Below are 115022 nucleotides of genomic sequence, written 5' to 3'. Positions count from 1 at the left end.
GCAAGCACTTGACAGAATGAACAGATTGCGGCGCTCGCATGTCTCTGACATTGGAATTCACCTGGAGTCTGCAGGATGTGTGCAAAGAGGGGGTGAAAGGAAGGGTGTGAGGAGAGATAAGAGAAATCGTTTTTTTTATTTTAATTGAGGCAGCACAGCCAGTTCATGTGTGTGTGTCATGTGTATGTGTGTGCATGCGTACATGGATGTTGGCGTACAGACTTGTCTGCCAAAGAGAGAGCCACATGCACTCTATTCTCACTTCTTTTTTTTTTTCTCCCAGCATGACACATTTTTTCACGGATTGTCTGAGCACAAACAATATCTGTCACGGAGGTTAAGATGGAGCTGAAGTCACACATACTCCAAAAAAAACAAAAAAAACACACACATTTTGGACTGTTTGTGACTTTTTAAACCGCTAACCGGCTATTATGGAATGCTTTTCTGCGTGAGCCCTGACAGATTTACCTTTTAAGACACTTTCCCCTCCTCCGCCTCACATCCTTACTGTCCTCCTTCCCATGCACTGTAACAGTCCCTCCCTCCCTAGCGCACACCCCTTGTTATTTGGGAAGAGCGCTTCTTCAACAGCTGTTGATTCTCCCAGCTGCATATTATAGCGAGTGAGAGTGCCAGTCTTGTCTTGGAGGCAGATGGTGGCCAACTGGACACGTGGCACGTTGGACGACTGCACACGGTGGGTTGCTCCATCTCAGGGAAGCTGCAGGAAGAAGAAAAAAAACCAACAACCTGCAAACACCTCACTTTCAATACAGTGAGAGGCGAGCAGGTTGCGACTGGAATGTGTGCCACGTATGCACCCCTCATGCCAAAGATGTTTGCCAAAGTGGCTTTCCTTTGCTAGTCATTGATGTGTGAAGTCCATGGATGCCACACAGCACCTGTTCCCTTTATGTTGCATTTCGATGTTTACATTTTCTTCTGACCTACTTAGAATATACGTGACATGTGTTGCGGTTGGAAATAGAGCAAATAATCCTGGTGAACAGTGTGCCTTGCTTTTTTTTTTTTCGACCCTATAATTTCCTCTCAGGGTCATCTATCCCAGCATGCATCGGCCGACGCCCTGGACTTGCCGCTCTGGTAGCAGACATGTTGAAACACTCCTCAATTCATCAGTATACTTGAAGGAAAGACCATCAGCAGGTCAAATAATGGGTTGTTTTTCCTCGGGGGGACAACGCTCTGCCTCTCGAATTGTCGTGATTGATGTGTCTGAGGGCCCGGCATTTATCCGGAGCCTTCGGTTGGCCTACAGGGACAAATGTCTCGCTCCACATTACCTATCCATTAGACGAGAAGATCTTCCTGACAGAGCTTTTTGTGGGCCAGAAAAAACGGACTCTGTGTTTGCTCTCTCCTCCACGCTGTCGGTCTCCACAATGCAAAACCCATCCATCATGTTGGCGGCACCAGGTCTGTTCCGACACTATTTCCTGCTCCTTGTCCTCATCTTCACTGGTGAGTGAAGAGCTGCCGCTATCTCTTTAGCGAGTTTCGGCAGCAGTGGGCGCATGCTGGTCAGATAAGAGCGCAGGAAGGTTCAGAAAGAGATATGGATGACGTTTTAAGAGGAGCTTATGATGCGGTTGGCGCTTGCCAGTCTACCGGTCGGTGTCCATGGCCAAAGTTGAGAGCACACGGAAGCCTGAACTTCACACAGACTGGTGACTCCATTTCCTTAGCTGGAAACAGAGGGATGCCTCCTGTGGGGCAGGAAACAAAGACTCCCTCCTGGACGCACACTGACTGTACACCACACCTGGCTGATACCCAACTTGAGATAAGGTCACGGCTTACGCACATACGTCTGTGTGACGATGAATCCGACAGGAGAATGTGCATTGAAGATAAATTCAAAAAAAGTCAGACTTCAAACTTTCAGCTGCTCGGCCAGGAAGTGCCCACCTGTGTGACCTTTGACACAGTGACACGCCACATCGACTCGTATGTTTATTCTATTTTACTGTCGTAGCTCAGAATACATTCACCCTCATGCTTTTGTGTCGTCGGTGCCACCATACTGCGTCACAGCTCGCCACAAAGCCGGTGGTGATGAGAGGAGCTCAAAGAGCTGTTTTAATTTCAAGCTCAAGGCTCCGTTAACAGGATGGATGTCCTTTACATCCAGTCCCAACCCCCATCTGGTTGCTTTGTCACCGTTGTCATGGGCTCCAGAGCCAGCCGGAGAGGAATCTCAGGAATCTTCTTTTGGGTTGACCTGGCTCTCATGTAGAGCCAAGGAGAGTAATGGTGACATTGTCCCGAGGGGCAGGGCCCCGGCTCCTCTTTAATAGTGGATTTCAGCCCCCTGAATCATGCATAAGAATAGTCTGCAGGCCCCTTTTGCTGCATGAGAAGAAAAAACATTTATATAAATCAGTCGCCATGTAACTGACTTATTCAGCTTAGATCAACTTTGCAAACGGAAATGAATGAGCACGGGAATGAATAACGGTTCACAGTGCAGCAGTGACAGGGTTAATCACACCCATATGGTGCACCAAGAGGTTTGGTCCAATGCTGCTGTGGGCCAACAGGAGAGGGGAGGCAGAACAGAAGGGCGAGGACAGCAGGGCGCGCGCTCCCAACACCTGCACCTGGTCCCTTTGATTCACGCTCACACAGCTCGGACGCAACTCGACATCTCGGTCGCATCCCGCCGATGGCTGCTGCGATCCAGGCTTAAACTTTTTTTTGTGTGTGGAGAAAGTGGAACAAGCGTTCAGGGATCACTTGTGTGTTATACTTTTTTATTTTATTTTGGGTATTTGTTGCCTGGAAGAAAAGCCGTCGCTTAACAGCAACTGATTAGGCAGTCCTCCCCCTCTCTCTCTCTCTCTCTCTCTCTCTCTCTCTCTCTCTCTCTCTCTCTCTTTCTCCCTCAAGAGGAATTTCCAAACCTATCGGATTGTTTAATTCCTGCGCAGCGCCGCTGAGAGGTTTTTCCCAATCCGGGCTCCGAAGCACAAGACGCGGGGAACGCAGCGGTAACATCCCGCAAGTTTCTTTTTTTCTCTGGATCTCCGAGGCATCGAGAAAGTCTGAAAGCAAAAAGGTAGGACATTTTAACTTCCCCCTGGTTTAACTTTTAACTCATGTACGGGTTACTCTGTAGTCTGAATGGTAGATGGCGATGAAGTAGTGTGCTCCCATTTGTTCGGTTCCTATTTCTGGATGTTGAGTTAACAGGTAAAGTGCTGACCCCTCCGCGGGAAAGGGAACTATAGGGTTATTGAAATCCTGTAATTAGGATTTTTTTTTTTTTTTTTTAAAGGGAAACCATATATTATTACAGCTGCACTTCAATCTGAAACCAGTGGAAATATCGTTCAAATTATACCTCAAAGTAAAATGAGGCCATCAAACATGGAGCCTCATATGCACAATGTTGTGTTTTAAATCCTGATTTGTGCTTTTTAGATATGTTCAAGGTTTCTCAATGGAAATACTAATGTTTAGGTTATTTTTCTATCATTTAAATTATGTTTGATAAAATACAATGAATACAATGTTGCCCTTTTTCTTCTTCTTTCTTTCACATTACATTCAAATAGGGACATAAACATGTCTCTGTGGTGTCCATAATCATAGATGATCATTTCCCTATTATAAGTTAACTAATTGGTGCCAATGCTTATATAGTATTTATGTGATGTGATTCAGTGATGTTTTAATCTCAAAATGGCAAATACCTGTGACTCTTCGTGACATAAAATGTGTATCCATATAGTATTTGATGACCCATTTTATCATATTATTAACAGTGAATAATAATTATGATGTAATATACAATGTTTGATAGAAGGAATAGGGATCAAGGAACCCTGATGAGCAGATATATACATGGCAAACGTGTGATTATGCCAGGAAGCCTGCAAGGCGTTTTCATGGCTTCTGTTCTTCATTGCTAAATGTTCAGTCATTTCAGTTTCATCAGTCTGTCCTTGTATATTTTTCATGACAATACATGTTTTTATATAATGCGTCACACGTAAACTGATGCCTTCTTGTGAAACGTAATGTATGAATGTGTTTTATGAGATCTCTCTTGTTTTTCACCCTGAATATCTCGCCCTAAAAGCCCTCATTTCGAGGCTTGTAGCGTGCGCCCATGGGGGCCTTGGCTACACGAGAAAAAGGAAAGCCCGTGGGATGGCTTATAGCCCGAGCAAAGCACACCTTCAGGGAGACAATTTAATGGATGTTGTGGACTCAGCTTTTAGTATTCATAATTTATATGGGATCCTCTCCAGCAAAGTGCAGATGCATAATGAATGCTTGAGTTAAGGTCTAACAGTTCGACTACGTTTCAACACCCCTGGACTGTCAGAAATGGTTCCAGCGAGGACTACCTGTGTCTTTGAACTGTCATGTATTTCACTCGTCAACTCCTGGAAAGTACATCGATATGCTTTGTTGAAAGACTCGGAGAGAGATGGAGGGAATCCCTGATGGGCATCGCCGTCTTGTTTAATCCAGTTTTCTAGGAAAATGTGCATGAAATACAATATAATATGTTCAAGAAAATGTACCCGGTGAAGACTTTAAACTTTCTTTTTCAGACTTTTTTCCATGGGACTGTGCTTGCAAATCCCATTATAGAGTCTTAACACATACCGTAGTACATTTACACCTTTAAATAAGTAATAGGGCTGTCACATTTTCCAGTGCTACTGTGAAGATTTGGACGTTGTTCTCCTGCCAAACTGTACGGCTCGCTGCAGGCCAAACTTCTGATCAGAGAGATCAGAGAAAGAAAGAGAGAAAGAGAGAGAGAGTCTCCTGCCTGTCCTTCCTTCTTTTTCTGTCTCATATTTCTCATGGGGCACTCTATAATAATAATAGTTCATTCCTGTTTCTTTTTTCGTCCAGATTTAGATCTCTGTGGGCTACCTGCATGACTGTTACCATGACAGCATCTGGAGCCCAACTCCTCCTGCTGGCCATATGTGTTTACAGAGGCTTGGGCCTGCAGCAGTCTGCCCCGCGGATCCGCCTCTCCTTCAAAGGTGAGCTCCTACAGATTAACTAAACCTCCTCTGACAGCGGGGCTTGTCCTTAATAGTTTCTTTCACTTGTTTGGCTTCTCCCACTAAGTCACTCAGTGTGCACACAAACTCCTGCACACACCCGCCGTTATGTTTCCTCTCTGAACATATGTAAAGAGCGTATTTCCTGTCCCATGTCAAACAGTCCAACGCTGAAAACAAAAGGTGGATATTGCGTGTGGTTGGGTACTGGTTGTGCCCTTCGACAAAGTTCCTCCCCACACCCTCAAACCCGAACGCACTAAAGCCTGACCTGTCATTTCTTCTTTGTTTTTGTTGTCTGACATGATGACACAAAAGGGAAACACCTGAAATCTGAGTGAAAATGATATTGTAGAGCTGTAATGTTTTTGGCCTCGAGGCATATTTAAAATGGGGGGTAAATAGTGGTTTTAAAGTCTTTTTTCTTCACAGGCGTTTGGGATTTTCCCCGTGGAGTCTCCTTGTCGCCATTGACTATAACAGCAGAGATTCATGTTACAAATACGTGGATGACAGCTTTGATGAAAAACAATGCTGGGTGATTACACTTATCTTTGCATCCTATCATGTCGCCACTTCAAGTGCACCTGCGCATGTGAACGTGCACAAACATGCGTCCCACCTGAAGTACCTGTAAGTAGGAATTAGTGTGGTGTGAATGCGATTTATAGCATTCTTTTGACGCTTTCATGTGGAGAGAGTCACAATGTTCTGCTCGCAGGTTCAGGTCCAGGCGGCGTTTACGTGTTTGGCATCTTTACCTTCAACTGCAGTGACTCAATGAGAAACATTTATAATTTCGCACGATGTCAGCGAGAGACATCTGACGCAGATTAGAGGTGAGCTAATCGTGAGATGATCTGTGGTTGATATCTGAGACTTGGAGTCTACATGCGAATGCAGAGACTGAAAACAGCTGTCTGCATTGTGTTCGTGGCTGTCGTATAAGGGGTCTGTTCCATTTGAGGCTTGAGAGAGTGATTGCGGGGCATTTTTACATGACCTTTAACACAAATCCACTTGCAGTAAACAGCTTATACACACAAGTGTGTTTTTTGTTGTTGTTGCAGCAGGATGTATAAAGAGGTAGTCTGACTAATTCCACAAGTTTGATCTTGACCTTGATCGTGTTAAGATACAGGAATTCACATCTGTACAGAGCTCTACATGACGCATGCATGTCAGGCTGCTTGTTTAGAGCAGCTGAGAGGTGCTGAATTATTAGTTTGTTGGTTAGATTTTGAAGATAAAGCGGCCACATTCACAGACGTCCGCCACCCCTCCCCCTAATACCAAACACACACATAAAAGAAAGAAAAAAAAAGTTGGATTTACTCCCAAACTGTTTTCTGCCACTCCAAGTAGTTATTGTTCATTGTTTGTGACACCGAGTCCCTTTGTTCCCAGAGGCGCCTGTGGAGGAGGCTTTGGGGCGGCTGGAGGACATGTGACTCTTCTGAGCGAATGAGCCGGCCAGATTGACACCCGGGTGGGGGGTACAGGAGGCCTGCAGAGGATAGAGATCTCACAGCGTTTCCTCCGTCGCTGGGAAGTCAGTTAGACACACTTCAAAGGGACGGACCGGCTCTCGTTTGATAGAATTAGTCAGCACTGCTAGAAAGCAAAATGTGCCGTGTAATGGAAGCCATGTTTTAGAAGCTCATGTCTCGGCGCTGTCACCAGTGTGTTCATACTTGGGGACTAAACGGCAGCGGTCATTAGTGCCTTAGTGACAATATGTTGTCCATATGTAACATGAGAGCTTATGGTGGCTTGTAGTAGCTTACGTGAATTGCATGTCCTTCCCAGTGTTTCCCTATCAGTGTCAGAATGTTGTCAGGGGATAAATGTTTGCTGAATGTTTACCAGATGATGGCAGTGCATTGTTTGCTATTTTTGGAGAATGGAGACATGTATAAGGGGTGTGGCGTTTCTACATTTAGCCCGTTCAGTGAATCCACCATGGCCCGGTGGGGCTCGGCCAGAGGCTTGTTATCCTGTGTTTACCTCTCAGGAACAGAACCGGACCTCCTCCCCACCTCCAACCGGCTCCATCTCGTGTCGTCCGGAGATCCGATTGCATAGTTTATTTTAGTTAGGCACCTTGGCTGCATCCTGTTAACGTTGACCTCAAAAAAAGGAAGATGGCTGGCACTTTGATGTAAATAAAGATTGCGCTTCCTCCGGAATCCCTGTAAGCTGGCTTCTGAGGGCTCTCTGGGAACATTTGTCAATATATAAGCCCGCTGTCTTTGACATGCCTCAGCTGTGTCTCAGTGTGAACACATATAGTGGTCGATATCTTACACATGATGCCACATATGTGTGTGTGTGTGGATGGGAGGATGAAAAAAATGGCATAAAGAGAGAGGTAGAGTGCAGCACACAGTCCATTTGTCACGCAGCAGATGAAAATTGTTCAATCAAAGCTTTCAGGAGAACAAAAAAAGGAGCAACATTTTCCACCGCGGCGTGTCTTAACAGGTTACGCTCTGCTAAACCCAATCCTGATCTTAAGAATTAGCTCCCAGTTCCACTGACCGTGTTTCCTCAGGGAGGTGCTTTTTATGCCTAACTCTGCAGGGCGTGCGGCGCCTTAAACTCAATCAGCCAGTCAGGACACATCAAATATTAAGATCTTAAAAGCAAATATGTTTCTTAAAAAGCTCCAAGTTGGGTCATATTTAATCAGTGACACACATTTTTCCAGAAAAGAAGTGTGAGGGCCGTTGCTTCAGGGACCGCGGGTTCATTCGAGTAATGAAACATGTGAAAGGCATAAAAGGAATAATGGGACTAGGTTTTTGAGAGGTAACCTTTGCTCCCCCTGCTGTTGGTTTCCCAAATGGTAAAGATGGAGATGGTGTGTGTGTGTGTGTTTTTTTTTTAACAAAGCAACATTCTTTCCCACAGAACTGATGGACACAAGGGCAGCGCGGCCCTTCAGTTTCTCCTTCAACACCAGCGACTACCGCATCCTCCTGATGGATCAGGATCAGGGCCGTCTGTACCTGGGCAGCCGCGAGTACCTGGTGGCCCTGGACATGCAAAATGTCAACAAGGAGCCACTCATAGTGTGTACAAAAACATCTAAATCCTTTTCTAAAATGTGTGGCTTGAAGTCTCCAAAGGCTATGACCCTGTGTGCTCTTTTATAATACACAGATCCACTGGCCTGCATCTGCTAAGAGAAAGGGAGAATGTCAGATGACAGGAAAGGGAAGACAGGTGGGATCCCATATTCACATCCTATTCTTTCAAAAATGAAAAATTGAGACTCCTGCTTTCAAGACGGGACAATGAGCGCGGTGATGTTTGAATTGCATGTGTCTCGCTCCTCTTTGTCTAGGGGGAATGTGCCAACTTTGTGCGGTTGATCGAGCCGTGGAACCGCACCCACCTCTACACCTGTGGAACGGGGGCGTACCAGCCCATCTGCACATTCATCAACAGAGGCTGGAGGGCAGAGGTGAACACAAAGACACTTACAGTTCCCCGAGTAGGATTTACAGCAAAGATCCCTCAGCGGTGGGCCTGGGAAGCGGCGTTGTTCTGATAAATATTTCAGGACTACAAACTGGGACACTGATTTGTTTGTGATTTTCCCCAAGCTCCCATGTGACGTTTTAGCCTTTTCTATTTTCATGCATCCTCTTTCCCTGCAGGACTACCTGTTTCGGCTGGTCCCTGGGTATTCGGATTCAGGGAAGGGAAAATGCTCCTATGATCCCAAACAGGAGAACATTGCCGTTCTGATCGGTAAGACGATCTTCATTTCTAGAACAAAAACACTGATCACATTCCTGGATCTCTAAAAAGTCTCACCTTTCTTTTCTGTTATTGCCCCCCTGCAGATGGTAACCTATATGCAGGGGTCCATATCGACTTCATGAGCACAGACGCTGCTCTGTTCAGGACCATGGGAGGGAGAACGGCAATCAGGACGGAGCAGTATGACTCCAGGTGGCTCAACGGTGAGTAAGTGTGGGTGTGAGGAGGTAAATGTTGTTGATTACAGTTTACGGTTCGTATTTGACAACCACTTGCCTCGATCCTCTCTCCGCTTATCTGTTTTTATCCTCTAGAGCCTGTGTTTGTTCAGATCCAGCAGATCCCTGACAGTGCAGAAAGGAACGACGACAAGCTTTACTTCTTTTTCCGGGAGAAGAGTCTAGACTCCAGCGGCGGTGCGAGCCCCAGCGTTTTAGCCCGGGTGGGACGAGTGTGTCTGGTGAGCCGAAACGCAGGTCTCGTATATGTCGTGATAGCATATGCAGCCTCCCTCGTAATGTGCAGCTTATTGAGCCGTGACCTCATTTCCTTTCTGTCTAGAATGATGAAGGAGGCCAGAAGTCCCTGGTGAACCGCTGGACGACGTTCCTGAAGGCTCGCCTTATCTGTTCAGTGATAGGAGAAGACGGAGTGGAGACACGATTTGATGAACTACGTGAGGCCACTATAAAACGTCCACCGCGTATGAACTGATAGCATTTTAATTGCAACTGCTTTTCATGTCGATTTATTGATTTTGTGTCTCCTTCCAGGGGACGTGTTTATTCAGCCCACACAGGATGAGCGCAACCCTATGGTGTACGCTCTCTTCACCACAGCGGGGTGAGTGGTTTTTGGAGGCTTGTTTTTGTTAAATTCACACATCGCCTCACTCATTTTGTGGATGATTCATGCTTTAATATCAGGGATAGGGTGAAAGCGGCCTCCTACTTCTCCCTCTTACCTTAATTGTCTGTTTCTCCTCAAGCTCGGTGTTCAAGGGCTCTGCAGTCTGCGTGTACTCGATGGCTGATATCCGCAATGTCTTCAATGGACCGTTTGCTCACAAACATGGCCATAACTACCAATGGACAGAGTACACTGGCAAGATTCCCTACCCACGGCCCGGGACGGTACGTTTTCAGTGATGTTATCTCCAAAGTGAATTCTGCATCAACAGAAAGACGCCACATGATTATTCCACCTCTTCCTTCCTCCCTTTCAGTGTCCAGGAGGAACCTTCACTCCCGGTATCCGTTCCTCCAAGAACTTTTCAGACGAGGCTGTGAATTTCATCCGAGCCCATCCCCTCATGATCCATCCAGTGTATCCGATCCACCGTCGCCCCCTGGTGGTGAGGACCGGCGTGGACTACCGATTCACTGCCATGGTGGTGGATCAGGTGGATGCTGTGGATGGACGCTACGAGGTGCTCTTCCTGGGGACAGGTGGGACAGATACAGTCTGGCTGGAGGATTAGTTTGGCAAAAAAGAAAATGTAGGTCTTAAATATGATTTCTTTCACTTCTAGATCGAGGCACTGTCCAAAAAGTTATAGTTTTGCCGAAGGACCCAACTAACATCGAGGAACTGACTCTAGAGGAAGTGGAGGTTTTTCGGGTATGTCTAAAATATGTGGTCCTGAAATGACAAAAAAAATACTCTTATCTGAAAGATTAAGAAATGGGTTTTCTTTTGATTCATCTTTTTGTTATTTATTCATTCTCAGTCCAGAGCTCCCGTCAAAACAATGAAGATATCCTCTAAAAGAGTAAGCTAAATCTTCATACAGACTAATTCACATTTCAGCGCATAAACCAAACCCCACAATCACACGTTTCGTTTATGTTTCGTCACAACAGCAACAGCTGTACGTGTCGTCAGACGCGGGGCTGACCCAGGTGTCGCTGCACCGCTGTGGTGTGTATGGCAGGGCCTGCTCTGACTGCTGTCTGGCCCGGGACCCCTACTGTGCCTGGGATGGAGAGAGCTGCTCCGCTTTCACTCCGTCCACCAAGAGGTCAGAGTCATCTCATATCTCTACAGTGCACTGTTTCTAATCTACAAAGGTTTGTGTGTGTGTAAACGTAATTCTTAATTCTGATCTTTGTCTCAGGAGGAGCAGACGACAGGATGTCAAACACGGAGACCCTCTGAGGCAGTGCAGGGGCTTTAACGCCAAAGGTGTGGCCTTTTCTTATTCTTTTCTTTTTTTTGTCACAAATCAAATATTTTTTGAGCAGTTGTCAACATTTCTTCTCTCTCCGTCTGTGCAGTGGAGAAACGTCTAAGAGAAACGGTGCAGTTTGGGGTGGAGGGCAGCAGCACCTTCTTGGAGTGTCAGCCTCGCTCCCCTCAGGCCTCCGTCAAGTGGCTCTTCCAGAGGGAAGGAAAGAGGAAAGTGGTGAGGAAGAGCAGTTACATTCTGGGAATGTTTATGCTAAGCTAACTGGCTACTTGGTGCAGCTTCATACTTTTTCAGGACAGATATGAGATATCAAATTTCTTTTTTTTATCTAATTCTCAGCAAGAACGTGAATGAATTTATTTATTAAAACCTAAATGGACTGCGTTTATAGACCACTCGAAGCACTTTACTACACAAGCCAGCATCCGCGCACACATTCACACACTGCTGCCGTCCAAGGAGTGTTCAGGAGCGATAAACACTCAGCAACACTTCACCTTCCCTCTCTTAGACTCCTGCGGTTTCATTCCCTTTTCTGCAGCTCACCCGTGTGGGAGGTGTACTGAAGACCAACCACGGCATCCTGCTGAAGTCTCTCAACCAGTCGGACGCGGGGCTCTACCACTGCCTCGCCACTGAGAACAACTTCAAACACACGGTGGCCCGTGTGGCGCTGCGCATCCTGGACCGAGACATCGTTTTAGCTCTCACCGCTCAAGATGAGGACGATGAGCCCAAAACTCTCCAAGCGGAACCTCACCAACAGTCGTCCCTCGTCTCCACACCCTTCCCGCCGGAGATAAGACTGATTAACCAGTACTGCCAGTCGTACTGGGAGCAGCTCAGTCCCAAACAGCAGCAGCAGCAGCGCAAGCGCACCAGCCGCAGGCACACAGAGGGCCAGGACCAAGGCCTCGGCTAGAGGACGGGACGGACGGCGTCCAACACCGGCCCGTGTGGACTTTTATGGTGGACTTTTATGTTTGACATGCATGTTTGTGCGTCACCTCTATTCATTAGGCAGGTGATGCTGTCATGCTGTCGCTAAAGTACTATATTTGTGGTTTTATAAGTGTCGGCCTGCAAAATACCATATTGTGTATATTTTACATTATCTGTGACTACTTCCCAAAGAATACCAGACATATTTACATTGTTCATCTTTCAGGTGTCGGCTTGTGTTAGTTTGACTTTTAAATCAACTAACAGGCGTGACGGAAGAGTATTATGGCCAGGCATAAAGGAAACGATGGAGAGGAAGATTTATTTATTCAGCATTTTCGAGAATAAAGTTTAAATGTCAACAATAAGGTGAAACTTTCAGTATTACTGCCAGGCATAATAAATAATATACCAAAGGAGGAAAAAACATTTTATTGCATTTTGATAACAACTTCAATCTTGATTGATTGATCACTTTTCCATATTTCAATATGGATCACCTGAAAATTCAACTTTCATAATGTGAATTTAAAACAAATACTTATGCCTGGCCCTCTAATACTGTTCCATATTTCAAGATTGATCACCCATCATGAAGATTGTTTTAAACCTTAGCATTATTCAGGCGACTTGAGAATCACTTTGGAAGATCAATGTTTTTAGAGCAAAAAAAAAAGAAGTAATCTTCACAGCATCCATATTTGCTTATTATCTGTTTTCTAGTATCTGATTTTCCAACAATATAACTTGCGAAAGCAGATACTTTCATCAGCTGATTCTTACATTTTGGATTGTTCTCGAGAGCACCAACAAAGACGCGTTTTTTTAAACTAGACTGCTCGTTGAGACGAATCACATATTCCATGTTTGTTGTCGTTTTGGAAAATGGTATGTGATGTAAAGTAAATGCAGCACGTAGTTCATAGGCTTCAACATGCAGAACCACAGGTATGGTACTGTAAAGTATCTTGAAACAGAAATGTAATATATTGATTGTGAATATAATATATATGGTCATTGGATTACTCTTGTATTGTATGAAGTTAATATGGTATAAATGCATACGTTGCATGCATGTGTCGTTTGTTGCAAGTTGTACATTTTACTTGGCGTGTAATGATGTTTGTAAGGTGTAAAGTATTCTGTTAAGCTAATTCCATGGACTCCCTTGCTCTAGTATGTGAGTGTTGAGGGTATGTGTAGCATACAGTGTCCTTCCAGTTATGCACTTTGTCGGTGGTGGTATTCGAGGGAATTTGGGATCTTTGCACAGATGTATGAGAAAATGAAAAAGGAACTTTTTTTTAAATGTACAGTATGTTATTATAAAACTGGGAATGGAACTGGCTCAGATTTAGAATTAATTGTTGGTGTTCTGTCATTTGCTGTATTTACAGACTTTAAAAGTTGCTCTTTTTAGTGGAAGCGTAAAGAACAAGATTAGTTTTCCAGTCAGAGCCACGATTCACCGTCATTGTGAGTAACACAGTGCTGTCATTATAATGAACCTACACTGGAACGTTCGAACAAATATATAAACGTTTCAAAACTCTCCTAAACTTGTTTTCTTTCACTTTCAAGTCTATTGAATTATTTGACCTCACTTCACATTCCAGTTTTATTATCAATGATTGAACTTGTACCAATATTGCAATAAAGAGGGTTCTAGAAGTTCAAAATCCACATGAACATCAATCATCCCATTCGTCGTCATCTTCGTCGTCATCTCCACCTTCATCTTCACTTTCATCTGAAAGAGAGGACAGATATAAAGATGTGTGGGTCCTTTTGTTCCACTCTTCCTTTATGTTTGGTGTAATTAACTTCAAATATTTACCAGAGGAATGGATGGCTTTACTCCTCTTCTGCATGACCATCATGAGAGCACCGACGATGCCCTCGTCTGACTCTGATGATGTAGGTGTATCAGGACTGTCTGGCACCTACAACACGCAGCAGAATTTAAACATGAACATCTGCTACAAACGGCCAAACCAAATTTCAATTGCAGCGTGATTGTATGTGCTAGTATTATGTTTTTACGAAAAAGAAGTTTGCTTTACGTTTTTGAGCCTCTTCCCCTGTCGGATCTGATCCAGCAGAGCTCCTCTGCCGGGTCCTTCTCCTCCGGATGCAGGGGCAGGTGATGGAGGAGGAGGTGAGAAATGTGAAGACATAGAGGTTTGGGGGATTGGAGGGGGAGGAGGAGGAGGAGGAGGAGGCGGCGGCCCTCCACCTCCTCTGCTGGGAGTAGAAGGAACAAGAGGAGGTGGGAGACCCATGGAGCGCTGCTGGCTCGGCGGAGGCGGAGGAGGCAGGTTGTGGGAGGAGATCGAAGGCGGGACATGAGAGGATTTTGCGGGGAAGTGAGAAGCAGAGTGTACTGGTGGCAGCGGAGGACCACCTCTGCTTGATGCTGGAGGTGGGGGCGGCACTGCTCCTCGCGCAGGAGGCAGGTTGGAGGACGGGGGCCCTCGAGGGGGCTGGCCTGGGATGCGAGGCAGGGGGCCCGAGCGTCCTCGCTGAGGCGGAGGGGTTGGAGCAGAGTGGCCCGGCACAGCAGGCAGAGGCCCTTGTCTGGCAGGTGGAGGAGGTGGTGGCGGTCCGCCAGCTATAATGCAATGGGAGAGAAAAAACATGCACAGCAATTTTAGAAGATCACATCAGCCTGCGGGGAGGAACCAAAATGATGCCGGGCGAGTCTGACCTCTGTTCATCTCCCTTTTGACCGCCTCCATGCCTCCAGACTGCTCGATGACGTTATAGATGAGCTGGGAGGTCTTTTCATCCTTCATCTCATCTTCACTGATCCCAGCTTTGGAGAGCAGCTTCCACAGATCAGGGTCAATGTTGTTGGGATCCCAGCCGACATGACTAACATGCCTGACAGGGAGGAGACACAGGAGACACAGTTTCACAAATACTGAAAAACACCAATCTAGATATTAACTAAACTTCACTGTGTGATATCAAGGCAACACATTCATCGTCTGAGACGCTCACTTAAATCCACTGGGTGCCCCTATGTCTGCTTTGGAGAATTTGGGGCCCTTTTTTCCTTTCTTCTTATCCTTCTTCCCTTTGCCGATCAGCGCTAAGGAAGCAGTAGGTGAAGGCATGGAGCGGTAGCGTGAAGAATGGATATCTGGGTTTGGGATGTCCACTGTGGACATGTGAAGAGAAGCAGGGCTGCCAGGGGATGCTTGGAGATACATAGTACAAGCAGGTTGGTGTGCCATTGTTATTTCATTTCATGCATCATTGGTGGGAGCAAAATTAACAGCAGAAAAACGTTATGCACCTTTTTCAGGTGAGGGTCGAGGCAGGGAAGCTCTATCTACAGCAGAAAAAAGAGGAGAGAAATACTTTTACTCTTATAGTTTGCTTCATATTATGTAGAATCAATTCAAACATTCAGTCGTGAAGTTCATTGCTATCTCACCACTGGGCGGCGGGGGGCGCTGTTTCTTATCTGTCAACAACAACGAGGTGAGAGAAACCATTTTGAGACACATTACAACAACATAATACAATAATTATTCAGCTAAAATACTGTGAAACATTTACCTTGATTTGGATGTAAGAAATTATTCATCAACTGTCATTTGTAGATTATTTAGCATTAAAAAAAAACCTCTAGGAATGTATTCGAGTTTCGGTTTATTGGAAGCATCAGTAGTATTAAACGATATACTTGTAGAATATTTCAGATTTTAATGGGAAAAAATCAACTTCATTTACGTTTTTCTTTTTTAGGATCGGTGCAAACAAAAACAACCCCAAAACATATAAAAACACGAAGATTGCAATACTTTATTCCATTAATTTCGTGCTAAAAATACACATCAAAGTGATGGCGATGACCTCAATGACCTCACTGACCTTGACGGTTTTGTCTCTGGTGGATTTTTTCCTCGACAGCATTTTGGAAGGTTCCTGCTTCCTGTTGCGCAGCAAAGTTCAGTCCCACTTGACAGTCCTGCGTGGCGTGAGGATCGAACAAGGAATGTTTTAGGAACAGTAAGCTATACTTTTAAAAGACTGCTAGTTTTAACTGGAATACCTGCAGTGCAAGTACAACTCTAAGATAATAACCTAGAAAAAAAGGTCAAATGAGCACGTGCTTACATCCGCAGCAAAGGTGTGGAAGTACGGCTGCGGCGAGGAGTAAACTAACTGGTTGTAGATCTCCTGCTCCCAAACCTGCCTCCCTGTCTGTGGAGAAACACGATAAATATGTATATATAGCTTAGTAACTCACACACACACACATACAAACAGACAGACATGTCGTGATTTGATTGACAGTCTAAAGAGGGCCTAACGATTCATATGCAGCCTGGAGTTTGACTGGAGTGGCAGAATCGTCTGAGAGGTTACCTTCAAATCAAACATCCGTATGAAGTAGGAGCGCTGGGGGTTGTCTTTGATGAAGCACAGCACTCCAGTGTGCTGCAGGCTCCACATGGAGGGACTGTGAGGCAGAGCCATAAACAGCTGTGCTACTGCAGTGGCCATGGACTGAAACACACAGAGACAAAACAAACACCTAAAACAGTTGATATAGACACCTGAGAGCAGTTTATTGCAGTTCTCATGCAAATAAACAGTTTTGTGGTGTGGACTCACTTCCCCCATCTGCTTTCATTTGTTAAGATATCCACTTTAAGTGCTGTGATGCTCTGACTTCTAAAGCTCATCATGATATTCTGTTATTTACCAGACGTACACATCTGGAGGCAGAATGTGTGTCTCGGTTGCTTAAAGAGAGTCAGGAACAAAGCAACTTCTGCTCTACTTTAAGACTAAACCTGACAGTGTCTAATTCTGATACCAGGAAATGGTTCAGCCACCATTTCCTGTTACAGCTACCTCTTTTTTTTTGATGACCTAATGTCAGCTATTCATTTTAAACTGCACTGGCATGAACGTACAGTAGATTCCCTGGGAGGAAAAAAAACATGTCAAAATAAGAGTTTAAAATGTAATTTACCCAACTGTATAAAAGTATATAGAAACTAAGCGCAGTGTTCAACAGTCAACTGTCATTCAAATTCAGGATGTGATGTTTAACCACTAAGAGAGCGAGAGAGAGAGAGAGAGAGAGGTCTTGAGGGCTGAGACTATTTACTTTTTTAAGTCGCAACCAGAATAACTTGTATTATATAGGAGGATGTCAAAGAAAAGCTCTTTTACGACAGGAAAGTCAGAGCAAACACAACAGGTAATTGTCCCCTATGGGAGCCAGTCACCTCAGAACTTACAGCACATCTTCTGCCCAGCAGCTCCTCCAGCTGCTCGTTCTCCTGCGAGTTCAGCAGTGAGCTCCGGGTGCCCTCCGGTCGAGCTTTAGATCCACGGCTCATGGTCCCTCTAATAAATCTTGAATTAATATGTACAGCATGTGGAAAGGCGTCCTCGCTACGCTGTCAGAATACTAAACTCTACACATTCAAGGAAGTTTCTCTTCTGTGTTCTGCGCACACATCAACCGAAAGCAGGAAACGGACAACCGCACTTCTCTAACCCCCACTTTTCTTCTTTCTCTCAGACTCAGAGCACAAATGAATGTGTTACTTCCATTTTCAGTGGCAGGCAGTGCCCTGTTGCTCTTCTCTTGCTGTGTGAGTACATTCAATGTACAGCCACACGGATGAACATTTCTACTTGGATTAAAAAGCAATTAAAAACTGTTTTACAAATGAAAGACATGTTTTATTGACAGATTGCAACATTCATATTAATTTAAAAAGATACAGGATGAAAAACAAAGTCAAAATATCTTTTGGTCAAATGTTAAAGACAAGAAACAAAACAAAAGAGAAAACAGACTCCATTTTAACTTAAAACCCATACGTCAATTTTGCTTATACTTAACTCATTTCCGAGAGCTAAAACAGACGCAGCATTTTTAACACTTTTCTCGGGTACAATTTTTAATTGGCCTTTGCTGAACATAGTAAAAATTTTAAAAGAACAGGCGTTACACCCTATTTCAATGTGACACAATATTATATCATTTGGTTGCAACAAAGGATTTTTTTCAGGAATACATTAAAACTTAAAACGTATACAAACCACCTCTATGTCTGTCGATTCACATGTGATTGTCAGTAACTGTATGTTTGACCTTCATGGATAGCAGCCGAACACAAAATGCACCGTATCTGTTGGATTATTCCTAAAAAAAAATCCTCTCAGACTTAACTTCTACAACAGTCAAGTTATTGTCAGAATATATTAACAAAAATATCACATTAGTAACATTAATTAAACTCCATTGAAAAGTCAGCAACAATTGTATTTTGGTAGAGTGTAATGGTTAGTGAGGAGCTGCCGACTAACCCTCGCTGATCAAATTTAGCTTGTGGAAATTCGGTTTGTGGTTTGTGGAAATTCGGACAACACCACACCAAATTTTACAGTCCTGAATTTATAATGAAAGCACAACTGATGGATGAACAAACTAAACTAAAAGGGAACATTTACGTGCTGTAAAATCTGAGATGTTGGGGAAGTAGATTGGAAGGATTTTGGCAGTGACTGAGTTATTCCAAGGAACTGTACACATCCATACTCTAAAATGGGATTTCCATTTGAGTCATGCTGTTCATCCTTTTGCTATCTTTTGTGTTGCTACACATGCCTCCAAACAACATGCTTAGAGGTGTGACACAGGTTTCATTTAGTCAGAGCACATTGCTTTATTTTGTCCTCCCCATATTATATCAACATGCTTTCTTTTTGCAGTTGTTGTACATAGAGGTTCTTCACATATCCTTCGTTTTGTGCAGCCAAAGGGGTAATTTAATGACCGGGAGAGCTTTGGTTGGCATTCTTTGTTGTATCTCTGTTCAGTCACAACTGTTAGTGCCCACCTCCACTTCGAGACTCCCCAGACACCCAATCAATAACGATGAACGACAAGCTCATGATCATGAAGAGGAATCCCAGGGCAGCAAAGCAGGCGGCCTACAGGAGTGGAAAATGGACATTTGTATCCACAACATATAAAAAATACTTTAAAATGTAGATTAAAAAGTTGAATTCAAAGTATCCTTGATAGCTGAAGGAACGTAGCTATACCTGAATCTTGGGTCTGGACAGAAGTGCCTCCTCCTCTTCGGGAACGATGCGGATGTAGAAGACTCCAGGTAGGATGAAGATGAGGCAGGGGGCAGACGTGGCTCCTGAAGATGAAGGAGGACAACAGGGAAGAAGTGAGTTTATTCAATGTTGTACACAGTAGCCCAAGTGATTACACAGTTTACAGATGATATAATTCACACTGTAAACATTTGCAGCGAAGCCCAAACCAGACAGTCATTCTTCCTGTGCAAAACGTACCGATGAGGCCAAAGATGTCGCGGATGGAGGGCACGAAGATAACCAGTATGTTGACCACAATGATGAGGCCAAATGCAATGCCGATGTGTACCAACCAGTTGAACGGCTTTTCAGGGAACAAGATCTGAAGCAAGGCCCTGCGGATCTACAGAGGGAAGGAAGGAAAGAGGAAGGACGTCATGCTCTTCACAAAAAAGATACGCATCCAGATTTCTAAACAAAACTATATAGGAGTAAAGGTTGATCTTGTTTTATCACCTCGGGTAAGTTTAGAGAGTTACAGAACCACTGTTGCGTAATGCCATGTGGAGGATATGCCCCCATAGACTAGCTGACTTTTAGTAGGTATTTTGCCTATAGTGCCCGTGTGATGTGCTGACAAATGAGTCAAACGAAGAAGTAGTGCAACAAACTTGAAAGTTTCAACTTGCAGAGAAACATTCGGCAGCATCGTCTGCTCTCTGTACAGTATTTCATATTAAATTAGTATTTGAACAATTTGGGAAATTTCTTTATTTGCTTTCTTGGTGAGAGTTTAGGATCTGCCTAGACATCATTGTTGGGAAGTATTTAGGAAAGCTAATAATGTAAAATTTTCTAAATTGGTCTCGGGCCTAATAATAAATCCCTCATTAAAAACAATGAACATTGCATGCGGAGTGCCACATGGCTCAAGTCTGGGTCCACTGCCCTTACGTCTCTTCATCATCATTCATAATGTATTTTAATTGTGACACATGTCATATCTTTCAAGATGGTGTATGTATGCATTACATTTGCGACATAATAAAATAAAATAACTACATTTTATCTTAAAGACATATTTAAGTCAGACCTTATCTTTAGAGAAACATGCCATTGTATTCACCAGGCTTCACCATATTGCAGCAAGGTTATTTTATATACAGTATTTACATTATGCATAACATGTAGTTATGTTTTTCTACGTTGATACATCAATCTTTACAATAATTGTTAAGGCTCTTGATTAATTAATGTATCCAAAAAAATCAGCACTTAGAAAATAATTTTATGTTCACAGAAGCTGAAATCATTTTGGCTTTTAAAAAAATTAACTGATGAGCAAAATAGCAAGTAAGAAGTATAGTTAACAAGTCAATTATTCAACTAATTGTTTCAGCTTTATATTCTTTTAACCTCCTCTTTTGCATCTCTTAGTTTTAATGATTTAATCGAAATATACTTTTGATATTATATTAAATATGTTGTGGAAAACAAAAGGAAACTATAACAAGCGTTATCATTATTCTTGTTGACAGATGTCTTACCGGGAAAAGGACCACGGGGACAGTCAGAGTGACGGCCATCAGCACAGCCACACGCACACAGAGAACCAGCACATCCAGTGAGCCCAGTTGGCTGTAGGTGTGTAACAGCTCGGGCTCCACATTACCTACCCACAGAGAAACCCTTTACATATCTCATGTGCTCTTTCCTCATTCACAACACTGGAAAATGCACATGGGCTCTTGGTACAAGTGACTAATTCATTTGAAAATCTTTCCATTCACAACTTTAGAACAAGGTGACCTTTGACTCTCCGGAGTAAAGAGGGTCTTACCATAAAAGGTCAGGTAACCAAAAAGAGCCGTTAGCAGGTACATGACAAACATGGCCAGGATGGAGACGTTGGCAACATTCTGCATACGTTTCTTGGTGGCACTGGGGTAAAGGTAAGCAGAACAATGACGTTAATTTTACTAAAACTTTAACAGCACAGCATTTTTTTGAAATGCAAGGCAACATTCTGACTTACTCTCGCAGCTCAGTGTAGATTGGTAGCACCTCTGGGTGGCAGACAAAAGCAAAGGCCAGAATTGGGACGGTGAACGCTGTCTAAAAGCCAAACAACCCAAAGGTCAGTGAGCAACCCACCAAACAGAACATGATCAAATGCCTGTTTTGTTGATATAACTGTGCTAGTGAATCTGCGGTGCTTAACCGTGAAATAAATATACAGCTGGCGCTTCAGGAAAGCAGACGCAGGTAATGATGTTTTTTTCTCTGACCTGTGAGTTGACAGTAAACAGTTTGGCCTCACAGAAGTCGTCCGTCACATTAATAGCAGTGTGATGAGCAATGGAAGTCATGTTATGATGGTCCCCTTCCAGTGGACAGGGGATGTTGAATTTCTTGTAGATAACCTGGGGAGACACACCCATTGGTTAATCAAAGATACATATTTAATGAAGGATCCGGTTGTGTTGTTCTGTGTCTTTGGCTGAAAAGTTTAGACTCACCGAGATGAGGAAAAACACCATGCAGGATAAGGAGAACCCACTTGTGTAGCCTAAGTAACCTGTAATGCAATGGTAATAAGATGTTGCAGAATGATTTATAGATTCTGGAAGTGAAGCTACTTTCATTTCAATAGAGCACATAAAACGCAACAAAAAAAGGGTAGTGGACACACGATGTAACATGGAAGAATATGGGGAATAAAAAATGCGACCACAGAATGAAAAACATACCAAGGCGTTTCATGAACGATAGAGGAAGGATGATGAGACCACTAACAATCATGATCAAGTAGTTTCCTTCCAAGAACCACTCTCTTAAGAGACAACCAGACAAACACATGAAACGAAACCAAATCAGTTAATCGCCAAACAAAAAACGGAAAAAATAGAAGAATCATTGTCTGAAAAGCACTTAGACACTCACCCCGTGTTTTTTGGTTTCCCGAGGAAAGCTATAATAACCAGAGGCAGTTCAGACTTGACGATGAAGAGGTAGCTGGACATTGCTAGAAGGTGAAAAAAGTCTCTCTTAGCACACGGTTTTCATTTACAGATATCAGACGTATGAAAGAAAGGGAGGAAACAGCATGAAGTTCATACCTCCAATGTTGTGTACTGTGATGATGCATGCGGCGAGCATTTTTCCTGGGGCACCAAAAGCCCGATTCCCAAGCTGCTCATAAGCTCGAATGCCTGAAAAAACATCATACATATACTTGTGTGATGAGTCATGAATGCAGGATCGACTATCTGGCTACGTTAGAGCTATGAAGCCCGATCCTACATGAACCTGCATAGTTTCTGTCCAAGCCTGACCGAGCCCCAACCACGGCAGTAGTTTCGGGCTCGAGCCAGAGTAATTAAAAAAAACGGAATTCCCACTATAAAAAGAATAAAATAAATACATATTTTCTGAAGTTCAAGTCAACTGAAGTCTTTTCAGTGCGGTAAGAAACATTTGTGAAACAATCTTGGACATATGCCTTCTCGTAGTGTTAAGCACAGCCCAAACACTGTAATATCACAGATTGGCTTACCAACAACCCCAGCACTTCTCAGCAGGAGATGAATTGAATACGCAGACAGAACGGCAATGGACACCAACAGGATTCTGGGTAAAAAACAAGAGCAGAGATTTGGGAAATGTTAATAATGAAAAATAAAAATCACATTGTGGAAATGGAAACACAAATATTCTTCTTCTTAATCATGTTAATGTGCTATATAATGAATATTTGTGTGACAGAATGAAGGGGAAAATAAAACTGGTCTTCAGAAACTAAACTCAAACAAGCAATTCTTGTGATAGTTGTCTTTTTTTCTCTTTGTCCCCACCCACACGAGTGAGTTTGGCTTTGAGAGGCCGGCTCTCCAGATATCCACCTCCCCCCTGCCACATAGCACAGGACTGATCCAGGCAGGCGTGTCTTGGATCTGATCACTACCGGCTATTTTTAACCATTCAAATCTGATTTAGAGAAGCTGCGTGTGTATGAGCTCTAATGTACATTCTGACAGATCAGGCTTCGTATGGCAGCTGTTGTTGTGTGTGCGTGTATGTGTGTGTGTGTGTGTGTGTGTATATTACACCTGGAGTTCACACAGGTAGACAGACATAAACAGAGCCCATCCCCCTGTGGCCCTACTTCCTTATAAGGACCCTCTTCTTGACTATCCACTCTGTATCGACCAACACAAACTCAATCCTCATTCTAATGTTACATGAATTCAAACATAAAGTCATGGCTATTTATAATCCATTAATAGAGCACTTTAACAGCAAGCGGCACAGAGAGTTTCACATTGTTATGAAGCTAAAAGACTTTGAGATACAAGCAGCACACTTTTATACAACATAGTAGAAGATATAAAAAGAGTAAAAAAACAAACATACGTACGAATGTTAGCTCAAAAAGTAAAAACTGTCTCATTATAAAAGAATAGGGTTTTTAAGAGAAGCCATTAAGAAATAGCTCTTTAAAAAAGGGGACCAGCCAGAATCACTTAAAAATCTTAGAAATCTAGAACTCAAACTCAAAAACGCCACAAATATGCGTACTTCTCGCAACCCCAAGGAGTGTGCACGTTTGACTTTACCAAATACTAAATGGAAGTCACAAGGAATCGATATGCCGATGTGCTTTTTGGACAAGAGAGGACAATAATATGACGACTTTAAATACTTTGCTGCGACCAAATACATGCACCTATATGGGCGGAAACATACACAAGCACACTGACAAATACAGCCGGGCACAACGTTTAGCCCAAATGAGGAGCGTGTTTGCATAGACTCACAGAAACAGAATGATTCCAGTGTTGGCCATTGCAAAAGCCAATCCCAGAATTCCACTGCCCATAATGGCGTTACTGAGATTGAAGATGGACATGCCAAATGAAGTCTTTCCCTCAAACTGCAGGAGGACGACAACAGAGGAAGTTACACGTACACATCGATTCACGATCAAATTATCGACAGCATCATTATCAATCACTGTATCTGATTCAACTTCAGCAAAATCAATCAGACATTTTCTTTTAAAGCGGAACAAAAGCACTCACGTCTGTAAAGCGAGTTTCTTTCTTGACACCACTTTTCTGTGGGAGAAACTCTTCGTGTTCAGCCAACGCATCCAGTCCATCAAACCTACAATGGGATAGAAATCATTGGTTGGAGGGAGCCACAAAAACATAGTGAACTTCCAACACTTTTCCTGTGATTTGTATTGTACATGTATCAGTAATTACTGTTCATTTGTGAATCTTACCCATCTTCCCTGCTGTGTCCATTCATTTTCTGAAGCTCCATTCTGGTTGCTGGGGTTGTGACTCGAGAGATCTAACTTTGCCGGACTGAAAGAATCCTCCTCAAACTGTCAGCACGCTGGAGGTAAATAGAAAAACAACTTTAATGTATAGTAAACACCAAAATATCCTCAAAATTTGACCTTTACTTATCTACGGATAAGGTGTAATGTTCAGCTGGGATGTTTGTTTTTACACAACATACATAACATTCACTCAATTCCCTCACTTGACCTTGGCATGTGTCTCGTTCGTGTGCATCACCTTCACTTAAACAAATATAGGCAAGATCTCACCATAAGTATTGTGACATGTGTACAGAATGCTTTTAGGAGAAAGAAGTATGGCGTTGGCTCTGGTGTAGAATAAAGTAAATATGTTACAGTGGCCGACTGGCAAAGGCTTTAGGAAAGTAAACATAGTTATTTAAACTTGAACAGAAGGAAGACGGCATTCAAGATTACCACAGTAACACAAACAGAAAATGCCATGTCATTTAAAAAAGGCAGATGTATTTATATAAAGTCTTGAGACACGTGCCACTGAAACTTTTCCTGCTTGCCAAGGACATCAAGAATTTAGCTTTTTCCTTTTGGCGATGCGAAATAAACGCTGTAACGCCACTTTAGTTTTGTAGTTCTGTTCCGCTACTTCAGATGTGAGGATTGTGACAAAAAACGTCCAGATCACTGTGTATAAGTTCACAAAATGAAATTCCAGCAAAAAGGGACACTTGGGATGGAAGTCCATTTAAAGCTTGACATGAAAGGCTTTAAATAACAAATGTTGTCAGAGGACTTATGTTGCTATAATCTGTTGTGGGCCACACAAAGCTGGCATGGACGGATTCATGGGAATGAGCGTAGGTCTGTGCTGCTGCCACAGGGTCATGGGATCCTTCCCTTTTTCTGTGGGTCAGCCTGCCCTCAGGATTTTTACAATGACCCCAAAGGACACTACATCATTCCTGAGGAGTTTCACCCCCCCCCCAAAAAATGTTCTTGTTTTATTTGACGGCCATCAATGAACAATAATTATAATCCATACAGCTTTGTGGTTGATATCAGTGAGCCATAGAGATAATAAACAAAGGGTTCCTGTGTAAAGCCTGCTATTTATTTTGACTAAATTCAGTAGCCTTTTCCCTGCTAATTGGCCTCAGGTCTAGTCTGGTTAGCGAAACTTTCTTTACAACTTTCCCATGGTCCACGACCAACATTTTAATTTCACAAAAAGGACAGTTTTGATGGATTTAACAAAACTCGCGCCACATTTTAAAAGGCGGATTTTTACAAATGCGTCGTGTTTTGCATTCTCACGTCGGGGGCATGATGGAGAAACAAGACAAACCTGGTTAGCTAGGAACTTGTTGCACGTTAGATATGTCAACGGCTCGCGTGGGCCGCTCTTACAACGGATAAAAACAGTTACAAAAAAGTGTTAAAAAGTACTCCTGCACTTACCATCTATCTGAACACCCTTCTTTTTCCAAACAACCCACCCCCATGCCCTTTACAGAGTGTTGTAACGAACGAGACACTCTATCTAAATATGACATTAATCTATATAATATCTTGTTAATGACCTTTAAAGTTAAACACAGCAGACATTACAGTAGCCTGACTATCCAGCAGTGTGCACCACATGGCTCCTGTCTGACGCAAGACCAGCTCCCTATTGACAGCTAGCCCTTCCTCAACATCTTAAACTCAAGAACACACACACACGCACACACACACACACGTTTCAGCAACTTACCCTCGGGGTCAAGAACAAGGCTAGTGTTGTGATTACTAGCAAAATTAATCCTTGTGGAAGTTAACTCTCCCAATGTTTAAGTATGTTTTGTTGCTATGAGTCTCTCCAAAGCTCCTTGTTAGTGAAGGAGAGAGTGAGAGAGTGAGAGAGATTAGAGGCTCGGAGGAGTGAGCGGGAAATGGGAACGCCCATATTTAACCCTTTGTCAAACCCGCTACAGGTAGAGTCACGGAGACTGTAGGGTTCACTCAGGTGTCCACACTGACAAGGTGCACACGCTGGCGATTAATCAAAGGAAGTGAATCGCCTGTAGTTTTAGGACACAGCCTGCGGTTCAAGGAGACAGGAAATCCCGGGAGCCCGTGAAACCAACACGGCTTCACGGGTGCATACTGGAGATTAATTACCATGTCGTTACAGACTATGCGTGGGGAGGAGGGGTGAAGTGAAGTGGGTGTCATCTGAGGTGGGCTTTGTTTTAGCATTAGCAGCTACTCACTGACAGTTTGCATCCTGCTGGAATCTCAGTGATGGTAATTAGCTTAGGAGTTAAGTGCTTTTTTAAGATTGCCCACATGTGATTGTGCTTAAGAGTGGAAACATTGCGCATGCATATGACGCGGTAATTGACACGTGGGAATGAGCGTGGCACTTCAAAAGACAGTTCCAGCATGTCAGAAAACTCAGGGTTTGTAACATTCTGTTAACAGAAGACCTCTCTATATTTCTACATCTTATATAAATACATTAATAAAATATATACTGTGTTCAGCAGACTTGCTGAAGCAACAGAAACACAAGTTCAACCACATGCTTGTTCGGTTAAAATATCATCCACTTCTCAGGGTCGGCGTTTCCGTTGACTGATAAAGTTCAACTTAACTGAGATACAAGTTTTGTCTGCACACCCAAGAAACACCCACGTTGTCTTTATCTCAGTATGACACAAATCCTTGACTGGAAAATGTGTTATTTCTTGTTTTAATTTCCAAGATGTCATATAGTGCTAGTGTACACAGATGGCTTTTTTTTTTTTTTTTAGAAATCATAGAAAAAGAAAATGTTTTTGATCATGTTGTCTCATTCAGGTTATTTGTTGTCGTTTGTGAGGAAAAACGATCAGAATCAAGGTCCATAAAGATCGGGTGAATACAATTATGAAAAGCTACTTTCATCTTAAATGACCCTAAAACATGTGGTTTGGAACAACCCAGGACATATAAATATACATATATATATAATTATTGAGGAACCATTCAGTCTTGATCAAACCATGTATCAAATGTTATTTTTTAAACAGCATTTGCAGCCAAAATTATCTCCTATTTCAGTGAGTCTGTACAAACTGTTTTCTTAAGTAATTTCCCTGCATGTATGCATGTAGTGGTCCAAAATGTACTCACCACTCGAGTCACAGTCAGGCCGATGGATGTCCTCAGTCTGGGCAGGAGTTAAAGGGTAAAAGATAATACTTGTTGGCTGGATCACGTCTGAAATATGCTTCTCACAAAGTCATGAAGTTCACTGCAGCTGTAAGAAGAGAGAAAAAAATGGGGGAAGGAGGGAGGTAGTCATTCACAAATACCCTGCCATGTCACAAGCCAAGCCACTCCCTGTTTTAGATTAGATTAGATAATATATTTCTTTATTTGTCCCGCAGTGTGGAAATTGCTGCTGCTCCATAAGACCACTCCATAAAAGATGGCTGATGCCACCACAGAGTCAAAGAAGGTCTTCAGGAGTTCTCACTGCACTTCATAAGACATCAGTCTCCTCAGGAGAAAGAGTCTGCTATGTCCCTTTTTATATAGTGATTGTGTGTGTGCTCAGTCCAGTCCAGTTTATTGTTCAAGTGAACACCTAGGTACTTGTAAGATTTCACAATCTCAATGTCCATTCCCTGGATGTTCACTGGTTCCGCAGGAGAGCGTTTGACCCTGGCGGAAGTCCACCACCAGCTCTCTGGTTGATGTGGAGGCGGTTCTGCTGGCACCATCCTATAAAGTCCTGGTTCAGTTCCCTGTCATCCTTGGCTTAGATGAGGCCAACGATTGAAGAGTTGTCAGAGAACTTTTGCAGTTGGCAGTTAGCAGTTCCTGCAGACTGAGTAGGCTACACGTGGTCCTCTGCTACTTTTATGAAGTACTGTGAACTGACTGTAAATATTTGGACACAGTCAGCATTTATCCTAGGGTTTTACCCCGGGAGCAGTTTGGAATATTCAAGCAATGTTTCAAATGAAATGTAAATGCCTAAAGTTTGACAAAGACAAACTACATCCTGATTAAAACTACTGTGCTTACTGGCCTACATTACAGTGGTTATACTGTGGCTGTGCAGCTGGTAGTGTTGGTAGATAAAATATGTGGCTGTGTAAAGTAACTCTTCATTTCTTCTTTGAGCTTCAGCTTTGTATCATCAGCGCACTACCACCGCCACCTAGTGGGCAAAGAACACGAAGGCACCAAAGAAAATCCCTAATCAGTAACTTATACAAACACACCAGGATCCAGACCAGGTGTGATGATCAAATATTGAATTGGTTATACAAATAAACTTGTCGTAGACGATAAAAATCAATTTGACGTGAAGCAATCAAGGATATGAGAACAAGTATGACTACAAATAAATCTTCTTTTCATTATTTATTCATCTGCCACTTAAGTCCACAATTAATTGATACATTATTTAGTCTGTAAATTGCTTATGTTCTGCAACCATCAGTCCCAATCACTTAGAGATCTTCAATGACATAAAACTGAATTTATTTTTGCAAATCCTCACATTTGAGAAGCTGGAACCTGATTTATATTTATCCTTTTTTGTTGTTGAAAAAAGTACTAATTAAACTATTAAAGTTTAATTATTATTTTGGCTCTGACAACAATAAAACCAAACTCAAAAGTTATCGAAAATAGTTTTTTATTATTATTATCAGCAAAGACACAGTCGACTAAAATTGTTAAAATGATGAGACATCCTTATTGTAGTCTTACAGTACTTGTTTGAGCAAGAGGTTTAACAATGAGTCAGAACAAACAACTTGTGGTGAATAAAGTAGACATGTCACTTCCCCTTTTCAACCCACGCAAAGAAATTACACCGAGCTGCAGGATTGGATGCGTGTCCCTGAGGACGGGCACACACAAAGAACTGTTTACCCACGTTTGGCCCCTCCTTCTTCACAGTACGAAGCACACAGGGTTCCCCGTGGACCTTACAGGGCGGCGGTGGAGGTGGCCCATGAAAAACGGACTTCCAAAACCCTAAGGATGACCCTTTCTTGGCTTCCGGGTGTCCCGCAGTGAGGTGTGGGGTCAAAGGTTTAGTCGCCACCCGTTTATGACTTTCCTCTGTGGTGCTGCTGGTGCACAGCTGTGGTGAACCATCGGAGACAAGCTCAGTATCTTCAGGTACGCTGCTTGTGACCGGGGGCGCGTCCTCGCTAGGTGAGGATGCTTTTTGGGTGTTTTGTGAGGAAGTTACTTCGCCCATGTGGAGTGCTTTTTCACAGTGCTTTACAGGGGCTTCAGTAGAGGGGACAGCATTTGTGAGTTTGGGTTTGAAAAAGGAGAGAAGGCTCGTGTTTGGGTTTAAACAGGTTTTCACTGTCTTAGTCTTTTTACCCTTTGGGACAACAGAGTCTGATGTTAATGACCGTTTTTCACCAGAGACGTTTCCAGCTCCGGGTGGGTTTAAATTCTCCCTCCTTTCCTCCTCTTCTTGAGATCCAGGTAATGCATCCCTCTGCTCAGACGGAGTGGATTTTTGGTCCACTTTAACAAGGAAGCGGGAGAGTTTCTGCTGCCTGCCAGCAAACTCTGGTAGGTAGCGTGTACAGAAGGGAGGGGGCTTGGAGCTGGGCCGGAGAGAGCAGCTCAGTTGCCCCCACACAGGGCAGTGGTCCGACCCCTCCACCTCTGGCATGATGTCTGCTGCCACAAACTGCTCCTTGGCTAGTAGGCAGTCAGCGAATACGTAGTCAATGCGCGTGCCATAGTTGGTCTGCCGCGCTCCAGTGAGTGTGTTCCAGCATGTGAAGGCGCTCGTGCGGGTTGGGTGGAAAAAGCGAAACGTGTCCACAAATTTTCCACTGTGGAAGGTCTCTGATGATGTTACCTCTGATTCCTCCTCTTTCATTTCCTCGTCTTCTCTGCCACTGTGCAAAAAGGCATTCAGCCATTTCCTCCCAGGGTTTTCACCAAAATCCTCCTTAGTAATGAGAAAAACAAAATCGGTAGTGTCATTATTATTATTATTATTATTATTAAGCATACACTGTGCACATTTAGCAGAAGCATAATGCCTCAATTTTGCTGTAATATATTATTATTTTTGTATTAAAGGAGTAGTTTGATATTTTGGTAAAACACATTGGCTCTCTGGCTGAGACCAATACCATTACCATACCAATTACCATGTGACAGTTAGTTTAGCATAAAGAGTGGAATCAGAGGAAAACAGCTAGCCAGTATACTGAAATATTTTAGTTTTTTCACTTCTGTTTTTGTGCAGATTACTTAAAATATCAGATTTGGTCAACTTTGGTCAGATCCATGCTAACTGTTAACTCCTGTTTCAGGTCTTTAATGCTAAACTGAGATAATCTTCGTATCTACCATACAGATCAATCTCCTCCTACTCTCTGCAAGTTATTGAAAAAGCAAGTTTCCAAAAACGAGACCAGCAAAACATTCATATGACAGTATTTAAACCTTTAACTTACATTATCACTGGGGTCGCAGTGGTCTATTTGCCGGTGAGATGTATTTATATCTCCTAAAACAATTACGTGGCTGAAAATAGAACAGAACAACCATTCATTCAGAATTGTTTAAAGAGGCGAGTGAATAACAGAGTAAGTTGCTAACACTCTCATGATACACTTTCCAAAATAGGATGTAAAAACTGTAGAAACTCTCACCTCCCATCTTTCAGTATAGCTTCAGCCCGACGCTGAAGCAACTTGTAGAACTGCAGTTTGAACTGCTTTCGCTCCGGCTTTTCAGGGTCCGCCCGAGGACAGTATACATTGATGACAGTAACAGTTTGTTCTTTCTCCTGAAACCTTGAGGGGTAAAACAGAGTCAAGTTTACAACTACTTTACTAGATGAATTACACATGCGTTGGAATCCCCCCCGTGGTCTTCATCAACAGTTATCTTTTCATCAATGACTGGCATTATTCTAGTAAAAGGCAACTCTAAATTGATCTACAATTTAGATGCTAGTGAAGATTGCAAGGCATATTCTAGTGCATATCAAATTACTATAAAATGTGAGTACTTGAACACAGATAGCCAATAAAGCAAATATAGCATGCAAAACACATGTTACAAGGAATATTTGTCTGTTACATGATTGTGTGCTGTGTGATGACGACTCGTCCTTCATTGTCCAAAAGCTGCAGCTCCTCGCTACAGAACTCAGTCTGGTCACCATAGCATCCAACAGCCCCTTCGTGGCTGGTCAGCAGACCCGTGAGACCCTCCTCCGCAGCAGATGGAGTGGCACTGTCTATACAGTAAGTGGCAACCCCTGTGCACGTCAGGAATGGAAGGAATTAATAAGTGTATATAGTTTAGTGTGTCAGAACTACAGCAACGTTAAATGCTTTAAACATTGTAACACATGGGCAGTGGCATTATTAACGTGGATTGTCTTTTGCTCTAATAATCTTTGAGAATCTTTTTTGGTTAAACTGAATATATAATTGGCAGGGGAAAAAAGATAATGATTGTAATTATAATAATAATAGTAATAATAATTAATTGTATTTGTATAGTATTTTAAAAAGGTACTCAAAGCACTTTACATGGTAAACATAGAAACAATAGAAGCAATATTGTACACAAGATATATTACATAAAAATAATAAACAAAACAAAAACATACTTAACTAGCATCACAGGTTAAAACGCAGATTAAAATGAGTTATAAATGAGAATGCACCTGAATAGCCGCTGCGCCCTCGGCTGAAGCTGAAATACGAGTTGTAGCCGTCAACGATGGCAGTTCTTTCATCAAGCAAGTCTCCTGTGGGCGACACATTTGGGGTTTAACTTGTATTCCTCTCGCTGCATGACAGACTCCACGTTTTCCCCAAACACCACTTACTTGTCACTTTTGTTTCTTGGATGCAAATAATGTCAGCGCCCAGTGAATCAAGAGCCTTTTTAATGCCGCCCCCGAAAGTCCTGATGCCATTTATGTTCCAAGTAACGATCTTCATTGTGATTCAATTATCTTTTACCGTTTTTTTGACAGCGGACGCTGCAGCAAGACGACCATGTGAACACCCGGAAGTAAAAAGGAAGCAAAGACAAGTACGAGCGGAAGTGAATTTTTTCTCAAATCTTTCATTATTTTTTCCTTAATTTCGTGTTTGTTGTTAAAATGAAATAATTGTATTTATTACGTTAATTTTATTTTTATTTTCCGCGTCTGAATAGATACCAACAGCTTTATCCGACTTAAAATAAAAAACAAGAAAATGTAATGTTGGTGTAATGCATTGCGCCGTTGCCTAGCTAGAGGGGGTAATTGTGCTTTCACGTTTTCGGCGCGCTTTTGACGCCACAGACGACCTCACTGTGAAACCAGAGAACAGAGTGGGAGGAAGCGAAGCGGCTGTTCAGGAGCCCGTGCTGGTAACGACCGGCTTCTGTCGTGATTAGCAACCGTTGCCGCTGCTAGATCCCGGAGGAAATAACCACAGTGGACGTTCGCCCGCAAGTGGCGAGCTCCATTTTTGAAACAAGACCAGAGGGTGAGTAGCTAGTTTGGCTAATGTTCGCGGTCTAGCGTTAGCTAATTAGCTCGTCTGACAGGATGCGAGTGACGTTACCGCAAGATCCGTGTGTGTCCTCTGCTCCGTTAAGCCTATGTACATTTAACCAGTGACAAAGCCAATAAGTTAGCCAGCTAGCGGAATTATTCACCTCGACTTTGCTAGTAGCATCGTGCTGTCGTTTGCCATCTGCATTGGGCTAAAACGACTCTCGCTTAGCTAGTTGTCGGGCCGGTGTCGTCTTAGTTTTTGTATCTCCGTCAGACTAGTATTCACCATCTAATTTAAGGTACCAGCTTACTTTGGAATCAACGTTAAGGTGAAAATGTGTGACAGAAAATATTAGCGTTAACCACATCCTTAAAATGTATTCTTAGTTGATGCTACAATGAAGTATTTTGAGGGCGAGGAGAGACAGATGCTTATGGGATGCATCATTTGGCACCGGTCATGGGCGGCTGGTGTTTCCATCTTCGGTCAAAGGAGAGGACATGAGGGGAGTATGCCCCACCCAGTCAGTAAGGGTGCTGAAAGTGACCTTAATCCATATCGTTTGCACGGTTAATGCTACTTTATGGAGACTACTTCAACCAGCTAACATAACTATGCAGCTAACATTAGCTATCAGCTTACTCTGAAGAGAAGTAATAGTAACGTAGCGTTAGCTGATGTTGAAGCCAACGGATGTTGCTCACCAGTTTAATAGTACCAGCCTCTAACTGCGGGGAGCTGAGCATTCATCGGTGCCAGGCTTTCGATATCATGGGTGAACTAAGTGTCCATTTAAAAAGGGGAAAATCATCAGTGTGCTAGTTGTAGGTCCACATTGTTAATTTCATCTACCTAACGAGATATTCAAAACTGCAAATGTAGGTAATTTATGGTTTGGATTTGGCTTTTTGCGTTGACATTTGAGGAGTTTTCCCACGTTAATCTTGCCCTATGCTGTTTTCTCAAATTGTTTCACAATATGAATTAATACAAAAATAAAAGCTTCATTGTTCTAAGAAGTTAACATTCATAATCACCGTCTTTGTGTTTTGCCTTCTGTAGTGTGGAGTAATGCGAGTGGGGGAGTGAAAGAGGCAGGTGTCCCAGTAGAACATTGGCAAGTGGGAGGCCAAGCAAGAATGCTGGAGGCAGAGGCAGACCCAGCAGGTGCAACAGTAGAGGGAGAAGAAATCGAGATGGGGAGCGGAGACTTGAAGACCGAGGTGGTACGGCTGACTCTGGAGCTCCAAGAGGCCACAGAGGAGAAGCTACAGGCAGCCCGCTATGGCCTGGTGGTGCTGGAGGAAAGTGCTGCTCTCAAGATGAAACACAGGCAGCTGGAAGAGGAGTATGAAACCCTCAAAGGAGAGCTACAGCAGCTCAAAGAGGTAGGAACACCCAAGGCCTTCTCGTTATATTTAGACAACATTAGGCATGTGAAGGTCTTCTTCCCCCAGCATTCCAAGTATCAATTTCTGCCGGTAAAAATGAACACAATAATGGTTGCAAACCTTTTTGTTTTTGAGAAATGTGCAAGAAAATGTTGCATTATTGCAGAATATATTAAACAATAGGCAATGGAACAGTAACATTCCACATTTTTATCTTTCGCCTGTATTCTAATAAATTACCTTCAGGTGACACTGATGGCTAAATGTAAATGCAGTCCAAATTGAAATGTTATCTAGATGTTCTGTATCTAGGTACAACTTAAATATAGATGTGTGAGGAGTTTGTCACACCACAGAAAAATTAATCACCCAGTGAAATTTCAATGAACAAAAGGCAGTTATATAACATTTCAAAATCATGAAAAAAGAAGCAGTATTCTCTGCTTTGAAATGCGAGTGGCATGTCCCACGCCCAATCGTGTGTTAGGGTTAATTAAATGTACAGTTCAAGACCAGAGGGAAAGCACTTTTCAACATAGACTTGCAGTAGGAAAGTGACGTTTGTAGCTCAGTGGATAATATTTGTTTTTGGTAAATAACCTTTCCAGTAAGAACACTTGAATAGCCATTATTTTAATCATTGGGTCTTAACCCTAGAACACTAATGTCGGGCTGTTTTTTTCTACAGGCACCTGTTCGGGTGATTTTCACCCGAAGTTATAGTGTGACTATTTTTTACAGATGGGTTTTAGCATTGACTTTTAACATTAATTAACTTTTCCTTCACATAACAAGGCTCACATGTCCCAGGAACACGTGGACCAAAAAGTCCAGAGCTCTTTTAATTATATTTTTAATCATGTTTTATTGACGATTCCATAATTTTTTTCAGGGTCTCCCATGATACCTGTTTATCGTTTTATGAGAAGTTCTATAGGGTAAAATAAAAGAAGAGTACTTCAACTTGTCTTGTATTGTTGTATTTGAATATATTTCGATAAGTATATTTTATCGGGTGAAATTCACCCGACGTTAGTGATAGTGTGACTATTTTTAACGTTAGTGTTCTAGGGTTAAAGATGCTAAAATGTACTTATACCCAAATCCTTCCTCTGTTCATGTAAGAACTGAGGGCTGGCAGGCAGAGTTAAAGAAAACGTTGGTGTGCTTGCTCTGTGGGCCCATGGACCGGAAGGATTTGGGTCATATTATCATTTTATACTTGCAAGTTTAACTTTTTTTTTGCTTCATGCACCACTGAGCAACTTTCATAGGAATAAACAGGGCGCCACAACCAACACTGTATTCAGTTGTTTTGCATACATCCATGGTTCAGTAAATAGTGTACCACTACAAGTTGAGGCCCACGTCTGATTGGTTTCTAAACACATTATGTATGTTCAACAATCTAAAATGTAACTTCACCCCGCTCTTAACAGCTGAGGAGCTGCTTTGCATTGTGCCGAGTAGTCCTATAAAGATACCATTGTTCTCTTTTTATTATGCGCCAGTGACATATGACTGACATGAACTTGATTACTTATCCCTTTATTGCATTTGCGTAACTTCGTCAGTCACCCACCACAGTAACCGTTCTCTTACAGCTGTGACCTCATATTATACTTTCAATGAAGAGGCTTGTGATCGCATGCTGAGTCAGTTTTGCTCTAACATGTCTTCTGATGCTGATGTCATCAGATGAGGGCAACTTCACCAGCCCACATCCGGTGCTATTCATCTTACAATGAATTTTGATACTGCATTGCATTAAGGATTGAATTAGGTTAGCACTGAATATTTAAATTAAAAAGATTAAACCAATCTGTCAAAACTCAGATTACCATGTAATCCATCCTTTTACAGACAAATTGTGACAAATGCCTCATTGTGCTTCCCAGTATTTTGTTTTAATTAATTATTTCTTTCTCTCTCGTTCAGTTCCACTCTAGCTGACAGTTATGGTTTTGAAGTTGCATTTTGTGGAAATGTGTATGAGATTCTGATGCCCATGCTTGCCCATGTTTTGTTAACGTTGTCACAAATGCACTGAACGGGCCATGAATGTATTTAGTATTGGTGAAACAGGCTTTTTAAAACTGGTTCATGTATAAATAGGTAATCCCATAAAATTAAATCCTGTCATGTGGGCACATTTTTTGTTCTACAAATGTTCCATCCACTTATTTAAATCGAGATATTTAAAATCCTGCTCACAAGCAGTTGGATATTTAGCCATTAAATTGTGCCAGAATAACATTACAACTGGCCATAAGCTCTTTATATCTTAAGGTACATAGTGGTACAGAATTTCAGCAATTTTGTATAATCTGCATAAACCTCATATGTTGGCTGTTTACCTACCTTGGCTTTGGCAGGGTTTTGACAAAGCAGAGCAGACTCATGTGTTATGAATTAGCATCATTATTAGTGGTGCAACGGATCATAAAACTCACAGAATCGGATTGGATCAGCAGAACAGAAAAAAGGGAGAAAATATAATGTTTACAGTCTCCTGATCAAGGAAGCTGATACTAATTGCTGATTATTGATATTGGTAGACACAGATCCCTTTTGTTATAGCAACTGGCTCCAGACTATTTATTTTTCGCAACCGTCTAAAAAATAATTAAAACTTCTATGAAGTCAATGTAAACCACAACACATTCTAAATGTTGTACTTTTAGTTATAGTCATCTATGGTGTTTTTTCTTTTTCTTTATAACGCACAATTCAAATGATTAGAAAATAAAAGTTTGTATTTGTATGGATTAAAAATAAATCGGCAGTTTATAATACATCATTAAAACTACTATTGACAATTTATTTTTAATCCATGAAAATACTAACTTTTATTTTCTAATCATTTGAATTGTCGTCATTTGTCAATCATTTGAATTAAATTGTGTGTAGAGGTATAAACAGGTCATAATTATTCTCTATCTACTTATGTTGTTTTGGCTGTAATCGGGTTGAACATGATTGTTGTCAGTGAAGTCCTATTTCCCCTCCTTTGTTAAAGATGTCTACATTTCTTGCTTCGGTGAATAGCGCGGCATAAATTAAGTTGTCTTTCAGCACTGTGAATGTTATTCCAATGTGTCCTTTAACCCTTTCTGTTTGTGTAAAGGCATTTTCAGATTCTGTGAGCAGCCAAAAGCGTGCAGCTGCTGATGGAGAGTGCCGGGAGGAGAACATGATGCAGGAGACTGCCTCGAAGGAGGCTGCCATGGCAACCCGAATAGAGGAAGTCCAGGCAGAGCTTAAGCAAGCGCGCCTTGCTCTGAGCAATGCCCATGCAGATATCGATAGGATGGGGGTGGTCTCCACCCAGCTAAAGAAGGTATAGTGGCTCACTCAGTACACCTGCACACCGGTGTTGTACTATATGCTATCAGTTCCTGTCTTATCATGATACATATGATGGAACCCTGAATCACCGGTGGATATATTAGCTAATTCTGCCATTTTAATGTTGTTTGCACTGATTTGACTGTGGGTTGTTTTCTGCAGGAGTATGAGTGTCTGGAGGCCGAAAAGAGCCATCAGAGGGATGAGATGAAGGAATATAAAGTACGTGAGCTGCGCCAGTTGCAGGACAATGCCGAATTAGAAGAAGAAAACATATCTCTGCAAAAACAGGTGTCTGTGCTGAAGGAAAACCAGGTCAGTTAACACTCAAGCTACAACTTGACCAAATACATGTACGTTCTACCTGGCTAGTAATTGTAAACGATTGGTTGGATGGATAAAGAATAAAAACTGTCGATATCCAGAATGGTAAAATTTAACATATCTTTAGAAACGTGTAGTTAAATGGAAATGAACATTGTGCCATAGTATTGTTTTTTCCCATACGCTATCTTTGTAGTGCACTGCAACACGTTTCTAATTTCTGTCACATTGTTGTTACCAATTTTGAAGAGACTAAACAGGCCAGTTGCTATTTCTGGAAAATGAAGTAGCTCCTGCAACAGTTCTTGTCTTGATCCCTTGCTGTTATTGTCAGTGAATTCCCTGGTTGGCTGCTGCCCGGGAGCCAGACATCACATCCAGTGAAACGTTTCTCTGGCAAAACGCATCAGAAAATATAGAACTAATTATAGTCGTAAATGGCACTTTGAGAACCAGGCTCCAGTTGAGCAATTTCTTTTGCAATGTCAAAGCTTTCAATGTGATACTGTACGTTTTGTAGAATGCTTGTGTTGCTTATTTATTGTTATTGCGACATTCAAAAGAATACTATAAATGCAAGCTGGAAGATAATAAAAAAAGAAGCATGCTTTCTAAATGCTTTTTACATTTTCGGTAAAATGATTCTGCTCCCCATTTCAGGTTGAGTTTGAATCGATAAAGCTGGAGCTGACTCACAAGAATGAGGAGCAGGAGGACCTGCGAGCTCAAATGGAGGAGGCTGCAAGGCTGAGGGAGATAGCAGAGCGGCAGCTGGATGAGGCCCTGGAAGCCCTGAAGGAGGAGAGGGAGCAGAAAAACTGCCTGCGACGAGAACTCTCCGCCCTGACCCTCAACCCCTTTGATTCTGTAGGGAACCTGGAGCTCCATCTGGACCAGCTGGATGACAGCCAGGAGGAGGGCCAGGGGGGAGAAGGCGAGGGAGAGGATCAGGACAGTGGCATTAATAATGGTCCTGGGTCTGCTCCCGGTTCTGCTCACCCTCCTCACTTGGGGGGCTCCAAAAGTAATGGCCTCATCAAGCGCTACTCCACTCCACGCAGCAGTGATGTATTCCTGCGCGCTCCCGCCTCCGGGCTGGTGTCGGACCTGCTGAGTGAGCTACACTTTTCTGACAGCCAGAAACTAAAGCAGCAACTCTTACAGGTAGGCAACAGGACCCCATTTAAAAATGTTTTATTAAAATGGTCGAATTATTGCAGTGCTCAGAAAAAAATCATGATGATAACCTCAAAAAGATATACAGGCAGTATTTACTTGTTATATTATTTGAATCAAGAAGAGATACAATGCCAAGATAAGTAATTATATTTTGTGAGAACTTAATATTAGCCTGGAAACACAGTATATGCAGGGATTCTTCCTGTGATTCACTGAACTGCATTATATTTAGATGAAAGTATCCAGTCTAGTCGGGCTGAGCTGTGAGGTTGTTATAGAGATTGGTTTGAGTGTCTAAGCTTTTAACAGGGACGTCTGCCGCTTCCTGCTTTAAACCACATCCCTTGTCTGTTGGTGAATTGAGCCTTTTCTATATTGATTTAAAAAAAAAAAACACCTGACACCACTTCGCATCATCTACATCCCCAAGCAATTTTGTGAACTCCCACTTGATACAGTTTTTCCTCACAAATATAGGGGTACTTATAGGGTACTTAAATGAAGGACTTGAACCCCCCCTGAGAGATATATATATATTTTATTCATGATGCATTTCAATCGGGGGTTGGGTTAGCAGCTCCTACCCATCAGATGTTGGGTGTGGAGCTGAATGGGGTCATCCACTGTCTGACATAAAAAATGTATCAAGAGTAAAGGTGGTGGGGGGAGGCATTTGTGTCACAGAGAATTCCCTTTTGTTTTATGGAAAATATCAGTATTAGCCCTTTTAGTGAACAGAAATGGACGGTTATTCAACTAATGAACAGCAGTAAATTAAGCAAACTTATATGCTCATACAAAGATTTTCATCTTTTTTGTGTGCGAGTCCAGGCTGAACGAGAGAAGTCCAGTCTAATTGGCAAGGTGGAGGAACTGCAGATGCAGCTGGTAATGTCCAAACAGGCATTCAGTCAGCAAGCGGACAAGGTTGGGTCTCTCACGCAACAGCTGGAAGCTGTGCAGAGCAGCCAGCAGCCCAACCATGAGGCAGGAAACCGGGGAGACGATGAGACAGAGAATGCAGACGGAAGTGCAGTCTTTGACTATGAGGTCGACACCAAGGGCAAGGAGGTGCTGGAGGCGCGAATGCGTTCAGCCAGCGATGACCTTCTGAAGCTACGAGATGAACTGTCTCAGGCAGGAACTCGTTACAACACCCTGGAGCACCGATACAAGCAGGAGAAGGATCGATGGCGGGGAGAGGCCCAGGAGCTGGCTGACAAGATCCGTCAATGCATCAAGTCCAGCAAGCAGGACCAAGAGCGCATCAGTGAGCTGGAGAAGGAGATTGGAGCCACGCGGAAAGTAGCCATTGATTCAGAAGGACATCTGAGCGTCGCCCAGGAAGAGCTGCTGGCTTTCTCTGAGGAGCTGTCCAACCTCTACCACCACATTTGCGTGTGCAACAACCTGACGCCCAAGAGAGTCACCCTGGACTATTACCGTGATGGTGCCAGGGCAAGTCTGGCAGGAGGTGCAAGAAGATCACACTACGTCCAGCAAAACGCCCAGAAGAAGCCGCGAGCCAATGACATGTTCATCTCCAAAGCTTCAGTGTTGCAGTTCATGGGGGAGGTGGACAGTGCAGGAGCCAGCGGTGACGCTCCTAATTGCCCTGGATCCCCCACCCTGGATTTCAGGGACCCTTCGAACGTCTGCAACTTGGTAGCGGTAATCCGTTGCCAGATCAAACACCTCCGGGTAAGACTACAATGCTTATCACATACAGTTTGTCAGACATGCTACTCTACCAGTACTTGACTGTTTGGGAATTGAAAGTTATAACCGGTGCAATTGAACACCAGGCTTTTGTTCTTTGCGAAGACCTTGCCTCACGTGTGTGTGAGTTGGATTACTAGGGGTCAAAGTAGGGTTGTGGCTTTCTCTACAGAGAATCCTCTCAGAAATAGCCGTGTCTGGAACACTGGGAACTTGTGTTTGTATGTCGTGAAACACAGTTTCTGGTCAGATTAATTTCACAGATTACTAAGTATTCCTAGATAAAATGTATACATTTTGCATTTCTTTGGTTTTGGCCATTGTTATTTGGATGAATTGTGTTTTTAAGAAAACTCCAATCTGTAAGACAAAGACTTTTCCTATGCTAAGTTTTGACAAAATGTTTACTTTGTCAATGAAACAAACTAATTTAACCCCCTTTATGACTATAACTATCTGTATTTTCTCAGGTGGCAGTGGACCTCTGCCGTCAGAGGGGTGCGATGCCTTACTCAGGGTTCAGCAGCAGCGGAGAGTCGGAGCGGGATGCTGAAAGCCTAATGGAAGAAGTACTAAAACTCAAGTCTCTTCTCAGCACTAAGAGAGAACAGATTGCTACCCTCAGGACTGTCCTCAAGGCTAACAAGCAGGTAGGTCACAGCAAGCACCGGCATCGCTACAGTGTTCCCTGTCGATCTTTTTAAAAACAGTTCTGGTCTAGTAACACAGTAGTGTTCGTATTCCTATATTGTCCAGGGCCAATAATGTGGAAGTTTTTTTTATCCCATATTTGTCCATTTTGGTTTACTAAATCCGTTTCTTTGCAAAATATATGGAGAACAGCTCTCTTGGTACGGATAGATGGCTGTGAAACGTGGTCTTTCTTCTGTTGACAAATATTCTTACTTATTCTTGATAAGGGCCTGATCAAAGAGAGCAGGTCTTCACTATTATCCACACATAACCTTGACATAAGCAGTATGGTTGGCCGGTATCATTAGTGTCTTGTCTAGACATTCCCCTTGGGACTTACTTGGGTCTGCACCTTGAGTCGGATGTTGCACTCCTCAGAGTATGAACTCTCCTCCCCCTCCCCGTTCCCGTGGCTCAAGCACCGCCTGACCTGCTTCTGTCACTCCCTGAGCTGTCACACTCCCTTTCTCGCACGCACACGCACATACATACATACCGAAACACTCACGGTAATCTATTTTGCTGAGCTGTGCTCACATACAGTAAATAACTCTCTAAATTCTGGCACCCCGTTTGTTTCCCTGATGTAATCATGATTTTTTTAAATTTATTTTTTTACACATGAAACGTTCTGTATTGTTGTTTGCTTTGCCGTCACAGATATGTAAAAGGTGATAACACAAGAGGGAGAAAGTGGGCTGAGGCTCTCCTATCCAATCAGATGTTGTTGTCTAAAAACTATCAGTCTCCAGCCAATCGTATTGTTTTGATCATACAGGCCAGCACGCGACCACAACACAGACCACTGCGTGACAAATAACAACTATATAACTACTATATTGTAATTATTTACAAAAAGAAAGCATGCCGGAACCAAAGTCTGTCTCTCCTTCATTTCGAGGACCGCGCCGCACGGCCCTTTTGCAAAAAGCCTTTAGGCTGTATTTTGTTGGTTTCGCTTTTTGTCGATCGGGAACATGCATGTCTATTATATACAAGTCATGCATGATGATATGCTTTTTAACAGCCCTACTTAAGGGGAATGATGGTGCTACAGTATTATATAATAGTGCAATTGTCTTGCTTGTCAATACAGACAGCAGAGTTGGCCCTGTCCAATTTGAAAACTAAGTACGAGACAGAGAAGAGCATGGTGTCGGAGACCATGATGAAACTGAGGAACGAGCTCAAAGCCTTGAAGGAGGACGCCGCCACCTTCTCTTCACTGCGAGTCATGTTTGCCAGTCGGTAAGTGTTCCTTTTTTTAATGTCTGGAGAAAAGGTAAGCATTATATGTAGCACTGATGTAAAAGAGAAAAAAACAGTTGTATTTATTTTTCCCTGGGGCAAAGGAGATTTCTTTGCTTTGTAGTTAATTTGAGATACCACGTTAATTAGTTCTGATTGTCTGTCTGCTCTTTGCTAGGGTTTTTCGTGTAATGGTGCGCTTGTTGTGGCACAAGGTCTGTCATGTAATAAGCTTACCATGCTTATTACGCCTGTGGACAATCCACCGGTTCACGTGAAGATTATGAACCACATGCTCTGCCCTGTGCTGCTGGGGGAGGAGGCGAGAACAGATTTGTACCATCAAGCCAGGTTACCTTAATGAAGGAGAAGCTAATGTCGGTGGGAAATGGGTGGGATGTTTAATAGGGTGGGAAATTGCTGTCAAAGGTTAAACTTACAAAAGCACAATACTTCACTCACTAATCACTAACCTCTTCAGATAATCAGTTTGCTTGGTTTACTGTTTGAAGGAGTGTTGTTGTATTGGTTTGTGAGTGAATTAATGTTTCTTATTTCCCTTTTGCATTTTCTGGTTTTGTAATGGCCAGTGGAAATGTTTTCATTGTTATTATTGCCAGAGTAACTTCTTAGACGTGCGTTACCTGTCTAGAACCTCTCCAGACAGTTATGAGCTGGCATTTCATTATCCTTTAGAAGGATTGAGGCACAGACATGGTCTGTTGCAACAGGCTAAAGATTACAGCTTAAAAGATCCTCTCGTTTTCAACAAAGTTATGTGGTGCCATCATGTGGATAGCTGGAGTGAATGTATTTCTACACTATAAGAGGATTTGGGAAGATTTTATTTTTTAGATCTTCTTCCAGTCAAATTATATTATTGTTGTCATAGTCGGACACCACTTTTTTTGTTTTATATCATAGTAAATTCAATAATTTTGTGATCCATAAAACCTGTGTGAAGACATCACTTATGTGTTTTGGTTAACTTGCTTTTGATATCTAACAAGTCATTCCTCAATACAAAAGGCTGCTAGATTAATCAATAAGGAAAATAATCTTTAATTGCAGTCGTATAACGTTTGTGTCTGCCAGACTATAATTCATGTGAAGCATATGTGTGTTGTGTGTCTCTGGATTTGCGCACCAATTTGTGTTTGCCTGCTTGTGCATGTTGCATCTTTTCACTGTGTACAATCTCTCAGGTGTGACCAGTATGTCACCCAGTTGGATGAGATGCAGCGGCAGCTGGCAGCAGCCGAGGATGAGAAGAGGACCCTGAATTCCCTGCTTCGTATGGCCATACAGCAGAAACTGGCTCTTACTCAGCGTTTGGAGGACCTGGAGACCCCCTTGTCTCCCCACAGCTTGAACAGCAGCCCCCGACGCTCCCGGACCAAAGAGCTGGCCACCAAGTCAGGCCGGGCTGCAAGAAGCCCCCGCAGCAGTCCTGCCCGCCCCCAATTGAGAAGCAGTCCACGGGCCAGCCCTGTTCTCGGCGGCAGCGTTTCTGCAATGGCCACGCACCACCTGCGAGGTTTAACCCGAAGTCTCCACACAAGCCCCGTAAGAACCTCGCTCTCTCTTTGCTCCGACGACCCCATCCAGACAAGCCGCCGGTCTCGCAGAGGCAAGGGTCTCCCGCGGGACGCCACCTTTATTAGAAGTCATAGTGTCAATGATATTTTTAACACGGAGTTGAGTCCTGGCCACTCCCCAACACGTAAAGGATCCACCAGTTCTGTGAACAGCCAATTAATGTTAAATAAAACACAAGTCAATGAGTCAAGAAAAGGTATGTCAGGACAAAGAGCTTCAGTTCCTGTACGTCAGGACACTTTCATTACAACTCGTGTTGTACCTGCCGCTTCCAGCAGGCAAAAGTCCTCTTTGTTTTCTTCATCCATAAGTAATCTAACCTCTTCTAAAGCCTTGTGTGCATTTTCTAACACATCTGAAGCATGGGGTGAAAGTGAACAAAAGCCTAATCTCAAACCACACTTAGATACTTCAGTAAGAAGAAAGCAGTTGACTTACAGGTTTAATTCTGTACAAGCAGCAGCTGCATGCCGCAACACATTTCAGTCACACACGGCCTCTTCGCCATTGAACGCTAGATCTTCAGGGGCCCCAACAACCGCGGCCCTCCCTGGTCACAATCCAGCTGGTAAGAGCAGGCCGACTGGGGTCTGTAGAGAGTCCAGGCGCAGATCATCCACCTCCTCAACTAGAACCACTGAGGAATTGCTCATTAACGTTGGTAGGGGCTCTGCTAACAAAGTTCAGGGCACACCCGCCCGGCCCCGAAGCTCACACTCTAAATCATCTCGTAAGCGATAAGATAAAGTAGTCAGCCAATTTATGCTCCATGCTAAACTACTATTTTCAATGGCTATACATTGTTATACAAATGTATGAGCCATACAATGCTATTATATATTAAATAACCAATCTGTAGTACTATTTTTAAATAAATAACGCTATTGGGGTTAAGATTTGCTTTTATACATCCTATGTATAAAGGGCATGTATTGGAGACTCCAATTTGCTGATCCGTTATGTCGTATTGATCCATTTATCCTTATTAATTACATCATCATTTTCACATCAATATTTTTCTTTGAATTAAATTTGTTTTTTTGTGTCTCTGTGTCACCCTGTCTCTGTAGCGCTGAAACACTCCTTCCATCACTCCAAACCCTCTCTTCTCCATAAGGACCTGTCTTCATGTTGACTCCCCGGCTCCCACCTCCTTTCCTGACTCGAGACATCCTGTCCATCCCAGATATGATGCAACATTTCCCAGTCTCCTTACCAGAACCATGGATAAAAAAAAAAAAAAGAAGTTTTAAATAATTCTCTCATCCCACCCACTTGGTTTTCTCTGCTTGGATCGGAGAAGCCTGCATGCAGCCTGGAGCAGGATGAAGAGACCAATGTGCTGCTTATTGCTCTGTGAAGTCATTGATCGTGTCTTGTCCCGAGTGGATTCAACTTCCATCTGGTCTTGTTCGAGGCTGCTGTGTGTTGTGGTGAACCAGTGACAGTATTTATTCCAGAATGAGGGATGTTACATGTGCAGTATTACTGTCCTCGGACTTTGATTCAAGGATCTGATCTTTTTTAAGGCTGTATGTCTTTACACTCTTGCCTTTAGTCTGGCATCCTTGTCAGACCTGTTTGGCATCCTGTAGTCTGTAAGCCATTAGATCAGTGATGACTCTCCCAGGTAGTTTTTGTAGAACAACGCAGCCTTACTAACATATTTGCTAACCCACACGTAGAGAGCTTGCTATTGTCGTGAGGTTCCTTCCTTTCACTGGTGGTACAGTTACATGCCCTTTTTTGTTTTGTTCTGTGACGTGCCAGGCCGCAATAATGTAGGTCAGTAAAAATGCTATTTAGTTGATGGAAATAAATCAGCCATCAGTTCACCACCTCAGGTCGAGCAGAGTAATCCAATTCATGATTTGGGAAATCCTTAATGAGCATCTTACTTTGCAAACTATGCAGACTGAGTCCGGCTGAAGCCTGTGCACTTCTTGCTGTTCTTTAAAGTCGGGTGGGTTTTGAAACTTTCCTTTACTTAAGTGCAGAATGGCTGGCTGCAGTGGTTTTACAACAGACATCTAGTATCTCTCACAATAAGCAGCTTTTGGAAAATATCTGGGCATTGCAAGCTTCCTACTGGCTGATAATGTAACTTCCTGCTCGCATCACTTACAAATTCAAGTGGTTTGGTTTAGACAAAACTAACATGTTGCGCCATGTGCATTTCTCTTGGCTGCATAATCACAACAGTTCCCATTCAGCTTCTGCTTTTTCTCACGCCTTTGAGCAACTAACAACAATACTCATGTTTTGTTATTCCATCATTTAATGTCACCATGCTTTTGTCTGTTACCATAGTAAGCATGTTGTAACAAACTAGTATTACCCACAACACACTAGCTTTCGTCTCCTGAGGCTACAGCATCCTATGCGCTCAGTTAGCAATACTAATAGTGCTAGCAGGCTGCTTTTAGAGTTGCTGCGTGTAGAAAAATGAACTAATAATATTGTCTCGTTATTGCAAGAATCACAGTGCTTTGCATCTAGTAGCACATTAAGACTTAAAGAAAGAACAAATACATTTTACCAAACAAAATATTTTAAAGCGAGGCGTAACTCCAATATGACACTGCTTTGCTATGAGGAGCTCCACAAGCAAAGAAAAGACACAAAGAAGAAGAAAAAGAAGTATCTGCTGATTACCCAACATGGCTTGCTTATAGAGTAGTTTGATGCCAGGGTTCTGATTTGAGGCCAGCAGCACAAATGTAAACTTTGGCACTGTAATAATACCTGCCTCACTGAATGAAGTTAATATCTGAGTTGACCTGCAGTAGACCAATCATGACCTTTTAAGACCACATTTGGAAACAGCCGTTTTAAAAATGAGAACCGAATGCAAGACATTTTGAATCCCTTTTTGTTTTAAGCTCAACTGTCCTGTGGTTTAGTTGAAGAGGTCACGACCTGCTGATTTTGTTTTGTTTTTGGTGCCTTGGTTTTGATTTTGTTTAAATATAGGCTCCTTTTCGACACTGTAGTTGTGATTTATTTTTTGAAGGTATGTTTTATTTACTTTCTCATGAAGCAGTGTTAGCACTGAATACGGAGATATTTCATTTTGGTAAATATTTTCACTTTTTAGCTTGCATGCCTCATTAGAACTAATTAGTATTAGTAACTAATAAATAATAAATGAAGAAAATCAAGAACATAATGTCTGAAAAACATTATTGATAGAAGGTTAAATTTCTTGCTAAGAAGTGGAAATGCTTTAACATTATGTCATATTTCTTAGAAGATTGTAAATAGATTTCTTAATCTATTTAATTCACTCTGTGCAGATGTGTATAATTTAATTCCATTGTTGTATAATATTTTAACTGTATTTATGTGGTCTGCGTTCCGTGTCTGTAAATTGTTATCGAGGACGAGATGCACACTCCCCATAACACATTGGATGGTCCTCAACTTTTTGTGCGTGTGCAATTTCCTTTCATTGACCTGTGAACCGCTTTCATGAAGAATAAAAATAAGCCAACACTGCATGTTGATTGTGGTCTTTTGTAAACATAGATCAGTAGTGTAATTGCTTTGACATCTGATTTATGCAGCATTCTCAATTTTCTAAACGTCAGTTGAGTCTGTGGTGATTTAGTTTAGCAGGAATCTCCATCACTAGCTGACTATAAAGTGCAAAAATAAGACAGACCAAACAATCCAGGGGGTTTGCACACGAGTCGTATGCAAATGTTCCACTTGCAATTTGTTAAATTTGAGGAAAAAAAAAAATAATTAAAGCGGCAAGCAAATAACAGGGTGTAAAATCTAAGTAGGTGCGCCTTAATGCTCTGATTTACTTTTTTGTACAGTAGACAGAACTGGATGTGTGTTGAATTTCCAGGCAACCATTCATAGGTGGGTGTGGTCTTTCCAACTTAAAAACAACTCTAGGGGGTGCTATAGAGGCATTTCTTTATACTCAAATGCCAGACCCCTAAAATATCTAATTTTTCACCACTCCTGATATGCATGTCAACTTTAGGGAGTTTTAAGATGATAAAGCCCCCCAAAAGCCAATTAATTTGTGATTTGAGATTAATGCTAGCATGGCATGCTAACATAAGAACTCTTAACTTGCTAAAATACTACGTCAGCATACACAGGGGAGGCATGTAACTGTGAACATGTCTGACAACTACATAATAAATACCAGCGTGAACATGCTCAAGGTCGCTAAGCAGACAATCGGTCTAAACCGAACACTCACTTCACCTTTCTATCTCACGGCATCAACAACAAAACAGCTTTCAAGATTCACAAATACAATTCTATGGTTTCTCGCCACATATAACACAAATGATAATTATGAAGATGGTTTGTACTTGTGAATGCAGAAAGAAGAAGAACCTAAGACACACTCACAAACAGTCATCGTTTCAGTGTGAATTCGCAGTACTTCTTACCAGTGGAAACATCCACTGCAGGCAATAACTTGATCCTTTGAACGCATTATAATCTAAATATCAGAATGGATGTTGAGCTCTTCTCCATTGGGCTCAGAAACACTCCGTCATCCATCGACTAGTTTCCAGAACGATGAATTGTTTCCACACCTTAAACGACCTGTTGTACTCAAGGTTTTATTCAAGTCCCTTCTAATTTATTTACACAGCAACATGACTCCTGCAGGTCTCTTCTGTTTATCAAGTATAAACTGTCAGACGTCCACGTAAACATGTAAGTTTGAGCGAGACGGGCATTTTTTTTTTCAAGTTGATGCTCAAAAGAAACTAAATTTGGTAGATATATTTCATGATACTCAAAGAAACTTCACACAAGTTTAAATGATCATACAAAACAAAATACACAGTTAAAAGCTCTACCACCTTGTTTTCTTATATTTCCTTCCTATTTATGTCAAGAGGGAATTATTATTTATTAATCATTATTTAATTCATATGAGAAGGGTGGCAATTGTTGGGGGGGATATTACTATTTAAAAAGATAAATATGAAACTGTTACAGCAACACGACTCCTGGAGAGTTGAATAAAATGCCTTACAGAAGGGTGAAACTCTGGAGCAGTGGGTGGAAGTAAGAGTGATGGAGGACACTCTTTTAAAACAGAAAGAGGAGTCTAAAGAAGACTGTGGGAAGGCCAGAACACCAGGTGGAGCTCGCCGAAATCATCGCTGCCCAGATCATAATGATAAATGTGCACATTGTCCTGCAAAAGGCCTCCCTTTGCCATAGTCTTATTAGACTCCTCTTTCTGTTTGAAAAGAGCGTCCTCCAGGAGGCCTCTTGCAGGACATACTAGAGGGCCTCTTGAAGGACAATGTGCATTGGTGCACATTGTCTTGCAAGAGGGCCTCTTCATGCAACAGCAGAATCCCGCTCTCCAGCCTCCTATTTCTGTTTGAAAAGAGCGTCCTCCAGGAGGCCTCTTGCAGGACATACTAGAGGGCCTCTTGAAGGACAATGTGCACCGGTGCACATTGTCTTACAAGAGGGCCTCTTCTTGCAGCCGCAGAATCCCGCTCTCCAGGGGTCTAATGCGTCCTTTCAGATCTGTTCTCGTCCTTTCAGACCCAGCTGAACGAGATGAGATCTGAGCATCACAAACTCGTGGCCGCTCTGAGGGAGACAGAGCGGGAGCTGAAGTCTCAGCAGGATCGATGGCAGAGGGGCCAGAGTTACTTCCTGAAAAGCTGCAGGAGGAACCCTCTTGCTCGGCTGAAGATCCACGAAAAAGAGAAGGAAGTATTCATGGCCGAGCCACAACGATGGCAGCTGAAAGAAAGCTATTTTTGTGTATGTGTTTTTTGTCGACTATTAGTGTTGTAACTTTCTGTTATTGTCCTCCGTGTCCTTATGTCTCCTTTGTGTTCGCCCCTGTCCTACTTTATAAAATGTCTTTGTCTGAAATAAAATAAGTAATATCAAAGCTTTTTTTGATGTATAAATCAGGGGACGGGCACTGAGGAGTTTTTAATTTTCACCATGAAGCCTTTGCACTTATAGTATACATATTATCATCGACATTATTATCATTCTGTTATTTTCATTATGATCTTTCTTTGAAATACAGGAGCAACATATAAAAGATCAAAACACTCTTAGAAAATATAAGTTTATATTTTCATATAAACATATATAAACATATGTTTATATTTTTGAGTTCGCGATCCAATTAAATTTAATTAAAAACCAGTGAGCATTTTTTTCAACGACATTTTTCAGGCTCGTGTGTGCAAGGGAAGTTGTTGTTGATTTGGATCGGCTGTTTATGATTAGCTGCTCAGGACTAAAGACCTCCCCGCTTTAAAAAGGGGGCGTGTTTATCCGGGGCACGGGTATTTTGAGGGGAGGGCTCGTGTTAAATTAAGGACGAAGTGTTGTTTTGATCTGTTTTCTCGTGCAAAGCTTGCAACGGTAGCGGCTTTTTAAAATACGTGTTCACAATTTGCACAGTAAAATGTCTTTTAAGGCGGTGGGCGCTGCGGTGACACGCACGTTGTGGACTCGAGGACACGGGACTCCTCCGCCCGCGCGGTGCCCCAAAGTGAACAGACTTTCGACAACATGCAGGCTGTTGACAGTGAGAAAGCCAGGCGGTGAAAATAAAGAACAAAGCTGCAGCAGCGCTGACTCTGACGGGCCGAATGGCGACGTGCACATCTCCAAGGAGCCTCCTCAAATATGCAAGACCGGGGACACGAAGCGAGCCAAGGAGCCCGCGGGCGCTCCCGGTGTCAAGAAACGGTCGTTCACCTCCACCGCAGCTCCGGTGAATCAGACGGCCTACCTGTGGGCTCGGTACAATGACACCAAGCGGCTGGTTCACGGTAAGCAGGGGGTCCCCAATGTCGTCCCCATGACCACCACCACACCCACACTCAAAACTAGCAACGGCGGGACATCCACGTCACCAAGGCTCCTCGCGCTGCAGCCGTTGGTGAAGACATGTTGTTGACGAGGGGGATTGTTTTTTATCTTCTTTCAGACGAAAGCGGACAGATGGCACCAACCGTGCTGCTTGGTTTCCTTCCTGGCCCAATGCAAAAGTGTATACATCAGTAAACTCTTTTGAAGTAAAATAAATCGGTAACACGTTACCCTCAATTCCGCATTATTATTATTATTATTATTATTATTATTATTGTGCTAAAAAAAGCCAAACACCGCTAACGTAAGCTCACAAAGAATACGTTCAGTAAAGTTGGAAATGTCTTTCCAACTTTACCAAACTCGAAAAAATACGAGCTAACGTTAGCGTATAGGTTATTTTCATAATGGTATTTTAACGTCGTTGGCACTTCTTTTTTTTTTAGCAAAGAGTGATGGCGAGTTTATGGCCGAGCTGACCAGTCATAAATGTACATTTGGAATAAAAGTCAAATGATCAAAAAATAGGAAATTAAACAATTTTTAGATAAAATGAATACATAATTTAAATAGTCATTCACTTTGAACTCTACATATTGTGTTTATAAATATGCACATGGTGGGAATTAGTCACAGAAACCTCCTTTAGGGTTAGACAACAAGATTCAAGACTAAACTTAACTACTTGGTTGGGTTTAGAACGAGTGCAAAGTTTGGGTTCAAATAAGCTATTTTCTGTCAGAAAGCTCTTTGCATCGTCATAGAAACTTTTCCAAGCAGCCATTTTGACCTGTAATTGCAGGTGGGATTAAAACAATTAATTATGGCCTGGTACTGTACATGCTGGCTCGCTGTAATTGCGTTGACACTAAATGGAATGGAACCTTCATCAGTTTAATCAGTTACATCTGTGTTTACCCTGCAATTACGTGTCAGAATGGCTGCTCTAAAAGGGCCTAATAGGCATTGGGCGTGACTGCCACACACGAAATGTAAAGGTGTCCTTCAGTAATGTATAGAGCATATTTCTCTAAGCCAAGGCGAAGCATGGATTGTAAAGATAATAGGCTCGTTCGAGGTGAACTGTGCCTCGCCTGGAATGTAACGTTAGACGAGTGCAGGCGGTAGCACCTTGGGGTGTTGACGATAAACTCGGACAGTTCAGCTGCCTTCAAAGAATACACAAGCAGTCACAGAAAAAGTTACTTCCTGATGGTTTCGATCTGTAGGCTACTTGTAGTTTACAGACCTCGTTTATAAATATATCTTTATTTTTATATATATATATATATATATATATATATATATATATATATATATATATATATATATATATATATATATATATATATATATATATATATGTATATATATATATATATATGTATATATATATATATATGTATATGTGTCTACCTGTGAAATGCATTAGTCTCAATGACACGATATGTGTTTTTAGATTAAACCTTCATTGCACAACATGAGACTAGCGTGAAGTATTAAAACTACACGGAAAATAAGGATTTTCTACAACGCATGTTATTTCATAAAGTTTGAAATTTGACTCAACATAGAGACTTTTTCAGGAGTACAGGTATAAACTAGTCTTGGGTCTGCTGCCCAGCTGCAGGCTTCATTGCAGTGACACAGTCCTGTGCTCCAACAAAGGGTATTAGAGGCTGTCTCAGGAACAGATTGTAACATGTTTGTTTAAACTGTGCCCATGCGTTGGCTGCATGACTGTTGTATTTAGCAATATGTGCCACAGTGGCAAGCAAAAGTCATAAAATGCATGATTAAAATAACCTATATTACAAGAGGTAGTGAATGCTATGTTCCCAATCAGCCTTACATTAAATAGAATAGTACATTTAATTTGTACGGACTGTTATAAAAGTTTCTTTTTGGGTGGGGGGAGGTGGACTTAGTTCTGTCAAGAGTCAGTTGGCATCCTAGAAGTACACATTACGCAACTTCCAATGAGCTTGCCAGGCTCACTAGACTGAACCAGCAGTGGAATTACTGCTTCTGTCTCTGCAGATGTCCAAAATCAGCTGGTTTCATAATGCAAGAGAATATTACAGATTTCTTTTTTTTAATACTGTGAATTGCCTAATCCTACCCATCCCCAAATGAAAACAGGGACTGGTGTTTTTTGTTCCCTTATTTTTGCTTAGTAACATAGATTTATATCTACTTTGACTGGATTAATTAAATGAGGGTTCCCCATCTGCTCTCAGACCTGATCCCACCAGGTGCGTGTAACCTCCTCAACTCCTCCACCATCTACGCTAACAACGAGGTCGACCTGACAGAAGTGGACATCTACGGCTTTGACTATGACTACACTCTGGCCATGTACTCGAGTGCCCTCAACATAATGATCTACAATAAAGCAAGAAGCTTCCTAATCGAACACTTTAAGGTGTGTTTTGCAGTCGCTGCATCGAGTCTATTGGCATTACAACCGCTTTTAGTTTCAGGTTAATTTATCAGTTTTGTCTTCCTGTTTGACAGTACCCTGAAAGCATCCAAAAATATGACTACATTCCCAACTTTACAGTTCGAGGTCTGCACTATGACATCCAAAAGGTACATCATTTTAAATCACAAATGGGAAGAAATGTGTACATTACTTTGTACTAATATTTGTTTTCCCCTCTGTAGGGTCTTCTAATGAAGATAGATGCCTTCCATTACATTCAGCCAGGAACGGTGTATCGGTAAGCGGTCGATGCTGCATTGAGTGCATTTTAACTAACACTTGCACCACGTTGTTTCTTAGTTACTCATCTACATTTCTACTGCTGCTGGCAACTCATCTGTTTATGTCTGATAGTGTTTGTTTTTAAGCTCTGGTGTATATATTTATGTAAGGGCCAAATTCAATTTGCAGTATTTATTTGCATTTACATGTTTAACTTTAATCAGACGTCCGTCTAACTTAAATGTTACAAAGATGTCGTTGTCATTGTAGTAAATACACTTAAGTTCCAGACCGCCATCACTCTAATCACACTTTGCGACAGTTGGTTGTATCTGGAGTAAAGTGGAGACGCACAGTTTTCCAACCGTGTTATATAGATTATGTTATGGAATTAATTGTGGATTAAGCTGTGGACCTTTTTGAGTATGTCGAGACAAACGGCGATACTTTTAGGAAGAAGGGGAAGTCGTTTTCACCAACTTGTAAGAAGGAAATTGGATTAATAAAACACTTTTTGCTTCCATCTATGAGCGGTGTCGATGTGAGCTATGTGTATAGAACCAGAAACGTGTGTTACTTCAGGTTTATGCTCTGCTACAAGTTTCAGAGGCTACAATTTATGTTTGGTGTTCCCAGGGGACTGAGCCCAGTGCCAGACGAGGAGGTGCGTGAGCTCTATGGGGGGACTTTGCACGTCCCGCTGCAGCAGGACAGCGGCTTCTATGGAAAGGTGAGGAGGATTTTTTAAAATTTTATAATAGTGTCCAATTGTATTCTTATTATTGTACAATCTATCAGGTACTTCAGTTGGCTTTAAATGCTTTTAATACTTTTAAACTATTGTGTAGACGTTGCCTGACAGTAACGACAGTTATTGCCCGTTATTGAGATATTTTGCCTGTCTTTGTTCAACGTGTTTGGTTTGGCACAGATGAGAAAGCTCTTCTTAAATATGTGGGCGCAACACATCTGCTATAATCTCATCGGGCCACTTTCAAACAGGGATGCGGTTCAGGATTAAATCTGTCCACAGATATTTCAGGCGTCTGGCTTAGCGTGGGTTTACTGTTACATAAACCGCGATGTTACATTTTGTAATCTCATTTGTTACATTGTCGTCAGCTGGAAGGCGGCGTTCCTGTCCCCAAAAAAAGCTCACAGCAAGAACTGTGTCCAACAATATAATTTGTTTTTAGTTACGATTTTTTTTTTTCTTCAATCTTGCACTCGGTCATGAAAAGTAGAAATCTCTATTGAGTCTGACAGGCACAAAGGTTAACTTGACTTCTTGGCTAATTAGGAGGAATTTGAACAAGATTTTTCTCTTTGAAACATTCCTATAAAAAAATGTTTTGCTGTAGGGAAAATGGTTTCATATGTGATTTAAGAAGTGTTGATTGTACAATTTCACAAACATTTACTGCACCCAAAGTTATTATCAAGCATTCAAATATATTTTCTCTCACAGGGACCAAAGGTGAAACAGTTCATGGACATCTTCTCCATTCCTGAGATGACCCTCTTGGCCGCAGTAAATGATTTCTTCATCACCAACGGCATTGAATACGATCCAGTTCACCTCTTCAAGGACATCTCGGTCAGTATATTGAATGCTAAATCCTAGGTTTTAAGTTGTGGCCTCCCTCTGTGGCTCCTACTGAGAAGTATACTGACTCTGTGTATTTGACTGTTTTCACACACTGTGATTCTTCAGCTGGAGGCGCAGGAATCTGCTGAGCTCAGTAACAGTTTGCAAAGAACTCTCATGGGTAGAACAAAGAACAAAGAACAATAACTGCTTTTCCTCTTGGTCCTGAGATGCCAGGGTTTCCAGTTACAGGGCACAAGTACAGCTAGCACCACTTCTGCTTTGAGCAAAACTAAATGTCAGGTTCTAAAGAGTTTTTAACTGGTTATGAAACGGTCCAAATTGTATATGACCTACATAATCAAATGAGAAGATTGGCTATTGCAGCGGCGGCTCCTCCAGCTAAGAGTAGGGCGTCGCCTCTACGCCACACGGGCTGCCAAAATCAACACAAAATGATAGTTCCTTGTCATAACTTCATAATTTCCATACATTATGCCAGTGATTGTATTTCAGAGATTTAAGAAACAACTCATGCTAGTTCAGAAAAGTACCATGCCATTTGTTGATCTGTTGTGAGGGTCTGTTGGCCCTATGTAACACTTATTTAATCCTCAGGAAGCAATTGGCATGGTTCACGTGAAAGGCTACATGTACAAATGGGTCATGGAAGATCTCGGTAAGATATCGTTTTCCTTCGTCTGGATCAAGCCAGCACATTACTGCCCTTAAAATAAGATTATGGGAACGTTTTGTGCGGTCTTCTTTCTCTTCATAGATAAGTTCATTCTGAAAGGAGAGGAGACGGATGCTGTTTTGCATCGGTTGGTTAGTCATGGAAAGAAACTGTTCCTCATTACCAACAGTCCCTTCAGCTTTGTGTAAGTGTACACTATGTACTAATGACGGTAAACTGTTCTGTTGCAATCTGTTTTTCTAATGGGTTTGTGTTTCTTAAAATGTTCCTGTGCGCAGGGATAAAGGAATGACTTACATGGTGGGGAAAAACTGGAGAGACTTCTTCGATGTGGTCATAGTCCAGGCAGACAAACCTCACTTCTTCACTGATTGTATCAAGTAAGTACATGTTTTGGAGAAGGCTGTGAACAGAATGTTGATCATCTTGTTAAGAAATGTACTTAAAGTGTTTACTCTTACAGACCGTTCAGGCGCTTGGATAGTAATGGAGACCTTCAGTGGGAAAAGATAAACAGTTTGGACAAAGGACATATCTACAAACAGGTCTGTATAGCTTTAGGCTGCCGTCTGACTGTTACACATTTTGAACTCTCTGCGTGTCTTAATGAACCAAAGAAAATGGAATGTGGTTCTTTTGTGTTTCAGGGAAACCTGTTTGACTTTCTCAGACTGACGGGCTGGCGAGGTTCAAAGGTTCTTTACTTTGGAGACCATCTTTATAGTGACTTGGCTGTAAGTTTCAAATCATGCGGATGAATCCCTGCATTGAGGATCCACTGTATGACAAATTTATTGTGATTGAAATTATTTTTCTTTGTATTTAATTCACATTTATATATCCCATGACTTCTGAATTTCCTCCTTCTTCCAAGAAATACAGAAAAGAAATACAAATAGTGAACATTTCAAACAGCAGATGGCAGTACAGACTGATGTTTATAAATGTAGAATCAATGGCATGAATTTAAAAGGTGTAAGAAGACTTTACCAGAAATATATATTTAGCATTAAGATGTCAATTCATTAATTAGATCTGAAAATGGCTAAAGTTGGGGTGCTATTTGACTTATTCGTGTGCAGCAGGGTATTGTAAACCCTTTGGTTTTGACTTGAGACAAACAGAAATGTTTGAATTGATTTATAAACCAGCAGCAACACTTTAAAATATACTCTGTACCCAACTGGGAGCCACTCATTCACTTCTAAAACAAAGACTTCGAGAAAGCATGAAGCTAAAAACTGGTGACGAAACAAGTTGCGTAAATGAGTGGTTGGAAGGGGAATTACTAAGCCTTCTCTCTAAGATGCATCATCGTGCAGGCCAGAGTTTGACCAAAGCAGTTTCACTTGTAGGACCTGATGCTGCGTCATGGCTGGCGTACAGCTGCCATAGTGCCTGAGCTGGAGCCGGAAACCAAAGTGGTGAGCACCGACCGGTACACCGTGAGCCTCACCTGGCTCCAGGCTTTAACCGGCCTGATGGAACGCCTACAGGTGAGAAGTATATGAAGCTTTTACATTTATCTGTATGTAGGGGCTCACCAAATATCAGCATTGACGTGCCTACAAATGCAAGTCTCAGTCTTTCCCAACGCCAATCCAAATGTGTTCAGGGTCAAACGAAGACTGATGTTTACTTGGCTAGCAGTTGCTCATGTTTCTTAAGCCTCAAATTGCCTAATCAATAACGGATGTTGCTTTGTTCATAGTGATGTTTTCTTTCTTTTCTTAGACACATCGGGACCCAGAGTCTAAACTGGTTTTTGAAGAATGGCAGAGCGAGAGGGAAGAGCTCAGGTGGGTGCCGTTAATCCATCACTCAATCTTATGCGCCTCCTGATGAACCCAGTGACCCTACTTTATTATGTTCATAGCATGGTGCATTTATAGAAGCACTGCACGGAGTGCTTGTGCTTAACTTGATTATTTCAGTTCATGGTTATATTCCAACTCCACTACATTTACGTGACGGCTAAAGTTACTTTGCAGATTACGATTTTTAAAACAAGATGCCATTTATATAGTAAAATGAGTTATGTAACTGTATATACCGTGGTTGCTCCAACTTGAGCTGCTGCATCTTCAAAATTATTGCATATTCATTAGAAATGATCTAGATTTATATCAATCTTAAATATTCTTTTAATATTGGGTGAATAAAATAAAAATCTATCTCTGGAGGGCATTCTGGCTGCGTAATCAATAGCAGACTTTTATTTTTGATAATTCCTTATACGTGCTTAATTTTGAGTGCGAGACGTTCACTCAAAATGATGCATTTTTACTTTGTTGTATTGCTACCTTTACTCAGGAAAGGTATCAGAGTACTCCACTTCCACCACTAAATATATGAATCTTTACATGCTTAGCATCATATTAACTTGTTCCTCTCACCTTTTATGCCGCAGGGTGATGACAAAGAACGTGTTCAACCCTCAGTTCGGCAGCATCTTCCGAACGTGTCACAACCCGACTTACTTCTCCAGACGACTCTCTCGTTTCTCAGATGTCTACATGGCCTCCGTCAGCTGTCTTTTGAATTATGACCTGGACTACACTTTCTACCCCCGCCGCACCCCTCTGCAGCACGAGGCTCCTCTGTGGATGGACCAGCTTTGCACCGGCTGCATGAAGACTCCGTATCTGGAGGAGATGTCTCACATACGATGAGATCTGTGCTCTCCTCAGTGACCTGGTGGACATTTCTTTCTTTTAATGTCTTTTATATTGCCTGCTTTCTTTATAGTCAAGAAGGTGCCGCACTACTCGCTGCTCACAGGGCAAACTATTACTATACAGACCTATCCAGTGACCTCACTGGAAGGTGCTGTAGACTTACCTCCTGTCCTGTGAGCATGAGTCAAGATTGCCAGATACTCTGGTTGTTACGTGAATGTAAGTGATATGACAATGATGACTAATATGCAGCTGCCGTCGCACAAATGCAACAAATAAAGAAATAAAATCTGATTTGTGTTGATCTCTTATTTAACCATGTTACAATGGTATGCAATAATAGGAAAGTTACCTTCAGCGTATTATGAACATTAGTACAGCTTAGACTGGAGATTAATTTAAAATGAATTGCATACATTAGTGAAACACATACATAGCAGAATAAGGAAATTGGCAGGTGACTCTTCCTCCCTAACTACACAGGGTTTTGAATTTTGTTGGCTCTAGAGGCTCATTATCTGTAAAAAAAGATGAGTACTATTTTTAACCAGGATGCAACTCCACAAGTTTAGATCCAAGCATAAGAAACATTGTGTATAGAACTCTTTAAATATATTTTTATGGTTGACACGATTGACTGACAACGTTGTTGAAGTGTTGCATGTTTGTTGTGTTTTCTTATTTACTTAAACTTTTTTCTTTATGGCCCTTCTTGGCCAGATGCGGTTAATCTAATGTATTCTTTCTTACTTTCGAAGGATTTATTTCTTGGTAAACTGTAAAAATAAAATATGGAGTATCAAATAAATACATTAGTGAGTTGTGCACGTAGTCAAATCTGTCAAATTGTCTTCAATTTATTTGATTGGTTGCGTGGTTGCTAGGCAGCGCAGCCTCCATTCATCTCCCCTGTACTCCGCATCACAAACTCATTCACTCCCAGTCGCCCGCCTGAAGACCGCAGCACAGGTACGGTTCTCTCTGCACGCGCTGCAACGCGGGGCTTTGACCGCATGCTCATGTGGTATTGTTGTTAAACGGTGTGTCGTGTGTCTGCAACAGCTGCAGATTAATGCAACGAGCTGGAGGAGCGAGGAAAGCGGGTCCGTGTACGTGTCAAGTTTAGGAGCGTCTGTCCCGTGCGCGAGTTACCGGGGTCGGCAGCATCGCTTCGGACGTTCAGTGTTTGCACTGACATTGTTCCATGTGATGTGAAAAGTTTGTTTTTGTTTTAAGATATTTAACCTATTTCCATTTGCTCAATGTTTGGTGAGAAGTAATTGGTAGAAACGTTTCAGGGTAACGAATCTGACCTGAAAGCAAACAATACTCCGGTTTTGTTTTCCATCAGACGTCACTGCAGGTGTTTGGCAACACCAAATAAGATGAGATAAAATAAAACAAGATATTCCTTTATTAGGCCTGCAGGATTACAGCAGCAGACGGGTAAAGTGCACACGAGACACATGGTAAAAATAAAAAAAACAAGTCATATAAATATACAGTAATAAAAAAACAGTAAAGAATCCACAATAGCAATATTATATATACAGACAAAAATATATTGAAACTTTCATCGAGAAATTCAGGGTTAACGATTCTCATGTTTAAATGAATGATTTTATGAAAATTATACCATTTTCAAAAGAAGCCCCAAAGTGATTAATATTAACTTAATAAAATAGCCAATTTTTCATTTGCATCATGGCATCTTCACCAGTGACATTTGATCCAAAATGTCACTTTTCAGGACAGTTGCTGTGGTCTTCAGATAGCTCTGTTTTCTGTTTAGGATTGATTGCATTTTTAAAACACCTTATAACACAGCTGCATTGTGTTATAGTGTTTATTTAACGTTCTCCCTTTTTTGATAGAAGAATACAGGTCTCCTTTATTTAATGCTAAAACAGTATTTTAGGTTGTGTAAAATAAGATTTAGAGCTTTTAGGGATGAGCTGTTACCAATTTTCTTTTTCTCATTACTATATATACTGTCCTCATTTACTGACAATACTGAAACAAACCAATTTGTTTGAGTTAAGTGAGAGGGATTATCATTTGTGTTTATTAATGAGAAATGTCATCTGAGGTCAAGAGGAGAGAGGGTATCAGTACATCGTCGTCCTTTTTTTCTTTTCTTTGTCAGCTCTTTGTGTTCGATTTTAGTATTGGATTAATTTCTCTGATACCAGCATCCTGTTTTAAGTGATATGATACCCAGTGCCAGTACTGGTATGCCACATTCATTCTAGTGGCTTGTGATAATTTAACATAGTTTTGAATTAAAACACACCATAAAGACAAATGAGAGGTGTTTTTCCTGCACTGCTCTGTATTTCTTTGCATTTTTTTGCAAGGCTGACTGATGTTTCAGTCTATTTCACGGCTGCCTGCCTTCAGTGAGTAAGCCTCTGAGGCTGCCAGGTCTAACTATTTTCATAATGTGCTGACCTCTTTAAATGTGTTACTGTGTTTGGCAAGGAAGCCTAAAGCCTCAATGTACTGAAAAACAAATGAATATATTTAACACATGCATTACATATTTCAATTGATAGAGAAACGTGTATAGAGCAGTCCCTAAAGTGATGACACAGATTTTAGTTTTCTGAAACCAGTCCCTCCTTTCCCAGTGAGCTTTACCCATCCTCTCTCTGCAACCCTTCATGCTTCAGTGCCTCCATCGGGGATTCCTCCTGCTACAGCACTCCATCCTTTTGCAGTTTGATTTCCTCATCCTCCTCCTATTATCCTTCTGTCCCTCCGCTTTTCCATTTTCCACACTCGCTCCTTCATTTCCTCACCTTTTTAATCTCCCAATTCCTTCCCATGTTCAACCCTCCCTTCCTTCAAATCTTTATGCTTCCAGTTGAGTGCCTCCGCGTCCGTCCCGATGCGCACTCCGAGGTTTGTGTGCTCCGGCATCCAGTCCCTCCACACAGCATCCTCGTCTATTAATAAACTAAAACAAAAATAGTAATGCATGGAGAACACACTCTTGCATTGTTTGTTTTATTATCAGTCTTGTTTTGCTGCGAAATTGTTATACAACGACAGCGTCTTTGTTAATTCATGATGTTTGTACTCCTTCTGGCCGAGCAACAAAGAAATAGCAGATGGGCTCGGCTTGGTGGGTTGGAAATCTTAGTTCAGGCTATAAGACACAGAGTTTGAGAGGATGAGCAGGGGATGGAGGCCTCAAGGCAGACACTAATTATCCCCTGCCAATGTTATGGAGTGGGGCAGTTTGAATTCACTGTTGTGTAATCATTAATCCGATCTCACTTGGTACGCAATTAGTTTGTATTGAATCAGGTTAAAATAACTATCAAAAAAGGGACTCGCCCAAAGAAGATCTTGTATATCAAAACGTTGCCTTGAAAAGATAGAAAAGAGAAATAAACTATTTATTTGGAGCCCAACAGTGTGCAGACCCACATTGTGCCCCGCAGTAAAGCACTCACCATTAGCACACAATTTTGTGATGAGTGAAGTGATTTACATGAATGGTAGTGGTTATGCAGCAATGAGATTTATGAATATTACTTACCATTTCGTGATCGCATTACAACAATGACAACTGCAATACAATCAAATCACATTTAGTCACATTAAAGTTTACATATGTCCGTTGAACAGGAAACACACATACACTACTGGGTTTGAATGGTAAAACTAAATGTTAATACTAGTATGATGGTACATTATGTTGTTTAAAAAAAGAACAAGAACCAGAGATATCATCTATTTTCCCACGCAGTCTTCTTTCTTGTCAAAACCTGGTGCCTACATTACCCACAATGCACTCTCCAACTGACAGTTCATTGGAGATGCAGGTGTGCTATGCTAGTAGCTAGCAGCCCAGAGATGAGGAGTGTGCTAAAGAGGTCTGGTAAGCTCACTTCTTTCTCACTCCACACCTTCAGACTTGTATCTTTATCCACTAACTCAGCTGGCACAGACACTGATGTGTAAGATCAAGAGTTCCCCCGAACGTTAAAAAAAACAATCTTCGCTCAACTGAGCTTCAGTTTTACAGCTTTCTAATACATTTTCTTTAGTCTTTCATTGGCTTTGCTACTGCTGCTGTTCAGCTTTTAGCATTATAGCTAAGCTGTGCTGAAATTCTGCAACACAGCTGGAAACCAAAACCAACAGACAAGACCAACTTTCTTTCTGTATGTGTAATGTCTGTGAATGTAACTTCACTGGCAGCCTCTTTGCTTCAGAAGTGATCTTAACGTTTAATTGATTACTCGGCTTCTCATTCGCTAATCTATCTGGACTCTTAGTCATGTGATGTATGGGCATATCCTGATATTCAGGATACTTGTATGAGTGATGTCCTCTAATGCCCCCTCTGTTTCATCCATTTCTTTTATGACGTGGCCCTTTAGCTGATTTTTATTCACCTCAATAGCCTATTAAAGGTGCAAAGAACCATGCAGTTTCTCCACTCAAGAGCCTCCATTGAATGTTAAAGAAACCCGGGGAAGCCTCAGCGGTTCAGCCACTCAGTTTCCAGATTTCACATGGATTATTTATGTGCTGGTTTATGCGAGGCCATCGGCTGCTCTTGAGACACTCCGCCGCTCTTTCATCATCGTGCACATAGGATTTCCCTTTGGCACGGCCTCAACCATGCAGGTCTGTGAAGATGTGCAATTGAGTCTCTCCGGCCCACTTGCCCTCTCATGCTATAGTTTGATGTCTAATATGTTATTGAGCCCTGTTGTAAATAACAGCTCTGTCTGAAATACGAAGCCTATGCTGTAATTAACATTGTCAGGGTGCCAGGGACGGAGAAGCCCCATTAAATGAAGGCATTGTGAAACTGGAGAAAACTGACTAATAGCAACAATGAGGGGGAATGATTGGACAGCAGTGATATTTTGTTAGCAATTAGATTCTGCTCATTATTATTATTATTATTATTTTTCAACAATAATTCCCCCTTTCATCGTCTTCTCTCCTACATTAAAAGTCACTGTGTTGGATTGTCTGAGGTGACATCCTAATTATAGAGCTGTCCCAGGCACAGCCAAACAAACAATATTTAAAATCTCATGTTGATACTTAAGGATCTTTTTTTTAGAAATTGGATGCATCATTTTCCGCCCCGTTGAATTATTCATCTGCAAACTGTATTTGTGTGCATTCTCTGCTCAGAGGAGGATGTCAGCTGGACCACTGCAAACAGCTTATTAGATCGAAAGTGTACCGTCTCTTTGATGGGCTTTGAATGACTCACCCACTCCCTGCCGCTGTGCATGTGAGGCTTCTATATTTATTCTCGGGTGTTCATCACATGTTGCCTTTGTACTGTTGCCCATTCAGGCGTTTCAATACCTACCAGGGTGCATCTGCTTAATCACTGAGTTTTATTTGAATTGGTTTACTATACCTCACATCCACACGCTTTGATGTCAGACTTATTAACATCCAGAAAAGTGTCTGGTCTTATGCTGTAGCATCGTGAGTCTATTTACTTTCACATTAACCTTGTGTGGAAAGTCTTCCCTCATCTCCTTCATCTTGCTTGATTTAAGGTGACTGGAAAACCACTGATCCCGAAACGTTGTTTTCAATGTGCCACATAGACCTAGTTCAACCATACAGTAATCAGGTTTGAATTAGATAACAGTGTAACATCATTTTATGGTGTGTGTAAGTTACGAGCTAGGGAAGCGTTTAGATAAGATGAATTGGTCCACCGTAATATATAATGGCCAAATGTTAAAAGTCAGGCCATGTAAAAGTAGGCACACTCAGCTGCAGGATGGAGTTTGTATGAGCACGGCTGACATGATACCCCACCATCGATTTACCCTCTTCGTCTGTGCTCCCTTGTTCCAAAGAAAATATTGGATTGGATTACTCTTTAAATAAAAGGAAATGCCACCACAATTCAGGGTTCCAAACCAAAGTGGATTTCCATAATCACACTGCAATTTATAAACATTCAATCATCACGCGGAACAAATGGTTCACACAGATGATGAAAAGGTTATCTCGATTAAGCACGACATAAATAACGAGCGCTGCGTGTTGTTCCTCTCTTTAATGATTTCCTATGGCTTCTTCTCTGCACCACTGATCTGTGTGACAAATAAATGGAGAATAAAAACAGGAGGAGACCACACGCAATCTGAAGCAGAACCTTTTTCCTCTATTTCCAGAGAGACACCTGCTGTTCCCACGCAGACGCTCTGACCCACAACACGTGCAATTCCCTCCATGAGGTCGACTGTATATAGCTGGAGACAAACAAGAGACGTCAAACCTGACAGCGTCCTGTCTGATGCGTTAGAGAACAGAAGTTACCGAACAAGACTCTTAAGCTTTAAAGAAAGCAATGAGATCATGCATGGCAGACGCAAACATGTATGTTCAATAATTTAATTAAGCATGTTTGACGACAATAATGTATTTTATCATTCAGCAGCAGAAATATGTTTGCTTTGGAAATTGTAATCATAGCTCAAACTTTCAGAGCAAAGAAATGATGTGCAGTGCCAGATGATATACACATTAAAATACTACATCTGCAGGCCAGGAACCTAGAACTACTAAATAAATAATAAAAAAAGTTATACCGTTAACAAGATAATGTGCAAAAAAAATACTGCCTTTGAAATATTTTCATCAGAAGCTTATTGTAAAGAGTAATTTATCAAATTTCTGTAGAAATCCGAAGTAACTGTTCGTCATTGTATGAAAACAAAATTAAACAAGCTTAAAATACTAACTTTACTAGATCATATAATAACTAGCGGTCCTTAATTTTCTCTTGTGCTTAAATTGTTCAGCAAATTACAAGACAAGCGGACAGATTTGTCCTTGAGTAAATGGTATACCTGACCAGTATATGTTATAATGAAATGATTTACACCACAGTTTCCAGGAGAGGGCGCCGTCACCCTGCATCTTCCTGAGCATTGTTTACAAATCTGCAATAGAGTCACACCCATGTAGACTGACTCTTTTCAACACAACATTCACAACATAAAAAAATCCCCACTTTCTTACTGACCGTAAACCTGTGAATGTTTGTAGAATTCACAAACAAGTAATATTAGATCGGTCAATGCTACTGTTGTAGTGGTCAGTGGAACTGTACTATTTCTTCCAGTTGAAAGCAGAGGGATTTAAATGAGCTTTTGGGCAGCTGAGTCTGTCTCTGCCGTGGCGAGTCATCTATTGATCACCTGGCAGGAAGACAAAGTCCTCCTCAGTCGCTGAGAACACATCCATCACGGAGCTGCCTGAGACGCAGCGGAGGGATAGCATGGCACTGAGGATCTATTTTCACTGAAATAGATATTTTACTGCAGCAAAAATCAATGAGCAACATGTCCCTATAGCCCTAAAAGAAGAACTACTGCGAGTCATTGATTTCGAGGCTGATACCTTAATGAAGTCCCTCCATTTGTAATTCAAAAATGAGACAAATTGAGGAACACAAAACATATGTATAAACACTCTTGTCACCTACTCATCATAGCCTGTCTCACCAAATAAATGAGAATAATGGGGGGAAAATCGAGGGAACTTAATCACATTCAACCTCAACAGAGAGGACCGTAAAGCGGGATAGGGCTCGTTCGATTGGACGACGGTGCAACAACACCTCTTTTCTTCGTATGATATCCTGCCCCTCTAATGAGGGGCTATGAAAGGCCACAGTGAGGCTGCGTGAGGCTGTTTGTAGCAGCTCCCGGGGGCCCGAGGGCGTCGTGACCTCACCGGCAGGAGGGCGGTTCAATGGGCTCGCTCCACTGCTCCCAGTCAGACAGTCAACAACCCGCACTGTAACTTCTTTTCAACTATCTAGAGGAGTCTACTCTCCAAGTATGTGTTCAAATCTCACAGCAGACGAAGAACTGATGTCAATTCTACATAAACCGAAGAAGACGTGAGAAGGAGGGCGGAATCAGAAAGCAAATATAATATCAAACTTCCTTTCAGTTCCTTTTGAAGTGACAACACGGTTAAGTGGAGTGAAGTAAGAGACCTTCCCTTGTTCAATATGACTTAATCTGTCCAAAACGAACATGTAGCTTCATCTTTGAATAATTACATCTGCCATGCACTCTTACAGCAAGCTACTGACGTTTTAAAAGTGTGATGAGAGATAAGGCTCAGCTTGTTTCCACGTGCCTGGAAGCACAATTTCCCTTTGAATATTCACTCCCTTCAAATATTTGTATGGCACCCCTTCTTCCGTGAACTCACCCTGTCCAAATATCCGAGGGTAAGTGTAGTCCTTGTTCAGCCAAGTATCTGGAAAATATTTACAATATACACACTGGCCACAGGCCGTGTGTACATGACGATACAGTTTAAATATTGTGGAATGATTAATTGGTTCTTTAAGGGGCTGCGAGCTCAACTCCTGCCCTTTTTTAGAGTAGAGGTCCTCTCCAAACAAAAACATCAACTTATTTTTTTACAGTGGTTTGAGCCTCGAGGAACATGCAAAGAAATCAGCTCAGTCAGAGGCATTTTTGTCGAGGAATCAACCATAAATGATACAGTTAGATTCGGCTCTGCTGTTTCAAGGAGCTCTTAATGAATCCGCGCAGTGACAAGGAATCCTGTGTGAGAGAGTGAATTATTTCTCACTGCCTAATAAGTATTAGCATGAGCGCATGAGACCCACAAAACTACAGAACCACTGCGATCCAAAGCCCTTCTGCTCTGAGATATAACACAGGAAACAGTGTGTTCATGTAGGACACCAACGCTCATCACAAAATACATTTCGAGGGCCTTTAAAGTGATTGATTACGATTTGGGGCTCGATAACACGCTGTCCTCCGCTGGCTCTCAATGCCTCCGTTTTGGCTCCTTCTGTTCCAGACAACAGGTTAAAAACAAAGATTTTCTGAGTGGCTCGTTGGCTCAGTTTTATCTTAAAGGTGCTAAATAATCATATTATTTGCCTCGCTTTGAAATCAGAGAAAGGCCAGGATAATAAACCCCTCTTGCATTACAGAGAAAATTAAATATGAATAAGAATACACAAAGCCTAAATGTTTTATTGTTTTCTCTGCGAATATACAGCCAGCTATACTTTGCCCTGAACCTCCCGTTGCTTTGTATCACAGTTGATTTCAAATGTTTGTTCAGCCTCAAACACATTGCACCTCCGTCACATAGAAAATTTGATTTCCTTTTAAAAGCACTGAGCGATAAATTACGATGCACATCCTTCACAAAGGCCTTTGCACAGGTTGCCTGTTTAATCAGCGTCTGCTTCTCTTTAGACTCATTTATTCCACAGGAGCAAATTTCCTGCCCCGTGAAAGCCGAGCTGAGGGTGAATGAATGCACTTTGCCTCTGCTCTGTCCACTCCTCACTCCTTGAATATCACACGCCGACTCACTGCTGCCCTTTCCACACTGGCAGTAAATGATTGAGTTTATGGGACATTATCTTCCCATTCAGATTCATGGGAGGAGACGTCCTCCATCAGTTTACACCTGTAAAAATGATCTTGTGTATCAGTGTTGATTTATGGCATAGCAGTGTTGTGTGTTTTTGTTTTTGTCTGGGTCGGTGTTTCGTTGGCGTTGCAGTATCAGTAGTTTCTGTGAGTCTGACGACAAGGATATCGGGCTGGGATCTCCATTTCTTTTGTCCTCTTGAGGGTCTTCCTGCCCGTCCACTTCCTCTAAGACAAAAAAAAGGAGCCAGAACTGTGAGCTGTGAGAACTGGGCTTTGTTTCCGGCGTGATGTGATTAAAGGCCTCTGTCTGTCTGGACTGCACCCATTCAGATGCCTCGCAAGCCACAGCTGCTTTAGTTAATTGAATTGTCAGGAAAGCAGACAGGACTCTGAAGGTAGCACCGAGACTGAAGCGCCAATCAATAGAGTGGTGCTTAAAGTTGGGGAGTGGCGGTGCCACCGACGGAAAGATCAACTGGTTGTTTGTGGAAATCAAGCAAGTGATTTCTGATTGTTTCCCCTGATTAAAAGTAACTGAGCTGATAGCGTTGGATAAGAAATAAAAAACACTTTTTAAAACACAGTCACAAATCCCTTTTTAAGTGGCAACTTAAAATGTAATTTCAAAATTCTTAATCCCTCCCCTACTACTCCTACCTTTTGCATTTGTTTGTTGCATATTAAGTATGGATTCTAGATAACTACTATGCGATGTAGCATTATTTGTAGGTGGATGTGAACTGTACAATCTTTATATTTAGTACATCCTATATGTGAATCTTTACAAGATATGTTGTTTTATTCTATTATTTTATTACATTTGGTCGGGGACAACATAGGATGGCTAACACCATCTTATTTAAATTGTCCCGTTGACAAGTATTGTCACTATCAAATAGCGTTTTTAGCTGTTTGTTAAGCTCTCAGTGTTGATGTTTAATACTACGTGTCCCCATCTTAGCTTACTGTTAGCCAACAACATTAGCTTGTTAGCATCAAACACAAAGCGCAGCAGAGGCTGTATGAATCAACATTTTGATGTAACGATAGTTAAGGTGTTACCAAAGATATCACAATTAATTCTGAGGTGTGTGTGTGTGTGTGTGTGTGTGTGTGTGTGTGTGTGTGCGTGTGTGTGCGTGTGCCGGTTGTGATGGCAATAGTCCATCGTACAAATGTCCACCTCATGGAGTCATTAGAGGAAAAGTCAGGGATTGCCAAATTTAGTTGGCTTCATCCTCTGGAAACCATGAATGTCTGTACTCTACTTCATGGCAATCCATACAATAATAATAATAGATATGGTGGACCGACTGACCTCCTTGCATGAATGGTCACGAATGTAAAATCAATAATCGCCGCGATAAATGAAACCTCTTTCAGCCAAAGATCTGTCTGATCAGATCCTCGTGGCCAAGAGACAAAGTGAGGCCCATTACCAACAGTCAGCCAAGTACGATGATGCTGTGTTGAAATATTTTTAGAAAATTGCAGTCACGGTGGAAAAGCGATGATGTAATTGTGGGGAGATGATGTCATTCTTTATCAGCATGATTGTGTTTGTTTGGTGGGTGCATTGATTAATTAAGTGCTCAGTTACGACCAATGCATTGCTGTTTAATGGGATGAAGACATCATTGGTCCTCGGGGAGAATAACGTCCTGGATTGGTGAGGTTTTATTTATTCGTGATTAGGGTCAAACTAACTGTTGTCACTCTTCCCATCGGACACGGCTGACTCTGAACACTGAGTCGGTTTCATCCGACACACTGCAAATGTCTTTTACATAGCTGGCTGATGCGATGGACTACGACCCTTCTTTATTCAATAATTCATGCTGCCCTCATGTTGTTTATTAAATTCAACAGCCTGCTATGAAGGATAGTCTCTGTGTACAGACATTCACTCAGTTTAATCAATGTGGCTATTACTAATGCAGGACAACTCCGTCCTCCTTTAACTGCGCATACCAGCAGCGATGGGTTTACAGATTATAAACTTGTTCACAAAGTCATTATCACCTACAGAATGCAGGAGTGGAGCTGGGCAAGGCTTTATGATGAGGACATTTGTGAGGAATTATCCGTTTGCCTACACCCTGTTTAACCAGCTGTCTTCCAGTGACAAGGAGAGGGAGTGTTGCAAGACTTGTTTTTTTAGCAATCTCCCACAATGCCAAGAACTCCTCTCTGTTTTGCCTGTAGCCGTTTAAAGAAAAAGAAAAAAGTACCTGCCACTGTGTTCCCTGTGATCTTGATGCATGAGAGAGAAGATATAGCCCGTACGTACCACTACACACTGGTTCCCTGGGAGACTGGCATGGTCAGCAGCACCCCCCTCTTCCCTCCCTTCCTCCCTCTTCCTCCCTCATCCTCTTCTCCCCCCTGCTTGTGAAGGAGGCGTGTGTGCAAGGAAGAGGCAGGGCACGTTAGCCGACGCTGCGGGAGTGGAACTCAGACGGCAGGCAAAGCATACAAACACACACACACACACAAATGCTCAGTCAGCGTAAGTGACACAAGTGCTGGCTCCATTCAGCAGTGAGTTGACTGACTCGCTGCTAACCGTTTGCCGGCATGTCGCAGAGAAAGAGGAGTTTCACTTTTGGAGCCTATGGAGGGTAAGAATGAATATCCTAATAATTTGCAGAACAACTGAACCGCTCTCCACAACACACAGTTCTCATTGGCGTGATTTTGTGTGTGTGTGTGTGTGTGTGTGGGGGTCATTGTGTTTCTGTCTCATCATTTGATGACTGTGCTGATTCAGTGTCTAGGTATTTGTGATCCATTTGCACTTGAATGTCATCATATTTATATCATATTTTTATGATATCATAAATCTCAGTTGTCAGTTTTGTGGCTTTCTATCATAAATAGGACCTAATAATACAGCTGTTTCTGTTTGAAGTTGCATATATATATATATATATATATATATATATATATATATATATATATATATATATATATATATATATTCGGTTCAGTAATGGCATCAGATGTAGAAGCATAAACATTAGAGAGAAAAGTAAAAGCCCCAACAGAGCTGAAGGTAGGATGGATGTGAATTGTATGTTGTCAGTCGGCACTTATGTCCCCAGTGTTTGTGTGCCGCCCACTTCAGACTTCACAGGATGCTGGACAGTAGACGCACAGTCAGCAGAGAGCTTTTAAATGGTCTGAAGGTGAACAGGTGTTTCAATGCCTGACTGCCTTTCGTCAAGGATACGATTTGTGTATATCTATATTATTGTTTAAGCTTGTGTTGAAGGTGGCCTCACTAATTAATAGACATTAATACAAATGCATTATAGGCAGTGATGGTAGAAAGCGCTTGCAGACTTTGTTCCACAGGTCGCTTGTTTGGTCATACATTCCGATATAATTGGGGACTAATGATACTCATGCAAATCGCTGTCTTCAGCTAATTGAGAGCCAACGATTTCAAGCTGTTACCGGCTGGTGCTTCTGGTGCCCGATGTGTTGAGTGACAAGACGTCCGCCTCGACAATTTTTGTTACATTGGGCATTACATTGGTTTTGCTGCTTTAGGGCAGATGTTTTTTTCTTGGTTTGGGGGGGGGGTATGCTAACTATTAGCCTTCTGGTTCCATAGAAAAACTCAGGGAAATGTCTTCTCCTTAACTTTGGGGCAGTTAATCAGACTTAAATTTGCCAAAACAACCAGTTAGTCTTTATCCTTATAAAGTCCTTTATCTTGTAAACAGCGAGAAATACTTGAAAGCACTTCTGGTGAAGCATACATCTCAGCTTTGTGTTGCTTGTGGCCGTCAGGTAGGTGGGAGGACGCCTTCCCAGTGGCCAGATAACTACCAGTAACGCCAACTCAAAGGTCACAGAACTTACATCATTCTTTCATTTATCGTTAGGTGCTAGGCCGATTGGAAATGCCACGACGGGGCATTTAATGGAGTAGACGCCCCGTCGTGGCATTTCAATCACTACACTTCTAATTGATTCGCTCCAATCATTTGCTTGTGTACTCCAGAGAGTCTTTCAGCCGGTCAACAGCATATATAAAGCAAAAACTTTCCTTTCTGTTTTCTGTAAGGCGGTGGCCTTGAATGACTTGGCATTTCGATAGGTCAGTCTGATTGCTGACATCAGTGAGTGGTCTGTAATACACTCTGCCCCCTGCATCCCATTGGTATTCACTGAAGGAAACGCAGCCCCTCTGTTCTCTGTCTACCTCTGACGCAGCATGCTCTATAATTTTGGCATAAAAAAATGAAAGGAGCTGCCACTTAATTTGAGTGTTAGGTTTTTGTTTCACTTATTTGTCTTACAAATCTACCTTTTACATGATACTGTATGTTGGCAGTCAAACTGCTCCTAATTCAAGTGTGACCATGATGTTGCTTTCATATCCTTTTTATTTTTGTATCCTTTGGATCTGCTCCTGAATGCCTGCTCCATGTCCCACGAGGTCCCCTGTAGCTATACAGCATGTATTGGTTTGTCTATATTCAGCTCTGTAGCTCACAGTGGCTGTCTCCTCATCAACTAACACATCATGAAATGAACACAGACCTATAGCCTGTGTTGGCGTAACATAGAGACATTGGACGAATGTGTGTCAATCCTGTTTAAAGTCAACCGAGTGGAAAGACTTGCATTGTTTTGAAATCTGAGCACGCCTGAATTGTAATTCACATCCTCTTGTCAGCTGAGTTAGGAATGTCCTTTCTTTAGTTTAACAAGACAACAGACTCTTTAGCGTGTCAAACCGATTCATGATAGCGTCGGGTGAACATGTTTGAGATCTATCTCATCAGTTTGTGGCTCCAACAAACAGGCAAAAATGTTCAAGTTTTCCTTTGATGAAAACCTTTGTTCAATGCTGTCTGAAAAAACAAGAGGCATCTATCTCCATTTAGTTTTTTTTGATTATCTAGTGTCTAAGGCTGATTGTATTACACATTGTACCATGGACAACAGGGAGACAACAGAGAGAGGGTTTTTTTGCTTGACAGAAGCAAATGTTTGCATGACAAAAGATGATTAGACCTCAAGGCAGGGCTACTTGAGAACAGGAGGCCACTCAAGTACCTTACCAAGGGCAGTGGTAAAACAAACAGGGGATATAGAGCAACCAGAGGGCTCTTCATTGCCTACCCTGTTAGTCCACCTTGGATATTTACTTTGACATTCACATTCATATTCACAATGGCAAGCCATCCACGGAGAAGAATGGGGTGGGAAGGCACTGGGTGAGCTGCAGTTAATTATCTAATGCTCACAGCGCAACCAATTGTCAAATTATTTTTGATCTGATAAGAATACAAATATTTATATTATAGTCTTGTATTTTGTAAGTCCCACTGGGCCTCCATGCATTCAGATTGGTCTGCTCCAAACAGACAATTTTACTGCAACGTTATGCCTGTTGACACAGTTAAAATTTAACAAATGATGTGGTTCTGGTCATAAAATAAGACCAACACAAGAGCAAAAACTGGTTGATTATGGCACAAAAAAAAGACTTATAAGGACATTGATAATATGAGCCCAGATAGCAGTGAACTTATGTCCTAATGTCACCAAATGGCATATAAATAACATTATTTTTTGTGTGGCATTTCACACAGCAGCAATATGTGCTTTGGAAGATCATGGGTGACATAGTATGAAGAGTTTAAAAAAAACATATGACTTCCACCCAGGAGTGTTTGGTATCTGTGTGAAACCAAAAGTCAGCCGTTGACTACTTAACTTACATCCAATAATTAATTTGCGTAATAAGCAACCTCATTTTAACTAAATTATAATTGTCAACATTCACCACATATATCACATATATGACGAGTTGGGAATGAGAACGGAGTTAAAAGACACACGGAAATCTAAAAACGCACGATATGACATACGAAATTTCCTTAAAAGTTTGCGTGCAGGATCTTTTTCATTGCATTCTCTCTTCAGAAACAATTTACCCAAAATATCTCTATATCTTAATGTACAACACTTGTGTTCTTGGGGTCCACACTTTAACATTAAATTCAAATGATACTAAACTGATTAAATTAAACTACGTGAGTCTGAGTGACATAAACATCACAAACTAAACGAACACTAATTATGACAACAGAAAACATGTGATATTTGTTTGGTGGATGTGATCGATATCGCAATGCCTATGGCAGTAAGCATAGCTGTGGTACCAGCATGTGTGTGTTTTCACATACACTGTATTCTACTGTACTGTAGCTAAATGAGCACAATGAACCACTTTACACTAATTTCTCAGTCAATGGATGCATTCAGTGCGCTGGGTCAAGATACAGTATCCAGTCTAGATCTGGTCATGTGGTGTTTGACAATGTTTCTCGTTCCTGCCCTGAGTGTTATGTATAAAGATATTGTTCAGCATTACGCCAGGCCTCTTATGTCTCTGTGTTTCTATTTTTTGACAGTATCCAGTTCCTATATTCTGATGCATAATGGCTAACTTTGATGCTAGAATATGTGTTTACTGTAGGTGTGAATTTGAGAAATACTTCATTCAAAGTAGACTGAATAGGCTCACATGCTGTATTTATCCAGACGTCAACCTGTCTTGTCTTTGCTGACTAAATGTCGGTCCGTCGGTTAGTCCACCACTTTGATCTAGACAAAAATGTCTACACAACATTTTGATGGATTCTCATAAAACCTTGCACAGACATTTATGGTCCCGGCTTGCACGGTGGTGTCCCATCACAGCAAGAGGAGCCCGGGTTCGGTTCCCGGTCTGGGCGGTCCTTATGTGCACGCTCTCCCCGTGGCAGCGTGGGTTCCTTGCGATAAACTAGCGACCTGTCCAGGGTGTACCCCGCCTTCGCCCAATGTCAGCTGGGATCGGCTCCCACGCCCCCATGACCCTGACTAGGATAAGCGGTTTGGATAATGGAGTTTATGGTTCCAGTAGGATGAATCCTACGGACACTGGTGACCCCCATGGATTGTTCTCTAGCACTACAGGCAAGTTGCCATTTTTGTCACAAATGGTGAACATGGTCAACTTCATAGCTACAAAACATTAGCATGGTAATATTGTCTCTGGGAACCTGTTAGCATTTATCTGCCTCAAGCCTAAAGAGCTGCTACTGTGGGAACTCTCTCAGTCAAAGGTCGTCGACCTTAGGCTAATGGTGGCACGCGGTAGCTTAACCAGTGGCAAATGATTTACGGGAATCCGATTGATTTTTATCCACACCGGCATTCTGCAAAGACCTGCCCTACTCTGATTGGCTAGTACTCTTTGCCCTCTTTACTGAATTTGTTATGTTTATTGATTAAGAGCAAGGTTGGCGGAAGGAAGGCTGTTAGGGTTCATGATTTCAACTCACATGTGGAAGTTTTCATAAGGATGGCAACTTTCTTGTAAAGTGCACTCTTATATATTATCCTAATTGTGGGAGAAAAATGTTTAAAACATTTTTATTTTGCTTTGCACAACGCCTAAAGAGAATCTAAAAATAGAACTTCATAACAAAAAGACCCGCACATCTATCCTGCATGACTTTTTCACCCGTTTTGGTTGCAGAGTGAAAAGCCCAAAATTGGTCATTAGTCGGCAGCTCTGAGCTTTTGCTGAAGCACTAATCATGACTCCACCACAACTTATTGTTGTAAGAAGAATCATTTCTGTGAAAGCCGGGTTCACTGGGATCATGTTCTTAGCTTCACAACATCAGCTTAATACTAACATGTCTCTCCAACTTGTCTTATAGTATGTGGACTAACAGCAATGAGCTTATACTTGAGTTTATTCATGATGCATATTAATGTCAAAGGGTTATTACTTCAAGCGTCTTTACAGTCAGACAAAAGCTTAGCAAGAAGCGAGCATCTGAAAACTGAAAGCTGTATTAAACGACTGTCGTGATTGTTCAGGTATCGTACCCAGACTTTCATAATTTGGTTGGTGATGTGTTTGTTAAAGTGCCTCTTATATATTTCAGATATAGAATTAGCACTGCAAGAACTTTTTAGTAAAGCAGATTTGGTAGCAGAACAACAAACGTGTTCGCTTTAAGCTGGATTTCCTCTGGGCTGACTCCTCAACTCCGTCTGGTGACCTACTTGCCATGAGCAGCTGACTTGATGTATACCGCAGGCCTCAGCTAATTCCTGAAGTGCAGAAACATGTTTTAAAGTTTAGCAGGGAAGAAATTAGGAAATTTGGAGTTGCGCTTAAAGTCAGATTAAGTTTCATGAAATAGCTGACCCGGTGATGGCCGAGGGTGTCTTGAGTCCGCCTTGAGCCTTCCCATCCCTCGCTGATGTTTGTTTCCATGGAAACCAGCTTTTGGTTGTTACCTATGAGAGCGTGGAAGAAGCATGAAAAACATGTCGTCAGATTTCGGCCACCACGTCCTGAGTTGTAATTCCCATGCGGATTAGTAAACTCCAGTTTTGAAGGGGAAATTGGTTAATGAATGATTGTTGGAAATGTGATGGATTTATTTATCGACTCTTTTGAGTGAAAAATAATCAGCTAATCAATATAATTATTAATAGATGTACAAAGTCTTTACTTGCAACCACACTTCTTGTGTTCTTATGTGATTATAAAGTTTTTACTTTACAGGGAGATTTGTAATCGAGGAAGTGACTGCCCTGAGCAGCAGCAAGATACCCCCCCATGGAGTCCAGACACTGTGGTGATGGCTGATATAATGATGAGTTGATGAAGCTGATGAATCTGCGAAGATTGGGTGGAGATGAGGAGGTGGAGGGGTTGCGTAACGGCAGCATGAACGTACTGAAGGTAGAGAGACGATCATATTTAAAAGGAGACAGCAGCAAGATGATAGGCTAACGATGTAATTGCTCCGTTGTGCTATTGGATCGAGGAGACCAGCTGATCTAAACAGCTGATGTCATGATTGACAGCCCCGAACCATGACAGCAAGGAAATGATGAGTGAGCATGCGTGAGGAGTGAATGGCAGATGTATGAGAAACAAACTACAAGCCTAAGCACACAAGAGCATCGTCTTCCTGACTGAGCTTCATTTTCTGCCATCAGACAGCTTACATAGCTCTTTTGTTGCTTGTTGCAAGATGCCAGACATGTACAATATCTGAGTGTAGGCATGTTTGAGCAGCTTAGAGAGCCTCTTCATTTCATAATCTTGGACAAATTCATCTTTATCTACCCCAGTATGTTGATTTGAGGCCTCAGCTCTTGGATATCATGATCTGTTTTATAGCCGAGGGTATGCAATATGGCACATTTCCTGTATTGGGTTTGGTATTTCAGTTTGGAGCCTTTATCCAATAATCCCGACACACCCTGGTTGATTTCATTTTATGGGAATTCCATGAAACCTGAGACTGGGTGAGGAGCACAGGATGAGGTTGAGAAAATGTTATTCTTAGTGATGCAGTTCATATGAAAACAGCTTTCTTCTTCACTCCTCAAGAGCAGAGCCGACAGCCCTTAAGTATTATGGCTTTCTACCAAGGACCAGTATGCATCCCACTTAAGATGGAGGTCTGATTTATCTAAGTGTCTGTCAGGCTCAGTGAAATCAACACTGGTGGTAGATTTGAGTGAGAGCAGCACCACAAAACCCATTTCAATGTCAGTACGTGTCACGTGGAGACCCGGGGTTGAAAATGACGAGCGATCTTCTGCACGAAGGGGAATCGGGCGACTTCCTACTGTACCAACACCAGTCTGCTGATGCGTGACTCCACAGTGAACAAACAAACCCCACAGGACCTGTTTCCTCTCACTTACACAGTTTACTGAGAAGGAGGAAACTTTTAGCTTTCATTTATCTTTTTGAGAAAACAACAGAAACAAGAAAAAGTGCAAAAAAAAAGTTGGGTTCCGTACATGCATTCATATATATGAATATGAATATATATATATATATATATATATATATATATATATATATATATATATATATATATATATATATATATATATATATATATGAATATATATATGAATATATATATGAATATATATATATATATGAATATATATATTTGAATATATATATATATATATATATATATATATATATATATATATATGAATATATATATATATATATATATATATGAATATATATATATATGAATATATATATACATATATATATATATATATGAATATATATATATACATATATATATATATATGTATATATGAATATATATATATACATATATATATATATATATATATATATGTATATATATATACATGAATATATATATATGTGTGTATATATATATATGAATATATATATATATATATATATATATATATATATATATATATATATATATATATATATGAATGCATGCATGTACGGAACCCAACTTTTTTTTTGCACTTCTTCTTGTTTCTGTTGTTTTCTCAAAAAGATAAATGAAAGCTAAAAGTTTCCTCCTTCTCAGTAAACTGTGTAAGTGAGAGGAAACAGGTCTATAAATATATATATATATATATATATATATATATATATATATATATATAAATATATATATATATATATATATATATTCATATATATATATATATTTATTCATATATATATATATATATATTCATATATATATATATTCATATATATTCATATATATATATTCATATATATATATATATGAATATATATTCATATATATATGAATATATATATATATATGAATATATATATATATGAATATGAATATATATTCATATATATATATATATATATATATATATATATATATATATATATATATATATATATATATATATATGCGCGTGTCGTGCCATGTGCTGCATGCTGTCTGGTGTGATCACAGCTGGTGTCTGTGATGTACTCTTGCCCCTCAGCTGTGCGTTTGTGTTACGATCTGTCAGTTTCAGCTGGCTGGAAGACAACTGCATGGTTTCCAGTATCCATGATCCTGGAATCGAACGCTCTGTCCTTCACGCAGCGGTGACATTGGTTTAGCTGGTCCGTCCTAGTATCGTTTCTGATGCTGCTGTTGGCGGACCCTCCTGGCATCTGCGTGGCTGACCACCTTGGGTTGACGCTGCTGGTGGGTGCAGGATTGAGGGTAAGCGGCGGCTCCTGAGCAGCTGAGGTTGCTGATCAACTGGAGTGTTGCGATACGAAAGGAGCCTCAGAGGGGTCTAGATGATCAGCTTTGGCATTTCCCACTTGGCAATCTGCACAGATTTCTCAGGGAGACTATTGTCTGGGCGTAGTGCGGGCTTGTGGTTATTTGGGTAAACTCCCATGTGCTGGCAAATATTTAAATTCTCCTAATTTGTACTGGGGGCCGTTATCACAGACCAGCAGTCTCTGGTATGCCGTGTCTGGCGAAGGCCAGTTGTGCTATGTAGCTTGTCAAGATCCAAATACCTGCTGTAATAGTCTACTGTGAGAATATGGTTCTCGTTGTTACGTGTGAATAGATCAGTGGCGACTGCTAGCCATGGCGTCCTTATCATGGGCTCCTTATCGTTCAAAGGCATGTGTTCGAAACCGGTGGGGCACTTTCCAACCATCTTCTTAATCTGCGTGTTCATCCTTCGCCAAAAAAAGGATTTCACAGGCTCTCTGGATGCACTTTCCTTGCCAATGCGACCTGCATGTATTCAGGGCAAATGCTCTGCCAACAGTGAGGATGAGGATTGTCTCACCATTGAAGATGATGTCATTCATCTGTGAACATTAATCTTGATAGTTCCAGTATTTGGCTATGCTCTGAGGGCAGATCCTTTCTTGATCATCTTTCTCAGATAAATGAGCTGTGTGTCTCTTTCAGCTTCACTGACAGGTAAGATCCTAGATACTGTGTGTACCTGCAGGTTCAACAGGTCTATGACAGTGACTTCCTGTAGAGCGCATCTGCAACAGCAATGCCCTTGCCTCATCTGGGGGTGACAGTAAAATCGTAGCGTAGGAGAAAACTTCGACACATAGTTAACCCATACCAAGGATTGTTTCTGGCTCACCTTTGTCTTTGGGTGGCTCCATGTCTCTCACGGCTGAAATCTTGGCTGGATCAGGCTTGATTACGTCTTTAGTGATACGGTGCCCAAAATAGTCGACCTCGTTGGCACAGATTGTGATCTTCTCTGGGTTAAGCTTAAGTCCTTGCTCTCTGGAGCACTGCAGCATGGCACGGAGGTTTTTGTCAAGGTGATCCTTTTTCTGCCGTAGATGAGGTCACCATTGACTATAAAGGTTAGTGTGGCCACTTGTTGACCTCGTTCAAGTATTTGGGTGTTCTTATACTGGCATCTGATGTTGCATAGTAGACCCTGACAACTAGTCGCTCACCACCATTGGCATAGATTGGGCGAGATGAGGGCTGTAGTTTATATTGTCTGAAAACACGTGTGGGAATGACTAACTTATAGCTGACAGCTGTTCTGTTTGGACCAATTCGCACATCTGCAAAGGCACGCTCTGTATCATTAATGCCATTTCCATGTGTCACTGCATCAATAAACAAATCCTCATTGTCTGTATTTTTGTACTGCTCCTTTCATTCACTGCATGCACTCCTTTTCCTTGCCTTGAACAACAGACTTTTGCAACATTGTTCCAATTGTTGCATATCTGGCACTGCTTTCCATTGACTGGGCTGCTGTCTTTTACTCCATGAGCCTTGTTCCCGCAGTAGCCACATATTTCATGGCACTCTCTGTTTTTCTTTGTCTTGACTGGAGAATGCGGGTGACTGATGCCGGCAGCTATAGTTTTAAACTGTGCTTTGACACCTTTCAATGTATATTGTTGGAGGTGAATGAATCCTGAAAACGATACTTTCTCTTATCTCTTCACTGTTAGCATAATTACAGTCTGTCACAAGCTGTCTCAAATCTGTCACAGACCGTTCAAAGGCTTCGCTGTATTTTTTGGTGGAATTTGTAATGAGCAAATAGGACTTTTTTTAATTCCAGTGTTTTACTTTCATCTGCAGCAAGTGTCCATGTGTTATAAATGTCCCTGCCTTTATCTCTGAACCAGAAGAGTAGGTGGCGTCGTTTTTCATCCTCAGCTTTCCTCTTGAATGGACCAGAAAACATTACATTTAAAGTCTTGCCACACACCTACAATTGTGGGTTGTATTCATACAATCTAACATTACGGCAGAAGTAGTTGCATCAGAGGCAGCTGCAGGAGCCCTGAGACACATACTAAACATTCCCTTTTCCCCTTGTCACCACCAGCTATCACAACAGACAGACCCGCATCCATGAGTCATTCTCTGGGCCATGGTGCAAGAGTTATCAGTATAAAATGTCCAATTTGTTGTTGCCAGTGAAGTCAAGTGCTGCATCCCAAGAGAAGTTAGTGTTTATTTATAATAGTGATGTTTTGCAATTAGAAGCAGAGAAAAAGTATGTATTCCTTTTTGTGTGTTAGATTGTTCAAAGTCCTGCCTTATGGACTTAAATATCATGATAAATGTCTTTCTGGTTGATGAGCAGAGGGAATGTTTTATGAATTACACCTGTCAGACATGAGGTTTCTCCTGCACACACACATTGCCATCTATTGGCAGAAACGCTGCTCTGCATCCCAACCAGAGCAGTTTGCAACGCTGCATCATCTGGTTATTGTTTGAGGGGATGACGGCACAAATCTGTTTACAAAGCAACATAACGACAGATGATAGTTCATTCTTGACTGACACTGAGTAATGAGCCTCGCAGTGCGATCTCAAGACCCATTTTGTCTCAAGAAACACCAAGTTCGTAATCATCCTTTCATCCTCGGAGATGTTACTTCAACAGATGGCAGGAGTTATTTCAGGATAACCCGGCCCACTGAATAACCAACCTCTCTCAGTTCAGTGGACTACTTATAAGTGGAAAGGATGGAACACTATCCTTCTGTGCTTTCTACATTTACATTAGTCCGGGTAAACTTAGATGTAGATGCATGCTGGCAAGATCATGGAAATGATCACTGAGTGTACTCAGTTATATGCCATCTGGTGCTAATGTATTTCATGTCTTTCTTACTTATTGAAAATATATATTTTTTTAATTTAAGGATAGCTGACTTTCTCTTCTTGCTATAGGTTCATAGCAGGTCTTTTTTGAGGGGGGACACAGATAGACCAACAAAGACAACCAGAATGTCATGAAATTAGTTTGACTTATTATTCATAACAACTGTATGTTGTATTTCTGTGTGTTTTTGTTAGAGTTGACAAGACATTCTCCAAGGCCAGAAGCTTATGGTGAGTTTTTCCTCTTTTGTTATCTGTCTTAGGCATGCAACTTTTACCTTTTGACAAACAAACACGATGGATTACAATTCTTCAAGTCCTCTGCACTGGTGTTCTTTATCACTGACGCAGACGGGCCTTGTGTGTTTTTAAATGTGTGAATCGGTCGACCGAGTCGAGCGAAAAGTAAGATGTACGAGCCAGTAAGTCGTAGAGCAGACGGGGAAACGGATACCCGGTCCCTGCTGCTATCTCTGCAGCGCTGGCAGGGCTGGAGTGCTGCTGCGAGCGGCACGTGGAGTCTGGCAGGGAGCTGAGCATGCACACCTCTTGCCACTGCAGATAGATCTCTTCATCCCCTGATAGCTTTAGGTGTGGTGGCACGAGTGGCCCTCAACCCCCTCTCTGCCTGACTGCAGCAGGTTAAACAGTGCCTCGCCGCAGTATCATCACTCCTTCCCTCTGGAATACAGAAACAGGAGGATCTCTCCTTTCCAGCTATAGGCCTGCATTACTCAGCAGTGGCTGGACTTGTGTGCAGGAGCTGCAGTCTGGCCATCGGCTGCCACTGCGTCAGACTGTAGCAGATCAGCTGCACCACACGGTGGAAATGAAGAGGAGAAAGCACTGGATCATCTAAAAGAGGATATAAAACAGCACTGGAATTGTGAAGAAAGATTTTAGGCGTGAAGAGGAGGAGGAGGAGGAAGAAGGACAAAGGAAGTGAGTGGATGAGATGACATGACAGGAAGAGAAAGAAGAGAACAGTGTGATGGTGTCACAACATGCATCTAGAGTTCAGCAGAGTTGCACTTGCTGCTCTCCGCCTCGTTCCTCTGTCAGAGTCGTGCACTTCATCAAAGCAAGAAGGATTTCAACAAACACTGCTGAATGAATTTGGAGGATCTTTCCCGTTTTACCCAGCAGGACAAACCAATTACTAACAAAAAACAACTGTGGTGCTTTTAGACAGGATTCTTCACTCTGATACGCCTAAGGACAACAATACAAATACAACGACAAATACAAAAAATAACTGGGAGATCCAGAGTCCAACTCTTCCTCCAGGTTCTGTATGTTAAACAGGATGCGACTGAAAATTAGAGCAGTTAGTTAAAGCCTCCGACAGCACAACTGTAACTGCACAACCCAGCAAAATGCCGTGCTCACCTTTCCGAATTGGAAGGCCACGAAAATTCTGGTGAGTTTATTTTCTTAAACCTGCCTGAAGATATAGTTTTGATGATAACTGCTCTAATATCAACTGCTGCATAGAAATGAAATGTACCTGCCTGATGCATGCATTCCTCCGAAATGGCCAAACATTCAAGAAATGATTATGAAACCAACATGTGTATTCTTTACAAGAGGCAGCAATGTACTAAGGCTTATCTATAATGTAAATTAAAGTGTGATTGATTCATACAGAACTGTATACTATGATATAATGTAGATAATGAAACACAACGTTTGATTGATTCATACAGGACTGTATTTATATAGCAGCTTTTGTGCAGATTAGTGCACTTCAAAGTGCTTGACAAGCTCATAACAAAACAATACAAATGTAAACAGGAAAACTATGCGAGAGACTGATAATCACAAGAAATTAAAATGATAAATAATGCTAAAACCATGAAAGAGATTAAAAGAAAAAAAAGAGGAAATCAAATCTAGATAAAATAGACAAAATACACAATACTGAGTTGCGACTCAGCCACAGGTGAGTTGCAGGAGATTACATGAAATAAATGTACTCAAAATAGATCCATAGTCTTTGTATTTGTATCTGCAGTGCACCTCTAAGCCACATGAGAGAGCCTGGATGTTTGTAATGTTCTGATGATTGTAACTTAAAACATTTAATCAAATATAAAAGGACCGCATACATTCTGTTTGTTTTGAGAGGGAAAACAAACAAACATTTATTAAGCATTTACCATGTTTTTAATATAAATAAAGTGAAGTTGCGATTTGTCAAACGTTTATCTATTAAACATAACACAAGGTGTTATGTAAATGGGAGTAAACATTGATTAAAAAGGATCAAAAAGTTTGGGAAACATTTAACTAGAACATGTATTTTAAGACATGAATACAATCAAATATACAATACCTATAAAACGCTCTAATAATAGGTCTGACTAAAGCGTGGGTTTTACGTTTAAAGATATCAACACTTTCATCTGCTGACTGAAACAAACTCAAAGCTGCCTCACCGAATAGTTTTTGTCCTGCACTTTGGAACAACCTGAGGACCTGAGGGGAAGCATGTCAGACACGTTGGTTGATGCAAAACCATGGTGTGCTTTGACAACAAGTTAAGGGTTGAAAATGAATCAATACAGAAATTGTCAAGGCAAAAATATAAGAACTAAAATACAAGGACTTTAAAATAGGTGTTCAGCCTTCGAGCAGCAGTTCTAAACCATACTTATATAAAACATCCGTTTTATTTCATTATATCCCACTCTTGTATTGATTCTTTTAATGAAATAGAATTAACAAGTTGTCAAAACCCACAATGAGTGATGTCATCAGGACTTGTTAGCTTTTGATCCTTCGACTCCTGTAGTTGTTTAAATGCTAAATGACCATCTTCCATCTGGTCACACACAATAAACAGATGATCCTCCAGCCTCGTCCCCGCGCTCTTCAGGGGAAGCCTGTAATTGGTTGTAATCCTGTCTCGCTAAGCTCCCCTGATTGCAGGAAATGGGAGAGGAGGGTTAGTGTGGATAATGGCTATACTAAGATGTCGTATAAGAGCCTTTCTCTTTCTGCCGCTCCTACACACAAACGTACGACTATCCAGGCACAAAGTACACTCTGCCTCTCTCTCTCCCTGGAGCATGCTGGATTATTGTGGCAGGTTGTCCGAGGTTTTACTCCCTGTGCATTCTTTAAATCAACTTGGCCACTGATCCCACTGTCTTATCCATGCTTCAGATCGCCTGAATATTAGCAGGGCAAGTCCACCACCCTCGGATGCAGACTTTGCTGGAAATTCATCAGTTAGGATATCAGCCTGAAAGAACATATCATCTTTTTTCGAAGCCATCACACTAATTGTATGTTTGTGTGTGTGTGTGTATATATATATATATATATATATATATATATATATATATATATATATATATATATATATATATATATATATATATATATATATATATATATATATATATATCTTGCAGCAGCGACTTGAAGTCCCCCTCCACTCAAAAGTGTGTTTTATTGTTACTTCTCTTGGATGCTTGAGCTTTACTTTGTAGAGTTTAACGTTTTCTTCACATTCATCTGCAGGAAGAAAAGTTGAACTGTCAGTGATCATTTTGTGACATTGCAAGTTTGGAAACCAATCATGGTCCAACATGCAACTTGCAGAAGTGTATTGTGGATACTTAAAACCTCCAGTGCACATACTCTAAAAATGGACTTTTATTTTGTAAATTAAGAGTTTGAGCTTTGTGTTCAGCAGTTAAACTTTTGAAACAAACAATATCTGCTGAATTTTCACTTCTCTTTTTTTAACCAGATAACACATTTTATTGTGAGAAAATCATTTTAGACATCAATTATTATTCAAAGCAAAGTATTACTATGTTTCAAATGATGTGTGCAGGGGATCTTTAGGTTTGAGCAGAAGAGTGCAGCAGTGTTTGATGCCTGTAGGTTTTGGTTTCCCTGTTTCTGCCCTCTTGTGGTAAAAGGTGCAGTCTGCAGTAGTCCGATTGGTGAACATTATATTAATGATGAATTGTTCCTCCAGACCGATAAACTTCAGGAGAGACTTTTCCTCGTAAAGCAGTTTTGACAGGGGCATAGTTTTTTTTTAGAGGGATCAAATATATATTGTCTAGCTCGGTGGATAATACTGTTCCAAGAACAGGTTATTTTAACTCCACTAAATGACCTTGCTATTTATTCCAAATTGTGTGATGCAATACGCCGTTCTATTTTTATGATTCTTTCTAAATCCTAGGCCTATTTCATCGTTTGTGTCCTGTTTCTTCCCCCAAAAACACTTAAGAGGTGTCACTGTACACTGCGCTGTTTGTGTTCACTGATTTCCCGTGAGATGTCACTCTGCATCATCCTCCGCCTGTCTCCCTCTGCACATGCGCCCACCGCTGCGCCGTGAAGCCCGGGCCCGGGTGTCAGTTTGCTTGTGCACGCTCATCTGTGTGTGTCAAGCTGAGTTGTCTCGAAGAGAGGACATAGTGGGAGAGCGAACTGTCAAGCCAGATCAGACTAGACTGTCTCTCCGTGAGTCTCCTGCTGTCCGACCAAATATAGCACAAAAAGTGACAAGCTCGTCCCTGGTTCTACCCGTCTCAATAATCCAAATCCTAACATGTTATCCACCATCCAGCACCAGCACAAGATGTCTTAAAAAAAAACAACATAAAGCTCCTACGACAGCAGGCTGTGGAAGGTTGAGATGAGCGCCAGGCAACTTCGCCAGCTTGTTTAAACATCTCGTCTTTGCTTTAGACAGTATCTTGCAGCTGCAGTATCTTCAGATGACAGAGCTTCGGGTGGTGAATAGACAGGCAGGGTCTTTATTCCTTGTGTTTGTGGATGGGTATATCCTAGAGCGCATACATTTGAGGATGCTTGTATCCCTTGTGTGGCCTGTTTATTGGCACCTGTCACTCTGAGGATGGATGATAAGCCAGTGAGGACTTTCAATTCCCTACTCTCCACCTGTTTTCTTTCTCTCCCATGGGAGGGGAAGTTCCGGCGTGATCTTATTGTGGTTGTTCTAGTCTTGATGGATGGGAAGGATAGATCAACCTGTATGAAAATTAATATCACTGAATACCCTAGTATCTCTGATATCGAGCACAAAATGATCCTGCCGTGACCTCCTGGCATCGAGAAGGCACATCTGCATGACTGTGATTTCCCCAGGGGGGTCGTGTTACCAAGGAAATCTGGACTGGGATATTGTGAGAGATAAGCAAGTTGGAAATCCAATACCGAAAAAAATGGCAGCGTGAACATGCTTTATTCAAAAACACCTGCTCTGCATGGCTGATGCCAGCTGTTCGGGGAGGTGTGGGCTCAAGAGAACCCATCAAGGAGTCTCCTCACACATCTGACCCCACAGATGTTTTATTATTCATCATTCAATGCATATAACATTTGATTGTGCAGCCATTTTGTGAAGCTATTTTTTTGTATTCTTCCCATAAATACAGTGGTTATTCATAACACATGTGCTCCAGCTTCAAGTCAAAACAGTTGGTGTACTATAATGTTGTGATAAGAACTACTGAAAAGGATGTTTTTTTTTATAAAATTACTTTTAGAGGTACAGTTCTCTGGGGAACAAACTGCTTCTCAGGCTTATCTGCTTTTTGAAATGTGTCCAATATTTGCTTTTGCCAGATTGTGGCAACGGTGACTGTTACAGCTATCGGACAAAAGGCCTAGAAGGTGTTGACTGGAGAAGCTTTTTTTATTACTTTCCTCTCTCGCGCGCACATAATCAGATACTTGAATAAATCGGAGTCGGATCATATAAAATGTTAGGCTGTATATATTCATGTCGCTGAACTTCCACCAAAATAAAACTTTTTTTTTGAGTGGGAATCAGATCTTTTCATCTGGAAAGATTGCCTTTGAGGCAGGACAAGTAACTCATATAAGCACCGCTCAGAGAAATGGTTTCACACCAGAGACAATCATCCTCCTGTTTGTTTGAGTGCTTCAGGTCATTCTGAGGAGGGTTGGGAAGGATGACCCTGAAAACAGAGCAATTCCAGGATCTATTTGTGTGGTAATTCATTGCACATGGGCTCCTCGTGTCTCTGGCTGTTGGGTGACTGATGGTATAGGCGAGGCAGCAGGTGTTGCTACTTCACGGCACATTTGAAAAAAAAAAATCTAACAAGGAGGTTGATTACTTATATCTGACCTCTTCAGTGTCATCGCCGTAATATGTGATGACACGGGTGACAAGATCAGCGAGCAGCACAGCTGAATCTGTTGATGTCTGACCTCTGAAACACATTTCCACACACATTATAAACAACTTGCTTGGTAAATGATTTGTGTTTGGGGACTGGCAGCGCTCGTAAATTAATTGAGGCCAAACCTCTGGTTCAGTAGGTGGATGCTGAAGAGGAGAGGAACTATTAAAGTCATATTACTGGGATACTATGAGAGATATCCATTAAAATGTATCCCAGAATTGAAGTGCTACTAAGGCTAGCATATGATAACTTGGCTCTAGATATGACAACGCTGGTCAGGTGGTCAGTTTACCGCTTTCCTCCAGACTGCAATATCTCAGCTTCTCCATTGATCACCATGAACATGTGTTCAGACACGCGACGTGTCCTACTCGTCTTTTACTCCTGCGCCATCAGTATGTTAGCCACAGAGTTAGCCACAGACGTTCATGTTGCTGTCAGGATGAATTAGCTAACCGTGCTCATCCCATAACTTTTCATCTAACATGTTCATCAGAACAAAAGGTAATTTGATCAGCACTTAGATTTCTGACCAAATTCCTCCAAAATTAATGACATCAGCCTGTTCGCGCAATAATAAAAGGTTAGCATGCTAACAAGCAATACTACAATGGAGAACGTGCTAAACATGAAACCTACTAAATGTCATCAAATGAGTGTTGTGGCTCAGCTTCACAGACCTGCTATCGTGACTGTATACTCTAAGTCTTATTTTGCTCATCTTACCATTATGTACTGTTTACTTTGTGCCTCAGACGTTACTACTTACCCAACTGGTTAAACAGGAGAGAAGCTAATGTCATTAGCAATATGCTTACCTTTCATATCTGCCTTACCCCTCCCTCCCCCCTAATGCCGTAACCCAATTACCAAGTTCAAAACACGGCATTTAATAATAATGCTTCATGATTTTCAAACCAGTCACAATCATAGTCACAGTGGGATTCAGGCACACTGCAGATAAATCATGGTGGGGATGTAAAGTTTCTTCAAAACTTCGGAAGCAGTCGGCACTCCTACTTTGCCTTGCAAACAAACCATGGGCTTGATTATCGCAGTGCATTTGTTTAAGAGCGACTGGAGGCGTGTTTTTAACAAATAGGAACAGCAGGAGAACCCTCAGACCTCCTACATCCAACATGTTGCTGCAGGAACAGTGACAATCTGTGATTGACTTCAGTTGTCAGTCACAGACAATTACAGGGACTCAACAATATTTACATATTTGTATAATATCTAGGTAATGCAAGAGATTTACCATGGAGCATTATCATAAAAAACAATGTGAATGGCAAAGTCTGTTAGATTTGACACAAAACAAGAAAAGAAAAAAAAATTTTTTTTATTCTGATGAAAAATATAATTGTTTATCTATGTGAAAAATGAGCAGCAGCTCAAGAATTCAGTGCAGTTTTTTAGCCGGCTCTTGTTGCTCAGTCTTGTTTGCAGTCCACCCTCCTCCCAACACACACACACACACACACACACACACACACCTCCCATTCCCTCTCCCCCCCTGAGGTCGACCACCGCTAATTAAATCTCAACCTGTGGGAGACACTCGATGGTTATGCATAAATAACCATTCATTCATATTTCAGAACAGCAGCCATCTTGCCTGCTGGAGACCTATGACATGCAGCTGGTGTATAATGTGTCAGTGATTGGAGACTTAAACCTCTAACTGCCCTTTGGGGGTCATTGGCCGGTCACACACACCCTCCCACACACACATCATACAGATTACACTCTTAATCGCTCGCTGGCTTTATTTAGTTTCCGCACAACTTGTATGAATGTGTATGCATTAATACAACTTGATGAACAATGAACACACAATTGCTGACTCTTGATTTGACTCGTCCAAAGAATTACAGCCTACTTTGACCATTATTTCAGTTTGTGTTTTGTATTATTATCTAATTTATCCTGGTTGAGAAATAACTGCTAAAAAGCTGAAAGTGAGAGTATAGGAGATGGGGAAATTTCAGGAGAGCAGCAATTCTCCGAGGATAAGGATTAAGGGCAGAAGAAGAGAGTGACCACAGGTCATTCCACCAGGCTGATGGGAATCCCTTGCCGTCGGATGGTAACTCTCAATTTAAAACCAACTATCTTTTTTCACCAGAGATAGAAAATAAAGCTCCGCATGGCTTTTCTTGTTGTTGTTGTTCTATTATTTATTATTTCGTCAGCAGAGTGTTGAGTCCTCTAAGACCGCCGGTCCAGACGCACGTGGCCTTGATTTAACAGGGACCAGCATCAATGATCCGTGTTTAAAACTGCCTGCTGCCTGCTCTCATCCGATCTAACATCTGCAGTCTTGGTCAAGGGTTTAAAAGAGTGATGGAGAGAGATTATTGTGTCTTCTATAAATCACTGCTAATCTGCACAATATTAAAGTTTTGTCCAATGATATAATACTTTTTCCAAGTAAGCTTTGGACAGTGAGAGGATTATTTGTTTTGTTTATCACAATACACGGCTCCTAATGGTGCACAGTATGAGGACTGTGCTCTAATCCCTTGTTATCGTTTCATGTCTGACACGTACAACACACACACTCACACACACACACACACACACACACACACACACACACACACACACACACACACACCCACACACACACACTCTTTAGTCTAAGGTGCACACTTTTTCATTCAGAAGCTCAGATGAGTCGACGCTCTTGCTCGACTCATCTGTTTAGCAGGGATTTAGCAGGAAAAGGCGGTATTGGTGACATTAGTCACAGGTCTGCTGGGACCACTGGTAGCTTAGTGGGGGAAACGCACATGTTCACTGGGGATTGAATGAGTTTACTCATTAGAGTAATTAAAAACATTTCCACACACTCTCGCTCATCCTGCACAATGAGCAGCAAGGAGCCCGCAACGCCTGTTCTCCCTTAGGAGCTAAATGTTGGACACAATCGCCTTGTTCATGTCATATCATAGCTAACATGAATTTGAATGTGGTTTTCTTTGCGTGTGGCTGATGTGGTTGCCACAGCAACATCCTTAGCTGGCTCATAGTGCTGTGTGGGGATTGAAGGCAACGCCCGTTACCCTAATCAGCCCTTCTTTCCCATCTCTTTCTAAGCGGCAGACTTCAATCGTCCCCTAAATGGATGATGAGGGGGAGGGTCTCCCGCCTTGAAGGGGATGTACCCCTCATAGTACCACCACATCACGCATGGTTTGAGCTTGAAAGCGGAGCGGGTGGAGATGAGAGGAAGTGACAACTAAAGAGTGCATATGTGTGTGTGAGAGACTGAGTGGGAGGAGGGAAGGGAGTGAGTGAGAGAGAGTGAGGGAGGAGAATCGGCAGTGGGAGAGGATGCTCACGGAGAGTGTGCGACACTCTGAAGAGCTGAGTGAGGCCAGCAGGTGATGGAAAGCAGCAAGTGAACTGAAGCTGGAGAGAGAGAGAGACGACTAAACGCAGAGAGGGAGAAGGAGACATAACTGTGAAAGAGAGTGAGGGAGAGCTTTACGAGAGGAGAAGCGTAGACAGTGAGTCATCTGTCAGAGTGCCGGTCAGTGTCCGGACCGTTCCTGGGAGCGTCCAGCTGCCACCGCGTGAGTAAGTTTTCTGCTCCGCTCCACGCGCAGGACCTCAGGTCCGCCCTGATGACACGCTGTGACTTCTCCACGCTGCTGATTTCCGTGGTGCATCGCCAACCAGCTGAGGTTTGTTATGTAATTTGTTGTGGTGTTGGGATGATGCCGTGGCTTAGTGATGCAAACTGATCTGCATGAGGGTTTACGTGGTAATGCCAAGCAGAACAGGCAGGTGTGTGTGTGTGTGTGTGTGTGTGTGTGTGTGTGTGTGTGTGTGTGTGTGTGTGTGTGTGTGTGTGAGCTGTGATGGAGGACGAGTTTGTAATGGACTGGGCCGGACATTTCTTTTCCCACTTTTACTTTGATGTGTGTTTTTGAGTGGAATATATTGCATGTGAGGCTGTAGTTGTATATTGTCATGTACGCACTACATACAAACAAGTATTACCTCTTTGTGATACAACACAATATCTACCTCTAAACCAACGGTTAGAAATGAAAGCCTTTAAAAAAATATATGTGTGTGTGTGTGTGTGTGTGTGTGTGTGTGTGTGTGTGTGTGTGTGTGTGTGTGTCCTGAACCATCTATTATGCATCCGTTCTAATTATGAGTTCAGGGCAGCTGATGCCCCATCGTATCCTGTTCTCCCACGGGAGAGCCGCTGCCTCTCCATTCATCTATTGAGCCTGCTGAGAAAAGGTTCATATATTCATTCCCATTTTTTGGGTGATGAGGGACTTTACTTGATTGAAGAGTCACTCGTTGCGTTATATAGCAGCTCGGATTCATGCTCTCTTTTCTTCACCTCTATTTGATTCTGAGTAGACTCTGTGAAGAGATGTTCCACTTGAGCATCTGATTGTCTTCTCCACGACTTCAGCACCAGAGCAACACAGCGTCATACACTCACTCGTATAATAATCATTTACTGTGTTCGCAGTACACACACAGACACACTCTCTCCCTTTTTTGTTTTTTGAGTTCAAGAGGATTTTGTCTCATTCATTTATTTTAAGATTTTTCTTTGCTTGGTGCCTTTTGGTTGGTGGAGAACACATCCCTCTTGCAGATACAGAGATATGTTGCATATTTCATTTGGGGCTGCTTTGGCCCTCTTAAATCATCACAGACAGCAATGTACATATTTCACTTTGCGTTGTCACTGCTTCGCGAGGATTTCCACTTTCATACCAATCAGTCACGTTTGAAATAGATTAAATTGATCAAACAAATTGAAAGCCTGCTGTGCAAACTGCCCCGTTGTCGATAGGAAAACACGCTAAGTGAGGGCATCGACCTGTGGTCCTGTGGTTCTGTGGGATAAATCGGCCTGGTGGAGATATTGAGTTTAGAGCAGAGGATGCGTGACAGTAGTATTGTTGGGTTTTTGCATTAGCAATGTGGTACTACAGAGTAACTATGAGTATTGTGTCCCTCAATCCGTGAAGTTTTGTGAACAGAAGCTTATTCTCTAAAAGAAATGAAGAACCTCCTCAGAAGAATATACATTTCGGGCAACAACGTTTTCTTTTTATTTTATAGAGAGAAACATTTTTATATTTCCTTTTTGTGTTTCAGGCAGACTTGCAGGCTCCTTGGCAGTTATGAAGGTTTTTTTCTTTAGATTTTTTTGACATTTAAATGCATTTAGAGGAGAGGAAAGCATCCGACCACCAGGTTCAACCCTCTGCCACATATCTATGCATATAAGACAACACAGATGATTCCCAGTGAGCTATATATTCCATTAAAAGCTACTATTTTGTGTGTCTTCATTTTTTTTATTCTTTCTTTACACCATGTCAGATTTAACCACTTAATTGCTTCACTTTCTAGAGACATTGATAAAAAAAGAAAAAACGGATCAATAACAAAATAGATTATTAAGATAATTTCATAAAACAATCCTAATTTTCATAAAAAAAAAAGTAACCTTCTTTCTTTGGGCTTAAGGCTATTGAATAAATGAGACCAGCTACATTTCCCAGGGAACTGCCTTTTTCTGTCCTTTTGCTTGATCTCTAACTGGGTCGACCTTTTCTGACTGAATGTTCTCTTTCATCCGTCTGATTGTAGGAAACAAGATGGGAGTGACCCACAAATGTCTACAACACTAGAGCCCCAGCTGTTCCAGCCTACAGTCTCATACCCCACCTCGCCGTTCCACAAGGTAGGTGGAGGACGAGCGGGGGTTGAGTTGCACTTTGACCTGATGGATCACTGTGTGATCTTTGCGATGCGTCTCTGCTCATTTTGTCTCTCCACCTGCTTCCGTCTGGATACACTTGCTCGGTGTTCTGTCTGGATTTAATCTGTCATGACGGCCTCAGACCCAGACTTCTGCTTGCAGTGTTACTTTGATTTTTTGTATTCTTGTCTTCCTTTGTTTGACTTATATAATTAGAGTCCACAGAGCTTCGTGTCTGGGATGATTATCTTCGCCTGATTCAATTAATACAAATCTATTTTTATAAGGAAATTGTCAGCTTAGTGACGACAATTTCTCAATCCGAGCCGAAAAAAGTCTGATGCCATCAAAGCAAACAAAGTACAGCTCGTCGGAGCAATTGTCATTTTTAAATCAAAAGACTTGGCCGCCCCCACCATCACGTAGGATGCATCACTGGATTAGAAAGTCAGTCATGTTTAATCAGTCTTTGTGTGGGGTTCAATTGTTATATAGTTGTGTTTATGCCATCCTAAGCAAAGAGATGCGTCAGTTAAAAATCTCCATCTGGCTTTTTTTTTATTTATGGTAAGCAAAATATGTGCCAACTTCTCCTCTTTTAACGTGAGTTTTTTAGCGTGCAATACATTTTTTGCCATTAACTTTTGTGAGATTCACTGCAAGAAAGTATCATCCAGTTCACTGAAATATTAATTTGAGCATTTATACATCTGCTTAGCTTGTTCTATTGTTCTTACTTTCAGAGGAAATCATATGAGGAAAGACTTAGATTGTAGATGCAGAATATAAAGTGCAGAACGTGAGCAGATCCTTTCAATAAATATATTTAGGTCGTCCCAGTACGCATCATATCCATCATGCTGTCATAATCTTCATGCCCACCCTTTGGCGCGTGTTATCGCTAGAATGAGCGACTGCCGTGGAAAAACCAAGCGCACCCTGATATTTGGAGAAACTTAGAAACTGAGCAAAGCTGAGCTTGGTGGTGATTAACAGTGGATACAATCTCACTCGCGCCAGATTGGTTTCATAAGGTCTCTCACACTTTGGATGAGGCTTACGCTTCTCTCCATCTGACTTGATCTGAGTAGAGCAGTGGGAGTGGGAAGTGAAAGGGATTAGAGGACAATGTGATGGTTGGGCTGTTTAACCGTCGCTCCTGTTCCCAGCAGAATTGGTCTGTAATTGGACAGAAGAGAACACTTATTTCCAAGCACTCTAAAAGGGTGTCAGCAGCAGTTAGGGTGATATTTTATTTACCATCCATGATTTGCAATTTAGTATGTGATGAGAATATTGAGGGACAGCATGATATGCACTGTTGTGTAATAAGGGCTTAGTGGGAAAGACACAAAGGAGTGTATCAGTTTAATCAGAGCCCTGTGAAAACCAGGTCAATCTGCAATTAACCCCAGCAGGTCTTATGGTCACTAACTAATTCAAACTACACTGGTATGCTCCGCGTTGGAAAGCAACTCCGTGCATTAACTCAAGCACTCTACTTACGTACAATTTGGAGGAACTTGTACTTTAATTGAGTATTTCCATTGGATGCTACTTAAATGTTTCTGCTACACTACAATTTGCAAACCAATATTGTACTTTCCACTACATTCATGTGACACAAGTTAGTAGTTACTAGTTGCAGATTCAACACTTTGATGCATTACTAATTATAATCTAGTGATATTATTTGTATTACTCTGAAAAAACAGTGAGTACTTGTCACGCTTACACTTTTGTACTTATAGATTTTGAATGTAGGACTATTTTGATTCATTTAGGGGGGATCTGTTGAAATGGAATATAGTAATGATCAGCATGTTTTCTTGAGAATTGTTTTGTTTTTATTACTTTAGAATGAGCCGCTACATACGGCCGCCATGTTTCCACAGTAACCTAGAACGGACAGGCCAAACACTGGCTCGGGATCAGGGCAACATCCTGTCTGGTGTTGACTTGCACTTGATATTTTATTGTGACCATACAAACAGTTTTCTCCAATAGTCCTCCATAAACTTGTGATGAACATGAGATCCTAAACTTCCAGAACTAAGAACCAGACGAGCATCAAAGAAAAAGACAACATCCCCGACATCCTTATGATGCACTTCAGCATTTTGGAGCTGGTGAAAGGTAGAATTATCTCTGTGAGGACGCACAGAGTTGCACCTGAAAAGCCTGGAGGAGATAGTGAGCTTATTAGCTCTCCCAATGAAAGGTCTAAGCACTAACACCTGCACTGAATGCTCGCCTGACTCCCTGTGGATCCCCACACTTCATCCACTCTGGCCATCTTCGTTTTATCTGCGAAAAATGAGATTTACTCTATCCATCAATTTGTTCCCAGCTTAATTTTGGGAGTCTATAGCGTAGTGGGACTGCCCATATAGTTATCTTGTGAACAGGAGCATTGTTTCAGGGCATGTCTATGAGAGTAAGTTGCACTCCACCTGTGGCCACATGTCAGATTCAAGATATCAAGTCAAGATAAGGTTGGTGATAAAGAGGTGGATGAGAAGTGGTTTAGATTTCTTCCTGCACTGCCACTCAATGACAGAGAAGGATCAGCAGAGGACAAGACCTCGAACGTCAGTCAGAGGATTACTGCTCTAAACTTTGCATGCAACCTGAGACATGTGCTGATAATGTTGTGTGTTTAGAGCACACACCGGGAGAGCCTGTGGATCTCGTCTTCTATGTTGTCTGATCCAACTCTTCAGTCATATGGTCGCGCTCGGCAGGGATGCAGCTTTACCTGAGGTCTCACAGTGGGACACCGTCAAACTGGCTACAATTTTTGAAAAAGGCACAGCAGTCAAGAGAGCAAGTTTAATCCAAACCTGAAGTCAGTCGAGAATCCTCCTTTTTGAAGCTGCAGGAACGCTGGTTCTAGGAAAGTGAAAAATGGCTAAAAGCCATGACGACCACTTCAATGCTCCAATGGTGACAAAGGCACACTGGAAGAAACCCGACTATGTGAGTAGCGTTACTTTAGAAGCATGCTGGACAACTTCCTCTACAAATTGAGATTAAGTTGCGACTGCAACAGCCCTGTTCACGTTGCTTGTTTATTGCAGTGATGAGCTGAAGACAACTGTTTGCAGGGGAACCCTTCTAGTTATATCACACGTTACATGAAGATTTGCTCAGACTTACCGGTGCTTTTTGGGCCTCTATGTATATCATGACATACGGTTTTATTTCCAATGCAAATGTTGCTTCAGTCCAAAAATAATATGTAGCTCGACTACTCTTGTTCTAATCTCTAGTTAATGTTGTTGAAACTGGGGTTATTTACTTTTAGGGTTTGTGGCAGCCTATTGTTTGCACATGGTGGAGGACTTTACTCATACTCACACTGAAAGCTAAGGAGAGATTGCTCTGTACACAAACTGTTTGGCTGTGTCAGGCTTTACTGGCAGAACCTTTCAGCCTTGAGTACCTCAGATTCCACGGACAGTTGTATTCCACCATGTTTCTGCTGTAGTTAGTCGTCATGTTCAACTGATGCAGGCAAGTTTTTTACGTGGCATTTTTCATCCAGTGACATACCTCAACAGCTGGGGTTGGGATTTAAATAATTGAGGTATTTAATGTGAAAAAATGGCAATGTAATAATGTGACAAACTACAAGAGACTACATGCTGAAATGAGCTAAATGATTATTATTAGTATTACTGGTGAAGTAAACACAAGTCTGAACGTTGGTGGTGGTGCAAGTTGTGGGAATAACATATAGAAGATTTGTGTTTTACCAATTTTTCAGTTTTGATCAATGTCTAATGTACAGCACTGACTTGACAATATTTGACAATGTTCTGTTTGGGGTGCTTGAGCTTAACACAGCTTTATCATCGTAGTATACGATGAATTCTCCTAATTTTATGTTAATTGCAGATAAACGTGACCTTGAATAGATGATGTGTTTCCACTACAGTAAATGTCACTTCACTTTTGTTTTAGTACAAAAGAATGCCATATTCTCTATAGCTGTGATTGTTATTGACTGTACTTTTTTATGCAGCATTATCCCTCCAAAATCCCACATAAGTCTATTTGGATTCCTGTTTTTGGAGTTATATAACATGTCCATGAAGTCACGAACAACAGTTAGACCTTTCTACTGATTACTGTCACGATGTGGAATAGCATGCAGCACTTTTCTTTGTGTGTATACACAATACAGAATTGTTCATCCATCACTTTTGTAAAATAAAATACATGCAGTATGCCCTTATTTATTGCATTTGTGCATCTTAATGTTTGTTGCAAAGAGAAGGGTTACCACTGCAATAACCAGAGGAAAATTACTATCATTATGTTTACTCATACAGCAGTCGGGTCTGTAGGACCCCAAACAATAAGTAGGTATACGGTCCACTAGTGGGATGTGATGGGACTTTCACAATCAATGACCTCAGCTCCCAACTTTTCATCTCACTCTCCTCTCTCTAGACACCAGATTTATTTGAAATGCTTGAAAGGATCCAGGTAAGATGACGCGTTTATCTTTGGGTTTTGTCTCGGCTTTCTGAGCTGTACTCACCAAGCAACTAACCCGTGAGTGTCTCCTCCTAATCCTGCAGCACTTTGGCCCTCTCCTCGGCTACAATACTTCTGTGCATTCTGTACATGGGGGAGGTATTGAGTCCGGTGGTTTCAGAGGAGATTTGTCAGAGCGTTATATGTGTTTCTCAGCTGTTAACATCCTGGTTGTAACATTGGCTCACAGCTTATCATCTGACCTCAAAAACTCCTGGTCTGATGTTTCCTCTAATCATGCGAGTTTTTACAAAATTGTTGATTTAATAATAGCTTTCAGTGACCACAACATCTTGTATGTCTGGCAGTGTCTGTTGGCATAACTGAATATTTTTAAAATAAATATTCCTCTGATGCAGGACTGTTCTTCTTCCCACAATATTGCCGTGATTCGTCTTGTGACGCCAGTTCGCCGTCACTGGGCCCTGATTTGACATCACGGCATCTCTTTCTCTGCGTCGTCCCTCTCTTTCACGCACACACACACACATACACACACACACACACACACACACACCCCAGGTCGAGTGTAGGCGGGGCAATTAGCTCAGCATCGTTTTTAATCCCTGGAGTCTTATTACCACACTAGCTCTAACAGATGTTTCCGTCACTCCCAAACGCCTGCTCTTTAGCATCCCCAAACTGTCTTTCGCTCTCTGTGATGCATCTCTCTCTGTATCGTTCCATCTGTCCCTCTCTGACTCTGCTTGGTTGCCTGCTGCATATGGATCTCTTGGGAAAACTGTCACTGTTATGTAATGAGGATGATAATTCTCTGTTAGTTTGTTTTGTTGCGGTCTTTCAGGACATGATTATTATGTAAATTGTTTTGTGTGTCTAATCAAAAACAAGTGTTTGAATTAACATTTTTTTTATTATGTGAAAGCGGCCGCTGTGTTGGCGACTGAGTTGTGACCCTTTTCTCTCTCTGTGCTTCTTATCTCGCCCTCTCCTCTTCTAGGGCAAAAGAATGGATGAGCAGAGATGCACCTTTCCTCCCCCACTCAAGGTTCGACTCTCCATGTCGAGATTATTTACATGACGTGCTCATTGTCTCACGACTGCTCCGCCATATCTTGCTCTGCCAGACAGGCTGATTGCTTCAGCACACAGTATTATTCATAATGCGGTGAAATGCTCTCGTTTAAACAAGCAGAGTTATCATATATCCTCTGATGCTATGCTCTGCAGACCGAAATGGTGAATTCCTTTAGCAAGAAAACAGTTTAACAGGATATGACAATAATGTAATACAGTATTTTTAGACCATCAATGCACCAAATAATGGTAATACTTTGATTCCTATGTAGTTGCCAAACTGACTTTCATTGCATAACAGTTATGCAATTATTCTGAATCTGTGTCTTTTGGGATTATAGAGTTGGACAGTGTGGTTATTTTATTTTTTTGACGTGGAAACAAAGCTTTTTTTCCTCTGTTGTTGTTTTTTCAGACGGAGGAGGATTACATTCCATACCCAAGTGTCCACGAGGTAGGATGATGATGATTATGATTATGATGATGTGCTGCCGTAGCCCTTTTCACCATCTGTGCTCACGTAACACGGAGACATTTCATTCGTGTCCTGAAATCACTTTTCAAGTTTACGGCGTTTTTTGTTTCTCGACCCTTGTGATTCTGCAGGTGTTGGGCAGAACAAGTCCCTTTCCTCTCATCCTCCTGCCGCAGTTTGGGGGTTACTGGATTGAAGGGATGAACCATGAGATGAGTTCCACAGCGGAAACACAACAGCCGCAGCCGCAGCCTCAGTCCCCGAACACCCGCACCAAGCTGGAATGTAATACGACAGCGACACTCTTCCGGAAACACTTTCTGGGCAAGGTTAGCCACCATGTAGAGGGAGATCACATTATTTTCTTTTTGTATTGTCATCTTGAAAAAGCAAACCAAAAAACACACAAAAAGCAAACGATACTTTACAATTTAGGCAAGCTCAAAGATGACCTTTTATGAAAACACTAATATCCAGATTAAAACAAAGAGACAACAGGCAAGAGAATAGAGAACAACATGAACTGAGTTCATGCACATGTGGTGAAACATCTACATCTTCTTTCATGTAGTTGTAAATTCCCCCTTAACTTAATTTTTTATTTTTTATTAAGAATTTACTCCATAGTTTGAATTTTCACCATTATTTCTTACCTGTTGTGGAAGCATGGGCATGATCTCTGAAACTATAATTCAAGTTTTGAAGCAGGAATATTAATTATATAATATGTATGTATATATATATATATATATATATATATATATATATATATATATATATATATATATATATATATATGCATAAAAATGCACACTGCATTTATGTTTATGTATTGTACCAAGTAATACAGATTCTACTTCCTAAGCAAGAAGCTCTCTAATATGTAGTCCTGTCGTATATAACGATTTTTTTTCCTAATTCAAGTCTTTAACATTAGGCAAAACCATAAAATATGAAAAATGACGCATCGTTCTCGTCACATCTCCTCCAACATTTACTTCTGTGCTAAATTATATTAAGCCCGTTAGATTTGTGTGATAGAACAACACATCTGTATTGTCCGTGTCCTTTCTATCCATAAACGGGATGCAGTAGCTGCATGTGTTGTTCTACAAATCTCCCCCATTGCTGATTAGTTCGGCATGTTCCCAGCTCTCCTCCTTATAAATCTTCTTCTCTGCTTAAGATTTTTCAGATGTGTAGTTTGTCCCACGTTTACTTTCTATCTCCGCAATCATGCAATGAAACATAAGGATAGGGTCATCAAAGAGTCTCGTTTATTGAGCAATAATGTAAAATAGTCAGTTTTTTAAAAAGTGCATTCTAAAAGTGATACTAGTGGATTCAGACTCGTGAAGGCCCTCATTATAACAGCTTCCTTCCTCCGAGTCTCATTACTCTAATAGAAAATGTCACAATCAATTTCACTTCTTGCTCATTATAGTAAGGAAATAAAGAAGCAACAAGTGTATCCCAACAGAATAAACCCGCCACCAGTCTCACTGTTTGGCACCTCACTGTTGCTAATGAAGATGCAATAGGCTTCGCCACCTGTTGTCACACACACACACACACACATAATATGAAAACACACACACTCACACACACACACACATACACACATAATATGAACGAATACACACATAATATGAACAAATTTGATCTGCCTGTAGTCAAAGAGCAACAGAAGTAAACTCCGATTCGAAGGTGTGTGTGTGTGTGTGTGTGTGTGTGTGTGTGTGTGTTCCTGACAGATACTAATGGCTGTATCCTTGTACTGTGCCCTCAGGAACACTTTAATTACTATTCAGTGGACACTGCCCTTGGACATCTGGTGTTCTCTCTAAAGTACGATGTGATCGGTGACCAGGAACATCTCCGTCTAATGCTCAGGTGATGCTCACTATTAAGCATACATGGTGGAGAACACCCAACAAAAAACATAATTTCATTTAATTGGTTTCACACGTATAAAAACAGTTAAAAAAAATCACATGAAAGAAATAGAAAGTATGGTAGAAACCTTTAATGACTCTTATATAAAATACATATAAAATACAGTCGAGGAGTAATTTACAGCATTAACAACTAAACTTCTAAATCAATGACTTTTTGGTCGACATTGACACAGAGGAATCAGTTTGTTGCCATTTTCATTCCGCAGGATAAGTCTTGATAGAAAACTGACCCAACTGACGATTCTCAGCCTGTATAGTTTGGAAATTATAGAATTGTCGACAAAATATAATATATCTGTGTTCTTATATCTCGCTTTAAAGACAAATGAACGTGTTTGAAGAATGTTGATGTCAAATATAGTCAACAACTGCAACACAAAAAAAGAGTGATGCACTATATAAAAGCTTTGTAAAATGTTACTACTCTAATTCACATATGAAGGTCTTTAAATCAGCATCTGAATCAACATCTTAACAAACAAATGTGTCGGCTGAGACCACATGTCTGCATTTCCATGATCAACAGGAAATATATTCAGAATAATGCACTTTCTTTGTTCCTAAAAGCCTAGTACGACTGGATAAACACATCCTCCTTGCACGGGTGCTATCATAAGAGTCATAAAGCCAGAGAGAGTGTCAACAGCGCTGTCATTTCCACAGCAGAGGAACAGATGGACTATTTAGGCCAGCAAGTGGGTGGGTGAGGAGGCATGGAGGGAAGGCAAAGAGAGGCGAGGGTGTGGAAGGTTGATGATGGTCCATACCGGATCCTCTCGCTCCCATCTGATAGCATCTGAGCAATGTTGCATCACATTATATGGCTTTGAGACCACACTGATTGTTTTATGACTTCACCAGAACCAAGCTGAAAACCTACCATGATGTGATCCCCATTTCATGTCTGACAGAGTTTCCCAATGTGGTCCAAATGGCCAAGGTAAAAAGAGATGTGTTTTTTATTATGCTGATATTAGTCCACTGTTTTTGTATCAAACCGCATTCTCACATTTTTTTCCTCTCTTTTTTTCCCTTCTCATCCAAGCTTGTCTGTGAAGAGGTCAATGTGGACCGCTTTTTTCCTGTCCTTTATCCAAAAGTAAGATGTGGCTTGGTTTGTATAGTTCTAGCGGCTGGAAATGTCTGATTCATACCCACACCTCTGATCATAGTCAGGATAGATAGAGCTGTACAGCCAGGTGCCCATAGGAAACAATGGAAACAAAAGGAGGCAACTTCATAATAAATACACAATTACTTTGGAAGATACCAACTTGATTTGTGATTTCAGAAGCTTCATATTAGCGTCAGATAAACGTGTACAGTTTAGCACAAGATGAGGATTGTAATTTCTGTCCCCAATCACTTACATTCTTAACAAGAGATCTCTTATCAGCCAGTATAAAGGAGGCATGATTCAAACAAGCATAATCTGTTTCAGTGTTCATATGGGCACTTTAATGTTTTTTTGTTATTTCTGTATTCTTTTTTTTTTTTTTTACAGGCTTCAAGACTTATTGTAAACTTTGATGAACATGTGATCAGCAACAATTTCAAGTTTGGGGTCATTTATCAAAAGTTTGGACAGGTGAGCTATAACGTTTGGATGTAAACTCATAATTTTTCTCAGATATGGCTCATTAGATGTTCGTGCATCTCTTATATTCATTGTATGAATGACAATGGAGCACTAAATGGAAGCTCAGTCCTCCTCAGCCTTAATTGTGGCTTTATTTGAGTCCAGCACAGTAACTGTGTCTGCCTTCAACACTCACTCTCATTTTCTGTGGCAATCACAGTCCTCTTGTTTACTTGAGGGAGGGGGGCAGAGGAGCTATTGAATGTTTCGCTGAGGGCACTTGTACTCCTCGGTGTGTTGAGATCTGCCCTGGTGATTCCTTAAAGGCTGCTGTAGTTTACACATGCACTGTTAAATGCATCGTAAATGAGCCGAGGGCCATCCCCGAAGGCAGCGAGAGCCCTCGTCCTATCCTGCCGGACATGTTTCTATTCAGAAGGGGTGCTGAGTGGAGAAAGGCATGATGGTGAAGGAGGCATTGTGCATACGGTTAACAAAACATACAATACTCAATAAGCAAGAGGAGCTTCTTCTCTGGTGTTGTTTCTTTGTTTGTGTTGAGGCTGGCTTGTTCACATCACGCTCCACTTGCTGTCAGTAGACAATCAAATGTATGTCATAGCGATCATTATTGCACAAGCTTTCATAAGCCCTCCTGTAAACCTTCGGTGATGAATCCAGTTTGATTGTTCTGAAATGCAAATGCGGCGTTTGAACAACAAACACACCCCGGATACACTTCCCTTCCCTGCATCCAGTTATTAACCCGGATGATCTTTCGCAGTAAAAACACACCCCGCATGAAATGTTTATTGCGTCACTGCTTGGCACTCTAGTATACAAATCTCACCTCCTGAGATCAGGTGTCAGTTTGCTTCCTAGACATCGTCCTTACCGCTTGTTTATTTGTAATGTAACACACTGACTTGAGACTTGGACTAGCAAAACATTTTGTGTGAGCATGTCTGTGTTTTGAGAGGCTAGGGATGGGTTCATTTACAGTACATTTCTGTTATTAGTTGGAGCCCAAGTGTAACTATACAATAGATTATTATTGTATGCCTAGTAGTGGTGCAGTATTTTCCTGTTACCCTGAGTAACATTAGTCTATATATCATCTTTTAGAGGCTTAAGAACATTTTCATTGTCTTCTTTTCTTTCTTTAAAAAAAATAATTTTGCATTACAATAGCCTATTTAAAGTGATCATGTACCACAGTACTAATCAATGCTGATACCGTATGATAATAGATAAAGGAGTGATGATACGGCACATTCCTTCGCTATGCAGTGTTCTAAGCAGAAATGATAGCATGCAGCATAGAAGGTCCATTACAACCACAAGAGACTTGAGACTTGACTTGGACTTGTACAAATCTCTGGCAAACACACAGCAACACACAGAAATCATCCCCAGTACTGCAGCTGAAATCATTTTGTCCTCCAAGCCTTAATGTTTCTCATATTTTTTTGTTTTACTGGTTGCAGACTTCAGAGGAAGAGCTGTTTGGCAACAATGCAGAGAGTCCTGCCTTTGTAGAATTCCTGGAGTTTCTGGGAGAGAAAATTGAGCTGCACAACTTTAAAGGGTAAGGCTCTAACTCTGGTTTAAATGCACTATATATACTCTACTATACATTTCACAGAAGGATGCTAACCGCAATTTCCATCACATAAGGCTAGCTACAGGGATGATGATGGTCATGGTACTGCAGTGATGGCGGAGAATATCCTGTTATACACGGTTCTGTTTGCTTGCAGCTTCCGAGGAGGGTTAGACGTGACTCACGGGCAGACTGGCACCGAATCTGTCTACTGCAACTACCGTAACAAAGAGGTCATGTTCCATGTGTCCACAAAGCTGCCTTACACAGATGGGGACACCCAGCAGGTACTGTAATACAATACCAATACTAACGCAGCTTTCATGATTCACTCCGAGCAGTCAGACAGGTTCCCTCTGGTCATTAGTACCAGCTTGTGCATGTACCTCCCTGTTGTGCCAAACACCTGCAGCTTATTAGCAAAAAAACAAACAAAATAAATAGCATACAGGTTGCAAACATGAATCACTTTGAATGTATGCTCTAGTTTCTGCAATTGTGAGCATCACTCCTCGCGCTGTGATTTATTAAAGCACATTGCTCATAGGCCCGAATCCTCCTTCTTCCCCGCCACATGTAATCACACAAACTCTGATTAATTAACACACACACACACACACACACTCACACAAACCAATTGCTGTCGTGGTTTGTCCAAACACAGATGAGGCAAGGTCTATATGTTCAGTCTCCCCAGCAGTGGTGGGTGTCAGGCATTTGCTCCTTTGAGACGATCAGCGCTTATTCATGCTGTCATCGGGGGAAACAGCACCCCCTAGTGGTGTTTAAATGCTGTAGATTCATCCAGTTGTGAGAAGGAAGAATGGAGAGAAAGCACTTTTTTTGAAATTATTCATAATGTCTATGTACTTGACAATTCAGGGCTAGATTATACAAATAACAAAACCAATTGCCATTTAATCGTCTTTATCAAACAAAAACACTGTATTTTCGTATCCAATATGCCGGATAGCTTTGTGTTTCACTGGTGTGTAAAAAAAAAGTATTCTTTAAATGAGACTGTGCTTTATCAATAATTGGTTAAAACGGCAACATAATTGTCTCTGAATTAAAGTTCAACTCCAATGAGCATTAAATGGGACTTCATCATTTTGTCTTTCTGAAACCTGCAGATAAAAGACAACATTCCTGCATATCAATGCTCGACATTAGCATTCTCTCATCCGACAATGAACCTTTAAGCCACCTGTAAATTAACATGTCATATTGGTGTGTTGCAGTTGCAGAGAAAGAGGCACATAGGGAACGACATTGTGGCCATCTTATTCCAAGAGGAAAACACTCCCTTTGTACCGGACATGATCGCCTCCAACTTTCTCCACGCATACGTTGTGGTCCAAGTGGTCAACCCCTGCTCCGACTACGTTCTCTACAAGGTGAAGTATTTCCCTCCCGATGGGCCGACTTTGCCACCTGTGATAAACACTTTGATTAAACCGAATCGTACTCTTCATTCCCAGGTGTCAGTGACGGCACGGGATGATGTACCTTTCTTTGGCCCCGCCCTCCCAAACCCTGCTGTCTTTAAAAAAGTAAGAGAAAGATCCCAGAGCCTGCTGCATTCTCTCTCCTGACCACCAGGGGGCGACTGCTTTGGTTGTATAGAAGTCTATAGAAAATTACTCTACTTCTCTCTTGATTTATTCCCTCATTAAACATTGTTAACATGAGTGTATGTCTCAATCTCTAGTTTCAAGTCTTCTTCATTACAGCATGATGTTCATTTAGTAAATGATGGTCCAATTAGAGTCAAACAGACCAGAACGCAACATGACGTCTTGTCTCTTTGCCCCTCTATTTCCAGAGCCCTGAATTCCATGAATTCCTTTTTACTAAGCTCATAAATGCAGAGTATGCCTGCTACAAAGCTGAGAAATTTTCCAAACTAGAGGTGAGTTGTTGCAAAGCATTTCAACCATTTCTGGCATTCTTTAAAAATATCCCTAGTTTCATTCTCCTCGCTGTGTGTGTGTGTGTGTGCGTGTGTGTGCGTGTTTAAGGAACGAACGAGGTCGGCCTTGTTAGAGACCCTTTATGAGGAGCTCCATGTGAACAGCCAGGCCATGATGGGTGTTGGAGGAGACGACGACAAACTGGAAAACGGGAGTGCGGGAGGAGGGGGCTTCTTCGAGTCCTTCAAGGTAACTGGAGCGGCAGCAGCAGAGGCCGGGGCTTTGAACTTCACTTCATATACATGTCTGCTTCAAACAAGAAAAGAAATCGATACGTTAAAGCGTACATTTTTGTAGGACTAAGATAAGAATACCGTTAATTGTGTAGACAGCATTTTTAAGTCAGAACTTATCTTCATTAAAGAAGTAGGTTTGCATTTTGGGAATGACTTTTATGCACTTTTTTGTCGAGGGTTAGATGAGAAGAGTATGTGCGCTCAACAGAAAGTGGTTAGCTTAGGTTACTATAGGTGGAAACAGCTAGCACATTTCACATAATGTCTTTTAAATGCCATTATAAGGTCATTGCTACTGCACAGGAACAGTATAAAACTGACATATACAGTTACAGTAACCAGTTTTTGTACCAGCTGTTTGATGTTTCTTCTGCGGATATAAAAAAAGATGTCTTCTCTCTGGCAGTCTCTGTTATCTATACGCAAGCTATGGGCTGGAAAGGTTTATTAATCTCCCTCAATCTTTGCTCATTTGAATGAAGAAAAGCTCTGCTGCTTTTCCTGCTGGAACTCACCACTCTGGGCTTCAAAGCTTTTCTTCCTCATGCCTCATTGCTGTTTTGTGCTGCTGTGCTCTCCGCATGCTCCAGTCATTTATTCATATGATTCTGTCATCTTTCTTTGTCATTAATACAAAACAAATGGATAGATTTCCTTCACCATCAGATGCCTTTTGCCTTTTCACTCTGTTCCATGCCTGCAAAGAGGTGCACTGGGCTTCAAACCTCTCCTGGCTGTGTTTAAACTGAGTGTGGTCAGACATCTGTGAGCCACTTGGTCCTTCTACTTCCACTCTCCTCTCTTACCACCTATCTTAACATAATGACTCATCTGAGCCCCCTTGCGGGCATTAAAGCTTAGCCGTGTTCTCTGTCGCTTCCTTGTCTGTCAGGATTAGCATCAGGCTGGCGCTCTCCGCCTGTAGTGGTCAGTGTTCAGAGACAGCCCCGAGGCTCCTCTCGGCCCGTAACGCCGTACAGCGATGCTGAGGGGTCACCGGGGCCAGCACCATCTGAATGTATCTCCTCCTCCTCGTCTCTCTCCTTAGCGGGTGATGCGCAGCAGGAGCCAGTCTATGGACGCCATGGGTCTTACTTTCAAGAAGCCGCACACATTCTCCACTAGCTTCAGCAGCAGCTTTAACCACGAGCCCGCAGAGAACCCCAAATTCCCAGGGATAGTAAGTACAGCCCCACTCCTCCTGGTCTCGAGGGAGGCGAGTCTCGCTCCCTCTGCCTCTCCCAGCAGCTCTGCTGGAGTCCGTGCCCCCTCCTCCCTCACTAGCGTCTCACAGAGAAGGGCTCGAGTGGCACGTTTATTATGCCTTGGCCTTTTTCAACATGGCTCTCACACTGCAGGCGATGCACATTGTCTGCCAGCACGAGATGGAGTGTCTGGACACTCGTAGTCTTGAATGCTTCTAGGACACGAGGTGAATTTCTCCCCGGGGTTAAAGCTGCTTCTAATGTTTTTACCCCATGCAACGGCATTGTTCATAACTTCTTACTTGAGTGTGTGCGTGTGTGTGTGTGTGTGTGTGTGTGTGTGTGTGTGTGTGTGTGTCAGTATGTGGACTGTATTTTGTATTGTTATTATGAACAACGTACTACTGCTGTCATCAAGTGAAAACCTTGTATCCTCAAATGGCAACTTTTTTGCACTTTTGTTTAGTTTATATATTTGTTCTGTAAAAACTGCAAAACCGTAAGTCATTCATTCAAATCATTTTCGACTAATAGAGGAGCTTTTCGTCTTGACTCAACAGTGACCTTGTGAGTGGTTGCTTGTCTGGTCCTGTATATTTTGGGGGGTCTGTGGGAAGTTATTTTTTATGGAAATGTCTCCTTTCATGGATTTAAGAACCATTATAAAAAAAACAGACATCCACATTAACACAGTATCCCTAGATCACATTTATGCTTGCCTTCTAAAATAAATAACCATTATTATTAACCAACATGCTATTTCATTATTAATGTATATAACTCAATCTTGATTTTTGCTCATAAACGTGTCATGCTGGGAAACCTAACGTGTAACATGCTGGCCTTTTTAAAATAATCTCCTCTTCATCCTCTTCCTTGCAGGCACATGGCTCACATAACTGACTCATCACTTCTCTCTCTCATTCAGCTGCATGTGTTGTGCCCATGGAGCCAAAATGTCCCTCTTTGTATTCTCCAGTTAACACATGCTTCGTATTTTTGACTGACTGCGTGTAATCTCATATATATTTGTAAATATCTCATGTTGTCTCTCCCCTTTTACCCTATTTCTATTTATCACCTGTCTTCATCACATCTCTGTCTCTCTCTCCTCTTCCTGTGTGGCCCAGTCATTGCTTGTCCCAGGCAAAAGTCCCAGTAAATATGGACGTCGAGGCAGTGCCATAGGGATAGGAACAGTAGAAGAGGTTCATGTCTAATTCTAACTATTTGTTTCTCCAACTTTTCTCTGTCTGCATGGCTCCACTGCATCAAACACTTTTCTCTCTACATTGCAGCACTCTGCATTTAACACAATATGCATTAGTGTGTGTTACTGACACATAAACAGACGTCATATTAACTGCATTATTTCCATCTGTGATTTTAAAAAAAAAGAAGAAAAAAGCAGAAATGGATATTTTCCTCCACATTCTGACATGGATTAATTGCTTTGTCAAATTCCACATGGATTTCACACGCACTACGATGTAGAAATCATTCAAAGTAGTAAGAGATAAGCTCTTTCATATCGCTCAAGCACATAGACAGGAAAAGTCACATTTTAAGGATCCACCTTTAACTCCATACTGACTAATATTGTAGATTTTCTTCTGTTTTCTCTCTTATCTTCTTTACTGCAATATATGTTCACGCCCTTTTAAGTGTTTATCACTACCCTGTATTACAATTCCATTATTCTTAATACTCTATTTGTTTTAAAATTATGGATATTAATGACTTAATGACCCCCTTACAGATACATTGTTTTTAATAAGAATCCTCCTCCTGCTCTTTGAAGCCACAGTTAAAAAGGCTTTTCAAGTTCCTATTTTAAGAGCTTTAAAAGGGAGATTGCGCGAACAAAGTAGTCGCTGAGAAAGCATATTTAGTGGTATGCCCTGGAGCCTTTAAATCCATCTTTCATCTCCCGCCTTAGTGTGCCCTGCACTGGCTGAAAGACTGGCACTGGGGCTTGACATTAAGCCGCTAAGTGCATATTTTAATATCAACTCGAAGGGACCAATGTAACGATTTAGCCCTTCATTTCTCCAAATGATTACAATATGATGTACATTTGAATAGTTAAGTCAAAAATAATCATTGCCTCCCCTCAGTAACACATACATAAATTGATAAACTCTTCATCAAACTTGATTATATTGAAAAAATACATAAGGTATGACAAGTACTTTGACTCTGACTGTCTTTCCTCTCTCCCTGGCAGTCATTGATAATCCCGGGGAAAAGTCCAACCAGGAAAAAGTCTGGTCCTTTCAGCACCAGGCGAAGCAGCGCCATCGGGATAGAAAACATTCAAGAAGTCCATGAGAAGAGGTGAGAGATTACTATTTGTATGTGTACCCATTTGCATCTTCTTCCTCTTTTGTATGTAATCCTTGTACTCGCTAAATAAGGTTAATAATTCACCACCATTTACTTCTCATCAGTGCACGTACACTCATTGATTTTACACTCTATTTGCTGTGCCTGATCTTTTGTACCACATGTCTCATCCTGCAGTAGAGAGAGCTCCCCAAACACCCAAAAGACCCCTGACAGCGGCCACGTCTCTCAAGACCCCAAATCGGACAACTCGTCCGATCAGAGCTCCCCTGAGGCGCTCACAACTGCCAAGAACAGGTGTGTATACTACGTTACAACCGCATTACGTGAATATATTGATAGCATTCACACCTTGTGTCTGGCCAAACCTGTGTAACCGCTGGGCAATCCTCAGCCGTGGCAGCGTGTTGAATGACTGTGTCCTATACGTAAGATAAAATCAGGTGTGGCTGTGCTGGAGAGTGATAACCCAAGGTGTAGTTCTTATCTCGGTGGCAGGGCCCCATCCATCCCCGAGGGTCACGACCTCTCCCGCTCCTCCTCCAACGCGAGCAGCTTTGCCAGTGTTGTGGAGGAGAACGAGACCGAGGCCCCAGAGGACTATGACACAGGCGTGGTGAGTGTGTAGCAAAACGGGTCTCGTGTATATACATGTACACGTATACATCTGTACATCATGTGTACACATCTCTCTTTTTCGCACACTCTGCAGGAGAGTCTGTCGTCTGCCGGGACGCCACACAAGCGAGACTCCCTCACCTACAGCACCTGGCTGGAGGACAGCACCAGCACCACCAGCACCGCCAGTCGCGGCAGCTCCCCAGGTGAGAGAGGCGGGACCCTTGTGCTCCAGCATATTGAAAATATTTAAAAAAAATTCAAACAAAAAATATTCTTACATTTGTAAAAACTAACCCACTACTTGTTTCCTCATTTGTTGATGTATGTTTATTGACATAAATACTTCATGGTGAGAGGAGGAAACACATAATGAACTTGTGCATGACTAATGCATGCAATGACTCATGAGGATTTCAAGCTTGAGTGACTGCAGAATGCATTATGAATTCCTGTAGCACAACATTGCAAAAATAATTAGGACATTATACATGTATGTGATTTGTCACCACAGCATGGATCATCCATAAATGAATGTTTCCTCACATGTCCACGGTCCTCTTCATCATGGGATGGATATTGATATTCTTTCAGAGAAGGCAGTACTTAGAGAAAAGGAGATTACTTTTGCTGGTGCATGCATCATGGTGCTAGAATTGAATATAAATCAGTATTCCCGTTGTTCTCCCAACATGAATACATGTTTTGTCTCATTCTAGATGTATGATTATAATGAAGACATTAATAGGCAATGGCATTATTAAGGACTGACTTAAATTTGTGTCTTTAAGAATGCACACACAGCAGACATGTCAGCCAAACATGTCACGCGACTCTTCTCCAGTACATTACGCTTTGTTCGCCTCACTAAACATTTTGGAATATCTTGCTTTCATCATGGTGTTTGAAGCTGTTTTTCCAGTGTTCTTATAATTAGTCCTTAGATCAGTCATGTGACATTAACAGTAGATCAACCTAGATACCAAGTATGCTAAAAAGACATTATCATCATCTTTTAAAGTGTGTGTGTGTGTGTATCCTTTTTTTTAAAATATATATCATATTTACTCTTAGTGGATACAGGATTGTTTACAAGATTGTTTTTGTAACATTTCACCAGACAACTTAATTTAGTGTTTCACAGCCACAAGATAAATATGAATGACCATAAATACAAAAACATGTCATATTACAAACATCTTTTCAGAATATTCTTTTTTGCAAACACAATCTTTCATCTGAATCCATCAATGGGGAAAAAAGGTTGAATATCACATTTTTAATACAAAGCAACAGATCTTTTAGTCTCTCTTTTTTTCAAACACAGTGTACTCAAACCTCCACCATCTCTTAATACTCACGGATAACTCATTTCAAAGTGGATCTACGATGTACATGACGGACTGGTTTAATATGTTAATTTGAATTCAAATATATATATATATATATATATATATATATATATATATATATATATATATATATATATATATATTGTTGACCTATCCCCCAGGACCTGGCAAACCTGAACGAGGGAAGGGAACAGATGTGCGTATCAAACTGGAACGGCCACACGATCATCAGTCCTCCTCGGTGAGTCAACCCCACCCTGGAATAAACTGAAGTCCTCCTTCACTACTACCAGCTACCTTTAATTGACCTTTGTTGCTCTGCATTTGTTTGTTCTTGTTTTTTGCGTGCCGTTGCTGATGTTTTGTATTTGTGTTTTTGTATTGCTGTTTGTGCATCTGTGTGTGCAGAACTGTTAGCTCCACCCACATGGTTGTATCCTGGATCTCCATCTTCAGGTCAGACTTCCCTCAGTACATTCTCAATCCACAGATTTAAACTATTGACAGATGGACCAGATATACTGTAAATACATTGATAGCAAACCAAATTATGCTTGTGCACTGTATATGTACATGTATATTCAGGTGTTTTCTATTTAAAAATATCATAATGCTTGTCAAGAAACATAGTTGTTTTGATATAGAACCATTTCTAATCATAATTTATGTTTTTGAGTGTTGACCAGACATCTCTTTTATCCCCAAAGCATTCCCATAAATCACAATCCCTCTGGGAGGTGAGACAAGTGCAGGTGTTCGCCATGACCAATGATGAGAAGGACGAAGATGAGGAAGATGAGAAAGAAGAGGAGAAGCAGGTGGGACTTGGCCAGTCTGCTGATCAGTGAAGGCGAGAGTGCAGCTGATCCAGAAACCTGGAGGACACTTGGGAGGATGATGCACAAAGAGAAGCTGGCTTTTGCACAGTGTTGTTTCCTTCCACTCGTTTCTTTGCCTCTTCAAACATCTGTTGCTGAGCTGTATGTTGTTGTTGTTGTTGTTGTTTTTTTTACCACACCTTTTGTTTCAAAAGCGCACATTTCTTTTGTAAAAGATACAACTTTGGTTTGGTTTGTCTCGTTGGAGCCCGGGTGTGCTGGCTATACAGGGTAAAGACAGTGCCATTGAGCTCTTTGTAGAGATTTTGAGAAGGACATTTACTGCAACATACTGTGGAGAAGATCATCCAATTTCCAATACCGCTCAATAATGCTCTCAAATGTGTACATTACCCCCAAATATTCTGCATTGAAGATGGGTGTTTTCTAACAAGACATCTAATGGGATATACAACTTTTCTGCTGGATGCTGTTAAATGTGATTATATTGATTTCTGGGTAAAGGCCAAATAGAAGGACTGTGGAGCTCTTTCACATACGACCCACATCTCCACAAGATTAGATTTAAAACTTACAGTGAAGAGAGCAATGCATTGTTTGAAATGGCCTTAAAACTTAAAAATGCAATTTCTTTGTCCCTCTTATTTTACCTCTTTTTTTGACTCGCTGACTGCACAATGGAATTGCAGTATTAGATGAATTATAAAACTAATATATTCAGATACATTTTTAAGCACACTGGTTTCTCAGAAAATGGTGTTGCATTGCAGTTATACTTCATCGCCATCTGTTTGTGTATTCAATGACTGATCTTCTAACTGCTTTGTCCGTCTTGTCTGTCGGTGAAAAGTCTCTACGTTTTGTTCAGAGTTTTTTTCTAGCTGATGTATGTTTTTATTTATTGATTTGGTTCCCGTTGAAGTGGCATTT

At 41.5% G+C, this 115022-nt stretch overlaps 7 protein-coding genes across 7 annotated transcripts; 4 read left to right on the top strand and 3 right to left on the bottom strand.

Moving 5' to 3' along the window:
* Nucleotides 1-2952: 2952 nt before the first annotated feature.
* Nucleotides 2953-12045, top strand: LOC306743772 (semaphorin-3F-like). Its single transcript, XM_079226331.1, has 18 exons — nucleotides 2953-3082; nucleotides 4900-5036; nucleotides 7971-8131; nucleotides 8223-8285; nucleotides 8407-8526; nucleotides 8723-8816; nucleotides 8912-9031; nucleotides 9143-9288; nucleotides 9390-9504; nucleotides 9602-9671; nucleotides 9817-9961; nucleotides 10054-10276; nucleotides 10360-10448; nucleotides 10558-10599; nucleotides 10691-10848; nucleotides 10945-11012; nucleotides 11105-11232; nucleotides 11558-12045. The coding sequence occupies exons 2-18, from the start codon at nucleotides 4925-4927 to the stop codon at nucleotides 11936-11938; spliced, it is 2235 nt and encodes a 744-aa protein (XP_079082457.1). The 5' UTR covers nucleotides 2953-3082; nucleotides 4900-4924; the 3' UTR covers nucleotides 11939-12045.
* A 1536-nt stretch (nucleotides 12046-13581) lies between these two features.
* wasb (WASP actin nucleation promoting factor b) lies at nucleotides 13582-17324 on the bottom strand (the record flags this gene model as incomplete). Its single annotated transcript, XM_079226333.1, has 11 exons — nucleotides 13582-13708; nucleotides 13796-13901; nucleotides 14022-14569; nucleotides 14666-14841; nucleotides 14962-15160; nucleotides 15260-15295; nucleotides 15401-15430; nucleotides 15841-15937; nucleotides 16087-16173; nucleotides 16339-16479; nucleotides 17223-17324. The coding sequence occupies 11 exons, from the start codon at nucleotides 17322-17324 to the stop codon at nucleotides 13650-13652; spliced, it is 1581 nt and encodes a 526-aa protein (XP_079082459.1). The 3' UTR covers nucleotides 13582-13649.
* Nucleotides 17325-17657: 333 nt separating this feature from the next.
* On the bottom strand, nucleotides 17658-26249 carry LOC306743070 (sodium-coupled neutral amino acid transporter 3-like). Its single transcript, XM_079225551.1, has 16 exons — nucleotides 26130-26249; nucleotides 24335-24450; nucleotides 24129-24213; nucleotides 23865-23980; nucleotides 22604-22677; nucleotides 22167-22259; nucleotides 21991-22072; nucleotides 21798-21880; nucleotides 21567-21625; nucleotides 21336-21470; nucleotides 21083-21162; nucleotides 20888-20988; nucleotides 20595-20719; nucleotides 19306-19450; nucleotides 19045-19148; nucleotides 17658-18930 (listed from the first exon to the last, which is right to left on the bottom strand). Exons 2-16 carry the CDS (start codon nucleotides 24373-24375, stop codon nucleotides 18826-18828), a joined length of 1428 nt encoding a protein of 475 aa, XP_079081677.1. The 5' UTR covers nucleotides 24376-24450; nucleotides 26130-26249; the 3' UTR covers nucleotides 17658-18825.
* A 2907-nt stretch (nucleotides 26250-29156) lies between these two features.
* apex2 (APEX nuclease (apurinic/apyrimidinic endonuclease) 2) lies at nucleotides 29157-32361 on the bottom strand (the record flags this gene model as incomplete). Its single annotated transcript, XM_079226348.1, has 6 exons — nucleotides 29157-30341; nucleotides 30856-30925; nucleotides 31054-31197; nucleotides 31487-31667; nucleotides 32082-32165; nucleotides 32247-32361. 6 exons carry the CDS (start codon nucleotides 32359-32361, stop codon nucleotides 29196-29198), a joined length of 1740 nt encoding a protein of 579 aa, XP_079082474.1. The 3' UTR covers nucleotides 29157-29195.
* Nucleotides 32362-34049: 1688 nt separating this feature from the next.
* On the top strand, nucleotides 34050-45487 carry LOC306743938 (protein bicaudal D homolog 2; the record flags this gene model as incomplete). The annotated part of the gene is made up of 9 exons (XM_079226501.1): nucleotides 34050-34298; nucleotides 37429-37641; nucleotides 37812-37964; nucleotides 38634-39137; nucleotides 39984-40853; nucleotides 41342-41521; nucleotides 42661-42812; nucleotides 44018-44378; nucleotides 45482-45487. The coding sequence occupies 9 exons, from the start codon at nucleotides 34050-34052 to the stop codon at nucleotides 45485-45487; spliced, it is 2688 nt and encodes an 895-aa protein (XP_079082627.1).
* Nucleotides 45488-50836: 5349 nt separating this feature from the next.
* Nucleotides 50837-59358, top strand: nt5dc2 (5'-nucleotidase domain containing 2). The gene is made up of 14 exons (XM_079226235.1): nucleotides 50837-51214; nucleotides 53495-53679; nucleotides 53772-53846; nucleotides 53922-53977; nucleotides 54598-54691; nucleotides 55430-55558; nucleotides 56168-56228; nucleotides 56328-56430; nucleotides 56525-56626; nucleotides 56710-56791; nucleotides 56894-56980; nucleotides 57602-57742; nucleotides 57981-58045; nucleotides 58657-59358. Exons 1-14 carry the CDS (start codon nucleotides 50845-50847, stop codon nucleotides 58916-58918), a joined length of 1812 nt encoding a protein of 603 aa, XP_079082361.1. The 5' UTR covers nucleotides 50837-50844; the 3' UTR covers nucleotides 58919-59358.
* Nucleotides 59359-70950: 11592 nt separating this feature from the next.
* Nucleotides 70951-114101, top strand: LOC306743937 (rap1 GTPase-activating protein 1-like; the record flags this gene model as incomplete). Its single annotated transcript, XM_079226500.1, has 25 exons — nucleotides 70951-70994; nucleotides 82563-82598; nucleotides 94214-94307; nucleotides 98784-98819; nucleotides 99832-99879; nucleotides 100324-100362; nucleotides 100515-100712; nucleotides 102173-102276; nucleotides 103203-103281; nucleotides 103387-103440; nucleotides 103846-103929; nucleotides 105408-105508; nucleotides 105681-105810; nucleotides 106765-106920; nucleotides 107005-107076; nucleotides 107349-107435; nucleotides 107545-107685; nucleotides 108781-108912; nucleotides 110068-110145; nucleotides 111165-111274; nucleotides 111461-111580; nucleotides 111764-111899; nucleotides 111996-112107; nucleotides 113415-113494; nucleotides 113961-114101. 25 exons carry the CDS (start codon nucleotides 70951-70953, stop codon nucleotides 114099-114101), a joined length of 2412 nt encoding a protein of 803 aa, XP_079082626.1.
* Between the last annotated feature and the right edge of the window lie 921 nt (nucleotides 114102-115022).

This window comes from Taurulus bubalis, assembly GCF_910589615.1.
Source record: "Taurulus bubalis genome assembly, chromosome: 11".
NCBI lineage: Eukaryota > Metazoa > Chordata > Actinopteri > Perciformes > Cottidae > Taurulus > Taurulus bubalis.
The sequence above is the reverse complement of the archived record's forward strand: the minus strand, read 5'-3'. Positions and strand labels throughout refer to the sequence as shown.

Excerpts from the sequence above, each read along its gene's own strand:
- LOC306743772 (XM_079226331.1), top strand. The coding sequence starts at position 4,925 with ATGACTGTTACCATGACAGCATCTGGAGCCCAACTCCTCCTGCTGGCC. Across the intron at positions 5,037-7,970 it reads GATCCGCCTCTCCTTCAAAG|AACTGATGGACACAAGGGCA; the intron begins GTGAGCTCCTAC and ends TCTTTCCCACAG. Across the intron at positions 10,449-10,557 it reads AGGAAGTGGAGGTTTTTCGG|TCCAGAGCTCCCGTCAAAAC; the intron begins GTATGTCTAAAA and ends ATTCATTCTCAG.
- LOC306743070 (XM_079225551.1), bottom strand. The coding sequence starts at position 24,375 with ATGGAGCTTCAGAAAATGAATGGACACAGCAGGGAAGATGG. Across the intron at positions 22,260-22,603 it reads GAGAAGTGCTGGGGTTGTTG|GCATTCGAGCTTATGAGCAG; the intron begins GTAAGCCAATCT and ends ATGTTTTTTCAG. Across the intron at positions 21,163-21,335 it reads TGTTTACTGTCAACTCACAG|ACAGCGTTCACCGTCCCAAT; the intron begins GTCAGAGAAAAA and ends TTTGGCTTTTAG.
- nt5dc2 (XM_079226235.1), top strand. The coding sequence starts at position 50,845 with ATGTCTTTTAAGGCGGTGGGCGCTGCGGTGACACGCACGTTGTGGACT. Across the intron at positions 51,215-53,494 it reads CACCAAGCGGCTGGTTCACG|ACCTGATCCCACCAGGTGCG; the intron begins GTAAGCAGGGGG and ends ATCTGCTCTCAG. Across the intron at positions 54,692-55,429 it reads ACAGCGGCTTCTATGGAAAG|GGACCAAAGGTGAAACAGTT; the intron begins GTGAGGAGGATT and ends TTTCTCTCACAG.